We start from the raw sequence: 124,664 nt of genomic DNA, 5'->3' as shown, positions 1-124,664 counted from the left end.
TTCAGCCCAGTCTGAGGTCCTGAGCACTCTGGAGAACGTTTTCGTCCAGGATATCCCTGTACTTGGCCTCATTCATCTTTCCTTCGATTGCGACCAGTCGTCCTGTCCCTGCAGCTGAAAAACACCCCCACAGCATGGTGCTGCCACCACCATGCTTCACTGTTGGGACTGTATTGGACAGGTGATGAGCAGTGCCTGGTTTTCTCCACACATATCGCTTAGAATTAAGGCCAAAAAGTTCTATCTTGGTCTCATCAGACCAGAGAATCTTATTTCTCACCATCTTGGGGTACTTCGGGTGTTTTTTAGCAAACTCCATGCAGGCTTTCATGTGTCTTGCACTGAGGAGAGGCTTCCATCTGGCCACTCTGCCATAAAGCCCCGACTGGTGGAGGGCTGCAGTGATGGTTGACTTTCTAGAACTTTCTCCCATCTCCCGACTGCATCTCTGGAGCTCAGCCACAGTGATCTTCTTCTTTACCTCTCTCACCAAGGCTCTTCTCCCCCGATTGCTCAGTTTGGCCCAACGACCAGCTCTAGGAAGAGTTCTGGTTGTCCAAAACATCTTCCATTTAAGGATTATGGAGGCCACTGTGCTCTTAGGAACCTTAAGTGCAGCAGAAGTTTTTTTTTTGTAACCTTGGCCAGATCTGTGCCTTGCCACAATTCTGTCTCTGAGCTCTTCAGGCAGTTCCTTTGACCTCATGATTCTCATTTGCTCTGACATGCACTGTGAGCTGTAAGGTCTTATATAGACAGGTGTGTGGCCTTCCTAATCAAGTCCAATCAGTATAATCAAACACAGCTGGACTCCAATGAAGGTGTAGAACCATCTCAAGGATGATCAGAAGAAATGGACAGTACCCGAGTTAAATAAATGAGGGTCACAGCAAAAGGTCTGAATACTTATGGCCGTGTGATATTTCAGTTTTTCTTTTTTAATAAATCTGCAAAAATTTAAACAATTTCGTGTTTCTCCATCAATATGGGGTGCTGTGTGTACATTAATGAGGGAAAAAAATGAACTTAAATGATTTTAGCAAATGGCTGTAATATAACAAAGAGTGAAAAATTTAAGGGGGTCTGAATACTTTCCGTACCCACTGTATGAACAATTTAGAGTCACAAAAGATCCTGACGTGTTTGTCCATGGATGGTGAGAGAGAGAGTTAAAAAAATGATCCATCAGTTAGCCAATATTGAGTGGAGCAGAGAAACACTCAGTGTGTTATTTTTCTTGTTGGTTTTTATAAAAAGGTGTTTTGAAATAGATATTTTTGAAGTTCCATTTAACATGAGTCACTGGGCATGTTAGAGCAGATTTAAATTGGCAGCTATGTCGATCAACAACACTCCTCACACCTTGGTACAAACCTATCCGTTATAATAAGCCTGAGTGTATTATGCAAACATGAATTACTGAGAGAAGCGAAAAGACTGGTGAGAAAAGGTTTTTTTAAATGCAGGACCCTGCAGTCTCCAAAACAAAATGAAAGTTTAGGAGCCAGTTTGAAGTTTTTAGTATGTAAACAAAACTAAAAATCAGTGGAAGTATAAACAGAACCAGAAATGTTACTGACTGGTGACCTGGTCAGGGTGAATAAATGAATGAAAGTGGGTTACAGGAAGTCATCCACATGGACACACACACACATTTCACAAATTTCTCTGCCGGCATACTCAGTGACATTGACCTCCGGTGTGACCTCAGATGACCCAGAATTCCACTCTGTATCCTGTCTGATGTCCTCTTTGATCCATTGTCCCCACAAAATCAGTCAAATCCCATTCTAGATGTGCAAAGGTGTGGAAAAAAACACTCTTTGATAATTTTCCTCTCCATGTCTCCTGCCTCTTTTCATGTTTTGCTCCTGACAGTGTACTTTCCTTTTCATCTGCCATCGTCCGGTGGAGACAGAGTCGGGCTAAACTCCCAGCACAGGCCAGTATCAAATGTATTACTAATGCAAGTAACATGGACGTCAAGTTTCTGGCGATGTTTGATCCTAATTGCAGGCTGAATTTTCCCAGAAGTGGAAAATTAGTGGCTCTCCTCATACTGCCAGATACTCTCCATCCCTCTTTTTTATTTAAAATCCTACTCTCCATCCTGTTTATTATTACCAATTGTGGTTTGCACAGTCATGCAGGACTTTGAGGGTCTGCAGCTTTTCATAAACGGCAGTGCTCTGGCTTCACTACTCTGTGCTGATGCTCTGAGAAAGCGTCCATGTTCAGTCCTTGTACTGAGATTTCTTCACATGTTTTCGGTTCAGATTTAAGACACAGCCTTTAAATCTTTGCAGAAAAACACTTTCACATTGTCTCTGGTACTAACTTCTGCTGAGATGACTCATTCACAGTGAGTGAATTGTTCACAAACTGAACGTCACTCATCTCCAGGGCACAAAGGAGGAGGGTGATCTCACTGTATAGTTTAAGTCTCTTGCCCTTTGCTGTGCTCCTGCACCCTGGGGACTTTGACTCGCTCAAACTCAAACAACCTGGTTTTACTCCTAAAACAATGTGAGGCCACAGGACCGAGGAGAAATGGAACTGGAAAAACTTTTTTTACATTAATGATTTTTGTCTGTGTTTCTGTGTTTCGGTCCAAGGAAAATATGCAGCCAAGATGCTCTGAGCTATCTGATGCTGCATCCAAAACAAATGCACAACTGAGATACAAGGAAAAGATCTCAGTGATTACAGGGAAATGACTTTGTGTGTGTGTGTGTGTGTGTGTGTGTGTGTGTGTGTGTGTGTGTGTGTGTATTTTGTCCATAAAGTCGCTCTAAAGCTAGCCATACAAGTCAGGCTCCCAGGCTGTATGCCACCATGTGTATGTTGGCCTGTGTGTGTGTGTGTCTGTTTGTCATGGTGGAGAAAGAGAGGGAGAGAGAGAGAGAGAGAGAGAGAGAGAGAGAGAGAGAGAGAGAGAGAGCTTATCTTGTTAAAAAGAAAACCAAAAGCTTAACACATTATTTAAAACTTCTGCAAAATCTTAACTTCTTTTAAAAAACTTTAAAAACTTAACCCTGTGAGCCCGTACGTATCATATATGATACCCACATTTCTGGGACTCATTGCATCACCATCAAGCATAAACTTTGCATTTAACCCTTTTACACTGTAAGAAAAAATACCCCTTATCTACTCAATAAAAATGAGGCAACAATTTACAATCAATATTATTAATTTGATTTCACAATGTTTGGTATTGAGTAAATTTTAATTAAATTAAACCTTAATAGTCATCCATTTAATATGAGTAGAATCAAAGAGAAAACACAACTGAATTAATTAAAACCTAAACAACAATGTTGAGCCGAATGTGTAAATAGTACAAATAAAAATGTATTAAATTCTGCTTAATATAATTGAGTAATAATCATCTGCATTAATCTGTGAATTGATTTGAATTTGATCAATGAAATGCATTAAAATTAAATAATATTTCTTTCTTAGGAATAACTAGTTTATGGCCCAAAGAGTACAGAACTCAAATACTTAAATCAAATTTTTTATTAACAATTCAACTGTCAACTTTTGTTGACAGAGAGCACTGCAACCTTTCAAGTCAAAAACATATACAGATGAAGACACAAATTTGAATTAACTGGATCAATAATTATCTTAAATAAACATCCTCCAGAAGTGCTTGTACCAAAACAAAAACAAAAAGGTATAATGTGTACGGAGTAAAACATTTTTTTTTGAACTTGTACTTTTGAACTACCCACAAAACAACACTAACATTTGTGGGACGCAGTCCATATCAGTGCTAACTTAAAAACATAGCACATTCAAATGGGCAGTTCTCATTGTAAAAAGCTGAGCACTGTGTAGCACAAATGTTTCTACTCTAACTACAGTCTGATTTAAAGCCAGAAGCATGCTCTTGAAACAAAGTGGTGTGAATTAAAGAAAATCTGAATTAATAGGATCAATATTGATCTTAAAATAAAAATCTTCCAGAAGTGCAGGCACCAAAACAAAAGCAGAAAAATGTAATGTGTACAGAGTAAAACACATATGTACTCTGAACTACCCACATATAAACACTACCAACATTAGTGGGACACAGTCCATATCAGCGCTAACTTAAAAACATAGCACTTTCATGTGCAACTCTCATTGTAAAAAGCTGAGCACTGTCTAGTACAAAAGTTTCTACTGTTTACTACAGTCTAATTTAAAGCCAGAAGTTTGCACTTGAGGGAATGGACTTTGTTCGATAGCTTTGAATCATCCAGTTGTAAGAAAAGTTTTTGGAATACCTCAAAGGTATACTTCAGCTCTTTGGGATAATCAAGATTGAGTGCGTAGGTCAAGCCGAGGAGGACAGAGCAAGACTTGGCAATGTCACTAAGTCCTGTGATGACTTCCACCCCCTCTATGACAATTGCAATGTTCTTTGGGCTGTTGCTCATAGAAGTTCCGGGCTTTGTGGTCACAGTAATTGCCATTATGATCTGTTCAAGTTCCTCCAAGTTCTCAGTGTCCTGCAACATGAAATTTCAAGTGTCTTAGTATAAAACTCAAAAATATATTGCAAAACTGCTAAAAAATACTATAAAAACAAAGGTCACAGATCTGTGTCAATCTACTTGACAACAGCATCTACTTGAGGAATTAAAGAATTATGATCCTTGGATTAAGTGAATGCAAATTGGGTTCACCTACGTTGAATTCTTTGATGAGATGCCCTCCTTGTTCTCCAAGGTATTCTATGAGACACCGAAGGACGACCTCTCTGGTCCTCTCAACCGAAGAGTGCACTAAGTCCTGGGGAGGAATGCAACAACCGAATTCAATCACCAAAAGACAATATTAAAAATCCCTGGATGTTTCTGTCATTTAGAAATGTAAACACATACCACTTATGGTAAAAAAAACAGCTAGCACCGACAGCTAAGGTTAACGAGGCTACTGCTTTGACCATAAGACTAATGACGACGGGGGGAAATGAGTGGCTAAATCCTCTGCTCTGTGTCGCTCGGGGTGTGCACTGAACTCCCCAATAAAATACACACGTTAAAAGCCTTCAGAACGTGAAACATGACGATACTTTAACAAATAAAACAACGGTAGGAGCCGGTATTTGATTCGGCAACAATTTTGTGGGTAAATGTGGACATATTTCAGTAAAATATAACATACATGACAAGTTCAAACGCCATTCATCGCCAGTCATCTGTATGTAAAATTGGCGTTTTTTTCCAATGGAGTTCGGTGGCCGGCTGATCAAACTCCATCTATCTTACCTAACACCGCTAATCAGATATAAAACTATTGTTACTAAATGCAGAAACGTCTTTAGTGTACCGTTTAGCCGTAAAATGAAGTTTGTGCTTCCACTTTCTGCCTCCTCTCCTCCTGCTAAGTGCTAGCTAACATTAACATACTTATGCATGAAAAGAAATACCTACGTAATACGTAACAAACTTAATAGACTGCCTTCGCATGTGTTTAGGTTAGTCATCATTTGCAACTTGCAACGAAACAACAGGGAGAAGTTACATTACCTGCCAGTGGCCCAACGATAAAAGAAGTTGTCTTACCTTAGTTAATCCGTTAAATTGTGAGACGAGCCCTTCAAATCTCTTGTGGCTAAATGATTGGCTGCTGCATTAAAAAAGAAGCGCCGGTGCTTTTCAATTAAAATTTGCCCGATTACATTAATTTGAATTCATTCAATATTCTCTCTATTTGGAATTAAATAAACATAATGCCTACGTTTTATTTAAACAGAATTGGTATATTTTATTCCAACAATTTTTATTTAAAATGTAATTAAATATTTACATCAAAATCAAGAAGATAATTATATTGAATATATTTCATATAATAAATTAATTCAAATCTACTTGACCACAGATTCAGTTTTTTCAGTGTAGATGAACTCTTATGCTCGTATACTGACTCCTGGTAGACACTCCTCACTTTTCTAAATGTTTTGACATGTGTGATACAAACAAAAAATATACTTAGAATTTTTTTTTTTTAATTTTTTTTTTTTTACATTTTGTCAAAGGGACAAATAAAGAGTTCATATTTGAAAAATTAGAATTTTCTGACCATTCTTTCATAGTTCAGGTCTCACAGGGTTAAAACACACACACACACACAAAGTAATTTCCCTCTAATCAGTGAGATCTTTTCCTTGTATCTCAGTTGTGCATTTGTTTTGGATGTTTGGATCTTGTTTTTTAATTGTATTTAAACTAAATGTCACATGGCATTAAAACTCTCTTTGTCCAATGACCGCTTGATAAAATAAAATGCTGGACATCCTGTGTGAAAATAAACAGCATGTCTGACCAGACATAGCGTGTCATTGGTTTTGTTGGTACCTCCACCAAGAAAGAGGATAAGGTTTTCATTTATCTGTTTGTTTGTTTCTTCTCAGATTTCGGTGAAGTTGAGCCATGGACTGTGGAACGACTGATTAGGTTTTGGTGGAGGTGCTTTACAACTAAATGGACTGAGTGGTCATGGAAACCATTTAGTCCATTTACACTATAACGAACCATCTGCTCATCACTCCTGAAATCTAAAATCTAAATTCTATTTTCTTCACCATATTGCACCTAACAAAAACATTATTCATTTCATTGCTCATTCCATATTTGCTATTCTTCTATGCACCATTTAACATAAATACATGCCACAATTATTTAATGCATTGTGGAATTGCAACCATATGTGCAACCAAGCACGTAGGCTGGCTTCGACTTGTGTGTGATACAGGAGTGTAACATTTCCCACCAATGTTACACCTGCTGCTGCACAGATCACTGCTACACCTGGAGGACAGCGGGAGTGCTGTGAGGGTCATGTTCTTTGACTTCTCCAGTGCTTTTAACACAATCCAGCCGTCACTGCTCAGTGTGAAGATGGAGAACATGGGAGTGGACCAACGCCTGGCTGCATGGACAAAAGACTATCTCACAGACAGACCACAGTATGTGAGGCTGCATCACTGTGTGTCTGATGTGGTGCTGTGCAGTACAGGAGCCCCTCAGGGTACCGTGCTCTCCCCCTTCCTCTTCACACTGTACACCTCGGACTTCACCTACAACACCACCCACTGCCACATCCAGAAGTTCTCGGATGACACAGCTGTCGTTGGCTGTGTTTCTGAGGGAAATGACCTGGAATACAGGAAGGTCATCAAGGACTTTGCCTGCTGGAGTGAGCTCAACCAGCTGCAGCTCAACACGAGCAAGACAAAGGAGATGATCATCAACTTCCAGAGGAAAGGACATCACCTCACTTCGGTGAACATCCAGGGATTGGACATCGAGCTGGTGGACAGCTACAAATTCCTGGGTGTTCACCTAAACAATAAACTGGACTGGACTGACCACACCCATGCCCTCTACAAGAAGGGACATAGTCGACTCCACCTGCTGAGGAGGTTGAGGTCCTTCGGAGTGTGCAGGCCTCTGCTCAGGACTTTTTATGACTCTGTGATGGCCTCAGCCATTTTTTATGCTGTTGTCTGCTGGAGAGGGGGCAGTACAGACAGGGACAGGGGAAAGCTCAACAGACTGATACGGAGAGCAAGCTCTGTCCTGGACTGTCCTCTGGACTCTGTGGAGGAAGTAGGGGAGAGAAGGATGTTGGCTAAGCTGACATCCATCATGGACAACACCTCCCACCCCCTACATGACACTGTGGGGTCCCTCAGCAGCTCCTTCAGCTCCAGACTCCTACACCCGCGGTGTAAGAAGGAGAGGTACCGCAGGTCCTTCATCCCAACAGTTGTGAGGTTGTACAATGACAACACATAATGAAACCATGTTACATATTCCTACTGCTCTGCACTGCCATAATTCTGTTTTTATGTTTACATACATCACCAGTCACTTTCTCTACAAAGACTCAAGCACCTTTTGTATATAGTATATAATATTTATAACCTGAGTACTTTTGCCTTTGTTTTTCTCCATTGTGTTTTTGGATTGTATATTGTTATTTTTATATTTTCTTTTACTGCCGTTTTCTACCTTTTTCTATATGCTGCTGTAACAATTGAATTTCCCCGTTGTGGGATGAATAAAGTCTATCTATCTATCTATCAAAACAAATTAGTAGGATATAAACCCAGGTTTTGGAGATAGGGATGATCACAGATCCTGCATAATTTCACTGACACAGCAGTTGGTACTGCAGAGCCATGATGAATTCGAATGAGTCACTTCAGCTGTTGCTCAGTTAATCCTTGCACAAACCATAATTGATCCAGGATTTAGGTAATAATCAGGTAAATATTTTTTTTCCTCCGTCTCTTTAAAAATTTGACTTTGCCAAATGACCTCATAGATCAGTCCTCTACAGATTTACCAAATATTTACTTCCATCTCTGACTGGAAAAGAGGGGAAAAAGAGAGAAAATCTCAAACAGTTCCCTTCATACACACGTTGAAGGACAACATGGACATAATGGGCACATAAATCTCCTGAGAGCACCGACAGATATTAGCACAATAAATTCCTGCTGACAGACAGGAGGGCAGTGTGCGTGCTTGCTGTTTTACTGTGCACACAGCGTATTTTATTTCAAACCCTAACTCAGCACTTTGACATGAGGTAAAGCCGGTAACCTTCAGATTCTTATCAGTTATCTATATAATTATTGGAGTATAACTTTAAGCCAGATACAGTAGGTCACCTTGGACAGGAGTGCCAAAGGTTCACAGACCTGTGGGGCAGCAGGGCTGGTCAGAAACTCACTGAGAGCAACAGTGTTTTCACTGACGTGAAATTTTACGCATACATTCATGGTCCCAAGAGGGTGAGTCCTTAAAGCTTTGATAACACCATGAGCACCACCATGAGGTTGATATTTCTGGTTGCGAGTAAAATGGCTCGACAACCGCTGCATGGATTGCCATGAAATTTGGTACACATATTTACATACTACACAAATAAGCAGCTCTTTACCCAGCTCAAATCTGTTTGCATCCATCATTTGAAGCAGGTGTGCTGGTGATTTTGCGCCTTGTTCATGTGACACTAACCACTTAATAAAATCTTTTCAGACTTCCAAATCAGCAATTTGCTTTCTGGGCTCGTTAAAGGTTGAAATTACTGACACTGCTCAGATAAATCAACTTACAAACAATGAAGTTGAGTCAGTAATAACAGTGTGGTTCGCTTTTGGCTCATTGCTGTATCAAGTCTGTATTTCACATTCCAATGCAAGCATGGGCAACAGCACACTGAATTCATGCTGCGAGGAGGATGTGAACTAAACACAATCTTCAGCATCGAGCTGCTGCTTTTGCTTTGTGGAGAAATTAAACACAGGCATAAAGATATGTGCATTAGCCTTAAAAACGTAGGCCCACTGTCCTCTGGTCCCCTCCTTGGTTTAGTTGTGCTGTTCCAGGTGGAGCCAAGTTTCACCCTTGGCCATGTTTCACTTCATTTTTTCCACTCTTCCACATCTAAACACTGCCTGCATCTTTCAGTACACTCTACCTTGTGATTCATGCCATTTCTCTTCCATTATTTTGAATCAGTCCCTTGTTCCTGGTTTGACCACATAATTTTTACTTTGTCTACTGTCTCCTGAATGAGGTCGACCACCAGACTCCCGCTCTCTCTCTCTCTCTGCCCTCTGGTCTCTTCCAGCGCAAAGCTTGAGCAGCCAAACCACAAGCCTCAATTACCCAGCATTCCTTGGAGAGGACGAGAGAGGCCTCATGTAGCAGACTATGAAATTAACATTCATGACAAACCTCTTAAGCCACAAAACTATTTCATGAGATCAACAGTTACAGAATTCAACAACTGAGCAAAGTATCACTATTATTGTACTAATATTACAGCTTAAATGATATGTTTCTGTTTCCTGACAAAGGATGAGACTGAGAGTAAAAAACAAAAACAAAAAACAAACCTGCCATGACATTGACAAAGCTGCCCTACAGACCAGACCAGTTCAGACCAGAATCCAGTGTGACATTTATTTCACAATTTAAAATATTTTCATGCCAAAGAAATATATAATTTATATATTTAATAACAATAACAACTACAAAAAAGACAGTGAATTCAGTTTAAGCTAGCTGGACATTGCCACTACTAGCCTTGAATGATGCCAAATTTACTCTTTTTTTTTTTTTTCATTCAGTTTCCTGTAACTGAAATATATTAAATCTGGTGAATTATCATCTTGGTCATTTAGTGTGTCATGCCACCTAAATAACACAAACCCCTTCAAGGAATAAAAACAGCTAAAGTAGCTCTGCTAACAAGATAACAAGCCTAGCTCAGCAGAGTAGCAGTAGCATTATCTCAACATTTGCAGTCTGGTGTGGTTTATCTCCTATTAAATTACACATTTAAATGCATTATTTATTATATTCATTTAAATGTAATAAGAGGTATGAATCACTGAGAGAACACATTTCATGTGTTGATACTGCGATTTCCCCTTGTATTTCTAACGGAAAGATATTATGGTAAAAAAAAATGTATATATGATTTTTTTCAGCATGCATAGTTAAATATGTGTATGACATAAATAAAAGCTTACCACAAAATGTATTTTTCTTTTCTTTTACAAATGGAGTCAGACAGTTCCATAATGCATAGACAAGGATTTTAATGTATGCTTCACTTACAAATCTGTCACTGGCTTTCACACTGCGCGGTGTTCACTTTTCAACAACCCATGATGCATTGCATCTGTTCATACAGTAGGTACTGTAGCCCAAAACAGCATTTATCAAAAGGCAACATATTTATGGTACAAATACTCATTTGTACAACAAATCTTACCAGACACTGGTCAGTCTCTACAAGTAGATAATGAGCAATAATAAAAGGAGAAGCCTTTGCACAAATACTCTCTTTCCTTTGGGCTGACGCACTGCAAAATCCATGAATGAAATGTATGTGTTGTAAAAATGATCGCTTTTAATGGAAAACTTGTGGCAATTTATCAAAACTCCCTGTAGTTAAGCACATTTGAGGGCAGAGCAAGGTCAGTATGATTTCTTCTCCTCAACTGTAATTCTAAAGACACCCCTGCTATTTTCCTACCAAGGTTGAGTGGTGAGGTAATGGGATATGGTTATGTATTTCATAATCACTTGTTTCATTGCATTGGAATGTAAAAATCGTTAGTTTTCCGTATCCAGGTTTTTTGCCTCTTCAAAGAACAAAGCAAGAACAAACATTCAGATTTTTTTTTTATTAGCTTTGTTTGTTCACTATAACAAACTATTCTCTTTCAATATTTCTGCCTTTTGCCTTGAAATATTCTTTTCTTTTAAGGTTTGTTGTCTTTTGAAACAGAGTGCATGGAACCTACACGAGAATCTGGAGTATGTAAAAACTTAGTATATTAACACAGTAAAATTCATCATCATCAGAAGGCAAAGTACAGGAGCTAAATGAGAATTGCAGGAGACACGGCCAATGATTTGCAGAGCTGTTTTCATTATCAGAAGATTAATTATTACCAGTCTGCCAGCATGAATAAGACTGTGGCTGACGACTGCCTCCGTGCGTCGGCTTTCCTGTGTTTGTGTCTGTGCTTTGTGTCTCAGAGTCACAGTTATTCATGACGTACAAAACAATTCACACTGAAAGATTTCCTGAAAAAATAATCACTTTTATAAACTACGCTTTACAGTTTGGAGTCACCAGTTACATTACTGTCCAAATACACTACAACGCCTACCCAATAGAGATGCAGAATAAAGCTCAAAAATACTTTTCGAAGCAGCACATTGAACTTGCTTTGACATGTTGAAATGTTATTACAACTTTTGTTGCTCTTTCATCCGAATGATGTTTTGAAAAGAATTTTGACCTTGTTAAAAGAGAAAAACATCTGACAATAATGTCTCCTTTCACCGGCATTCACCTCATTATCACAAGTAGTGTACACACTATTCATTGTTAATCATGGGATTCACAAATTTCAAGCCACATCATGCAAACATACGTAATCACATCAGTACCAAACGTCTATACTGGTGTATCAGAGAGAGAGAATGAATAGTTTAAAAAGGAATGGAGATCCTTTCAAGGTAACGATGGAGAGATCAGAGGGTGGATGAAGCTCATGGAACATGCCAGCGTCTGTGGTCCTGTGAGCCTCCCAGGACAGTCATAGCAACAGGCTCCAGAATAAAGTACATGGGGACTCAAACAAATGTGTGTACAGCTCCTTTACATCTGTTACTAGAAATTTACAGCATAGGATTCTTCATAAAACCCAATAAAAGAACCATCACTGCCGTATGTTTGTCTACACACATCTTCAATTAGAATGAATAAAATACCGTAAGATGAATACAGAGTACATACTCTGTATACACCAGTGTAAAAAAACACTGGTGGGTGTACAGTAAAGATGAAGTGAGTCAAACTGGTGCATATTCACATTCTTTAATCCAGGTAATTTCTAAACAGGCTGCACGTGGAGGAAATGCGCCTGTAACAGAATGTAAAAAGAAAAGGACTGTAATGATGGTAAAGGTACAGTACATGGTGACAGATGCATATCAAATTTTGGTTGCCTTTTTTTTTTTTTGGCATTCACTCAACCTACCTAATCCTGCTAACTCAGCCTAGTTTTGAAGATAAGCACACTGATCAATGCTTTTTCAAGTTTTCTTTTGTTTTTTTTTTGCACAAGATGTAATTAGATACATGAACACCTTCTTTAATACGTTCTTTAATGTGTAATGAGGGAGAAGGCAAAATACTAGAGGATGTTTCTAAAAAAAAATTTATTTGATGCTTTTTTTTTTTTTTTTAATAAATAAATGATGCCTCCCAGGTTTTTATTATTGATACTTTACCCATTCCATAAAGTAACTGTCTGTAACTGGTTAATTTCAATTAAAACAGATTTTGAGAAAAACAAAATGTGCTGACCATGATGGCAACTGGTACTGTATGCGTGCAGGGCTTTCTTCTGAGATTACAGTACTTAACTTTGAGACAAAAAGCATAAAACTAACAGGGTTTTAGAGCTGAAAATATGATACATACAAAATACGACGTTACAGAAAGAGTATGTGCTGCAAGAACTCCGCAGAAAAAGACAAATCATTTCAGAAGTTACCTGAAAATAAACCCATCATATTATATATCCTAAAGGCACCTTAGACAAAGATATATCCCTGTGCTCGAGAGGTTGAAGAGGTTTAGAAAAAAGAGAGGGGGAGCCTTTTACTTTCAAAAAGCCTAACCACTGCATGGAAACACTATATCGCCACAAGAAAGGCTACATGGTAGACAGATGGAGTTTTCATTGCATAAACTATTATGTCACTGATTGTCTAAAAGCACAACAGAATGCAAATTTGTAAAATTACAAGATTTAACTCAAATTTCATTTCAAATACTGCAACATATCAAAATGCTGTGTGCCCTTCTGCCTTTGCACACAATGTTCTATCGTGTCATTTGCATGGTACTGCGACGCTGCATTTATATTTTAAAGATAACAAAACATGCATGGGGAAAAGTTCTCTCCTGATCATGCAGATATTGTTTCTGGATTTACACTCCAAAGTCTAACAGGAAGAGGTTAAAAAGACAACACAAAAATATATAAAACAATAAACAGTAACACAAACAAAGAGACAGGTTGAATCATGAATAAAAACAGTGTCCAACAAGCTCTGTCCTGCTGCGGCAAAAAAAAAAAAACACCTGACAAGCTGGTGGAGGAGGTTATCTTCCCCTCCTTTGTATCGTCTCACCCCTTTTCAACTCATCCCAGACTACCAGCCCAGTCTGTAAAAGTGATCCGCTCTGGTGCTTCATCATCATTATCATCATCATCATCATCATCAAGTCTCCCTCCTCCTCCATTTCATCCCATTTTATGTCTGCCTTCTCAGGCTGGACAGGCTTGCTCCCCCTGCAGGCGAGAGGTTGGAATGACGCTGTATTCCTAACCATATAATGGGGGAGATGGTTCCTCTGGTTCCACCGAGGGGGTTAAAATTGGAAAGTCACTGGGATCGATTAGACAGGTGAGTGGCGCAGGTGCGGGGATCACACCCTGCTGGTCGGGTGGCAGCGGTAGTTGCAGTTGGACAGGGGGTCTGCCCCGCCCTCGACGTTCTGGGAGCACCCTCCCTCACAACAAGCCTCTGAGAGAGAGAAAGAGGCAAGACCTGCAGTCATCAGTAATGCTGTTTGTCATTATACACATGACCGCTGCTATATTTACACTCCTCATAACTGTGTGCATAAGATAAACAAATGACTCAGACGGAAGAAACTAAAAACCACAGCTGGCACCTGCACCTTCCTCTGGCATCAGCAGATGAGTTCGGCACGGGCTGGGCAGGGTGGGGCTGGGTCCCTCATGACTGGTGCCCAGCTGGAGGCGCCTCATGTGACGAACCACTGCTGTGGCGTTGAATGCTTGCTGCAGAGGAAAGGCCACAGACAACAACTAAACATCAGTTACAACAGTATCTCATGTGTCTCACACTAACCGTGGCAGATTTGTGGCCATTTAAATTCTTGAATGGTTTTAATAATTCAAACAAGTTTCATTCTTGAAAGTTAAAAGTTTAAAAAGATGGATTTTGATCTCTATAAAAACAGAAACAAAGTAAAGCAAAGAAGAAATTCCTCAAGTTCAAACCAAGACCAAATTTTAACTGAGGCTAAAAGTCTGACTCACCTTCCACTTGCTTTTAGCAAAATTCTTTTTGATCTGAGCACTGACAGACTCATGGATGTTCTTATCCAGGGCAGTGTCCCCAGCAATCCTGACAGAGAGAGGAAACAGGAGACATATGAGTGTGTGTGCAATAGACAGAAGTCATGATTGTACAAGTACAGTAACATCACTTTAAAGGAAGAGAATTTCATTAGCACCAAGGGTTACATTATTTTGTCAAACTAAATTTGTTTGTTGGAGTCTCATGATTTTAATCAGAAAATGTGTTGTGATTAATGTGAGTTTGTGATTGCGCTATGATAGAGGAGTATAGGTCCAGTACCAGGGGTGCTGCAGAGCCTGCTCACAGGTGTAACGTGTTTTGGGGTCTTTCTCCATCAGGTGGACTATGAAGTCTTTAGCTATAATGAAGAAGAAAGATGAAAAAACTCATGATCAATAAAGCCACCAGCTGCACAGAATTGGCGTAGTCAATTTATTTATGAAAGCTAATGGTACCAATTCAGATTCAGACTGGGCACAGTCTATTAATATGATAATATTTCACATTCTAAGTGCTGAAAAACAAGATAAAACACATCTTGAGGTAATTCCCATAAGTCAGAAAATTGGCATCAACTGTTTAATTTGCCCTAAAAGTTGGAGAGATCCTCTCCCAGAGCAGAGAAACAAGGACCCAAGTCAAGAGCCAGGACTGGGAAAAAAATCAGCGTGGGATCATTGCCATGGCTTGTGGGCTCAACACCCGCAAGGTGATGATCAGTAGGGAATGGACAAAATATTTATTGGCTCGGAAAACTTGGAACAAGACTCTCTCAAACAAGAAAGAAAAAAAAAAAAACAAGTTCATCGCCCTGTTCCCTGTTGCCAGCCTGACCTTTTCTACAATATGCTGCTCAACAAAGGACCTTTAGGAGAAGGCATAATTACTGATGAGCTTAGTAAACACTCGGAGAGCTACACGTCTAAGGAGATATATACACATTTGTCGCATCTGCATGAAAAGCCTGTTTCATGCCGACGGGAGAGGACTGAAGAAAAATGGATTGATACCTGAATCAGAGATATCATCCCAGTAAGGAGAATCAAACTCGTATTCTGCCTTCAGGATCTGTTCAAACAGTTTGGCATCATTCTCATCATAGAAGGGAGGGTAACCACACAACCTGAGACACACAGGAGAGGACGGGTGTCAGACATGCAGGAGACTTCCTCCCAGGTAATTTGCAACACTGATACTAATGTTAAGTATCCAGAGGCAAAACACAGAGACAATAATGACAGCATCATGACGGATTTGGAACAAAATAAAGATTATATAGCTATTAAAATATTGCAGAATTTCTACATCCTATGTTGGGCTGGGTTTGCGTCTTAAAAGTGTCCACTCACAGAATATAGGCTATGACACCAATAGACCAGCAGTCCACTGCTTTACTGTAGGGTTTCTGAGCCAACACTTCAGGGGCTGAAAGAAAAAAGACGAGGTCATTCAGTTAAGATGTGTGATAAAATGATCACCAACAGGCACCTTTTCCATATTCTGCTTAGTATCACTATACCTTATCTATTTCAATCTGCAAACTATCAGCCTACCAACAACTGTCAGCTACAGTGGGCTACTCAAACCAAAACCAGTATCAGTGTTTTCACCAGGGCAAAATTAGCCTAACATGAATTGATGTTGTCAAATCTGTTGAATGTCTATATGAGATACTGAATCTCTTGATAGTTATACTGTACGTGACTGCTTGTTATTGTCCCTCATAGGTTTTTCATAACTGTAATGAAGTAATGAAGCTGTGGCACGAAAAGAAATAATACATTCTGAGTCGTGCTGTATAGTGCTACATTGGAACTGTGCTAATACTGCATGGTTCAGTGTTCCCTGCCATAAAACAGATTAATTACAAACTGATTTTTAAAAAATATAAGACAGTATCTTGATTTCTTTACCAACATATCCAGGAGTTCCACAAGCCGTCGACATCACACTGCCAGAGCCCTCAATTTTAGACAGACCAAAGTCACTGATCATGATTTTGGAGTCTTCGTCCATGCTGTAATACAGCAGATTCTCTGGCTACAATGAGGACGGACAAAACCGGGGATGTAAATACAGCAGCATCTTACAAAAACATTCAAAGTCCTTTCCTAAACACACAAATGTACAAACTCCTGCACTGCCAGCACAAACACAAACATGTACATAGTGATTACTAATCTTGCTAAAAGGATTATATGCTTGTACAGACAGGATTACAAAGACCACACTAAAGTTAATGCTTGTTTACTATCAGCAGAACCATAGTATAATGGCAAATCACACATGTTTTCAGTTTGGGGGGAAAACAGAGTTTGTGAGTCCTGACATCATTTTGTTTACTCATGTATGGTCAGCACACTGACACAGTGTACAAATCATACCTATATCTCTGACTCTCGACTGACCTTGAGATCACGGTGCACGATGCCCATGTCGTGGAGGTATTTGACAGCGTCCAGAATCTGCTGAATGAGCTTACTGGCATCTTTCTCTGTGTAGAAGCCCTTCTCTATGATGCGATCGAAGAGTTCCCCACCGGACACCCTGCGTGGACAGGACCCAATGAAGATTTGTTGGTTTGTTAAGGGACATGAGAGAGGAGTAGTGAGAGACATGAGAAGGAGTGGGGGGAAGATATCAACTTAAAAATATTTTTGAACAACAGGACAAACTGAGTGTTATAAACAAATGAATAAAGATGGAAAAGTGGTGGTGTGAATGAAGCCACAGGAAACCACACACAGTGTGATCATGTCCGCTTGATATTGGACGCAGACGCCACTAGATGGAGACTTCACTCTGCGTACAGAACATCTTGCTAACTGGGTGTCTTTCATTGAGCCTCCAACATCAATCACACGCTTACACACACACACACACACACACAGACTTGATATTTTTAAAATACCATGAATGAGGGAAAGAATTCAGAGAAAAGGTAAGGGCAGGCAAACCGTTCCAGGCACAATGAAGAAATAAAGGAGAGAACAGAAAAGAACAAAACTCGGAGCATTGCTGAACATTCGGGTGTTTTTAAAAAGTGACACCATTTGTGTCTGTAATAGCTCAGTCGCACAAAAATATCCCTGTGTTCCTTTGCCCATACACCCTCACTGAATTCCCTCATGAAAAAACACCACTCCCCCGTTCGGTTTTACATCTCGTTGAAACATCTCTTTAATGTCTTTAGGTCACGTTAAGATAAAATTGAAAGAGCTGATCCATTATTGTTTGGGAGCTCTGGGTGTTATTGTTCAACAATTGTTTAACAATTGTTGTTGTGAAACCTTGAATCAGAGGGAGCCCAAAATGTATTACAAGGTCAATACAAAAACTACTATGAGAGAACACAATTACATTGCAATGGTTTGGAGTAACTTTTGAAAACAACTTGAAAAACATAAGTACCCAAGAAAAGAATTTCCCACCAGTCCTTCCCTTTATAAATGCACCCCTGCCCCCTTCTCTCTGCCTCTGTCTTTAGTTTCTCTGGTTTGCCAGTGACTGTGATTAATGCATGAATGATTGATATTTTCAGAAGCCTCTCACTTAATAGCGCTGGTGATCCTGATCTGTCCTTCGTCTGGTTCTCTCTCTCTCTCTCTGACATTTCAGGAGTTGAGGTGGGTGGGAGGCTGACAGGCTGCAGGTGTGAGGGCGAACACCCCACTGGTGCTCGTGAGTAGGCATAGTACAGTGTTTTCTTGTGAGCGTGTGTTCACGCACAGGCAAGTGTGCTGCAGAGCACAATTAATGGCATGTGACATGCAGTGCGTGGGAGATAGCACAAGTAGGGAGTTTGAAACGCACATCACACAAAGACGAATCACACAAACCCACACATATGCGAATACTCACAGTTGCATGACAAGGTAGAGGTGTGATTTACTCTCAAATATCTCTTCCAGAGAAACAATGTTGGCATGTTTAATCCTGTGAGGAGGGAGAGAAGAGAAAGAAAATGAGAAATGAAGTTGTCAAGCTTATTCTTCTACTAAAAAAACCCCACAACCCTACTAGTCATTTTCATTCAGCCACTAGTATTTGCAAAGTCTGCAGGTGGCATAAATAATAATTCTCCTGGGTGTCAGCCCAGTGGATTTGGTTGTGACAGTCACTGTGTGTACCCACCATGCAGCTTCATCCAACAGTCCCATGTACTGTTTACTGGCTGTAGGGGAGGTCACCCTGTGTGGTGGTATGCAGTTCCCTAATTGGCTGAACTCTGTGTTCTACTGCCCCCTGAGACCCGTGGGTGCACTGACAGGGGTGAGAGGATGACTCACCAGATCAAGGTGGGTATTGTACTTCTCTGCTTGACCAGTGTGTACTCTTACAATACCTTGTACTCTTACAATACCCTGTGTGTCAAACACCTGTGAGACACAGGTGGATGTAGACTCCGAAATCATTATCAGTAACTTCGGTCTGTATGTGTGTGCGTCAACATCTCTTTCCCACCTTGTGACATCTTTGATATTCTCAGTTTAAAAGGTACCCCGTGGACTTTTCTTGTAAACAAACAAACATTCAGCGTCGCCCATCAAAACATAGTGTGTGTCCTTGAGGTTGAGATAAATGTGTTAAATGCATTTCCTTTCCCATAAAATATTTTCAAAGCTAATTTTTTAAATATGTTGAATTGTACACTGTTTACATCCATGTTTGATGGCGCATGGTTAAGTTTTCACCGCCGCCAACTGAGGATTAGTGGAACAGCATCAAACCAGCCTCATCCATGTCCTCATCATGCACTCACTGTGTGTAACCACCTCATTTAATTTACCTCAGTACTCAGACTATGCGCGTGAAGGTTACTGAGTTGACTTGGAGGCAGGAACACAAAGACAACACAAAGCCACGTGTCTGAGCTGTACAGGAGGTAACCGTGTATGTGTCAGCCTCAGCTCATGTTGGATTACAGCGATGACTCTTATCCAGATTGTAACAACGCACTGACACCTTCATTCATCTGCTTAGCTCAGTGAGGAAGGAGACATGGACCCAGTGAAGGATGGACGATGGATTAAATCTGCCGAGTTGAGAACACACGCGTTCACGTGTGTGTGCTCAAGCGTGCACTTCCTCACACAAATATAGATACATGTAGTCAAGTTGCTGAATTTCAATTGGATTTCTGTGCAGGTGTGTTTGTGTGGGCGATGAACATAGAAATGGTGGACACTGGTCATGGTGACTGTCAGAGTGTTGAAATGTCTGTTGAGGGCTGGTGAGTCATTTGCTGACCTCTGTCAGCGCCTGTGGGTCTCACAAGGCACCAGAACATAGAGGTCAGCAAATTAGAGAACAGTGTTGTCTACCCGGTAACAACTGCATCTGACATGTGGGTGAAACTGGCAGATCTACTGATTCTTAAATCCATATTCTGTTGAGTTTCTCAAATAATGACGCATTTGGGTGAGAGTTTCATCATAAGTGCTATGTTTCTTTTTTTTTTTTAGCACATTTGTATTTTATTTGTTTTTCTTACAGCTGAGACACAAATGTTTTTTTGTTTAGTTTTTTTAGTTTTTCAGTAATAAGACTACTTAGGTGCATGTTCACGTACAGAACGATACATGACATAGGTTAACATTTTCAGGATATTGAGTAATGCCCTGTGTGCCACAGCTTCCTTCCTAAGAGGCAGGTGCCTCATCTCAGGCATGACGTTTTAACAGAGGAGTCAGTAAAAGTGGATATTTGGTGTTTTTGGGCCGGAAACGTTATGAGCAATGGACTTGTGGTGAAAAACACAGAGTTATTTTGAGTCCAACATTGTTTACATCAAATCCATTTGACACTTCTAGCACAAAAATATGTTTCAGGTATGTAATACAGCCATGTTAATAAGACTTTTCAGGTTTTCAACAGAGCCTCCGCACCAACTCTTCTGGTTGGCACAGCTACAAATGACTTAGCAGAATGTGATTAGTCACTGGATTTGCACACGTCTGTGTTTGAGTAAATGTTTGGTCTAGATAAAATGGGAAAAGGATGAGCAGCCAGCTAACCAATGTGATATCACGCGGCTATATTGGAGGTTTATCAAACCAAACCATTAGGCTGGGCAGCCATTTTACAAACAGCAATTAGAACAATGAGGAGGTGACTGAGTGTATGTAATGAGAATCATCTGGCTTTGCATCTGCCCCAACACAAACTGAGCCATTAGACACTAAATTGATAATAAATTAACTTTTTGTATAGAATTAAAATCAAAACACTGTTACAAGAGTTTTATACAGGTTGGAAATATTAAATAAACACAAATTAATTTACAGTGAGAGGAATAACAAGAGTCAAGATGACAAGTTTGGCTCTGGCCTGACAGGAAGCAAAAGCGGAGATAGAGCGGCCTCAGACTGCTTCTGAGAGAATAACATTTATGTGTGCCAGCTGTCTGTGGCCAGAAACAAAAGACCAAGTTTACATCACTGTAAATCTTCAGTACTGTACTGCTGTTTCTAGATTAAAAAAAAAAAAGAAAAGAAAAGAAAAGAAGACAGTGACACTAAGTTTCATGTTGTGGGAATAGTACATTGTTGGAACAAAATTGGGGTTTCATTTTCAACATTTAGACAGGGACATGATGAATTTTGTGTTAAAAATACCTCAACACTTCTCTCATTGTTAGCTGGGCCTGGTTGCTGTATTCACACAACTGACTGCAACTACACCTTTAACTGGTCAGAAAAACCCAAAGGAAGGAAATATAATTTTAATCCGATAACTTCATCACCTTGCAAACCAAAGAACATCAGCGAACATCCGATATTGCTCTATTTTTACTTAAATTAGACCAATTCAAAGCACCACACAGACCCTGTCCTCTGCTCTGTGTACTGAGGGGGACCTGAGGATGACGTGTTAAAATGAGTAATGAAGCCTTCGGATGAGTCTAGACAAACTTCAGGGAGGGCAAGCGGACCATGATTTTCAGGCCAAGTATTCCTCAGTTTACTCCATTTGTCAACACTGTAACCAAACTGCTAACCACTGTCATTCCACCACCCTCACCTCAGGAGGGATCATAGTTTTATGCTGGCTCTTAGAGTTGTGTGTCTCCTGTAACCCAGGCAACAAGAGCTCTAAAAATAACTTGGGACCCAATGTAGATCAGCCATTTTCACCATGGCCTGTAATTCCCCACATCTAAAGAGAAGTATGTTTGAAGCACTCTGCAATTACCAGGAGTGTTACCGTCACTTGCCTTTGTCTTAATATAATAAAGCCCTATATCCTTTGCACAGGTAGAACGAAAACTTGTGCATGAGCTGGGTGGGGAGCAATCATGCAGTAGTTTTTGTAGGTGTGGACATTTAATGTGATATGGCTCCATATCATCAAGAAGTGAAACCACTACTTTTTTGGGACAAATTAAAGGGCCAGTTCACCCCAAAACACTTTGTCACCCTAATACAATGGATGTGTTTACAGTGACAAAACAGCACTAAAAATACACAAAAGCAGCGTCTCTTTCCAGAAGCTGATGGTCAGGTTAATCCACAGAACATGTTATTTCTTCAGTAGCAAGTAGTGATACTGAAGTACGAAGTAACGCACTGTGAGAAACAATGAGGTCTGTGGTTTTTCCAGACTAACCAGGACCTTGTTTCCTGAAACATAAGCTGTGTTTGAATTTTCAAAATGCCATTTGAGCACCATGTATGAAAAAATCCAATTCACCTTGTTTGTACTTGGACAAATAAAACCAACACTATCCAGACGGACAAGACACCAATAGTGGTAAAAGCAAATTACGTTTTTTTTTTGTTTGGTCCTGGACTTTTAAATCTAACTATTTTTAACTGTTGGAATATAAGGATCCAAACAGGCATGTCCATGTTTGAGTGACAAGTAAGATAAAGTTTAATATGATGCATATCACATGCATGACAGGTCATGTTACAACAGTCATATACGATATATATGATATCTAGTAATGTGATACAACAACCATGTTTCAGTAATGGAGATGCAGTGATGAAAAATTTACCGTCTTGAACCTTGTAGATAGTATTTCAGATAAAGGCTAACGCTGAACATCGCTAAAGGTCTGTGGTTTCGACACAGACTGGTTCAGAAGTGCAATTTTATTTTATATGTTACCATCATGTTATATTACATAATAAAGAAATACAGGGTCTTTTATTGCTTATTTCTCAAATCAGAGAAGTCCACTTACTTGTGCAGGACTGCTATCTCATTCTCAATGCTGTTTTCCTTGCCCTCTAATGCCTTCTTGGGGATACACTTGATAGCCACCAACTTCTGGGTCCTCTTCTCCTCAGCCAGGACCACCTCAGAAAAGGCTCCCCTGAAACACAGATAACACAGATCAGTCTGTAAAACACAATCACTGGCTGTGTGGGCAGAGCTTTTCAGGTGCATCTGTGACATTGCAGAGAAAAAAGCAAACTCCTGCTTTGATGTTAAATTGGCCAAACTTTTCTAATAACTTGGCTACTTACATCTAAGTGCTGGAAGAATTTCTAGCCTACTGATGCCAGATCGTGTTTATTTTTAACTGGAGCCTCCTCCTCCTGAAGTCTCTGGGTTGCTGCTGAGTCAAGTTTTGGACAGGCTACAACTCGGTGGGATGATTTGGAAGCACCGATATCAAATGCTGAGGTTTATCTCAGTGACAAATTTTGGTACTAGACCAAAACTTTCAGATTTAAAATCTCAACCATGTCCTTCAGTCAACTGGATGGCCACTCAACATGCTTTACTGGAGCAAAAGTTAATGACAGTACTGCAAACGTTTCAACTTAATTGATACGTTTGATAAATCTGTTCAATTTACACTAAACTGCCTAAATATGTGCGTCGTGAATGTGTTTATGTTTGTGTCTGGACACCACACAGTGTGGTTCAGTAATTTATATGAAGGTGTGTGCATGACTGTGGATCAGTGCAACACAGTGTAGGTTCAGGCATTAAGTATAACACCTATTACCATGACAGAGCAGCTAACTCCATGAATTATTCCTTTATAGAATATTCATATTTCTTCAGCTATGATACACACAGCATTTTAACACATATCTAACCTCTAGTACTGTATGTTGTCATACAAGCATAGATGACAGTGTACACCAGTTTTATGCTCAGGTTAGGTTGTGACATGCTGAAGTATGCAGAGCTATTAGATCTGCTCCAATGGCTTCTACAATAAACAACTACATTTCCTTCTGTTTTTCTCTCTGTCTCTCCCTACCAACTAAAATCAATAATAATAAAAAAAACCAGACAAACAACTCAAAGCAGTAAAAGAATTTTAGCATTTTCCCATGACCCATTTAACAGCAGAGACAGACATTTCTTACGAGCTCTGGCGTTTTGGCTGCAGTCCAGCGATTTTTGACTCAGATCCAAAGTTGTACACTAACAATATGGGATTCCTGACTCACAATTATATGTTTTAACCCAATGTCACACTAGCAAGATTCATAGGACAACAGCACTGAGACACCATATGGAAAGTAAAGGAACCTTCTAACACTGCTTTAGTCAAGAGTGAGCGAACCCTAAAGGTAATTCTGCTGTTGAAGGTAACGCAGCATAAGAGCCTTCATTAATCCTAATGTTTCAGTGTGAACAACTCTCCTTATGTAATGGTAAATAAGATCTACAATGGGGGTTTTTACATTTATTTCATGTATAAAAGTCCCTGGAGGATTTGGCAAAACACACTTGACTGCTTAAAATCGCCATGAGATTTGATTTGTATGAGTATTATTCTACTGCATGTTTGGCAACATTTTACTGTTACAATAACAAACAAAAGAAAGAGCTGCTACACACTGGGATCTGCTTGCTTTATTTTATTACATACACTTTTGGTCAAAGGCCCTTGAGGCATTCAGGGCATACAGAGAATGAAGGAGCACTCATGTGTATATATGGGCATTTCTGTAATTAGCCCCAATGTAAAACATCTGTGGTTATTGTGTAATCATGAGTCTCATGCTATCACTAGCTTGATCTCTAGAACTTGCAACAGTTTTAGTTGCATCAGTCTTTATTTCGATTTAACTGCTCAGAAAAACAGCAGGAATGTCACACACTGACATAAAACACACACAAAAACATCTTTTACTTAATTTGAAGGGAACAATAGTTGTGGAGTGTGGTTAATTTTTATGGGGAAGTTTGCCTATCAGATCTTACTCATACTTCCTCTTATGTTTTGCTTCTGAGTGGTTGTTCACTCTATACCAGCTCATGGAGAACTGCATGAGAATGCATGTTTGTTTTGGAACAGGCCATTATCTAATCAGTAGACCAACTGGGCTGCAAATAGATGTTGGCAGTACCATCAAGTTCAGACATGTCTCTGTCTCCCTGAACATGTGTTACTGAAGTTGCAAGAAAGTTTAAAGGTGCAATATGAACCTTAATCAAAAAGGTTACACCAGTAATAATGTGTCGACTGTCAGTATGTGCCATACAGTATCTCTGCAACCACAGACGGCTACATGTGTGAGCAGAGAGGAACCACAACCATCCAGTCCAACTCGGTTCACAGATAATATCACTTGCTAACACGGAAGGACTACCAGAGTCAGTGGTGAGTGATGGCTAGTTAGAAATGTCCCTTAAATATTTAAAACTGTCTTTTATTTAATTATCTATCTTTTATTTAAGAATAACACCGCTAATGAACTTCTTGACAATAAAAGTGTCCCTTTGTTCACCAGTGGAAAGGTTTTTATTTGACGCTGCATCAGCAGGAAACATTCAGTTTGCATTAGCAGTAACTTAACACGGCCATAAATACAACTGAAAGTGATCAGTAAACAGTAAAACATGGCTGATGTCTCAAAGTACAAACAGGATCACAGCAGTGAAACTAGAGATTCAAGTCAAAGTTACAAAAGCAGTGAAGGTTGAACACAGAGAGACATTTAGAAACTCAGCTTTCGTCTCCAGCACACTTGAGCATGAATTTAGCTGCTGAAGACACAGGTAAGGCTGTGGTCAGCCCTGCTACCGCATGTGTGGAAACACATGTCATCACGGCTTGGCTCAGCACAGCTTGGCGAAAGAAGACCAACCTGGTCTAATGGAAAAGCCCAAACAGTGGACTACAACTCAATGTGGAAACTGCTAATTTGGAACAATTCAAAATGTCTTTGTTTTATTTTGTTATCTGTGACTATGAATACTTGAATATTATTCAAGTTTTTGGTCCACAGCATGTTTGACAGCTCATATGCAAATTATATTTATTCTTCTACTGTTAAACAGTTCTGAACTGGAAAACGCTCTTTTCACCCTCTGGGTGTGTAAATAAGAAAATAAGTGTGTATTTTCTGTCACGATAGAGCACCTGAAAGTACAACATGAAGACAAACATGTTGGTTCATTTACAAGCTTAGGTTTTAGTTGTAGTTTGTTTCTTTAGGAGCTGCTCATGTCCACAAATTATAATCAGCCAACAGTCCACAACCGGTTTGACAGACTCTATACTCAAGTTTGTGGTTTCCTCAGTTTGCCTGAGCACTTGTTTCAAACCAAATGAAAAAAAGATGTTTAAAGAAATTGCTGATGTCTTTAACTATTAAAAAAACTGTCACTTATAGCTACAGTAGTGACAAACTCTACTGACTTTTTAACAACCAATGCCACTTAATTGCTTACTTTATGTGCCTCTTTGAATCATTGTCTGTGAACTGAAACATTCGTAAAAAATTTCAGAAAACCTACCTACGTCTGTAATTCAGCAAACGTCTTACTCATTCCTGATCGCTGACAATCCTGTAATTCCATTTCTGACAAAGAAGGTATTATCTGACCTGGTTGACTGTTTTGCAACACACTTGCATTTAAGTTTACTTAAGTAAGAAAGTTGCTACTCAAGAATCAAAGTATGATTTGGTGATTTCAAGCAAAAATTTCTTAAAATGAAGATATTTTCACTTGATTTGTGAATGGTACTGTACCATTTTGTATTCTATCTTTAAAAGCAGGCTTTTATTTCCAAATAGCACCACTACATTGTTCTTGCTAATGTCACATGAACCCAGCTGCATATCAAGAGATCCACGAGGACTCCCAACCCCAATATGGAGCAGCTCAAGCCAGGTGTCATAGGATAGCACGTACAGAGAATGGTGGGTACAGCAAAACCAACATTAAGTGAATTTAGATCTCACATCCAACTTACAGTATTCAAAAAGTATATTTAATCTCTGCTTCCTTAACACACTTATTCCAGAGTGACCTACATACGATTTCTCTGGTGTTATCAACCTCAAAGCTAACAGAACACTGAACCCATTTCCTGATCAAAGTAACAATTATCCTGGGAGTGAGCACTTGTGGTCAAACTTCAACAAGAAAGTAAAACTGCCACAGAAAGGCCATTAGCTTTGGCAGGAATCCAGCTGTGTGGAGGAGGTTGTCAGTGCTGCAAATTCCTCTGTAGCATCTGGAGGATTTAGTTGACATTCTCCATGCACCCACTGACAGGCCAAGGGGCTCTGGGGAAGTGTCAAACAGTGGTTCACACAAACACTGAGAAAATCTGAGAACACTAATATGTCTTTAACTATGCATAATCCGCTTATCTGGTCGTTATTTGGCTTGCAAACCGCTACCAGTGTCTCATCTTTGTCAAGCGACATAACGACATTCTGTTGCACGGAGTGTAAAATAATTAAGCTGGTTAAACCTCCTGCATATCATCGCTTGCACTTGCAAATTAAGTGAAACAACAAGCCTAGTTCAGCAGACAGAGCCAAACAGGGTCCTTTTTCTCCTGATCCCAGTCACCAAATTGCACTGGACATTGTTTCCATGTAGTTCCAGAAGATACTTCCTTCTTCCTAAATGTCTGTGAACTGTAGAGAAATATATATTCATTGTGCTGGGCAATGTTCTCTAACACCAAACCTTTAAGAGTTAGACTGTATAACTTTTGCCAATGACAATTCTGGCTAACTACTAATACTAATGATAATAATAATAATATTGGCAATGGTCTACTTAGTTCTACTTTCAATGACATTTGCTTATTTTGCTTTTGTATATTCAAAGTGATAAATTCTGTGATTAGAAAGATTTTCACAAGCACCGATGGAGAGGAGGGACATGAGGAGAATAATCCTCAGTTTTTATGTTTGATATAAATCCTGAGATGTTACGATAAAAGTCATTGTTGAAAAGTTTACATGGGTAAAGTTTACAGTCCTGATGAAGGACATGTTTTCACTCTTAAGCCCTGTTCTCTGTTTACTATTGGCAGCACAGGCTCATTCATCCAAGTGCCTCTCTAGAGACTGTGCTGTAGAAAAGCACTGTACTTCTGAAGTAAGTAGCAGATGGAACATTTGAAGTCTGCTGTATGTACCCAGTAGATGTTACACTAACCTAGAGTTTATGCAAATGCCTCGACTTGATATGTCTGCAAAACTGTGGAAAAATAAACATAAAAATACAGTGCAGGCTCAAATAATATTGTGGAAGAGTATAATTGTGATGAATATTTGATGGGAGTAGTGTGGTCAGTTTGCTGAAAGCTTTATCCTACCAAAGCCTTCAGCTGGATTATAAGGTAAACAACAGTGTTTACTGAGCTGCTCCTGTTCCAAACAGGACATTCTTATCACCACCATGGGACCTGTGTCCAGGAAGAGGATACACACAAACACATACAGTATCACTGAACAGTTATTAACCACTAAACCTCCCCATAAAGACGCACGTACTGCAACTATCCAAACAGTAGGGTGTGTTCTCAGAAGTTCACTGTGCAAATACTTTACACAAGAGTTTAAATACAGACATACAGCAACAAAATTTAAATGTTTGGCGTCTTACACTGGGCAAATATTTACTTGCAATTGAAACAGCATATATTTCAGTGATCCTCACTGTGCTGCTGTGTACAAAATCTGTATTCAAACACTTTACACCAGTTTCTGTCTCTGTGTAAGCTGCTTGTTGAAAATACAGACTTGGCGTTGCTTGGTTTCTGTCGCTACGAGCAACCTTTTCATGTGTGTATCCCACGATGCTTCACTTGGTGCACGAAAGGAATTTAAACCCAAGGAATTAGGATCTCACATGCCATCAAGCATACTTTTGCGTTGTGCGTGTTCACGGCCGCACAACAGACAAACTGGCACATGACATAAATGCAAACATGTACTAACAACTAACAGACCTTTATAAAAACCAGCCCAAATCTACTGATTTCCAATGACAACAACAAAGACCATAAATTGTTAACTATTAATGTCACATTTTAACATGTTCGTCACAAGACAAACACAATCTGCACAGACTTTTGCATAATCAACCATGACCCACTCTCTAATCGCAATTAATGGCATTTTCTTGTCACAGCCTCATAAAGACATAGTAGCTTTGTTCTTGGAATGAACAGGAGCTGAGTCTCAGTCCCTCTCTTTTTGTGAAAGGTTTTTATCTGTTGTTACCATCTGCTGTGTAACACAGGTGACATGCACAGTACATATGCTGTGTTAAACTCAAAAGCAAGTACACATTTTAGAAAATAAACAAGGAAGCACTCCTCATATGGTGTGGTGTTTTGAGAACACAAACTTTCCTCGACCATGTATTTTTTTTGTTCCTATAAATCCCACGTTTTCTCGAACTCCAACCAATTGGACCATCTGTCCTGCTGAGAAATTGGTCAAGAAGGTATGTAAACAGATGACAAAATGGTAACTGTGGAAAGGTCAGACAGACATAGGGAAGGACCATCTGGTAAATCAGAGCTGAGAGATCCCCAACTGTGATACTGGCCCTGAAACATAAAAAGACCATCTTTGCTCTGTGGGCCCTCGGAGCTTGAAGATCTGCACGACCAGACCACAGGTTGGTTTCTTTATCTGAAACCTCACTCACTGTATAACAGCTTAGTATGGGCAAGTGCTTTATGAGCTGGATTTATATAGTCCTGTTGTTTTGGGGCCATGGTGTGGTGTGTTTTTGGGTACAGCAAATAGAAAGCAAGAAATTCAATTGAAATCATTTAGAAAAATATAACATTCAACAGTGGAATGTGTGTGACTATTCTTTTGTAAAAAAAAATGAAGCCACAAAGACATTTGTGTTTGGCAAGAATGAATGAAGAAAGATAATTGTTCAGCATTGCTTTAATATATCTATAAAACGTGATAAATGTGCTGATCAGGAAATACCATGCTGGTGCTGAATCACTCTGAGTATGTTTGAAGCCTGTGTTCTCCTCTAAATATATCTACATATCTGCAGTAGTAAACATTCCTATGATATTGATTATTGCTTTGGTTGCATCCTGAACTGAAAATGGCTCTGGATGAATCCATGTATCATTACACCCCAAATATCACAACTGTAATAAAAATGGACTTATTTAGTTTAATTTAAATTATAACAAATATAATCTACTGGTATCACAGTGTTTTACCAGTCTCATCTTAATAATCCCTTAATATGAGCATTGCCGTGGTGCTGAGATGTTTGACTCACTGCTGAAAAATATCACCTCTAATATGCTTTCATACTATTATCTGTTTAGTGGGAGCACGGTGATGGCAGAGTGACGCTGGACTCCTCCTCCCCAACCTACTTCACAAACATCCCTGTAAATCTGAATGTGGTAATGACTAGCAATTTACTTTTTGACATCTGGTGTGTACAACAGATACCGTGAGCCATCAACTAAGCATATTTCCATATTTTATATGGTGGTTATTATACCATTCGTTAATATGTAAAATGCAAACAGCTGTAAATCTACGTATGCATATACATTACACTTCATTAATGTGTGACGTAAATTGCCGTTGCTTCCCTGTAAACGTGATTAACGACCTAATTTCCAGCAGCTGTTTTGCCATTAAAGAATATCAAACGTCTAAGCAAGCCAAACTGAAAACATTTTACTCAGGCATTGGTGGAAACATTGGACTCAAATTAGTCAGATGGCCCAAGATACGATGAATGGAAGAATAATCTTGTTCTGTGGTGGATCTGCAGGAAACTGTCTGCTAAAGCATTAGCCATCTAATGGCCTAAGATCAGTTAATGAAACTTCAAGTACTTTATTCTCCATGGCAGAGAAGAATAGATCCAACTTTCCTCTGTTTCAAGGATACTTATGGAAAGGAATTCTTTTGAAACACACATTTGAAAAAGACAAAATCCCAAACCACATCGTATAGTGGAGTGCAATTAAGCTGCAAAGTAAAGAACATGCATCCCTGAGGATTTCTGGGCCTGGAGATAAAAAGTGCAGGGAAAGTCATTTCAAGCCAGTTTGCTGATATGTGGACAGCTTGTCCTGTGGGGAATATGGACAATAAGGGATTATAACAATGGAGAAAGACTGTGGGAAGATGTACATGATAAGCCTGCAAGTGTACTTAGAACTGTTGGGCGGGTATATTGCTGTGAGCAGATGGAGATGCATAAGTGGGCCAGACAGTGGGCATATATGTGTGTGCGAGTGTGCGTGTGTGTGTACACTGCAGGCTATGCCATGCTGAGCTGTGCTGTGCTGTGCTGAGACGAATTAGGTCAGGGCAGGGCTGAAGGGCTGAGGGTGCCATAAGCAGGGATGGATTTTCAGGATTGGGTCGGACTTGGAAATGGTCGGACTGGGAAACGGCTCCCAGTTATCATTTTTCAAAAGAATGGTTAAACTCTGCTGATCGTTGCCAGAGTGTCAGAGCGAATGCGTATTTAGTCTCAGAATGAATCAGTGTCAGCTTTTTTGATTGTTATTTCTGGAATGTGTCTTATTTTGCTTGATAGGTTAGATTAAAGGTGACCAGCAGGGTCTCTGGACACTTTCTGAGCACAGATAATGTCTTCACATTGAATCAAAAAGAGGAGGGAGAAGACATGAGAAGACAGAGGAAGAGAGTGAGACAGAGTAGCGTGCCACAAGCCCTACTCGTAACTCCTGTACGGTCTTATCAGTGGCTGAGACAGAATTACAAGGACAGACACTGTAACATGTTGTCCTGTGCTTTGAGGTCCAGTACAGGAGCATGGCACTGCATGTGCCTCCTCCCCTTTAATGAAGGGCAGTCTTAGCTTTTTTCTCATCCTACAGCTTAGACACAATAAAACCTTGTGACAAAAGAAAAGCTAGCAAAAGCAAAGCAACGAAAAAGCAATTTTCTAGAATTCTAGAAAGGCCATTGCCGTGGTGATCATGTGGGACACCCATGAAGAGAAAGAGACATGATTAAGGGAAGATGAAGACAACTGAGATTGTAACAAGACATATCACAGAAATACAATGGGATAAATATGATAACGTATTAAATGAGGGAGAGAGGGAGAGTTAGGACATAGAAAAAGAGAAGCACGGAGCGAGAGACAGATGAAAAATAGATGAAGTGGGACAGCTCTGATGCTGGGAGACTCATCTGCTTCATAAAGGTGGCTGTTTCCTTTTGTCTGAACTACTTTGTTAATCATCATTTTGAATACATTTGATTCTGACTCAGCATACAAGCACTGAATAATGAAGAAGCAACAAAAATAGTATCCCTCCCAAAAAAAGTCAGTCTGTGCTGAATTTCCTTCAAACCACATCGGTAGGCTCCTCACTGTGTCTACACCTCAACCAAATTTTAGAATTGCTTGCTGACATTAAAGCATGGTGACAGAGGGATGGGTGGTCACAGGCTCACTATCTGGAAATCAGGAAGACAGGCAGCAAAGTAAAGTCAGAGGCACTATCTAAGGTAGTGTGGGTCATCTCACTGGTATCAGGCAGTAAAAACACCACTATTGCTTAAAATTAACTTAAAAGTATTGCACAATATATTATGCATTTTGTTTTTGGATGATTGCTTGTTAATAAGGAATGCAAAAGTACAGATTTTTTTTTATAGGCCACTATAAGCCGTTTTAGTTTAACTAAATTCTGAATGGATGAGGCTCATGTACAACATTTGGCACATTCCTAAAAACTTGTCGCACTTGAGTTTGTGGTGTGACACCCAAAAAAAAAAACTACAGCTAAAAATGGAAACGTTTGGAAATGTCCAGGCAGACAAAAAGTTACATGCTCTACTTTTGACATGCAGCATAATTTGTGCTCATCTCCTCCAGTGACTCCAGACACTCTGAAGTGGCACAATAGACTGGTTTTAATGAAGTAAAATGTAAAATGGTCAGACAGACCCCAGCTGGATTAAATACATTATGGTTCTCCTTTAAGCTAAGATATCTGCACACTCTACTGTCTTGCATGTCAGTTTATTAACTATAACATCTATCACTTGGTTGTTTTTATGTATTTCATCTATTCCCAGCACATAAGTTCCATGGACAAACAGTACAGCATTAAAGATGGAGCTGTGTCTCACACCTTCAATAAACTTTCACATGGTGTCTATATATAACTCTCCACGGCATAATTTAGATTAAGCGCATTTGACACTAAGGCAGGTTTGTGGCCTCACACAACCTATAGTCTTTCACAATGCATCTGCAAGTGCAAGTGCACACACCTCCACATGCACACGCTGACACACACGCTGACACACACATACACCTCAGTGAGTGTGGAGTTATTGAACCTTCCACTCAAAAGCAGAGAGCTCTCAGACAGAGTGGCAAATCAGTGTTAAAACCCGTGTAATGTAGCCGAGAGGCATGAATGTGAGGGAACAAGTGGAGCAAAAGGTTCCTCTTCTGACTACCAGATTGTGCCCCAGCCCAGACGACATAAAACAACAAAAATCTGTGTGGATTCTGGGTGCAACATCTGAACCATCAGCAGCTCTGACACATCTAAAGTATCAACAAGAAAAAATACAGCTTGAGTATAATGAAATTTCTAATGAAAATATCAAGCCCTAAAACCACCAACAGTTCATTTTATTCACTGAATATAAATAAACAGGCAATGAGGAAGATGAGCTCATTCTAGTGTCGTGATCCACAAAAAAAATGCCTGAGAAAGCTTTGAATGAAAGATCTTCAATCTGTCAGATCAAAAATAACATCGAGACGGCTCCTTGCTCTACAGAAAGAAAAGATGTGTGATGAATGGGTGCCATGTGTTCATTCAGAGAGGTGGAGAGAGAGATGGGAACATTGCAGGCAAAGGTTATCAAAGAAAAAAACTCAGATTCAAACAACAACTTTGAGCCATTAATTACAAAGGGACTGTACATGCTCATGAACATACCAAAATAAGTGGTGGTGTTATGAGCCCTTTCACTGTCTCTGTACACACACACACACACACACACACACACACACACACACACACACACACACACACACACACACACACACACACACACACACACACACACACTATTCTTACCAAATCAATTGCGGCCAATAGCTGATCATACGACCAGAGAGAGGCCATGGGCTACTGGGTCACCATTCGACATGAGTGACAGAGACAGGCAGGGACCAATCCATCAGCCCTAATGATTTTAAATGATTATGCTCCCCTACGCTTTCCCTTGTTGCTCCATCCCCTATCTGTCTTGCAATGCATTCTGGGCTGAAAATGCAGAGAATTTCCCCTTACTGCTTGCGGCATGAGAACATGTGCAGCCATTTAAATGTCAGAAAAGCCAGCATGGCCCATTTGTGCAGTTTGTCATCAGTAGAGAAATCTCAAAGGCGGCAGCTGAGTGTGGGAACGGTGGGAAAAAAAAAGAAGAAAAAATGTTTCCAGGCATTTAAAGTAAAAATATCGACCTCTAAATGACAGAAATGAGGGAATAAACTGAGATGTAAATGTAAACTAACAGGAATAGCTAGTTTGCAAATAAATTTGAGTCAGAGGGAAACATATTCAAACTAAACTTCCACATATACTGAATGCAGATTTATTGATATATGCTTTATTGAATTCGATTAGGAATACTATTTATAATGATTAAATCTGTCAAAGACCTGTGAGCCAGTAGTTGTTTGCAGTGGAAATAACTGTAGAATCTGTGCAATGGCAATAGGACAGAATGGACGCTAAAAATAGCTTGTGTTGTCCTATAACAGAGTAACAGCATTTACGCAGAAAATATCAATATCAATTTTCCAAATACATGACCTGTGAAGCTATAACCAGCCAGGTTTGAATGATGACATACTGAACAACATACATTGGAGAGAGCAGTGTAAGTCAATATTTGAAATAAAGCCAAGGGAAGCACAGGGGAAGCCATGGGAATCCAAACTTCACAAGCAAAATGATCTTGCTTACACTCCTAAGCTTGTATTGAGAGTGTATGTGTGTATACACATGACATGGCATCAAAAGGGGTTTCTTTAGGTCCCTACTTTAAATGTGGTGAGCAAAGTTTTGGTGTTGCAGCTGACACAGACATAAATGTTTATAAAGCTACCAACATTTTCACTTTAAAAGCAGATTGTTGTTTTACTGTACACCATGTCTTACTGACAATTACCCTGAGGGGGATCAATGCTTCAGTCTTACACTAATGAAAGCTATAATTTCAGCTGATAATCAAAGGGCAGCAGGGAACGCTGGGATCCCACAGTGAACACAGTGAGAAGCCAGGAAACAGTTAGAGAGCAGGTGACAGGGATGAGGAGCCAAAATGTAGCTGGATTTCTGACAGGAGTGATGTGGTGTTGGGCTGGTTTGGACAGAAACACATAACAAACACAAGGATTAAGACAGGAGGGGTTAATGAGGAGGGGGGGGCAGATGGATTAACATAAGTAACAGAAATGAGACAAGAATGAAGGCGAGAGAGGATTTGAGTTGATTGCAGTGAAAGTGCTGTTGCCTGTTTGTGCATTATTAATCCCCATCTGTTTTAATTACAAAAACGTGTGGCTGCAGCTGGGGACGTTCACAACCCATACATGACATGCCACTGGTGTGCAACTTCACTGCTCACTGATATTTGTCTTACTAAAGACAAACATTTTTCAAGAAATAATCAAATGTATGGACTATTTGTTTGTGATGAGTGAACACTCATCGATCTACCACAAAGAATACTGTTTGAAGTACACATAAAACCCTTTTTTAAGTCTTCTGTTCATTACTCTGTATTTAACAACTGAACCTTCTGTGTTATTTCAGGACAGGTTGATTAATGGGCTTTATAATGAAAATTTGATTCAGTGACAAGGCGATTTGTAGCACCTGCAGTACTTCATGGTCAAAATATGAGTGAGGGAGGTTCCATAAACATGAGAACATTTATGGAGAAATGTATGTGTGAGTCTTTTTTTTTTTTTTACAGTGTTTTCCTATAAAAGAGAGAGCAAGTTTATCTCTCACACAATGCACACATATGGACCCAGTGTTGGATTATTAATAGCAAATCAAAAACTTTGTTTCCATAGTGACTGTTTGAGTCCATTATGGAAAGTGTCTCCTGTTGTTACCAAGACAACAATCCAGCAACGGCAAACGAATGTGGCACACAGCTGAGTGATGCGGTGAGCTGGTGATCTCTCCATAAACAAGCTCAGCTCCAAACTGGGGAGCAGGTGGAGAACTGGAGGGACGACAGTGACAGGGCTGAAAGGATGGGAGAACATATTTTAATGTACCCACCTATCAGATGTGCTCATCCACTCATTCAGCTTTAGTTTGATGGGATACACCTGCATTTACCTGTACATAATACGTACTTGGCCTCTGCAGATTTTGCCTTTATTACAAAGTTTACGGTAAAGATACAGACAGGAAAGATGGTGAGTAGCCATCAAATTCTTATGAGTGACTTTTGTATCAATGTTTTTAACTGTGTGTTTAAGCTCCTTCAGTCTTTTTCATGAGGATGTGGTTAGAGGAGCTATGTCAGTTTTTCTACCCTCTGTGTATCAGTAACTCCAGAGGCTAGGAGGGGTTTCATAAACTCACCAAACAAGCTTAGGTTTCATCTTAAACTCAGTCAGTGCTCACGCAACTTAATCCTAGACTAACACGGATGTGGATGTATGCAAAAGGTGCTTCAAGTAAGACACCTTAGATAAACATCCTGTCTTATGACACTCTCCATACATGACTAGGAATCATAAAAGAAAGAATAGCAGGATTGAAAGTGATATTTAACTTTTGTGCACTCTAAGAGCAATTTGTTCTTTTGGAACAACCTAAGATCCAATTTGCTTCTGCCAATTTGGGAAAACTGGGCAAACGCTTCACTGTGGGATGGATAACAGGACCATTTAGACAGGAGGACCAAGTCAACCCCACGAGGAAGTCAGGAGGACTGAAACGCTCCTGTCTTGGTGATGGAATATGCTCTATTGTTCTGAGTGCCAAATTACATTTGGATTTAGTCAAGTGCACTGTATAGCTACCAGAATGGTGTTCCTGCTCACTTGCATAAATACAGCATAGACTGCCATATAAGCTGAGATTGGAAGATACAGGGAATGAGTTAAGGTTCTACAGATGACAAGCAGTAGGCATGCCATCCATGCGCTCCAAAAACCAAGCATGACCATTTTGAGACAAATGGATAACACACACACACACACACACACACACACACACACACACACACACACATACAATGTCCTCAAAACTTAAGAGGTTTAAGAGAGATTCCAAAGCACGGAGAAAAGCAAGAAGAGCAAATAAGGAGACACAGCGCAAAGACACAGCCTTCAAAACTCAGGGCAAAATATCCCATCAGCATTTTGCAGTAATGCTCTTCTCAGAAAGAAATGCTGATATGGGATTTAACCTGCCAATGTCCTGCAATGAGGCAAACACTGTCTTACATGGTCACTGCAATCCATTTTTCATTTTAGGACCAATTCAACGCTAAAACCCTTTGATGTGTGGTGCTACTGTAGAACAGAGGTGGGTCTAAACAAGTGACTTGAGCAGCCCTACTCACAGCATACACCCAACACTGGAAATAACTAATGATGCCCCTTAATTTATTACTATACTGAGCTCCTTAAGACTACCACAGCAAAAAGTTATGTCCTCAAAATAAAAAAAAAATGCCTCACAGTGAAATAACAGACATTTCCTCTTACTGTTTCCCCACTCAGCAGCTACGTAGACATAAACACACACTGAAAGACAGAGAAGCTACAATCCAAGACTGGAATTTATGCCAAAAGAAGTCATAAAAATCTCACTGAAGGTGTTTTGGAAATAAGGAAAATAAATTTCTTAAACACTAGGCCATACTTGCAAGTTAGCAACAGCATCACTCAGGTTTAGTGTCGTCAAACCAGTTTCACAGTCAGAGAGTTCTTTGAACAGTTATCAGTTCATTAAGTACACCTGTAGAATCTAATATAATCCAATACAGGAGTCCAACAATATCTCTTATCTTTGTCGAGTGTATCATGTTCAGTTTTTCGTTGTCACTGTGTCAGAGGTGTTGACTCAACTCCATGGTAATTTATGGGGTTGTATATTTAGTGGTGCTGCTTCACCGTGAACTGAATTTCCTTAAGAGGCGTTTCTAATGTTCTGTCTACATGCAGGGAGCAGAATATAAGCCTCTCAGTCTAATGCATTGTGGCTGGTTTGTTGACACTGTGTCACTGAGGCAAATCAGCACAGTTCTGATGAAACTGTGTCAACAAAAGCGAACATTAAAAACATTGCAAAGATATATTTTAGTGCTATTCTATTACTGAAAATTTACTGCAGGGTTATTGTATTAAATTGCATAATACTGCATACACTGACCGCTCCCAAATAATTCTGTTTACTTGATGGGAAAATATCCTTTTGATTACCCAGAGAAATGGTGTTTGGAGATCAGTAATGATGCTCAGGTCACATCCTGCAGAAAACCTCCCATACTCAAAATAATTTCACTGGGCAAATGTAGAATCTGAAGAAAATGGTTTACTAGATGTGTATAAATGTGTTTAAATGTTGTTCTTTAAGGTGTTTTTAAAGAAGGAAGTGAAAATATTTCAACTAAAGCATTAAAATAGCTGTTTGTGTTAACACTGCAATAAGACCTAGACTGAGAAAAAAAACATGAAAACATCCAGTATAAATATACTTCCAAAAATGCCACATTTACAAAATATACCAGAACCTTATCAGGAGGCCAGATGCACAGTAATTAATTCATGGCAAAATCAATCCTCACCACAGATATCCAGTCATTTAGCAGCAATAATTATTCACAGAAATACTTGCATAATCATTCACTTCAATACAAAAACACTGGGAGCAGAAACAAAACAAATGCAGATTTTCTGTCTTTTGTCCATCTGAGAGAACATCTGACTAATATTCATTAAATGCACCACTAAATATGTAAAAACACACACCCCTTTATTCAAATTGTGACAATGTTTGCCAGAGTGTGAAAAAGCCATCATGCAAAGCTGAAACACAAGGAGGTTTTGCTGCAGGCACTGACACACTTACGTTCCCAAGATCTCTTTGAAGTCATACTTCTCCTTCACATCTGTGGTCTTCTTTTTCCAGGCGTGGCAATCGTCACCCAGTGGCATCTTCTTGTTGTTACGGTCAGAAACAATACTAGTGAGGAAAAAGGAGATAAGGAGGAAATGCTTATTAATACCAACGTTTTAACAGCCTCCATCTGCCCACCTTCAGCAAATAAAATCCTGCAATTATAGTCCTCCCTTTTCTTAAAGTTAATGGTTCATAGAATATTTTTTTTTAATGGATTACTGACATCCATGGATTATAGAGTTTGTGCTGACACGTTAATAGTAAGCGATACATGATGCCAGTTGGGAAATAATGAAGCCCCAAAAACATCCAACATATCCTATATTGTAAGGGAAGGCAGGTTTATTTGTGTAGCATCTTTCAAACAGAGGCAACTGAAAGTACTTTATATTAAGCATGTGTTATAACTGCTAGTTAGTGGCAGGCCATGTGTTAGATTGGTGTGTAGCGATTATTATGTTGTTGTGTTGTAAATAATTTCATTTTTGGAGTTGATGGCTGGGGTTTGCATTAGCCCGGTGAGTAAATATGGGATGGGGTAAGTATTTATCGGCACTTCCTGCAACTAAAGGTTATGTAGAAGAACCTCAGTAAATGTTATGTCCAATCACATTTCAAGACGAGAAAAAAACACTTCAGACTACTGACAAACTGTGTCACAACAACAACTACATGTCTCTCGTGTGACTAAAGAATGCAGTAAACTCTGCTTCCTCTCTAATACTGTTTTCAAACACAAAACATATTGTATGACACAGGATACTGAACATGGGCTGCATTTCATCCATTACACCAGAGCACTTGTCACAGTTTAGTACTATGCCACTGTTGCATCAGAAACTTCAGAGTTTCAGCATCATTCATAGAGGTTGCTGCAATGTTGTCGTGACTTTGGAGCCCGTGCAGAGGATCTGGTCTAAATGCAACGGATTTCATTTTTTTTGTCCTGCAGCTATGTTCAAATATCTTTATCATCAACAGGAATGGAATTTATGGCAGAGAGGACTAAAAGGCACGGCCAATATCTATCTACTAGGTTAATAAGTAAACAACAGTTTCACTCTGTAGAAGTATATGAGTTCAAGTGTACAGTGTGCACTGTCAGAGCTGCGTAGAGCTCTGGTTGTAAACATGGCTGTGAGTCCAGATCATATAACTTAGGATGACAAATACCTAAGAACAACAGACAAAGGTTTTTCCCTGATGCTCACTTTGGTGTAACAATGGTACTGACGACTCAAACTTTACAATGAGCTTCTATTTGAAGAATAGAAGCACACTGTTCAACAGAAACAAAATGACGCATATGAAATGTCAATGTAACGCGTTTGTCACTCTACTGATCTTGTATAATGCTCAAGTTTAAGTGAGGTGCTACAAATTAGCTGCACAATAAAACATGCCAGAGTATAAAGTATATACACTGCAACCTTTAGGAGTTAGACAATGACACAAACAACGTTAATTCTTTGGTAGCTTCCTCTTTTCACTTTTATATTCTCAGGAGAAGTTAACATTTGTCCAAAATGTTTGTCCTCGCCATACTCTGAAGAGTGGGAGTGAACACAGAGGACCCTGCTGTCACAGCTATCATCATCTAAACCCAGAAAGTGCCCATAACTCAAGACCTCGAAGACTAAAATAGCCCTGTTCATATCAGCATGCCTCACTCCTCCTCTGTTCCTGCTGCCTGCCTGGCAACTTCACAGTCTGTATATATGAGATGATGTAACATATTGTTCTGGACTGCACAAGTGCTGTTTTGTTAAAGACAATATAATAGCACTGTTAATCATCTCCCAGTTAGTTCACAGGCAGCTCATTTAAATGCTGAACTGTGTGTTATGAGTGGCATTAAAGTGATAGATAGGTGTTAATACCGCAGCAATACACATATGCACACACTAGAATAGATTCATAGATTGTTCTTCACATGAGCCTTGTCTTTTATACACACACATACGCACACACACGTGGTGGCCCCATTGCTGCCTTCACTAATGTCAGAAGTCGGCTTCATATGTGTTGTCATGGAAACCCAAAGGAGCTGCTATGGTATCTGAGAGTCTAAATTGCTTTAGTGTCTAATGGCAGGTGGCAGCTAAGGGGGAGATCATTCTGGTCACTTCGATGGCTGGAAGCAGTATGTTTATGTATAGTTTAAAAAAAAAACTGAACATAAGGATTAGAAGACTGAATAATGTTTCTGCATGACAGTAGAGGAGGTACCGTCTGATTTTAAATACCATATAAACCCAAAGACAGTGTATGTTTGTGAGCACTTAGACCTTGTTCTATTCATGATTGGAGGTCCAACGTTGTGTGCAACTGATATCAACTTACTGAACAATGTAACCAAAAGTAGTGGGAACAAAGCTTGCAGTTAACATTTAAATGCATATCTAAGTCATTCTCCAGTACATCATTTCCTCTGCTGCATTTTGAATACCATCTGAATTAGACGTGAAAAAACTGTATTCAAAGTAATGTGCTTAGGGGAAGCAGTAAGAGGAAGTCCTGTCAAATGTGCTCAGAAGCTTTGCCAGTAAATCTGCTGCCCTGCGGCCTCTGCTCCTGGAGTCTGATAACTGCTGTAGGGGACAAACAAACAATACATAGTACACTGTAACTCTATTCCCCAGTACATCTTCAACTTGACACCAGTCTCTTTCTGTGGAAATTGAGGATCCATTACCAGACCATGATTTTTTTCCTTCAACAATAATCAGTGTCTGAATGCAGCACAGTGTCTGTGTAAAGAATGGGGGTTGCGATTGTTGTTGGAATTCCTACTGTCTTGTTGTGAGGTGAGGTTAGCCAGCTGATCACCTGGCCGATACAAAAATACTTCATCATAATTATGCAAACCATTATTGATCAAGTTTTTACTAAGCACAAATGCAAATCATATGTTGGTTTGAGTATTTTTAATCTGAGGATTTGTTTGCTTTTCTCTATTTCACATTGATTAAACACAAAAATACTTTTTGACCACTGGTCAGAAGAAGCCATTTCCGTAATTACTTTAGGCTCTGGTAAACTGTGATGGACCTATGTTCATATTTTTGGCGTTTTATAAGGCAAAGGGTGTATCATCATGGATAAACCAAAAATAAAGATAACAGTTGCGACTTTAAGCTTATCTCCAGTATCTGACAAGCATTATTTCTGCTGGAAGTCACAGTTGTGGTGTTTAAAGAGTAGTAACCTTTAGGCTAAAAAAAACTGCAACAGAACAACATCATTTTGAGGAAACTGAAACTGGCAAAAACACCTCTTATATACTGGTTGTTTGTAGCATCTCACCTTGCTCATATGGAGATTCATGTTAATTCATGCACTGAGAATGGGTGACGCTGAACATCAAAGTCATTTAAACATCAAGGGTCATTTAAAATCTATGAATGCATCAGCTCTTGCTTGTCACTGGTTTAGTTCATTTTAGAAATCCACAGGTAGCCACTGGACAGCCAGGAAATACCAACATGCACCTAAATGTCCCTCATGACATTCTGATTTCAATTCAATGGCACAAACACCTGAATACAGTTTTTATTAGTCTTCATATCACATTTGAAACAACACATTTCAAGCTACTGGAGCTTTAAGGACATGGTCAGTGTTGAGCAAGGACGTCTGTTTTTCAAACAGGGAAATGCTATAAACAGCAGTATAAAGATCAAGTTTAAGACACGCAAGGGCAGATAAGGGCAAGTTTTAAAAATGTGGGACAGCAGAAGAGAAACACATGCAGGTATCATGAGCATGTAGAAGGCCAAAAACAGCTCCTCCATGTCCACTGATGACATGAATTTTGGCCAGTCGGTGAAGATAAGCTGCTCAAAGAAGCAACGGGATTGAAAAGGCTTGAGATCGGGGGGATGCACAATACCATAACCACAGTTCCTCAGTACTATTTGACATGCAGCATTCACCCTTCTTTAACGTATACACAGAGAGAGTTGCCGTACTCACTGGTTTCCCATTCCTGTGATGCAGTGGACAGAAGAAACACACACACATACACACGACCACAGTTAAATGTGCGACAAAATGACACATAGCTGTGGTTTGAGTGTGAAAGTTAGTGCAATGGTGTTAAAATCTTTGGCAACACTTGCATACACACAATGAGAACCAAACACACAGACAGACAAAAACTTCTGCAGCTGATGTAAAAGAAAGGACGTCTAAATATTTAATTAAGACGTGACTAAACTCAGCTCTTGAACACATCTCTGGACAAATCCTCTTGTTTTCTCTAAACTGCGCAGCTTGTGTCTATATTAAAATGCTGATGACAAACTAACGCTCTTACAAGTTGTTTCTCTTTTGTCTTTAAACACTGACAAATGTTGATTTTGGCTTGCTCTTACCTACATTTGTTTCTGTTCACCTTAACGGCTCTATTGTTTCTTCGGAAACCTGGGATTTCTCAGAAATTCTTGGACAAGTATAGATATGCATGTCAACCAGGCAGAAATGTAAAACAAAATTCCATTCACATCTTTAGCACAACAAATAAAAATGATTCATTGGGTCAAATAGTTTGAACTGACAAAGATCCCAGAACTCCGCAGTGGTGGGTGAGTGCTTTTTTTTCCGTGAGCCAAGTGCAATGTGTTTTAAAAGCATGAACACACAGAGCAGTGCAGGGGCAGTTTGTGACTCACCGTGTGTTTTTTTTTTTTTTTTTTTTACTTGGCATGTCTATCAACATGAACTATTACAGCAATCAGAAAACCATCCCACTAATCTCGACGATGGTTCCCCTTCCAGATGCCAACTGCTTGCCATGGTGACACCTATCCAAAAACTGCGTAGCCCCCTGTCAGTCAACCCCATGCACCCACTGAATGACTGGTAAATACAGACTGATTTACAAACAGCAATCTGATTGGTCAGCTGCTGTCAATGACGCACAACAACAATCTCCTCTCAAAGTCAGCTTATTAATTGATAAACAGAGACTTCTCAAAGAAAGAGAGAGCGAGAGAGAGAGAGAGAGCTGAAAGGGAAATTGAAAGAACAACAAAAATAGGGAAGGGGAAATAAGACCTAGGGGAAGGGGTGAAAACTAACTTGCGTTTAAGCAAAGCAGTGGAAAAATTCGACATCATGTCATGTTATCATGTTCCATTTCTGATTTATAGATCAAAAATTACACCACCGGGGCTCTCAAGACATAATTTAGACTTGTCTGTAGCTAGGTCGGTCCATACTGCATAAACGTGTCTTCATGTACAGAAAATCACAGGGCAGCCTGGTTATACTGGAAGACCAGTAAGCCATGACTTCAGTCGCTAACATCAGTATCTGATCTTCGGAACTGCAGCTTCAGTTACACACAGATCCTTTTTGTGTGAATGAAAGTGCATTTGAATAACCCGAGTGACGGCTGCAGCTAACTTCAGCAGCCTCTCCTATAGCAACGCTTAAACGAGTTATAGTTTTAAAGTAATTTAAAAAAAAAAGCGCCTCTAGCTAACGTCAACCGAAGGGTCCTCACGTAAATGGGGTAAAGAGTAAATGTAAAGCGCCCGTTAACGACAGCTAACGTTTCTCACTGACTTAATGCTGCTTGGTAAACGAGCTGTCACAAACACAAAACCCTGGCACGAAACCACGGTCCAAAATCTATCTGGCCTCTGTGGAAGAGTAAAAAAAAATAAAGTTTGTGTCAAGACAGTTGTAGCCACAGTCACTCCCACCTGAAATGTAGCAGTCAGTGAGGTCCAGCCAGCCCTGTCCACTGTCCACAGTTCGTCCGTCCGTCCCTCTCTCCGGCTCGAAGCGCTCTCACACTGAATCTGTACTTGGCAACCTCTCCAGCAGCGCTCCCCCTGACGTCACCTCAGGGCAGGACGGCCAGCGGACCAATCGGCGCCCGAGCTGTGGCTCACAGGTAAACGGTTCTGCTACGCCATTGGCCACCTCCCTCCACCCGTGACTAACCCCGTGCTGGACTTCTGATGAAAGCCGTGGAGGTGAACCGGTGTCGGTGTGCGGCTCTGACAGTGGGCACGGACCCCACGCTGAAAACTAAAGCGCTCATGTTGTTACTACTGAGCTTTTAATCATGGTGATAGAGTTGATGACACGTAATCATTGTCAGCTGTGTTCACAGCATGTGGTAATGACTTTATATTTTTTAGTTGTAGTAATAGTGTGACGGTCTTGCTTTTGTATTGTCTCCCCAACTCTGGACCACATTTTCACAAATCAAGTGATAATAAGCTACACAAAGAGAGAAGCTTGTAGGACAAGTTTTGTCATTATTATCTACCAATACTAATATCAGCCTGCAACAGCAGTAGACTGCTTGTGGGACTGGTGGTTGAGTAGCGAATTTCACTGATCTTACAAACTTTCTTTGACCCCAAGAGAGTTTCCTTTTTTTTTTTTTTTTTCTTTTTTAACTTCCTACTTCCCACAACACAGTAGCAGATACTCTTTTGGGTCAAAATTTTAGGCCCCATTCATTTCGTTATAGTATTTTTTTATACTGTTTCATGCTACATTTTAATGTCTGTGCTTTTTATTTTTATTGTACATATTGCACACATTTTGATAAGTGTGTTATGTGTATATTGTTTTAGACAGAATAAAACCAAACCCAGAAGCAAAGTCCACAATCCTTGAAATACATAACAACCCTTTCCATGTCCTTTCATCTTGTCAGGTGCGCACCACTCAATAATCGGTTACTTAAATTTGTGTCGTGTCAGCTTGTGGTGGTCTATTGCCCCATCTAGTGGGTTACATGACCCAAAAACTGATTTCAGGCCAGTGTGCGCAAACGATCGCAATTTCACTTAAGCCTTGTAAAGTCATACGTGGCAAACCAGGTAGCTAACCGCATTTTATAAGATTAGGACGTTAAAATATTTTTTGTTAAACATGCAGTTTAGTTAGATGAAACCCGATGTTTGTATGTTTGATGTTTGACCACTTTCCTCATGTTTACGTGCTTTTACTTAACGTATTTCGCATAGTAGACATTAGTGACATGTCATAGCAGAAAGAGAACAGGTATACATAACCTAACGAAGAGCCCATTACAGTGCAGCAGTTGTCTGGCAACATGAAAATTATTAGTTGCACATGTGTAACTTCTACAACCAGGCATCTCACTTACTGACATAATACCATTTGTCAGTTTCGGCAAAGTGTGTTTAGTTTTTTTGTAAATTCTATCCCTGCGAATAAAGAATTTCCCAAGTAAAAGCAGAGCATTTCCAAAGAATCCGGTTCTGCTTTTCAGAAAGTGACACACCTATAAATGACCTTTCTTGAGAATTTTGTAAGAGTGAATGGCCTACTTTAGGTGCCAAGCAGTCATTCAAGTCTAACCAGAGGTCTAATTATTAATTACAGATGAAAAGTAATCGTCTCTTTAATGATTTATCTTATCAAAATGAACCCGCTCCGGTGTCTGGATGCGGACGCCCGGTGGCGCTGTGCTGTAGACGCAGCTGTGTTTCAGTCCAGCTGGACCCTCTCATCATCGTTGGCTGTGAGTCGCCGGTTGCCTAGTGACGAAAAACTATCGAGTGCTACTGATTTCCTGCGTTTTCAAAATCTCGTCGCTGGCACTCAGCTAGCGCCAAGTTTTCCCAGACACATTTCATATGTTTATCTCATCTTCGCAGCTTGAAGCATGGGACGAAATAACGCAGTCAGTGTCCCTGGGAGTGCCGTGTAACGTTTTCGGGGTTTCAGGTCGCGTTTTGAAGACAATTGAAGAATGATGAATAACTATATTTTCATCAGGGTCGTTGGGAAAGGGAGCTATGGTGAGGTGAACCTGGTGAAACACAGGTCTGACCGAAAACAGGTGGGAGACGAGAAGCATGCATGGAGTTCAATACAAACCACAGCAGCTGAAATACTCAACGTTTCTCGTTTGGGATAAATGTTTTTCTTGTCGCTTCACATTTTATAACGACCAGGCTTGACGCTAAAAAGCTAGCTTAAAATTAGCTAAAGTCGGCTAAACCCCCAACAGATTTACTTACGCGCTTTTGCATTATGTTTGCGCTTCATGAGGCGCAGTTGATAATGTTAACACATAACGTATCAAAGCCACGGATTGTTAAGATAACGTATGTTCTTAATTTTAGAACAGTAACACTTTAACAGTTAACAAAAGTTGTTTCTTTTCTGCATTGTTGCTCAACATATTTAATATATTAAACGTGCTGCATAATTAATTACTGACCATCACGTTGACTGTAATCAGTCTCTTGGAGATGGAGTTTAGTACCCTAAACAACAACAACCTCAACAAAATAACTGAATAGCGCCTATATCTGCGTTTCATGGCTTAAGAGATGTACTCATTCATGTGTGGCTCACTAACATTGACAAGATTTATAAATCCTTGCTCTGAATCAGTCATTGTTTGGAAATATTTGTCCATCTTATGGTGACTTTACTATATTTTTTCTTCCATGCACTGTTTTCTGAATTCAGAATGGTAAAGCTTGTTTGGTGTCCTTCATTTCCATCTCAGTGAGTGAGCGTGTATTTTGCCTCTGTTTCAGTATGTTATCAAGAAGCTGAACTTAACCACCTCCTCTAAGCGGGAGCGACGTGCTGCAGAGCAGGAGGCGCAGCTCCTGTCCCAGCTGAGACATCCTAACATTGTGACATACAGGGAGTCTTGGGAAGGAGATGACTGCCAGCTGTACATTGTGATGGGTTTCTGTGAAGGTGGTGACCTCTATCACAGACTTAAACAGCAAAAGGGGGAACTCTTACCTGAGAGGCAGGTGGTGGAGTGGTTTGTCCAGATAGCCATGGCACTCCAGGTATGGTGTACTGTAACACTGAAAGTGGGGTCCATTTTTTCATCACAACAGTACAGCATGTTTAAAGTCACCTTGCTTTTCAGTACCTGCATGAGAGGAACATTCTTCACCGAGACCTTAAAACACAGAACATCTTCCTGACAAAAACCAACATCATCAAAGTTGGGGACCTTGGCATTGCACGAGTGTTGGAGAACCAGAATGATATGGCCAGCACACTCATAGGAACCCCTTACTACATGAGTCCTGAACTCTTCTCCAATAAACCCTATAACCACAAGGTATTTGGGTTATCTGCTTTTAATGTGTGTAGTTTATTTCTGGATGTGAGCTGCTTCACACTGGATGTAATTTTTTTTCTGCAGTCAGATGTTTGGGCCCTGGGCTGCTGTGTGTATGAAATGTCCACACTTAAACATGCCTTCAATGCCAAGGACATGAACTCACTTGTTTATCGAATAGTAGAAGGAAAGGTGAGTTTAATCTCTTTAAATATGTGTATTTCATTAGATATACAATTCACTTAGGTTTGAACTGTAATTAGTGGCACTATACATAGTGAAACCAATATACTATTCATATACTCATATACTATTTAATATACTATTCAGTATACTATTCATTTTCAACAAATTATGTGTCCTTTTCTGTTAAAGCACTCTTGTACTCATCTATTTAGTTTAGTTAGCCTTCTTAATCTGAAGATTGTTGATCATTTTGTGAGCATGTCAGAAGACTTCTGTGACATTTCTTAAGCTCCAAGCACAGACTGTGGTTGAACTTGTGTGGAATAATCTTGTCCAGGATTTTAATATTTTATTCTTGTCCTGTTAAGACAGAATGTTGGTTTTCTGAATCTGCAATATCTGGAAATGTTACAGAAAAGCAGATCGACTATAATTCATAACATAACATTCTTCCTCTGGTTTTCTTGTCAGCTGCCACAGATGCCCAGCAGATACGATCCCCAGCTTGGAGATTTGATCAAGAGCATGCTGTGTAAGAGACCTGAGGACAGGCCTGATGTCAAACTTATCCTCCGGCAACCCTACATCAAAAGACAAATTGCCATGTTCCTTGATGCCACCAAAGAGTATGTGTCTTTGTGTTTTTGTTCTATCATTCCAAAACAGATTTGAGCTGTTCTTAGATGCTTGAGATTGTTTTGTTTCTTTCCACACCAGAAAAACTGCCAAGTCAAGAAAGAAAGCGGCGAGTGGCAGTGGCGATTGTAGAGCGAACAGTGCATTGTCTGTAGTGTCACCTCAGCCAAAACCCAAGAGGCTGCCTCCAAGTCCTCAGGCTGAACCTATTGCCAGGGTGAAACAGGTGAGTGGCTGACCAATCACAAAGCTGATTTTTACACAGAAAACTCTGAAGTCTTTAGTTTAATATCATTACTATTATTATTTATTAACGTGCTTTATTTATGTTATTTCTCAGTTATTAATATTTTTAAAGTTTTTTTTTCAAATATTTTTAAATAGTTGTTAAAGTATTGTTTCTGTGGTAGCAGACTTATCCCTTATAGGTTTAGTTGGAACAAACAGCATTCTATAAATGAGTCTATACAAGAGTCTTTCATTTTGTCGCCAAATCCAATCAGAAAGTGTACATTTATCCTGGTCATCAAAGTAGTAACATGTCAAAAACAATCTGTGGATTCTTATTATTTCTGTACAGCTGAAGCTGTTTGCTAAAGCCTCTTCCATTCTCATATCAGGCAGGAAATCATTAGTGTTTATTATGGTTTGTGTTTTTCCCCTTCATCCTCAGAAAGAAGAGAAATCACAGCAGCATAAAGTTTGGAACGGCGTCACAGACATCACTCCAGTCCAAACACCTCCACCACCCAAACCTTCTTCACCTGATGCCCTCAAAGGCAGCCTTGCATCCCTGGCAACCATCAGCAACATCAACGTTGATATCGAACCGCAGGAGGATGAGGGCCTGTTGAAGAGACAGGTGCAGAGGCCCCAGTCAGTTGTGTCTCATCACCAGGCAGGTAATGAACATGTGACTCAGAGTGTGCACAAAGACAGCAAGGGAAGAGGGAAACCGGATCCTTCTCCCCCTACTTCCCCCCTTAAGCTCCCTCTGAAGTCTGCATCAGGTGTTGCCAGTAGGGGAGGGGACGAGAGAAGGGCACCCAATGGATTGTTAGACATTCAGCCACAGGCCACGCCAAACACTGGGGATACATTTTCTGTCTTTGGGGAGAAGCAGATGTCAGATGTGGATGGTAAGGATGACACCATGGAGTTACTTCAAGAGGCTGACATGCAGAACCCAAAGCTAGAAGCGAAGAAAGGGGCTGTTTTTTCTATCGCTGAAAGGAGATCTGCACTCAAATCTAACATAGAAAATGTGTTTCTGGATGCGAATATGGACAATAAAAATGGCACCGTTACTCTTCTCAAGGGAGTGCCACTACAGCACCTACATAACTCAGACATCCAAGTAAGTGTTGATAACAACTAAGCGATACATTTGCTTTTTCTTATTAAGTGTTCTTGTCTGTTTTTATGTGTGTTAATTTGTGTCTTTGCAGGAAAGCTTAGAATCTACTGAGAAGCTGTTAGAGCCGTTCCCTCCAACACTGGTAGGAATTAAAATTCTTGCACTCATTCTGTGAACTCCTGCCAGAATAAGGTCAATAAGCTGACAGTGTAACACAGCTAACACCCAGTGGAACAAAATGCAGCATTTTTGGGGACTTTGTGATGAGATTTTAGCCACAGTGGGGAAATGAGTGTAACTGTGTTTGTTCAGGAACCTGATCAGGAGCAAACTCCCTGCCCAGTCAGTAAGCCGGGTTTGACCGCTCCATGCCAAACTCCCCTGCAGTTTTCATCGGAACCTTCTATATCACAGCAACACAGAACGAGAGACACAAGATGGACAGGGGGTGATCAGGACAAGGTAAAGATAGAAGCGTTAATACTGAGTTGTTGAAATTCAGGAATTACAACCATTTTAGCCACTGAATTAAATAATTAGCTTAAGTATTATGACAATGTAACAACAGAAAAATAAGATAAGTATTTTTAATTTTACATGAAAATCCCAGTTTTATGTTCTTTAAGATTTATACAGGTTCATTCAGTTAATCTTGTATCTTTTCTGTTCTTTTAGTCCAAGGTGGCTGCTCCTAGACCTTTACCTCCACCTCCTGTTGAGAGCAGAGCTGTGGAGGGGAGGAAGAGGAACAGGAGGAATACAGAGAGCAAGAGGGCTGATGTGGCTGCAACCTCCACTTCAGCTAGTTCCTGTAAGGAGGGATTCTTATCAGTGCCACAGGTGAGAGTGCTGCTCCACTGACATACTGTGTACAGCCACATTACTGCTCAACCATATACATTTCTGAATGACAACAGCTTTGGTCTTGGCAAAATAGCAAGCCTGTATCTATATAGCCTCTTTATGTCCTATACACATAGCAGAATTGACAATAAAGTTGAGATTTTATTTGCTTTCCAATCAGCTGTAGATTTTATCACATTACATTACTGACACTACATTATAAGACCTCCTAAAATTTTCCTCCCAGAGTTTTGTTATTTTATGTTGAAAGTTAAATAAAACCCCAGTATTTTTGGGACAAATGGTTTTGGTAGAGTGGTGTATTCTTGCTGATGTGAGCAGATGAAATCACATAACCTCTGTGTCCATTTTATTTTCAGGATCGTCCCCTGTCTGCCAGAGAGAGAAGAAGACTGCGACAGTCTCAAGAGAGTAGCAGTCAAACAGGTACTTAATGTCTTCTCCTAACTGAAAGGAGAACTTTCTAATAAGGCCTTTAACAAAAAAATCTGTAAGACTTAAGTTATAGGCAGTTTGAATAAAGGAGAAAAAACACATTAATTCAAGAAGATGTACTTGTTTATATACGCTCACAGACACTGACAACTCACACTGAGAAACAGACACATGTATGTACACATCTTAAAGGAAATAGTCTATTCATTATTTTCCCTTTATAAAAATGGATAAGGAATAGTTATTTGATATTTTTTCCCTTAAGCACTTTCCTCAGGTGTTGATGCTGTAAGAAGGAGATCTTATGATGTCACTTCCACCAAGGCTGAGCACTGCAATGCCCCATTTACCAGATCTGTTTCCGACTCTGTCACTGGGACCAGCAGTAAGGTACTGACGCCCCACCGCTGTGACATTTGATTGTACTTCAGATAAGGCTGAGTGCGCCTTGTGGGGCCAATCTGTTAATGTTACAGTGAATTTAAATGAGAGGTCTGTGTCAAAACTTCCATCACAACTGTGAGTTATGCTTCATTACAGCAGGAGAAGTTGCCGGAGCGAAGGTCAGATGACGATGAGTGCAACTCATCCACGAGTTCCACAGAGCGTTCAGAGGGAGACTGCAGGGAGAGGTGAGAAAATAACATCAAATGCAGCACACCTCAACTCAAATAAATTCACTTTACTGTGTAATCCATGATCCATAATCCATGATGGGTCACCTGCAGGAAGACTGAATCCAGTGACATGCAGGATTTAGTCCACATGATGACCCAAACTTTGAGAATGGATATTGGAGACGGTGTGAGCGAGGTGGACAAAAGCAGATTTGGCTCTACTGCGCTGCCAGAGTTTAAACTGAACAGGAAGTACAGGGACACCCTGGTGCTTCATGGGAAGGCTCGAGTGGATGCAGAAAACTTGTCTCTTGGTGAAATACCAAAAGGTTAGATACTTTGATCAAACTCTGTTGTCATTAGTCAGTCAGCCACTCTGGAGCTTCCTTGTGTTTACAAAGTCTGTGTCTCCAAAAGGCTCCACATCTGGTCCAGCCAAGATAAGGAGAGCCGTAGAACACCTGAGAACAGATGTGGTGAAGGGTCTGGGGGTCAAGCTGCTGGACAAAGTGCTGGAAATCATGGAAGAGGAGGATGACACCAAACGAGAAGTATGGTTTTAAAGAAGTAAAACACGTCATACCACCTTCACCTGCCCTTTGTTTCCTAATAATGTCACTTGGTGTCCTTGTTTTTTACTGCAGCTGTACCTTCGTGATGAGATGGGGGATGAGAAGTACCAAGCTTATGCTGTGATGGTGAGGCAGCTGAAATTCTTTGAGGATATTGCCTTCAAGGTTTAGTGTATACAAGGGAGCATACACTTTTGCATTTGCATTTTCTTTTCACTACTTATGAGAGGTGGCTCACAAGAGGAAATCATTTTGATAGTGTCGATACTTCGAAACTTCTACTAAAGTGAAAATCGGTCTATGTTTTTCATGAAGATGAATTTGTCTCCTGTCAAGACCACCTTGTGTGGCATTGCCACCTTCTTCCTCCCACTTGGAAGCAACCTGCATCTCATTTGACGCAGGTTTTGTCATGGGATTACCACAACACAGCCGACTTTATGGAATGACATGTTAAATATGTAAATTTTGTTCACCTCATTCCAGTACAAACACAGAATTTGAAATGAATCCTGGATTTTTCAGGATAACTATGCAAAGATTTAGGTTGTGGTATAGCATTGTGTCTTTCTACTCGCTGGACTGGGTACTCATTTGTTTATTTATAATGCAAGCCAGAATTTCAATAATTGTTTCACCTGTTGCATCTTTGAAGATATAAGATCTCACTTGTGCAGCTCTTTTGTATATTCTTATACACAAAATTATGTAATGTAGATGCATTGTAGATATTAACATTTTAATTATTTCTAATAAATCCTAAATGTTTTTTTGTTTCCATCCATTTTTCATAATCTTGAGAACAAAAATAAAACAAGCATTCGGTGACAGCAAAAAAAAAAAAAAGCACTATATAACAGATGCATCTTTGTGCACATAACACAGTAAGGCACAGTATTCAGTAAGTCCTGCAGAGAAAAAAATCTAAATACAAATGGAAACATCCCATTTATAAAACATAGACAGTATCAGATGTTTATTATTTGGACACATGAGTATTTCATTATCGACTGATAAACACTGTAATAAGGTTTTCCTCCTAAATGCTTCAAATGTGATCCATGAGAAGAACTTCAAAATAATTTTCAATATAAAAAATGATCAACAACTGGGCAGGGATAGTTCTGAGTTATTTGTGCTTCTTCTTCTTGATGCTTTCCTGAGGCTTTTGGTTGGACTCCCCACTGGTCTCTGGTATAACTGGTTGCCAGGACAGAGGATTCTTTCTGTACATAGGCCATGGGGGCAGGGTCAACTAAAGTCAAGGATAGAAACAGAAAAAAAATGATATGGTGTTAACAAAAGAGGACGTGACAGAGTGAGATGATTATTTTGGGCGCACAACACATCTGGATATTATTCCTTCCCCAGACCACACAAAGCAAAAATAGAATAGAAATAGAATAAAGTTTTATTTGCCATTTACACAGATACATTTAAGTACATGTACAATGGAACTATTGTGCATCCCCCCTGAGTCAAGCTTACTAAAAGTTTAAAGGATAAAATAAGAATAAAAAAATAAAAACAAAAAATAGAATAACCAGGTAATAAATAAATAACACAAAAGAAAAGCAACATACTAAATACTTAGAAGTTTCCACTTTGAAACTTCCACAAAACTTACCACACAAGACACAGCAAAGCCAGCCAAGACTATGTACACTGTCCACCCAAACTGTTCAATGATCAGACCATACACGAATCCAATCACCTGGAAAGAACGTGCAAAGGATATTAGTGAACCCGCCAACAGCTCAAAACGCAATGCCATTCTAGTGGGATGTTTAGAATCGCTAGTTTGCATGGCCCATGGTTATTTACCGCTGAGATGAGTATTATTCCTTGGAAAATCTGTTCAGCCAGCTTCTGGCCTTTATAATCCTGTAACACAATAAGAAAACAAGCACATCTGAGTACAACACCTCACACAAAGTGAATGCAGTTTAAGGTCTGCATGCGTAATGAGTTTATCTGTTCACAATGAAGAGTTGTCCATACCTCGCTTTTACTTGACGGCTTTATTTAAATTGTTATACTAAGCTTATCGGTAGATGAAAAACACCAGAGTAATAAGAGGACGAACTTACAGATAATATATTAGTTAAAATCAAGATAACATAACGTTTACTGAACCACTTCCAGCGTTTCACGGACATTCACATAAATATCAGCCAATAACTAACAGCTACTGACATAGTGCGTTTTTGGAAAGTGATTTTGCTGAATTAGAAAACTTTGATGGCTGGTTTCGGATGATAAAATAGAACGTTATCTAGCAGCTGTTACCACTGTAACCGAAGCATCCACCAGCTAACACCAGGAAGGTTAGCGTTAGCTTGGTGGAATAGCATGAAAGAAACGCGGCTAGCGACAACAGCAACTCCACATCAAATCACCAACAAACCTTACCATGTGCGTGGGGATGGACTTGAATATAGACAGCATTTTTCCACCTGAAAAAGACTAATCTGGCAGGGTTTGGCGTTTGGCTCTGATGGGTGAAACAGAGCTTCCGGTCTCAAAAAGATACGTCGTGCTGTGAAAGACCCATCCGGGTACTCCCAACTGTTATAACTTGTCTTAGCTGCGCAGGTTCGCAGATCTATAAATGACAGGGATCGGGTTAAGTGCGGGGATTTGTTGAGAAATTGGGTTTGTTATTAGTGGAGTCCAAGGTGTTTGGTATTTGCCTGAATTTCTTGCTCGTCAATATGTCTAGCTACGTTTCCCCACTATATTTTAAGCATACACACATGCCATATAATTCCAGTCATTAAACCATAAGTAAATAATAAAATGTAACAAACAATTTTTTCATAGGCTGGAAACAGCAAGCTAATTTAATTTTATAAGCAGGCAAATGCATGGGCAACTATGACTTCGTGCAACCGAGGTAGAGGATAAACTTGTTGATGTTGAGTTGGCAGTTTGGCTTTATCGTAAATTACTTTTGCTGTTTTATCCAGTTTCTTTTTAGAGCTGACTTCACTCGCGCAGTATACATTGAAAGGTTAAGCGTATAAACACACAGTTAAAAGCCACCACTTTGCAAACGGTCTCGTTGTGTGTTTATACGGTCGCCACGCAGCGGTGCAGCGGCAATTAGGGTTCACCTCAGTCCTCATAAGCCAGCAAGCTAATACATCTTGGTCTGCACTCAGATCCACTTTCACCTGTTTTTACATTTTTATTTTCATCAGACGTGCTGGAGAGACTGATGTGGCTGGTGTCATGACACTGAGGAAAGGTGAGTCATTTTGGATAATGCGAATACTTATTTGCATCTCTAAAACGTGTCTATAATTAAGTTTAGATAGGACAATATGAATGGAAAAAACATTAAATAGAATCTGGTAGACTAAATTAAGTCAAACTGGCAACCGTTTACATTTAATATTACTTTCCAGCAAACAGATTCTTAGTTATTATCTTTCTGTCACTGCTGCCCCACTGTCATTCTTAATATCAGCTATTCATTGTGTCTTTCAGTAAACGTGGTCATCCTTGTGCTGCTGGCTGTAGCCTTCCTCATCATAGTTCAACGAAATCTTCTGAACCTCAGTGACTTTTTACACAAGGAAAACCCAGGTATGTCCATCTTTGTACTGGCAGTAGTATGCTGTGTAATGAGAGGTACACTTTTTCCTTTAGAATATCCCATGTATTGTTATTGTGTGTAAGTTCAGTGCATTAAAATGAAACCATGGAAGCCATTAGTCAAATCCCAAATGTATCTTTACCCAGATGCCGGGGTGATTCTTCCCTTTGAGTCTGAGCTGTCTCCAGACCTCAGATTTGAGTCTGCAAGGAAGGGGGAGGAGATCCCTGTCCTCATCACTGCTGCTGAGGAAAGACTCGGTGCTGTGGTCGCTGCAATGAACAGTGTCTACCAGAACAGTAAAGCCAATGTTGTCTTCACCATTGTGACCTTGAATGACACAGTGGACCACCTAAAGTAAGACACTGAAGCATTTCTGTCTTGCCAAATGCACATCTTTATATTTCCATGGCCACATTAATGGAAGTCAATTTTGATTTAAGTAACCTTTGTCTGACAAATCCAATTTTTTTTCCCATCAGAGTGTGGCTGAGTAAGACAAAGCTAAAAGAGATCAAATACAGGATAGTTATTTTCAAGCCTGAGCTCCTGAATGGGAAGATATCTAAAGATCCTCAGACACTGGAGGCTGCAAAACCGGTGAGACAACTGAATGATCTATCACTATCCCAGAATAAATATTCATTCTATTGTTTATGTTCATTTCTTGCAAACCATGTTCTAATGGTCTGTATTTCCAGTTGACTTTTGCCAGGTTTTATCTGCCTGCATACATACCAGAGGCAGAGAAAGCCATCTATTTGGATGATGATATCATTGTACAAGGTGAGACGATTACCTTTGATGTACAAATGCACCACTTCACTCATTAACTCTCCAAATTATGCATGTCATAACAGTAAAAGAAAGATTTTCTGGAAAGGAATTCATGAATGGATTTTGCTTGTTCTCTGTGTGCCCTGGGATCTCAGGGGACATTCAAGAGCTTTATGAAACCAACCTCAAACCGGGGCACGCAGCTGCCTTCTCAGATGACTGTGATTCTGCTTCTGCTAAGGGCATCGTTCGAGGGGCTGGAAATCAGGTGGGCATCTCTTGCATAAGCTGTTATACAGTTATTTAGAAGGGGGAATATTTCTCATAGAATACGCTGACACTTGATCACATAATAAATCTTTTTCAATAGAATAATTACATAGGTTTCCTGGACTTCAAGAAGGGGGCTGTTAAGAAGCTAGGGATGAGGACCAACACATGCTCCTTCAATCCCGGGGTCATCATCGCCAATCTGACCGAGTGGAAGAACCAGAACATCACCCAGCGGCTGGAATACTGGATGGCGCTTAACATACAGTAAGTTACTGCCAATGGTACAATAGAGGGTGGATATGAGGCAGACTTCTGCCCTAAATTTAGACAGCTGGGAGGAAATAATTAGAATTAGTTGCGTCTTTCTGCAATCAAACACAGATTTATTCCAGCTGACTCTGTCTCTTAGCATTCAGCTAAATCTGTTCATTTCCCCAGGGAGGATCTTTACAGTAAAACACTGGCAGAGAGTATCACTACTCCTCCTCTCCTCATTGTTTTCTACAAACGTCACTCCAGCATTGACCCCATGTGGCACGTTAGGCACCTTGGTAAGTTCTGCTTAATTACTGATTTAAAAAAATTTTTTTTTTTTTTGAGCAAACCATTGGCTGCAGATCCAATTCATTTTTCACAACAATTATGGTTTCTTTGGGAGGTTTGTGTGATAGCTTCATATATACATAACCACAATACTGGCAGTATGAACAGACACCCAAGACTTGTGCTGCACAAGTAGTTTGAGAAACCTTTAAAGAGTTTTTAAAGGAATAGTACTCAGGGCAGTACCTATGTTTTTAATGGGCAGAAATGAGATATCAGTGCTCACAACAAAAAAGCAAATAAGTATGATTCCCAAAATGCTGAACTATTCCTTTAACTGTTTTTTTAAATGCCATTTTGCTGTTATACAAGTATCTAGTCTATTTAATTGCACCAGAAATCATAACTGATTTTGGAAGTTTTCAAGTTACAGAAATCTTTAATGGCAACACCAGTAGACAATTCCTGATTAATTCAGTGTTCTGATACCAAATACAATGTCCATAAATATATTTTTTCATATGATGGCTAAACGTTGTTTTCCAGGCAATACAGGTGCTGGAAACCGCTACTCCCCACAGTTTGTAAAAGCTGCCAAACTCCTCCACTGGAATGGACATTATAAGCCTTGGGGGAGAACATCCTCTTTTTCTGATGTGTGGGACAAGTGGTTCATTCCAGACCCCACCGGAAAATTTCACCCTGTGCGAAGACACACGGGGGCCAACTAGACTGAAAAGATGGGTTTTAGAAATCTTTCAACCAGCCAAGCCAGCCCCGTCCCAGCTGGGGACCATGCCTCGTGATATCTCAGGAACTAAGTAAGGCCTTTTCATTAACCAGCCCTGAACCATCCTCTAAACACGTAAACCTGTGTACTCTCATTTTCCCTCGAACCTAGTGCATCATATTGTTACCCTTGAGATTGCTTTGACTCGCATTTCTCAAAATATTCTGATAAACTGTTGAAACCGGACTGTTTTGCTAAAGAGGCACAGACTGCATTTTCATCCTTATCAGAGCAGTGTTTCGTCCTGAACAGCATTAGAGAAAGATGTGGCATCTGAACGGTGTGACCTTAATTGAAATGTATGCACCAGTCCCAGTCAGCAGTAATGAGTTACTTGTGACAACATGCCAGGATCACGATGTACAACTTAAGCCATCGTTGCAAGTCATTGTGACTTAAATAGGTTTGTTTCCATGCAGCTAAATGATGACTTAAGCACTTAATTTGAATTCTAAATGGTTTTATACAGTTACCTCAGATATAATAGTGTAGCACAGTTTGCATAACAATTTATAACTGCTTCAAAAAGGTTCCCTTCAGTTTTCAAATCAGTCTGAATTTTAAGATTAGCCATTAGATGCATCATGTTGTTACCTCAATTCAGTACTTCCTGTGGAAAAGTAATGAATTTTATTATTTTTAATATTGCACCTAAGATTATTCATCAGACCCTAGTTTTAACATATTTTAACAGTGGTCTGTTCTCAGCTCAGCATTTCCATCACAAAAGTGCTATTTAAGTTTTCTCTCCCTTCTAATCTCCCATTACTCTGAATGACACCGACAAATATAAAGTGCTCGACTCGAGTTAATCACAGTCAGGTTAATGGTGCCCCAGCTATCAATAACTATGCCATAATTGAACACTAATTCAGTATTGTACTGCCTCCCATGCTGTTAGTGTGGTTGTTTATGACTTTATGTGCAGACCACTAAGCAAACTCCACCTCAGCAGAAACTGAAGAACATAAATGTTTGCACAACATTCTCATGCTTTATCCCTTCACTGCCAGGATTTTTATACTCGTCGAAATGCATTCACCTTGCTGGTTGTAAATACTTTTGTATAAAACGTGAAATAAAACTTACATTTTTATCATTTGCATCACTTGTTTTTTATTTTAATTTTACAGTTATCTGTATTAAACCTGGTGTTTCTCAAGATTTTCCATTGTCAAGTTTGCGTAAATTTATGTTTTGAAAAAATAAAGTAAGAGGACATGTAGGATTTGTAGAGGATTTATTACATTTATAGTAAATGACCTATATACATTATTCTGCATTGACACAAAATATTACAAATGACCTGTGGACATTTAAAGGGAGAAGAAGTAAGTGATTAAACTCATAACCACCTAAGAATTAGATACGGAGTTCATTTCCTGGACAGGGATCAGCCCTAGACAAACAAAATTCAGTCTTATAAACTGAAAAATGTGGTCTAGGATAAAAGTGAGTCCTTATCTGGAAAACTGTCTTCCAGGATTAAGCAGTGAGGGAAGGCCACACATAAATGACAAACTTAAGTCTAGTCAGAAACCAGTCAACAAGCAGGACAGGCAGAGATGGCCAAAGGCATCCTGACAGTGATTCCACACATAAGCATCGTCATGTGCTGTATTGTTGACAAGTGCAGGTCTGTATCCTAATCAGACCACGTGGGCACAGGCTCTAGTTCAGAGGCAGTGTACAGGCGAAGCTCATTTAAAATCTGTATTGAAGTCATAGGCGTCATCTGTTGTAGCTGCAGAGAGGTTGATGTCAATGGGAACTGACTTGAACTGCACCTTGGGTTTTTCTGCGAAGCCAAGGAAAGATGTAAAAATATGACTTACTGGATGTAGATTTTATTGACAAAGTACTTTAAGAATTAAAGAAAAAAAAAACAATTTACTTTTGAGTGATGCCTCCTGTGGTTTCTCAGGTTCTTCTGTTTCTTCTGTTTCATTTTCCTTCTCAGCAGTTTGCTCAGGCTGTAAGAAGAGCAGATGTTTCAACTATTTAAATTCCAAAAAATCCTCAAGATACAGAGAGTGATTACAAAAAGTAAGAAAAAAGTCCAGCCAGCAGGATCAGAGTTGGATTAGAAGTCTTCATAAACAAATCAAGACTTGCATTTTTGTCCTCATTTCCATGCTTGGCCTGGCTTCCACTTTTATTTGAAGCAGATTTATTGTTGGAAAATTCTACAAAAAAAAATTACATCCATAGTTACCTCATTGTTCTGCACTGCTTCTCTCTCTGTGGCTGCCTCACTAGGACTTTCTTCAGTGATGTCGCTGACGCTCAGCAGGCCTGCAGTCGGGCCTTTGGAGATGAAGCTTATACTGCTGGCCTGGTTTGGAAATTTAACACCTACAAAAGCAAAGGTTGTTGTTCTGTCTGACAGTACACTGACAAGCCTAGAGTTTAAAAGCCCCAAGAGGACACATCCCTGTTTACACCACATGTGAAATAGATGCAGTTGACTGACCATCAGTGCTGCTGCACTCACTCTAACACAGGTAAAAACTAAGAAACAAAGAACCAGGGAACAATGCAGTGGGTATGAATGCCATGTTGTCTAGAAAACTGATAAAGATGATTTCCTGATTTTTCTTAAAACCTATTAGTCAATTTAATGACTTACAGTGAGAAGATGAAATATGCAGGATAAAGAAAAAAAAAAAAAATCATCTATCATTGCTGACTCAAGACCTCTGAGAGCCACAAAAAAAAAGCTAACTAAAACTAAAGATTGGTTTAAATGATTCAAATAATGTGCCAGTACCTTTCAGAGTTTCCTCATTCCCCATTTTCAGTTTGGTTAGATCCCAGCCATTCTGCATCTCAGAGACGACGGCATCAGAAAGGTATGAGGGGAGGCTGCCGTTCTCTGGTGGCTTACAGTGGTAGCTCAGCTTGGCTCTGAGGAGACATCAAATCAAAGACATTCAGTGCTGTGAATCAAGTGAGGCACGTAGCACTCGATACTCTTCTCTATCATATTTACAGTGTAAGTGTTTGGATCAGAGTTGGATTAGAAGTCTTCACAGTGAAATCCAGAATTGCGCTTTGTCCTCATTTCCACACTGACGCACTGCAGCTGTCCGCCCTTCCTAACTGTTTAGGTGAAAACAAACTCACCCTGTCCAGTCCGACAGGAAAGCTGTGGCTGCCTGCTCCGTGTTAGCAACTCCACCCTTCTGCAGATAACCACGCTTTTTGGCGAACAAGGTTAAAAACTCCAAAGAGTTTCTGAAGTCTGGGACATTGTACTGAAGCATGGTCTGAAACAGAGAGAACATATTACTTTAAATGGCTTCATCCACTTAATTTCCGAGAGAATACCTTAAATCCATCTAACCAGTTCACACGTTAAAGCGACACATCTCTCTTGTGATCTTCCCACCTGGGTCTTGTCACACTGCTTGAGCAGAGTCCTGACAGCTTCCAGCACACTCTCCTGGCCCTCCTCCACCTGCAGGCTCCTCAATGCCATAGAAGCTGGTGGGTTGGACGGCGAAGCCACAACCCCTGGGCTGTCTATTAGTTTCACATTCTTTAAGATGTGCACCTCCTGCATGGATCTGTGGGGTTGGTGAGAGTTAACATTTGACCATGGGCATAAGCTGTGTAAAGGAGGGACTGAGAAATCTAATGCAAACCAACTTTTTTTTTAACTGTAACACAATCAATAAATCACACGAAGCCTCCAGGATGTAACAGGGAACTCTTCTGAATATGCAATGTGATTGGAAATTTCTATAGATGTGATCAGTGAAGCCTTTTTTTTTTTTTAAATCCTGATTTTTCACTCACTTTGTGATGCCTCTCTTGACTCCAGCATTGCAGGCCATTATCCCCTTTATACTGTTGATGAGACTGCTCTTCCCTACATTAGGAAAGCCTGAGGGTAAAAGAGGATGGTGTCAAAGCTGAAGATTGTTGGACTGAACAAACTCAAAGAAACCAGAAACAATAGAGTACATCTATGCTGCAGGGCTGCATTAGACAGTAAAGGATCTGAAGTCCCTCAAATAAATATAATAATAATATTTCATCTAAATCCACTGCTGACAGAAGACAACATAAAAGGAAGTGTAGTTTTAATATAGTTTTAGGCTGAGGAAAACTGTGCTTACCAACTACGCCCACTCTGAGTGAAGATTCATTCTCTGTTTTAGATGCATAACTTGTGAGGAGCTCAGTGAGGCAGCTGCTTCCAAAACAGGCAGCTCCTCTGGATCTGTCCAGGACTTCATTGGAGGCCACAATCCTGCTCTTCTTGGCTTGCTGATCAAGACAGAACCAGACAAGTAAAATTACTTGTCACCATCCACAAATTGGGTAATTTTGATTCGTATTTCAGCTGAAGCTGAGTCTGAAGCTCTCTCCCACTAAGTAACGCAGCATATTGATTTTCGAAAAAAAAAAACCCAACCTTTTTTTAAAGTTTTAGTTCTGTTCACAAACACACAGACACACCAGCTCTGCTTATGACAGAGTCAGTCATTTTAGTGGTTTGTTTGTTATTCTTGGAGGTTATAACCAGTTATAGCAGCACAACACAAGCTGCTCAACCTTCTCAGTCCTCCATGTTTCACTCACATACAGACGCAGAATTAAACATCAGTTATTTCTGAATAATCAAGCAAATCCATCTTATCTGTAATATGTAAAGGGTTTTACAAAGAGGCTGGTTAGACTGACAGTTTATAAAATGTCACATGTGGATGAAACTGAGCAATGGATGGAGGGTGAAACTCCATTTTCCAGCTTAAGGTGATCATTTAGATACTGTTCCTTTAAACCTTCAGTCATTTATAGTCAACCTCTCTCTCATTTGCTTTGAAATTAATTCAAACAGTGAACATGCATTAGTCAAAACAGGGTTTTTTAGTTCAAAAGCCTGTGGCTGAAACAAAGGTTGGTGAACACATCCAGAGGCTTATCAGCAACAGAGGGTCACCAACCAACAATTCAGCTACAGCAAAACATCATTTCCTTTAAGTAATATATGCTCTAAGTCTAAACATTGGTTTTTGATCACAGATTTGTAAAAATGCACCTCCTACCACTGTTTTGTCCCGAATCTGTGTTGATGCTTTAAACGCCACCACTGGAAACTCCTGTTGTAAACACTGTATCCACCTCTCCACATTTTCCTTTGGCACCAGGTCTACAACACAGAAAATACAACACAACCTACATGATTTCAAAGTACAATCAATCTACTTTTGATTAAAATTCACAACGCTCTGTGCACTCAACTATAAGTTGACCTAGCGTCGTATCATGTCCATTTACCTATTTTGTTTAAAACCAAGAGCAGTTTCTTGTTGCTGCCCCTCTGCAGCACCGTCTCCTCCAGCTGTGGACACCTGCACCCCATAGGATCACGAGCATCAAGGACTTCTATTACTACATCAGAGGCATCAATTACCTGAATAGAGAGATATCCGATTGAGCATTAACAGAAGAGTTTTTAGTGAGCATTAAAAATATTTCTTACTACTGAAAAAAAAACTGACTAGGACTGGGTTGCCCTACCTTATTTAATTCACCACAAAGGAACTGTTTTGAATTTTTGTCTGGGGCAGTGGGTTTCTGTGAATGACTTCCATTCTCATCCTGGGTAAATGACACAAAACAATTAAAGTTGGTCAACGTTAAAATTATTTAAACCTGATTTAACAAATAACTGCAGCGTTTTCCTTTTACCTGCCGAGCCTTCTTGGCCTTGGGTTCGGCTTCTTTACTTGCAGCCTCCTTCTCCTTTTTCCTCTTCTGGGCTCGCTCCTCTTTTTTGGCTTGTCTCCTCCTCTCTTTTTCTTCTTCAATCTATGAGATAAGAATTTGTTTACAATTTTATTCCCAGGGGCCTCTTGAGGGGTTACAGAGTCCAGATTAGCTCCATGCATCCTTCTGGGTGGCAACAATACACTCATACAGGATCATGATTGAGATAAACTGGCTGACAGGGGCTCATGTCCACCAACCTTTAGCCTCCTCTCCTCTGCCTCCCTGAGGACCTCCTCTTTGAAGGGAGCACTGCTGGGCACTCCGGGATCCTTCTTCACTCGTTTGCTCACTCCTTTCTTCTTTGCCTCTTTTCTCAGCTTTCGATTATGCTCCCGGACCTAAATACAAAACACGAGCATGTAACTCAATTTCTTGTGAACATTAAAATGAGTCAAACAGAGTTACAAAGTTAGAGTAGAAGTCTCGTCTCGTTCACCCAGGCCTCATCGTCCGTTAAGATGTAAACATTTATCTCCGAGTCATGAAGGAAAGTTAACGTTAAAACAAAGTTACACACTTACCTTCTTCTGTATTTTGTACCGTTTGGCACACGAGACCCGCTTACTTGCTTTCTTTAACTCTGGAGACAAAAAAATACAGTACACAGTTTAACGTTGGTTGAACTGCTAGCTAAAGACGAACATAATACAGACAACAGAAAAGCGGCTGTTAGCAGTTAGCTTATGAGCTAGGTGGATTAGTCGAACAATAAAACCTCAAAGAGTTGATTTTAAATAAACGCATATACTGTTATAACATGATTATCTGTGTTTACTTACTCGGTCGTTTCATGGTGCTGCTGCGGATCTGCCAATGTGACTAAAACGCTTTCCCACGTGGAGGAACGCACAAGCGTGAGAATCTGCCACTTCCGCTTCTACCGGCGCGGAGCTGATGTCGCGCCACCTGCTGGGCTGGAGTGGTTATGTTCACTCAGAGAGAGTTTAATGCAACCATGGATGTGATGATGCTGTCATTTTTATATCTTTATGAAAATATTCATCACAAATGATTTTTTTCCCCGATTAACTTAATTAATTTTGGAGAATTCATTGTACTACTTTGTACATTTGTACTCTGGTTTCACAAACTTAACTTATTGTTACCGCTGACTGTTACTTATACTTAGCTTTATTTAGCTTTTTTACTGCAGATTTATGTAGGGCAAATCTCCTTATTTTTTGTACTTGTTACCATTGTACTATTGTGTTTATTACCTGTACACGGCTGCTATAACAGTTGAATTTCCCAGTTTGGGATCAATAAAGTATTTTTATCTTATCTTATCTTATCTTATCAAATCAAGTGAAATGACGCAGTCCTCCAGGTTTCCCACTAAAGAGTTAACTGGCGGTGAAAAAGAAAGTAAACTGAACTTGAAAAATCTAGAGCATTTGCAACATTATTTTTGCACTTTCATATATATTTTTATTATTTTATTATTTTTATAATTTCAATTTCACTGCTTACTACATTTAAGCATCTGCTACTCTACTTAGATATCGATATCATGATGTTCACATACTGATGTTTGTATTTTAATGATATTAACTGTCAGGTACATTTTATATTTCCTGTTCAACACCTTTATTTTGTTATTTTTATATTCTGATGACTGAGACACCAGTGAAGACAGTGACAGCCAAAATGTCTCTTGAACTCTTGTATACTGGTGTGTTGGAGTCCATGAGTCCATGATACAATATACAGTACAATCCACACACTGTGTAAGTGTAGGCAACATATGTGTGGAGGTAGCTAGATGCCATACTTGGGTGTCTATATCTGGGACTTCAACACATTTCACATAGAGATGCAGAATTCTTTGTTTGGGCTTCATGCAGTGATGTCAAAACTGGTACACACTGATTGCTTGGACTGTGTTGCCCCCTTGTGCTTGCTTTCTGCTTTAAAAGTGAGAATCAGCTGTTTAAACTTATAACTATAATGGACATATCTAAACTGCATTTTATTTCCTCTATAAAGATGCCAACCTGTGTCCCATTTACTTTTCGTGCCTTGGTATCTTTCTTCCTGGCTGATGAATTCTGAATTCTTTGACCAACAACGTAGGGAATAATATAGCCAAGGTTCAGAAGTCTGCTTCTTGATGCTGAAATTGGCACTGATGATGACAATAAATGTATTGATAACGCACTGATAAGTTTTATATTTATATACATTTTTCGGGAGACAGTCAGGAAACAGTTTTGTTTTTTTTTATGTGCTGAGCATCTATGATTTGTGACCATGAAAACTACAATTTTAAGTTATATTACAAACATAACCTACACATGTCTCATAATTAGGACATACATTACTACAAATCGTGTTGCCACTTTATGTTGCAATATTTTGCAGTTCTCTCAAAGCTGCACCTTTCAATATTAGTGTATAACGTGTCACTGTGAGAGCAGCAGGTGTTGGACTGTGATCCGTCAGCTTCTTTGACCTGAGTGGTGTTTCCCCGCACCGTAACCTGAACTAACCCAAACCACCCTCCTCTTCCACGCCGAGATTTTATTCAAACGCAAAAGGATTTAGTCAAGACTGAAACAGCTGAACGGGTATCACAGTCTGCGGGGTGACGGAAAATCTTCGGGGGTTTGGGGAGGCGGAGGGGTCGAAGATGTGGAAGGAGAGGGCGAAGAAGAAGAAGAGACAACTCCGGGTCACGTGATTGGCTCGAGCATCTTTTTTTGGCCCATTTTGGAAGATTGCAAGAGCTCCGTACAGCCCAAGAAAATGACCAAACTGCAGTTTTTAAACGTCTTTTTGACTGAGCGTCTCATGCTTGCTGCGCAGGAGATTTACAAGTCTGTCGAGGACACGATTTTGGAGTACCAGGAGGAGATAGCGATAAGGGAGCGGGAGAACGACCATCTGAGACGCAGACTGCGAGACGCTGGAATTGAAATATGGCCAGGTTAGCTGCCCTGAAAGCTAACGGTGCAGTCAGTTTTTGACCAGCCAACCGAATCAGTGTGGTGGCATTAGGTGGTGAAATGGAAGTGACTGCTTACAGGACAAATATAACAACGCAATAAATGGCTTCAAAATAGTGTTGTCCCACTTCCAAGCAAGTTAACTTTAGCCGTTAGCGAGCTAGTTGACGTTAGCTCCTGTTGTTGTGGAGCGGCTAGCCCGTTAGCAACCTTTGTTCGTTAGCCAACCAGCTACGTTAGCCGACTAGCTTACACCAGGGTTAGCATTCAGTTACATCTGACTTCTTGTGTGCATGTTGACACAGTCATTGTACTAAATCATGATTTGTTCGACAGTGACAAACAGTGGTGTACGCTGTCAAAACCGATAATACGCATTATGCAGGCACGGTGTCATAGTGTTTCTTGTTTACTCCCAATTTTAAAACCTCAATCTCCATGTAGCCCTACATCTGAAACCGCTGCCAGAGTATTACCAAAGGTGCCATAAGTTATTGTGTTTACAAATACTTCATGTATTCTTCATGTCAGTTCATTTGTAGAGATTTTCTCCACTGACACTTTCTTAGCAGTGATAGAAAAAACCTTAGTTGCTGTGAGTTAGTGTAGTAGAACACTTAAAGGTCCAAGGCGGGTTAATATTTCATATAGGCACAACATTAGTCTTACTGACTATTAAATACTTAGTTACAAGTTTCCTGGACTGTTTCATATTAGAGTTGTGCCACCATTTATGATATTAAGACATCCTTGACTAACATCAGGACAACATAACAATTAGTACACTTTTATGAAATAAAGTGTTAACTCTGGTGGGAAAATGGCATGTGCTTTTATGCACAGCAGGTGACATATATATACAGTGCCTAAGAAATTTATTAGACAACTACCCAATGTGAAGATTTACAAAAAAAGCACATTATTATTTCTTGATTAAGATGTCAGATTATAGTGATTTATTTGAATTCCTGAACATAAGAACTTTAGTGGTTGAATGTCATGTTTGATTTATTTTTCTGGTTATTATGTGTGGAAAAAGGGCTATTTACTTCTTTCTATTTGTTATTTGCTAAATCAATAACAATAACATTTTTAGTTTTAAACAAGTTTTTGAAAGATTTCTAAAATATTTGTTTTCTCATTTTTATGACAGGTGGTCTAATTTAAGCACTATACACACACACACACACACACACACACACACACACACACACACACACACACTTTCTTGGGGGAAACACTGGTACTGCATATTGACCAACTCATTAGAAATTAGGCATGTTGTGTATCACCACACTTGCAATGTTTATATCAAAAATATTTTCTGATAGTTTTACTTAACAAGGTAGTGAGTCCAGCTCTTTGCTCCTTTCAGTGGACAAAGTGAAATGAAATTTGGTGAACTGCAAGTACAATATGGCATATTTAGTTCAGCCGCATTTGGATTGTGTTACAGACACTCTGGTGTTTGCCACACTGGACTTAACATTTTCAGCTGAACCTCTTCCTGCTGTTGTGTTCTTAGATCGCCCTTCCATGGCGCTGTTGGATGAGGAGGATGGTGAGCATCCACGGCGAGAGTGGAGTCCCAGCATGGGACATGAAGAGCGTATTCCTATTCAGATTAAGGATAAAAGAGATCTCCGGGCCAACCAAGGAGATGATCAGCTTCGGGGCCATGGCTCTTGCAGCACACCAGAGAACATGTTCACTCCTCCACGGGTTGGTAATGAATATCCCCAGGACGGCCCCCACACATCCAACCTCCCTCAGAGTCAGGGTGTGGAGAACAGAGAGAGGGATCCTGGCTCTCGAGGCTCCTCGAGGCACGTGAAGGCGGAGAGTGGAGGAGGCCACAGAGGCTCTACTTCTTCCAACAGCGGCGCCCAGCCTCTCGCACCAGTCAATCCAAACTGCTCAAATGAGAACAACATTGACATTATTGGGGTGGAGAATGGAGGACAGATGGTTGGTGCTAAGGGAGCTGGAACTGGAGCTAACAGAGCACAGGCGTCACACATGCGCAACCAAGGAGCCAACGCCGTGGACTGCCCCCATCAAAAATCCCCCCTGCAAGGCCACATGTCGTCTTTCTGCTGCAAGGTTTGTGGTGAGGCATTTAGTCACATTGGCCACTTGCATGTGCATGTACAAGTGCACACACGGGAAAAACCTTACCGCTGTGGTGTTTGCGGGAAATGCTGCAGCTCCTCTGGCAGACTCCAGGAGCACCAGCGGAGCCACACGGGTGAAAAACCATTCCGCTGCCAGATTTGTGGAAAGGGCTTCACACAGATGGCTCACCTGAAGGTACACATGAGGATCCATACGGGGGAGAAGCCATACAGCTGCCCCGTGTGTGGCAAGTGCTTCAGCCGCTCTGACAAAATCAAAAGGCATCTCCAGACCCATAGCCGCGAGGGAACATATTTCTCAGGGCAATGATGCAAATGTGTTGTTAAACAACCCAGTTTGTGAATCACATTGATGTGGGAAACTTTTCTACAAAAAGCTAAAATCGCTGCCACCAAGATGAGGCTTTTTTTTTTTCTTCCTACTTTCCAAGAACTAGGGATTCTGCAACTCTTAGAGAAAGTTTTTTATCTAATCTAATACTTCTCCACACCATAGTCCCTCAATAGAATTTGTATTAGCCAGTTTAGTATGTCATTTACTTAATTTTGTACTTGTCACTGAGTATTAAATCTCTGACACAATTTGAGTTATTAGCTAGCCTTTCTGAATAATCTAGCCTTTCCTTATTCATATAATTAGCATGATGAAGTCTTCCACACATGCCTTGAAACTGAGATGCATTAAGAAATGCAACAATGTTCAGCACAGTCATGGCTCATTATCAACCAGTCCAGTCATATCCATAAATTTACACTTGAGTTTAAAATCTTAAGCATCAGTGTATGCATGAAGTCACGTCCATTTTGTTTGGCCTGATAAGTAAAGCCTGTGTGTTATCTGGATTAGTCTAACACTGCCAGTAGTTGTTTTTTTTATGTAGCAATTTAAGAAAATTACACAAAATTTAGCCAAACAATAAGCTGGTGCAAAGCCCCCACAGACTGTGGACTTGACTGGTTTTACAAGGAGGAGTCTTATCTGGCACTTGTCTTTGTTTTTTTTTTAGTATTATTTTAGCCTCTTTTTCTTCTCAGTGCTGTCACATTGTTGCAGAGCTGAATACTGCCATCTCACATTGTCAGTGCTTCATGATGTCCATTGAAACATGGACAGAGCTATTGTGAGACTGCTCCACTATTTTGTGAAATAATGTGATGTTCTGTAAAATACCACTAGTCTCAATCTACCATCCGTTTAGGAATATTGTGGTGTCTTTTTTTTTTTTTTTTAAATGACATGCACTATTGCATCTATCCAACACAATGCAGAAATTCACTCTATAATAGGGCCATACAGTATTAGCTGAACGTACCTGTGGTACCAGGGGTCTCCAGTCTGCAAAGATTTATGTTCACCTGTGTTTCCACCACAGTCATTTTTCAAATGTGAGGTTTTTTTTTTTTTTTTTGGAGTGGCCTCAGCTGTGGTTGATTTTCAGAAGTGGTGGTTGGTTTATCATGGAATCAGGTACTTCCTCTGCCCATCCTGGACTGACCCTACCCCCCTGAACAGTAGACCCTACAGTTACCTTTCTCCTCTCAGGACTAATGCTGCATTCACAACATGAGGGCAAACCAGAAATACTAACATCTGACTTAACACAGCTATCCTACAAGTCAGAAACTCAGGGTTTGTGAGTTTTTTCATTGAATTTGTCCCTGCTTCTATCATTAAAAAAAAAAGATTAATTATATAATATGAAACCTTCAGACTGTGTCAGAGCTCAGTTGTTGCTTCGGACCAAGTCCTGCCCAAGCTCATGTCCCTGTACATGTTATGAATGCAGCATGAGACAACTACAGCACGTCCTCACAGCTGACCAGCAACCCTTCACTCACAGTCTTCTCTGGGACACCAATGTTCCCCCCTCCTGCACACACACTCTATTGTACAGTGTTGTATCATTGCGTATTAAATGTTATTTTTTAATAAAGTAGTCATTGAGTATCCATTGTTATTGTCTTGTATTATGTGTGAACAAAGCTATGATACTAAACTGATGAGGAGTCCAAGTTACCTTTTCTACTGGTATAGATGATTCCTCAGCATTCAAATGTCCAGTGTAATCCAGCATCAGAGCGCTGGAAATGAATGTTGCCAATTAATTAATACATGTATTATTAATGGCATATGTGTTTGAGAAGTCAAACTATCCTACGAAAGGTTAATTAAGCAAAAAGTTTGGTTAATTTACAGCATTTCAACACATTTCCTTCTTTTTAAGAAGATACGCAAAGATCTGTTTTTCAGAATTTTAAACAGTCACCATTTTCTAAGTAAAATATGTATTATCAAGAGAATTTTAAATATTTTCTGCCTGATAACTATTTTAGGAAAGTGGGTGTAAAAAATAAAATGAATGATAGTATTGTACATCTGTGCACAAAAAGGCCTGTTGCACCTCATTTACTGTAATGTAGTTTCAACTATAAACGGCTGCTATTTAATATTCAATATGCTTGGTTTAATATTCAAACCACAATGAAATCCTGAGGCAAATCATGTGCCCACAGCTGGTAAGTATTTTGATGCACTAAGTGTAAAAAAAAAAAGAAAAAAAGATTACCTCATGGTAAAGGATCCACTCTGTGTTTTGTTGTGTAGTAACACATATAGAACACCGGGTGGGGTACTTTCCACAAAGATGTAAAAATTGTGTGAGTTGGGATAATTTTTCTGTAAAATATTTCTACACATGCTGATAAATTTAATTTAAAATTGCCATCCACCAGAGAGAATTTTCGTTCTTTCTTTCTTTTTAAAATCTGTGTAACTGGCAAAATGTAATGACTTCTATACCTCAAATGAAAAGCAGACAATTTGTCAATGACACAACTACAAAAAAAATTCAGGAATGGAAACGAAGTCCAATGAAATGAAGCTGGTAGACTGAGGGAGATGTAGCTGATACACGATATTTTGTTTGCTCCCATCAAATAAACAGAAGTTATTGAAGTAACTGTCCCTTTTGTGTAGGTCAATAGAGCTGCTAAAAGGCAATCCAGTGAAACATGCTACCTATACTGTTACTTGCATGATTACATTACCCAATCACAGGCAATCAAATCAGAGCCCTGTTCAGGCTTCAGAGCCAGATGATGGCCTGTGCATCTGAGAATTTCTTTCATTCAGTCTGAATAAATACTTTTATTTGCTAACACAGAAATATCACTTCTCATATCAGTTTTACCTTATAGTCAGTAACAATGGTGCATGTTTTAAAAAGGCTGTTGTGATTTAACTCTAAATCATTTGAGACAGAAGCTGGTTTGCGCGTGGAGATGAGCAACTGTGAATCCACTGATCCATCCATAAAAATGTCTTAACATTTTAAATTGTCTTTTTACAAATGTTACAGAAAACAAACTGTAGTTGTGTTTAGCCTGTCACATAGTTTTTGCCTCAATTGTGCAGGTTTTGAGATAAATATTACACATCTGAGATTTCTGCCTCCAACACAAAAAAGGAGGTGAATGGAAGTTTGTTTGTGGTTTTGTATTAAAAAGTAGATTTTAAAAAATTAACAGCAACTTCTCTTTCCAGAATTAGCCTCACTACGAACGGTTTTCATCTGGACTGGTTCTTTGGTACAAAGTAGTTTCACTGGTAACTGATCACAGTCACTTTTCTGCAGTCTCATAATGTGTGTGATTTTATTTTTTAGGGTAAATGACTGTTCCAAAATTTCTCTGTAGCTTTGACCCAGCTTCAAAGAGGAATCAAATCGTCTTTGAAGATATCTTGGAAGAAAATCAAGCATTAAATGGAGAGCAGGCCAACCAACAATGATGACAGAAATAAAATTCATTTAATTTCCATGCAGCTACTGAGCTGATTTTTAGCTGATTTTTTTTCATATTGATACATCTTTGTGATTCCTAAAAAGGTGCACACAGCCGGTGTAGACCGACAGTTTTATCCAAAAGAATTCTAGAGACACACGGTAGTTTCCTAACTTCCCATGAAGGGGACACTTTGATCAATCCCCGTGTTCTTAATATCTAAAAATAGCAGCAGGCATCAACATTTTATGAGCAAAAGAGGGTTTCAGTGTCTCATAGCTGTTGGTTGATCAAGTGAGCTGGGAGATAAAAATGTCCTCCAGGGATCTCATTCAAACGTTGATGGATGAAATCATTCAATGAATAAGTCAGCTCATGAGCCGTGACGCAGACATAAATATTACGTTTCGTAAATGATGGTTAGTGGTCAGTCGTTGCACAGGCCAGAAGAAGCAAGGATCAGAGGTGAATAACATCTTCAACAAATAAACCCAAGGTGCAGGAGAGAAAAGAAGAAAAGAAAGTAGCTTGTCTTTTCTACAGGATGATTCTGATTTCAGTCTTAGATCTGCTTGCCTTCCACTGAGAGGCCTGAGGCTTGCACAATAAACAGCACATCCTGTACCAGTTGTGTAGTGTGTTTTGTGTGTGCACTTGTTTTACTGGCACATGGGTGTGCTGATCTGTCCATGTTTTTGCCTCAGTTTTTTTTTTTCACTTCAACTTTGTGTATGAGTTGTCTGGACGTGTGTTGACTTTTCTTTCACTCCAGGGGAGCGGCAGTCATCTCTTCAGCATCTCCATTGGGGACCCTGTATACTATTTTCCCATGGCTCTGCACTGCACGCAGCCACTCCAGACCCTTCCAGGAGACCAGGGTTTCTATTGGCTCAGACTGTGCTTTTATTTACTCACTCGAGAACACTGTGTAAAATGTCACAGTTTACAACAAAAACAGCTTTGTGGCCACACTCTTTCACAGAACCGGACTAAGTAAGTTACTCTATTTCTTGCACGCCCCCCCCCAAAACATGTGGTATCTTTTAAACTTCAATTAGCCTTAAAGGAACAGTTTGAAGTTACTCTCATCTGACTCTCTGACAAAGAATGAATAAGAAATATATTTCATCAGATGCCAGACAATTCCTTTAAAGTTAGAAAAACTACAGACAAAACGAAACAAAAAAAAAGATGACATGCCAGAAAGGAGAACAACTCAGAGGAACCACCTCTGCCTCTGTATTACAACAAGTCAAACCACAATACTGGTGCCACTGTATCTACAATCTATCACAAGAGACTATGGCACAATAGATCAATAGATCACAGCATTGACTATTTGCCCTAACCCTAATCATGAGTGAAATTCAGATCACTCAGTCATTCAGTTAAATGGTCCTTTCTCATGTCCTGTTGCATGATGGCTCATCTAGAGACATAAAATTGAAATATTTCTTCTGGCATATATTTACTCAGATGGATCCAGCAGAGCAGTTTGTCTTGGTGGAAAAAATGGCAGCCTCACAAAATATGTTGCTGGTTACTTGCACATAATTTAAGGAAGAGACACCAATGATGACAGTTATGTTGCCAAGTGGAACGATCACAGAAAGAGCTAACTAAGAAATGTCAGATGCTTATGAACTAGCAGTTGGCTGTTTCAGAGTTCTTACAGCTTGACTGGTGCTATCAGTATCTCCGGACAGTTACTGAACAGGTGATTGCCTCAGTGTTGCCTCAACATTTTAGATCCTAGAAATTCATCATTGCATAATTGTTGCAGCAAACCTGAAAAGAATCTCACAACTTGTAATGGCATGATACAACGGTCATGTTCAGGCTCCTATTTTGATATTTATTTATTTGTCCGTTGTGTGGCATCTAGTCCTGAAATGAAACTGGGTCTCAAAATTACACCACCAACATCTTACATTGAGAAAAATCTGATAGCAAATCACAGTTTTACAGATTCAGGTACAAATAAATAACCTGACATCTGGAGTGATGATGTGTTATTTCCTTGTGAAAATAAAAGTCAATCCAGTACAACCAGTGGAAAACATATACTTCTAGAGATGTTTTAATTTTCTAGCTATCTCTGGTTGTATCCCAAACATGTACACGTACAAGGCAGCTGAAAAAATAATGATTTGCTATTAGTTTCTCACACCTCACATATTATACAGCTTCTGTCTGACCGCTCTTTGACACATTGATCTATACTTCACAGAGGGGAGACGGCTGGATTACGCCTGTATTTGTATTATCCCTGTTTTATCTCAAGATACAACACTGCCTCTGGAGGACTGTGGAAATGAAAGCACATATTGTATGTTGACAGAAGCTTGTGATTTGAGTGCCAGCCAGAAAGATGCACCTGCATGAGCAATGCTTCCTGTACAACTGCTAATGTATAGTCAGCAAGTCAGTAATGTGTAGTCAGTGTACTCAGTAGCTCATGTGGCGCCCTGAAGTTCATTGGTCAAAAGTGGAAGCCTGTTGCTGCACTGAGGTTTTTACACACTGTGGCCGATACTTTATCTTAATGACATATGCAATAACATCAACATTTAAAAAATATGTGTTGGGTATATGGGTTTTGTTTTAAAGATTGTATAGCAACTGCTGTGAGCTTTCTGACTTGTGTCTGTAGTTTTTTTCATTGTGTAATAAATCTTTATATCCATCTCTCATTTGACAGTACAAGAAAACTGGTTAATGTCTTTATTCTGTTTGAATGAGGTTTAGGTGTTGACAGCCCTTGTTGTTGTGTTCTATCATTTTATTATTATTAGAGCTATTTTGTAGTTCACAGGACATTGTATGCGCACAGCAGTTTCAAAAATGCCCACTCAAATGTTAAAGTATTGTATCCCCCCCCCTTTCTTTTGTTCAAATGTGTACATGAGGCAGGTATATCCTTCACAATAACATAAAATATCAGTTCAGATTAAAGTAACAAAAACAGACTGTTCACATCTCAGATGCATTATTTGGAAAAGTGTCTCACTCAAACTGCAGCTGGAAAACACACACATGACCAGTGTAACAGAGATTTGTCTGCAAGTGTATAAAGGCAGTTTTTGAGATTAAAAATTTAGACTAATTATTTAGTAGTCTTTTGCTCCTTTTGATGTTAGTCTCTATAAAGAGTTGTGGCTTTACACTAATATGATTTGTCATGTGGACTAATTACAATATATAATCTCTTGGAAAATCCATAATAAGCATTACAGGAAATTAATTTGTCCATAATAGGATTACAGACCTCACTCACAAATACCATCAACAGCACAGCACTTTACTTTCACTTTCTTCCTCTTACTACCAGGTTTAGGGAAGAAATGGGGGAGAATGCTTGAATGTAAAATGCAACTATAAATGGAAATGTTCAAAGGCTCCCAGAGGTAAAACAAATATAATGAAACATCGACGCCACCTTCACCCCCTGCCGTGTGAGGGATCATACATTGTTCATCTGCATAGTCAAATATCTGGTTTTTCAGTCAGGTGCTGGACAGATCAGATACACTGATGCATTGCAAATACTAAAAGGCAAATACCAATAAAAAATTCTTCTGTGTACAGCTAACAAAGCCATGGCCGATTTCAAATTTTGAGTCCTTTCATGCTCCTGTGCTCTTCCTATTCTTTTTCTGCTTAACCTCATCTCTACCCCTTTCCTTACATAATACTGGTAATATAATTTTTATTTATCCCCTCTCTACCTCTCCTCACTTCTCCTATTCCGTTTTCCACCCTCCTCTCCACCCATTCATCACTTCCTCCTCCGCTCTCACTCTCTACTGCAGTCTTGCTGTCTCTTGGCCTTGTCATCATATTTCACAGCGGTCTTTTAATGTTGACATCGACCTAGGTGCCCATGTACTTTTGGAGTCCATAAGTTTCCAGGATTACATGCAAAGTCATATTTCTGATCGCTCTATCCAGGCAAACAGGGAAATCTATGTGTTTTTCCACCCACTGGCAGTGATCGCCTATAAGTGGCAAAATAAATCACCCAGCTTCAGTGTTTTATGATGCTGTGAGGGATGATAAATCAACAGGGAATGACAAAAATAAGCATTAGATAACATGTGTTGTAGGAGGTGGTAGCAGGCCCTCCTTATAACCACCTTTGAGTTTGATAAAACATATCAACAAGCCTGCTGGTTGTATTACAAAAAGCAAATAAATAAATAACAAACAGTGGTTAGTTAGTTAACTACATTATTTATTGAGGTCAGGGTTACGAAGAAACACTGTTTAGCCCAGTTACAAAGCCAGAGTTACAAAGCCATAGTGGGAGCCAAAATGCCAAAGTGAAGCATACTGTTACTGAAAACATAAACAATAAAACAGAAATTGATTGTGATTGTCAAAGTTTGTTTTTCAAAGCATCCAAAACTTCCAGTTATTTTAGAAGGAATGACATTTTAATTATATTTCAAATAATTAAAAAAAACTAAATAGTTTATAAACTGCTGAGAATGCAAACTTTTTACCTTGGACATGTGGCTTTACCCTCAGTCTTTTAGCACTGTATTATTGCCATCTAGGGCAATAATAATTGCTGAAAATTGCTGTTGCCTGGAGCTGGCAACAGCAATTTTCAGCCAATTCAGAGGTCTTTTGAGTTAGCATTAACTTACGCTAGCTTGCTACACCTGATAAAATCTGGTGGGAACAGCTGTCATTTCAGACAGACCTTACAAAATTTACAGTCATCGGGCATAAGTCTGCTTTTTTGTTGTTCTGTGTGAAATACCATAAACATTTAAGATCCATTCCTTCAAAAATTACTGTCAATTTCATGTGGTACCACTGTTGTCATTGTAAACTGCTGTGTCATGCTAGAATCAGCATGGAAGGCTTGAAAGCCATAGCAACAGTAGCTAAGGGGACCTTAAATGTCATCATTTTATTGGTCCATGCTGGGAACTATTATCAGAACCTCTTTGCATCCTGTTGTTGTCTACCTTGTGTTGGTAATGTATTCATACCCATGTTTTTTCATTTTTTACAAGATCTTTTTATGGCCTTTCTGCTTCACTGAACAGGTCAGTTTTAAGTGGAGAGCAACATGAGGTGAGGGAGGGATGGGATGCATCAACATGAGTCACTCACAGAAGCCAGTCATTGGTTTGCAGTAATACTTCCCTCTTTAAATGTTTGCTCGTCTGGGTTTGGTCTGGTCTAGGGGTACCAGGACAATCCATTTAATCCAAGGCGTTTGGTATCATTTGTCCAACACATTACTTTTCCCAACCATATTGAATCTGGCTTCAGCCACATTATGTCATGACTAGCCCCTAAGGGGGCTGTTCTCTGAACTCTTTTGGTTATGTTTTGAACTCTCTTTTGGACTCTCGGACTCTTGTTAAGTTTTGTTCACTGTTCCTGTTCTATTTTGAAATCATGGCCCTTGTGTATCTTGTCTTGTTCTACTTCCTGTCTTTGTCTTGTTTCCCTCCTTTTGTGATTGTCTGCCCCACCCTAATTGGTTTCACCTGTTGCCCATTGCCTTGTGTATTTAAGTCTCGTTATTTCCCCGTGTCCTTGTTGGTTTGTCTGTGTCCATGCCTGAGTGTGTTTTCATGCCTGAGTGTGTACCCGAGTCTGTGTCTTCCCCATGTTCCTTCCCATACCTGTGCCCTGTGTTTTCTTTCCCCCACCTCATGGACCTACCTTGATTTTCTTTGTTTAAAGTAAGGACTTTGTATTTTTGTTTAGTTTGTTCTTAAGTGTTTTTTTTTTTTCTCCTTCGTGGATGATTTTTGGTTGTTTGAGTCTTGTTCCCTGGCCCTGGACACTTCCAGTGATTTTTGGTTTATTAAAAGACTTTGTTACTCCTAGCCTGTCTCGGGGGTTATTGCTTTTGGGTCCTGGCCTGATTCCTAGTCTCAGCCAAACACATTATTTGATTTAAGATGGTTATAGTCATGACATGTTCAAGTGATGCAACAAAAAATACATGGTTTATGTGAAACTTCTCAAAATAATTAAGATAACTTAAACAAAAATTAATTTTTTCCCATGGCAAAGTTTGTCTGAGGTTAATGTTGGTAGATAGTTCACTGGAATTACAGTAATTCTGTCTACTTTTAGACTGTCTACTACTTTGTGTTTACAGAGAATGAGGGACAAAAAGAGGGACAGAAAAGAGGGTAAGAAAAAGAGAGAGAAAACAAATGAGAGGGTGAGGGAGTCTTGGTTCACTGGGCACTGAGTTTAGTGGGCCTCATTAGAGATGAAGCTTCATAATAGACGATACTCACTAACAACGCTGGTGCTGTGACCCTAGCAGGGCGACAAGGTTCAGAGAGGACGGACTTGAATGAATACATTAGGATTAGGGGAGCCCCTCTCGGGTCTCTGGGGTTCCTCTGTTGTTTCTATAAATGATTGATCCTGTTTGAAAGAATTACCCTGAAAATCAATAAGAGTAATACATGAACTCATTAAATGAACTGGCCTAGCTCCAGGAAAGGATAAAAGACTTTAGACACGTAAGTGATAGAAGCGATTTACTGCAGTCTCTCCAACATCCTGCCAAAAGCTGGGTTCTTGAAAACCATTGAGAGCTGAATGAAGATTAGAAGACAATACATATGGCTTTAATGGTTCGAAGCCATTTCATTTTGCCACCATTCAAGGGAACTGAAGTGAAATTGAGGAAACTAGCTTTCTTGAGATTTTGCATAGGATATAGAGGCTCACTCGTCTTTTGAAATGTGCAGTCATAAAGTTCAGGTAACAGTTAATTCTCCAATATAAGGTACAGTCTTTTTAAAAAAAAAAAAAAAAAAAAAATTTCTAAGAGACTGCGGCTTTTCCACCAGTGAGACTTCATTTAGTCAAGCTTGCAGGAAGGGTTCATGCTAAGTCATGCATCTTTGGAGCATGAAATGCACTTAAATGCTATTTGGAAAAAACTCAAAACAACTGATAAGAACCATAAACTCTACTCGAGTGTTTCATTTCAGTGTTTCAAAGCTCATTTCTCATCCGCTCACTATCAAAACAACCATCTCTCTTTCACCATCATCTCAAGTATGCTGCATCATTTTCAGGCGCACGTGCCTTATACCTTATTACACTTTACTGTATAAGAGCTCTGGTGAGATCTGTTGTGAGATGATAAACTCACCCACAACAAGGGTATAGTGACCTTGGTTGAGGATAGAGTCCTCAGACAACCTGAGTAGAGGTAATCCAGTGTGGTTATGCTTTATGCATTCAGTTTTCCTGCTGTTGCTATCTCAGGGAGAGCTTCCACGTTCCAGCTGCCACACGGCTGAAATTAAATATACAAACCCTATAGCAACCCTCATATGACAATATTTGGTTATCTATTTTGCGTAAAGATGGGTATGAGATTGGAACTTCAGTATCTGATTTGTTATATTTTATAGTGAATGCATTTTTAATTGTTAAGCTGGTACAAGGCATCTTTTCTGGTTGTTTAAGAGTAATGCTTTTGTTCCCTACAAGCTTCATTGAATTAAACATTACAGATGCATATTTTACCACTCCCATTACTGTTTAACATTTGTTCCTTTATTTGATAAATTGGACCTATGAAACAAACCGATTAACCTCTCAGAGCAGTATTTTCCAAAGAACCGAGGGAACCCAACAAACCCAGGGTGTGACAAAAAAAGTAAAAGCTGTCAAAGCATAGCATATTTATAAAGACTACACAGTGAAAACGTGACAAGCTGACAAAGTAAAAACAGTTTTGTTAACAGTGTAAGTTTGGCCACATCAATACAAATATCCCTCAGTTTATCCTCAGAGGTAATTCTCTATTTAGTCCGGTCAGTCACCGAGATGGGTCGATCAAAATGCCAGAGTGAAACACAGGAGTGAGCTGAAGACACACGGAGGCTCTGCTCTTTATGTCAGTGAGCATCTCCTCAGAGAGCAGTAGTCAGTCACAGCCGTGTGTTTCTGCCTGAATGGCCAGGGTCTTCTTTGAGGCAGTGAGGTATCAAACAAATGTCAGAGCACTGACCACAGCATGTACAGTGGTAACACAGTGGAAGGTGGAGCCCACAGCTGTCCAAACCAACAAGATTTAAGCTCCCAATTTGCTCTGTGTGATCTCTCATGTCTCTACCAAAGTGTATAATGGTGAAAATGTACAGCTCTAGAGGGACACAATTTGACAAGCGAAGCCTACCTTCCTTTTTTTCTTTCACAATTCACAAGCTCTTAGTGTCAAAATATTTGATAGAAACCTTTTTTTGTGAAGGTATATACATAAACAAGGATGTGATTTATGTTTTATTTCTTTCTCCAATCAACCTTTTCAGATCTAAAGGTCACCTGGGTGGATGTTACATGTATTTTGCCCTCTTCATGTACTGATTGCAAGCGTTTCCTGAGCTGCACAATCAAAGAAAATGGTGTCTGAAATCCTACAAAAGTCTTGTAGCGCAGCTACTAAAGTCAGTGATTGCATTTCCCAAAAATGTAACTATTCCTTTATTGTTCATTCTGACAGCTTTCACAAGTTAAATGAGGCTGAGTGACCCAACATCACTGTCAAGCCACAAAAAGACACTGTAGCAGCAAAATGTCAACATGCCAAAAACCCACTTAGCTTAGATGAGCTCTTAACCGGTCCAGAGTTCCTTTCGTGGAGGGTCGTTCACAGAAGGCCTTTTAAACCCCCACCAACATACGTAAGTGATGGCACGCTGTCAGCAAAGCTCGAGTTAGTGGCATACACGTGTTTTTAACTCAACAGCATACACATTTTTTGCGTGATTCTAAGCTTTCATCTAAAGGTGTGAGGCTACATCAAGGTTATTAAAACCCTTGAACACGTAACCACCCTTCTGATGCCAGGTCTGCACATAAGCTTCTCTGCAGAAAATAAGAAATGTCTGACTCTGTGGATGTTTTGACTCAAAACATGGGATATATGACATCCACATACACCGTGTGGAGGTCACTCTAACAGTCCGTTCAGGAGACTCTGTCCAGTTCCTGCACTGCTGTGTGCTGCATTACAATGAGCTTCAGCTCTCAATCTGAGTCGATACTAGAGCCAGAGGAAAAAAACACAAAGAAATATAAGAGAGGAGAGGTAAGATAAAGGGATGGAGGTGAGAGACAAAAAGCTAAATTAGAAGTAAGTGAAAACTCTGAGAGAGCTGAGCAGAGGTGACGAAAGAAACTCTGGTAGGAAACAGTTGTTTGTTTACCCTCTTTCTGACTTTTACTCATATAGTAATCAAAATCTTAATGATTTCATGAGGTTATTTTGGGTTATACAGTCCTTTATCAAGAATATGCAGATCAGCCACTGAAAATGAAAGTAAAGAGATCATAACATAGAGATAGGGGAAGAAGTATATTTTCTGATCGCACTAGTGAAATCTGTTAATACAAATTAACTGATGAAGAAATCATCTCTTATGATGAATACACCTTCCTCCTTTCTGACCTACAAAAATGTTTTTGATTAATAGCCTTAATTAAATCTTGTTTCACTTCACCAGTTGCCTCACTCTCTAAGACTGTCTGCACATACAGTATGTTCAACCAGCTCTGACAGGGTCTCGAATGTGGGTGGATGCTGCTGGACACTGACGTACAGATTGGACAGTAACTGTTTTAGTGGCCTGCCATAACAAAGCCTCTAAAATCTCTGCAGGAACAGCAGGGACATGTGTGGGCCGAGTCTGCCAGACGACTGCAATTTACAATTAATCTCACATGAGAGTGCCATAACATGGTGACTCAAGACTGCCGTTGTCACTTGGATGAGCAGTTTCCTTACTGAAACTGACCTTCAGAAAAATTGCTTCTTTTGCAAGCTCGCTGTTTCCTCAGCATGAGCTGAATCAGTTCTTCTACGGAATAGTTCCACATTTAGGGAAATGTCTGTTTAAGCTGTACAAAAGTCATTATCTTGGCCAGAAGCAGTGACATTCTGGAGTCAACATGAAATCATGATGTTTGGGCAAGAAATAGTCACAGACATTTTTGTGTGGATTAAACAAACATGATAGCGTATAACATGTTCATAGTGAGCCAAAGTAAAACTGGAACTTCTAGGTCTTTGTCCAGAAGCCATGGACATTCATTCAAAATCACATTTTTACATTTGTAACAGTACAAATAACTTATGTAAGGACATATCCATAATCAACATATGCTGTTAGTTTATACTACAGAAGTCTAGATAAGGAAGGAAATTCAAAAAATATTATATTTTATTATAATATTGTTATTTATTCTATATTTCTTTCTTTTAGTTTTGGAAGAACGATTGAAGAATCCCATTCCTGAGTTCTTTAAAATCATAAAGGTTTTGGTTTATAATAGCAGAACCCTGCCACCTAGAAATTACATTCCTATACAGCTAAACTGGAAGACCAAATACATTTAGTGGAAAATGTAAGCTGGATTACATTTTCTATTAACGCAACGAGGACATGTTTGTTTCATATTTGGCGAGTTGCAAACACGCTGATACTGAACACACCAGTAAAGTGTAAAACAAAGTGTAATATAAAATATCTGATCTTGCAGTACAATATAGCAACATAGATATATAACATTTTTATGGTTATGTTTAGGCACTCACAGCACTTAGTTGTTAAGGAAAGATCATGGTCTGGTTTATTACAGAAAAAGTTTACAGTGACTAATCTTCACCTATTTTTTATCAAATGCTAACCACAGACGGGACTGTGGATGAGTGTGTGTCTGGCGTCTGGTGTGACAGTTGTGTGCTTTGTACGCCCACCATCCACCACAACCATGTTCATTCATCCATCCATTCATTCAATAAAAAAACAGCCTCTCAATGTAATCCAGCCAGCAACTGCTTTCCCTACAAAACGTGTGCTAGATTATTCCCCAGGAACATTCATTTTTCAAGAAGACCAATGAAAGAAATGTTGAATGAGAGATGCGAGCTTGCGCATGACCTCAGGACCTTGACCTTCTATCAGTGACTTTTAGAGATGCAAGTAGGTCTTCGTGCTCTTGGGAAGGGCCAGGCTATCTGTTTCCACCATGTTTCCAGTTTTGATGCAAAGCTAGGCTATATGCTCCAGCTTCTTACTGTATTTAAAATGCCTTCATGAGAGTGGTATTGATCTTCTCACCAAGAAAGTAAATTAGCTTATTTTTTAAAACTTTCCTTTTAAAGTCAGAAAATACAGAGCCACACACAAAAACTGTCATTTCAGGTCCCCTTTGAAGAAGAAACGTGATGAAGAATACTCAACTGGTTTCACTTTGAACTTACAAGTCATTTCCAAAGCCTCTGCAGGCATCCAAATCTCTAATCCTATTTTTTCCACGGTGCTTCACTTTCCCTGCGTGCCCACTTTAAAGTCAGAGAGTTCATGTTTATGACAACTTGACTTTTGACAACTTACTGTATTATGATACGTTGAACTCTGGGTTTCACACAGACGATAAACATTTGTGGTGGTGAATGTGTGTTTTCTTTTCAAACAGTCTGAAACTGTCTGAAAGACAGAGGGAGGGGAAATGACTCAAAGCACCAACCACTAAAAAGGTTTGGATTACATGAAGTGCAGCTTTTATAGTGATCAGAGTGAATGTCACATTGCATACTAAAACATTTAATAAATTGAGGATGAGCTTATTAATCTATTCCATCTTGCAATATCTTTTAAAAGGAAATATAATGTCAAAGGATTTTTTTTCGGGGAGTGTCTGATTAATTTGTATTCTGGCAGCCCTCAGTAGACGCTGTGCACAGAATGACCTTGTGAGGTGAGATTGAGTAGAGATATTGTGATGCACAGTGAGATTTTGTTTGTGCCACATCTTGATTTGCATACAGTTCTCAATGAAATGGCTTATTGGACTGAGCAACAGAGAAATAAAAGATTTGTCTCTGAAGCTTTTAAGCTTCCATTATATTGATTTGGTTTAAAATAATGCTTTTAGTTCTTGCCTATGACTAGTTTAACATGTCTTTACAACTGATGTTGTGTCAGCAGAGCTTTTAAAAAACAAGCTGGTACAGTAGCTTGTTTTAGCGTCTCTCTCTTAGACCCTCTCTGGTCATGAATTACAGAGGAAACATCCTTGACTCTTTCTTCAATCAGTCCATTTCTCTGAGAATCTTAAACTTGACAACAACATTAAACATTAAACTCTTCAGTCATCGTGATAGTTTCAGTAATCATGTCTGTTTTCTCATTTTAGGCACCAGCGATCCACCATGAAATAGCAAGCAGACAGGACAATGTTACAGTCATTTGCTCAGTTTAATAGACATCGCTGCGACTTCATCAAGAAAAACAAGCTTGACTTGGAGCTTTTTTTCATTGGGCGAGAGATGTGACACGAAGGAGAACAATTGCAACAAGATTTCATGCTAAGCCAGGAGGCAATATGCTGGGGCAGCAGCAGGGCCATAAAAGTGCACCACTGGGAGGGAACAATTTTGTGATTTGGTCCTAGGGAGAAGAAAATTGCTATTTTTGGACATAAGTGAATCAAACAGCAACATGAGATCACATCATGGCATCACAAAAAATACATGATATATAGACTAGCTGTCCAAGAAATCATTGAGTTCATGGTTCAAGTGGCTAAATTACATGTTTGTTTTGTTTTTCCAGGGATAAACAGTCTGGCTTGGTGTTTTAAAAGCCTCATCTTTATTACATTGGTTGTGTGTTGAAACTACAACGCAGTTACAATATTGACAATACTGATTTGCCTAATTGAGTCTAAATGATCTGATACTTGTGAGAAGCAATAATTTTCTATAATTTTAATTTGAAGGTCCACATCTCACACGATCTTACTCAGAGATGTCTTGGACTTGGACTTCACGGCCTTGTAGCTGACAGTTCTGAGATTAAGACTTTGGGAAGCACAGTGAAGAAATGAGACAAAATCAATCAGAATATAAATCTATTTACATCGCACCACTAATGCCCAGCATCCTTTATTGTGAGCAAACTCTTTCCCCTGGGGACTAATCAGAATGATAAATGAACAGTGCCAAGGTAAACCGCAGCCCCATAGCTCACTGTGTGTGTGTGTGTGTGTGTGTGTGTGTGTGTGTGTGTGTGTGTGTGTGTGTGTGTGTGTGTGTGTGTGTGTGTGTGTGTGTGTGTGTGTGTGAGCGAGAGAGGACAGAGTGGTACAGGAACTGCCCAAAAATCTATTTAAGGAATGCAAAAGAATAAACTTTCCTTAGCAGAGAGGGAACATTTCTTGTTTTACGGCAATGTGTTCTCACACCAGCTGTGGAAAAAAAAGAGAAATGAGTAGTGGCTATTTTAAAATGATTGCTGAGGTCAAAGTGTTGCTCTGGCTTCATTAACTGATCAGTGAGAGCTTGGCTGCTGCAGAGCAGCTCAGTTTTACGAGAGCACGTACACTAACAGGGATCCTAAGACATGATTCCCTACTTTTTCCTGATGCTTTGATAATGAATTTATTGTCTTTCATTATGAGCATGACCATGGAGTCACTCAGTTATGATATTATGATGTCCAGATTGTGCAGTAATAAAAGGAGATTCTATGGAGTCTATTAATAACACTGATACATATTCAAATATCACAAAAATACAACTCAAGCACTGTAGCGTAAATAGGAAAAAATGTGCCCCATGTTTTCTCCCTTCTTTGGTTGTTAAAAGGTCAAGATGCTATTCAAAATTAATTTCACTAACTATCCAGTCAGCTGACAACAAAGACTGTTTGCTCCCAGGCCAAATGGATAAATTTAACACAAAACTATTATTATTTTATGTGTAATGTGTTGACATAATGACTAGATACAATGACACAACAAAGCTGAAAATTAAGACTGTCCAGACAACTTCAAATTTATAAAACTGGATGATGTCTCCTTGTTATAACTGAATAAACAGAAAAATTAAGTTTATGTAAAAAAAAAAAAAAGGTTGGGAGCCAAAGCTAAATGGCAGAAATAAGCAGACTAGAATTAACATTTTACTCCATACGCTATACCACTGACCAGAAGCACATGCCGAAGCCTTTCAATTTTCCAGGACACAGCACAGGAGCAGACCTCATATTTGCTGCAACTACAAACAGGCTGGCAGGTGTCAGAGAACCTTTACAAAGCCCAGCAGGGCCGGCTGATTGGCCAGGGCCACTTTCCCTTCTCAATGAGCCAAACACAGATGATGCAATGGGCATCATCAAAACCAGCATTGTTATTGCACTTTTATAGTTTTTTTTTTTCTCTATGATCTTAATTGGTGTGGAGAGAGATGCTGGGCATGTCGCCGGTTCATCACACTTATTCACACCCACAATAATAGCTATGGGCATTTACGAGCCTCCAGATGTATTGCACTTTTTGGGGGAAAACAATAAACTTTGCAGTATAGTATGTGTTGCCTGAATCACCAGAATCGTAAAACAAAGTAAAAGAATCATAGTTAAATTATTATACATCATAATACACATATTAATATGTGAATTAAAGGTAGTTTAACCACACTAAATCACATGAACTCCACTAAATTTGAGAAATGGTAGTTATTGATGGTAAGTAAAACTTGTCATTTTTTATTTACAGATCTTTCAGGTCTTAACTCAATTTTGATCTAATATGATGGCCTGTATGCTTTTGTTGGGCAGTATTATTTTTATCACACCATCAGTCAGAATCGATGCATTAAATGCACAGAATAGCATGAGAAACAACAGCTTTGTAAAGCACAAAATGCAATTCAAAACTGTTATGTGGCACAGAACCTGGCATCACATATTTAAAGATTTGCCGTTTGATCAGTACGTCACAATGAATCATGCTACATCTGCTCAGAGTTACTTTGCATGCAGCCTGTAAGATCTCTGGCTTAGCAGCAATCTGTCTCATCACATTGATGATGACAATATGATACCCCTACTGCTGTGAGACAGCTCACCATAAAAATATGTGCTATAGAGGTAGGCATTCCTGCTGCAAATAATCCCACTGGGTCCTGCTGAGACTATCACAGTCTGATTATTATGTACCCCAGTCCCTCCATCAGAGGTTTATCACTTGCACAGGTTTGTTGTTTACATGCCTCTGTGGGACTGAGATGGTGAAGACTGATGGACGGGTCACCAGAGATGCACTGAACGCAGGGAGACTAACAACAAAGAGAGGGCACACACCCAAGGTCCTCTCATTCTCAACAGGAGAAGAGCTTACTGGTGAGGGCTCAGCTGGCAATCTGTATTTGACGACTGTTTGATTCTGTCAGAGCGTGAAAGAGGTTGACTTAAAAAAAAGAAAAAAAAAACCCCAAAAAACTATATTTAAAAAAAAGAAAATTAGACTCTATCACCACTAAGACATGGAACCATACTGTGAACAAATGTGCACCATTTGGAAATAACAGACACAAAAATGTAGCAGTGTAAAACTTTGAAAATGAGAGCCAGTATGTGTTACATACACATACTAATAAATCTCCTTTATCATGTAAGGAGACATAAAACAAGTAATAGAAACACATTTAAGACAGCGGGAATAACACAAATATGTATTAAATAACTTAAATAACAGAAAAGATAGATACAATCAGTAGTATTTAAACAAAGTATTTTAAGATCAGCTAGATGTGTTTATATTTCTTATCTTGTCAGGAGGTATTCACTAGACACATGAAAACCGATTTAAAGGGATTTAAAGATCACCTTTTCACAGACCATTAATCTAAAACATTAGCTTTTCTTGGCCCAGAGAGACATTCACTGGTGAATGTCATTAAAAAGTCAGGCTGGAGACCAACTCAACCTTGACTCAGAGTTTGGCATTTGCATATCTACTGAAATTTCACTCTTGTTACGATGGATACGTTCATGTTTTCATGATTAACTTACACTGACAAATGACTAGCTGTGAAGCCCAATGCTTTGCTTCCCAGGTCTTGGCATCTGGCCAGCTGCTCCTTCCTAAATCATCAACTACCTCCCTGGTAATGAATGTACATTACCTCTGCTTCCAGCAAGGCCAGTCTGTCTCCTCAAAACACACAAAGCCAAACAAACAGTAGTATATATATAGAGGAGACAGGGTTGACAAAAGAGGCCTGAGGTGCATGAAGATGTGATACAAACACACACTCAATTCACTCTTCTTATGTAAAAAAAGGAAGTTTAAAGATGGTGTTTGTTCATTACTGTGCTCTTCTGAAGGGAAATGCTGTAAACACAGCATTATTCACAAATGCATAATTAGCATGTTGTTTTCCACATACTGAGACATAAAACAACCAGAATCCTGAGTGTGTATAATAAAAAAAAAAAAATCTGACCAATATCAAGATTCCCTGACCATATCTTGTTAAGTCGTAAAACAGCAGATTGATGTTCAGTGCCAGTTTTACTGTAACAGACAAATAGGAATACATGCCACCATCCATTCTCTAAACTATTCATTGTGTTCAGGGTCATGGGGGCTGGAGCTGGAGTCTATCCTAACAGGCACGGGGGAGAAAGGCACGATACACCCTGGACAGGTTGCCAATCAATCACAGGACAAACACACACATAAGCAGACAAACAGATTCACACCTTCAGGAAATGTGAAGCTTCTACGACTTTGGAGAGTAGAAGGAGACTGAAGCACTAAGACCCATTAAGACCCCAGTTAGGTGGTGGATGATGAATGAAACATTGTATGGTACAGAACAGTCATTGGGTCAAAATCAAAATTTGCCCAGTAGCATGGCAACATGCTAAACTAAACCGGTTGTCAAGATAAACAACTGGCTGAACACAGCTCAAAGCACTGCTGGGCCTTCAGTATGTCCTCACAGAGCTGCTAGCATGGCTGTAGACTCTTACAGTTCATCAGCAAAAAAAAAAAAAGGTATCCAACAGAAATTTGATAATTAAATGTTTGCTTTGGAAAAAGATGTATTTGATTTGCTCTTTAATTCCTTCTGCTTGTGAGGCCTTCAGGACTCATCATGCATGGGGCCTATAATCCTTTACAATCATCATGATCTAATCCACATTATACTTGTTTCTCCATAATACATTTTAGTGTACCTAATGTAATACATTTGAAAGCAAGCTCTTTAACTAATGTTTAACTGCTGAGATACAAATACAATAAAAGATGGAGTATATTACTATTTGATAGTAAAATAATTCATTGACATCTCTATTATGTTTTGTCATACTTCCAGCTGTGTAATCATTGCAAAATAGGAGGATTGCAAAATTGAATTGCAAAAAGAAAGGAGAAATTACTAGAATAAAAACTACAACTAAGGCAGAGAGGCAGTGCACAAAACACATCTCCTATCTGGGAAATCATTGCTGATGTTCCCACAGGCTGAGTAGTGCTTCACATGGCCATTAAAATCAGTGGAATGCCCCTTTAAAATGGATTAAAAACATGCTACATATAAAAGTGTGAGGTATCAACATTCAAGCATGTTTCATATGTTTTGGTATTTCAGTCATCTGAGCATTCCTATCCCTTCAGCAGCAGGCATTCCTCTCAGGATTATCAAGCTTCTCCTGCCTCCTCAAACATTCATGCATCACTGGTTCTTCTGCTCTGTTTCTAATACTTCAGCATGCACCTGCCTCACCAATGTTTTATGTGCCATGACTGTAATAGATATAAAGTCTTTCTGTTAACAAATAAACAATCAGTTTAAGTTTTACAGACCTTGTCACTCTCCAGTCTTTATTTATAGCAAGAGGACAAAACAAGCATCTGCTGTCAGTGATCCCTTCACTCACCATCTGCCCTGCGCCAGTTCACTCTTCCCATCACTGACGTTTTCCAGTCTTCACTCTAATCCATCTTGATGCAACTACCTGCTCTCTTACTCTTCCACTTTAATATTGCATGGTGTTTGCTGTGGGCACCTGTGCTGTTGCAACAGCCAAGGTCACACAGTGGTACCTCACAAATTCTTCCACAGTTTCTGACTTGGTGACATGCAACAGAGACAATAGACACTGCATCTTGCTGTGAGTGATTTTTATTTAATGTGTCAGCTTCTCACAGAGAGGCAAAATTAGGAGACATCTCAGTTTTTCATTTTGTATCTCTCAACTTAAGTCACTCTGCCACAGTTCTTTACACGAAGAATAAGCGTTTAGCATTTCTATTCATGTCCTTGGTCAATTTCCTCTGATATTATCAGACTCTCTGGGTTGACTTATCTTTTGCTTACATACATTTGCTCTGGGTTGATCAGCTGCTGCATGAAAATGGACACTGAATTTCCTAAGAAGAGGTTAGTAAATATCACAAATGTCTCAAATGTGCTGATCCAGTCACAGAACGTAACATCCTCTGTTCTGACACCGAGAACATACTGTATTTGTTTGTATCTTACTGGTATGAGTTGAAGATGTTGCTCTATAGCAGTCAGACTTGGTATTTTCTCACACTAGTCAGCCAATGCAAACCCACTTTCAGAAGAATTCCAGACAACAAGGGGAAGTAAACACAAATCTGTACAGTATGTCAACACAACCCTAAGAGACCGAAATGTGTCCTTGTGGAATACCCACAGCTTCAGACACGGCAAAAGTGAAATATACGATTTCATAATGTTTAGTTCAAAGTCATCTAGTTCCCTGGAGAATTAACTAATGGTACATTTTTTAATACAGAGATGGGTGAGTTAGGCTATGTTAATGTCAAAAGCTAAAATGACGGTTTCTGTTTTTATGGACTTTTTTCTCATGGACTTTTTGAAGGACTCCATGATACATAAACAACTTAAGGAAAGATCATGGTCTTGGTTAATCATCACATCACATCACATCACATCACATCACATCACATCACATCACATCACATCACATCACATCACAAAATGTATAAACCCCTTTGATATTTCACCAAAACTACAATCTTTCTCTATACTTAGTAGCCTAAACCGTACCTCAGGTGGGATGTGGGACACCCCCATCCTGCCCCAATGACTACTGTCCTGTCTCAGAGACCTCCAGCATCATGAAGTGCTTTGAGAGATTAATCATGCACCACATAAAATCTATCCTTCCACCCACCCTGGATCCCTTCCAGTTTGCATATCGTGCCAGCCGGTCTACTGATGACGCAGTCTCCTCTGCACTCCGCTCAGCTCTCACCCTCCTGGATATGAACAGCTCTTATGTGAGAATGCTGCTCACAGATTTCAGTCCAGCACTCAACACCATCATCCGCCAGCAGCTGATAAGGAAACTTGACATGCACTCAACACTTCACCCTACAGGTGAATACTGGACTTTCTCACTGAGAGCCCACAGTTAGCAGGGTTTGGCAATAAAACACATCAAGTAGCACCACACTAGGGGGACTCCAAAGGATGCTGAATCATGGCTGTGCACCAACTTACAGGTTAAGCCACTTCATCAAATTTGCTGACGACACAACTGTGGTACTACAGAAATGGGGTGAACCAACTGGTCTTGTGGTGCAAAGATAACAATCTTTCCTTAAATGTAGGAAAACAAAGTAGATTATTATAGACTTCTAGGGAGCTCACACCCAACAACCCCCACTGACCATTGATGGTATTGCTGTGGACCAGGTGAGCAACACCAAATTCCTGGTTGTGTACATCACTGCAAACCTCTCCTGGTCTGCATCACTGGCCAAAAAAGCCCATCAGTGTCTCAGCTTCCTCCGGAAGCTAAAGGGTGAGTGCGACTGGGTAGAAGATTACTGCTGCCTCACTCCCCTCACTCTTGGACATTTACAACACCCACCTAGCTCGCAAAGTAAACCAGCAGTGCGAGTGAGCCCACCCATACCTCACATATATCGTCTTCAGTCTCCTGCCATTTGGGAGATGATACTCAAACCTCTGTGCCTGCTCCACCAGACTGGGTAACAGCTTTATACAACAGGCTGTCAGGATGCTGAACTTTCTCCCCTCAGCCTCCAAAAAGTCTGAACCGTGACTCATCCATTATAGCCCCTACATGTCCAACAGCACCAGCCGCAGAATATTACTTTAAAACTGCTGCTAATTACTCATCCTGTGGATGACGTATTTTTCCACTGACTTTATTATCATTACAGTTTTGTTGTCAATATTGTCCCCTGTGATCCCCAGCTTAAGTTGAACTCTTTGTTTTTTGTAGTATTTTCTACGCTTGCATGATTTCTAGTTTTTAGTAGAGGTTGGGTTGAGAAGAAGTAACACACTTAACCTCAACCATTCAATTGCCTAATATCTACAGAACTTTCAAAACTGTACCCACAAACAACAAAAGTCTTACCAAGAACTGAATTCAGTTCCCTCCAAAAAAGACCTCACAAGTGTTTCAAAGTCTTACATTTCATCTACAGAGTTCTTGCTATTTTTTCTTGCTTGCTATAGACAGTAAAATAAGTTTTAACTTTTGGCTGTAGGGAGACAGAAGCTAGGAAACTTACTGACTCAAAATTTTCATGATTTTAGAAACAAATTAATTATTTATTTTTCTAATTGGTTAAGCCATCCATCACTTTTCTGCTGCTTAATGGGGTCCAGGCAATGATAGATTGTGAGATAATGGGCCCCTGCGCATGGACAAGTCCAGGCCTCCAACACTGGACCTCCAGACTAAAGGAGACGACTACTAATGACCACATCATACGTCGTGGTTGAGCCTGTGCCCAGTAAGCCTGTTCAGCAATACATATATGTTTCCAAGTCACGTTCATTGATTAATTATATTATGAGAAATTATGTATACTATATTCAGCTGGGACATACTGACAAAAATGTGACATGAATGTCAATAAATGTGAGTCCTTAATAAATGATAGCTCTCTCTTTGTCATTTGTTTACTGTCATTCGTCCACCAGGCATTCTCTGCTGTATTAAAGAGGTCTTAATTTAATTTGGTGAACGCAGCAGAAACCCTGAGTCCAGCCCTCTGTGAACACTCTCAGGTCATCAGCTGTAAGAAACTCACATTTATTATCCTATCCCATCAGTTCAAAGTAAAAGAATAACATTGCTCCATTTAACAAACTGAATATTAACAGCTGGAGGCCAATAACTAAACACATCCTCTCTCCCACACACACAAGGCACACCACATAAACGTCCATTGGAAATATGACTTGATGAGGTTTGTACAGGTAGATGTAAACATACACACAAATACTATATACATATGACATTCAAAAGATAGAGGGCATTTAACAACTAAACAGACAGTGTTGTACATTGCAGTTCTGTGGACTGTGGTGACTCAAATCTATAAACAAGAGCTGGGGAGGGGCTCAGGAGATTCAGGATTCATTGGAAGCAAACTAATTACCTTTGTGCATAATCTCAAGATGGGACATGACAATCTGTTTGACAGATACACGATGACTAAGGTGATGAGATGATTCAGTGTTTTGTGGGAGGAGAGACAGTGAACGAGAATGAAAACACAAAGTAGTTGTTTGGTGCAGTAGTTTACAGCTTTAAAAACATGCAACTGGCTTCCTCAAAATACCACGGAGGTGGTTGGTTTTGTGGACAGCGTTATCTTATCTCACACCCATGTGTGTCTAAGGAGGTTTGCAGCATTTCTAAATAAACAGCAGTGACCCAACACTCTATATTCTCAAACCTGTTGAAGTCAATGAGAATATCTTGATTTTTCCAAAAAAGCAGCAGATGAACATTAAAACTCTTTAGGTAATTTTTCACACATCTATCAGAGTCAGCCAGGATCCCTTTGCTTATCCTGTAAAATTAATTTTTGGTTGCCATGATGATTCAGCATTGCATAAAATTTATTACTCTCATTTTTGTTCCTTTATTGCCTTGTTGTGTTTTGGTGACACTTGATGTCATGTAAAAAAAAATCTTCAGCTGTGCAGCTGTAAAAAAAAATCATCATCCACAGCCTGTCACACTGTTGGTTGTATCTCCTCTAGTTTCCATGGCCAAATTAATCTGGGGCACAGGGGGCCCCTACAGACCCTCTCACTTCCCAGTACCTTGTAGTCCGCACACCACACTACACATGCCAGCTTCATGATATGCTCAGAAATCCAGAACCAACCAGCACTCCTTCACTGCAAAGATGCTAATGGGCCTCAGACTGGCAGAGAGAAGCAGTGTACCCCCATTGAGAGCTGTTCCAGATTAAGGTGTAGAAGGAGCACCCCATGTAAAAAGTGAGAGACTGAGTCTACAGTCTGACTCTGGTGCATGAATGAATCTGGTGAGTTCCTAAGCTGTCTCTTCATCATATGGGCTGCCTTCAGTATGTACGGGAAGTACAGAGTGTACAGGGAGTACAGTGAGTGTGAACGAGAGCTGGTGTCAGCTGCAGCTGAGTCCAGAAGGTGTAGTTGTAGAGGTTTGTAGTACTGAATGGTCTCAACAGCTACGGTAAGCCACAAGGGGAAAATGTGTCAGTGAATCATTACCTGCACTGCTTAAAGCTAAACAGTGTCATGGAGCGCTCAAGTGAGTTTGTAACACTATTTAAGATGGTATATTCTTTATGGACATGGCTGGCAGTTAGCTTGGTAGCATTTAGAAACCAAATAGACGAGAGAATGTGAAAGCTTTTGTGAGTGTTGGACTTTTGAGAACAAGGATATGGCTATTTCCTGGACGCAGTTACTAATTAGTTTCTTCATGTTGGGGTCAGTAATAGTATTTGTTTCTCAACAAAAGAACAAACAGTGATTGAAATCTGTCTACAGAGTTGGTGTGATGGTTTCCTATCTGGTCACTAATAGGACTCCTTTTTAACTTCACACAACAGTTTCTGTGCAGTAATACTTCAGGGGGGCAAGGTCCCTCACAAATATGCAATTACCAAAATTTGTGAATTCTTTATGTGAGTCCTAGATCTTAAAATTATAGGCTCATAATAGGATGAGACTGGATGAACCACAAATTTCTGAACTGCACATGTTGCACGTTTCACTTTTAGCTCATTTTGTTTTGCATCCTGTAGGTCAGCACACACACCGTGCTCGTGATATGAGGCTCATCCCAGCAGTAAAGTGTCTGAACAATTCCCTCCATTTAGTACTGGAGAGGGTAGATGAGGAGCTGCACGTTCTCTCCCTAAATTATCATGCTTCAACAGCCACTGCACAGATTCAACACAATGGACCTCACTGCAAGCTGGGAAACAATCAGGGATGTTCATTTCTTGGAAGGACAGAGAAAAGTTTGATTTCAGACACAAAGTTTTGTTCTGAAAAATACATTTAAAGGCCAAATCAAGTCAAGTTAGTTCAGTTTTCCTTACTTATAGCCATATCAGTAATACATGGATAAATTTAAATATTAACACACATACAAGTCCATGATGCACGATGGTGTCATGACTAGACCCTAAGGGGGCTGTTTTCGGAACCCTTTTGTTATGTTTTGAACTCTCTTTTGTGGACTTTCGGACTGTTATTTAGTTTTGTTCATAGTTCCTGTTGTAATTTGAAATCATGGTCCTTGTGTATCTTGTCTTGTTCTACTTCCTGTCTTTGTCTTGTTTCCCGCCTTTGTGATTGTCTGCCCCACCCTAATTGGTTTCACCTGTTGCCCGTTGCCTTGTGTATTTAAGTCTCGTCACTTCCCTGTGTTCTTGTTAGATTGTTTTTGCCTCATGTCTTTTGCCTTGTCTCTTGTTTCCCATCTTGCCTCTTGTTGTCGTATCCCCAGTCAGGTTGTGTATTTATTTGTTACTTTGTTTCTTGTTAGGTTTTAGCTCCTTGTTCTATCCTGTTGCCTCACTAGAGTGATTTTGTGTTCACGTTTTGTATTTTTGTTTTTGTGACTTTTTCCTTATTTTGCTACTTTGTCAGAATAAAAATGATAATTTTTGATTTCGTCTGTGGGGTCGTGCATTTGGATCCAAGTCCTTGCTCAAGTAGTGACAGATCGTATCTAAAGAGAACAAATCAGCATCATTATTAACAGCACTAATAATGGCTGCCAAACGCTGGTATTTTGTTCTGATTTAGTTTTTCGAGCATTAAAAACTGTTCATTCATTCATTCATTCATTCATTCATTTATTTATTTATTTTAAATGCCATGTACTGCCGAATTAAACATTTTTTTATTTTGACTGGGTATGGACAAGACCAGTCTGTGAAACAACTGCAACATTGCAACTGCATTGCATGTGAACTGACTGTTAGTGAGTAACAATGCGGTATTACAGATAAAAATACATGCCATTTGATTAGGCTATAACACAGCAACATAATAATCTTGCCTCACCAGTTTCAATGTTTATGGACCTACTGTGCCTCCAAACTCACATTAAGCTCATATTAGCTTTCAGTCCAATGAAATTTCCATGCAACCAGCACTGGAAAAGGATGTTATGTCAGTCATGGAGAGATCATGTCACTGCCACTCATCACTTGGTAGTACAATACTGTGCAACACAGGGTGACTGCACACAATATAATAACTTCTCCATTTCCAAATACACTGCATCACTGTTTCTTTTGAACTATTATTCTGTCGGCAACGGTTTCTCTGTCATGTGTGATATCGTTTGACAGCCTCATCCAGCCTGTGAGCACATTCTGCCTACCTACACCTGTTGGCTCAGTGGTGTGGACACAGACTGTGTCTGACAGCCTGCAGATAAAATGGGCCATTGTGAAAAATAGTTCCCCTGTTGATGTGTCTTAATTAAAACAGTTCCAGATACTGTTTGACACTTCTGGGATTACTGTAGCTCCCTGTTTCTGTTGCTAAGTGTGAACCACTGTGCTACACAGTTACACAGCACAGCCACAAGGGAGTAAACATCCGTAAGTGAAGAAGATAAGATCATCACAAGAGGTTCCCTCCTGTTTGTTACCAATGCAGTACTGCCATGCATTTGTACATACAAATACTTTCTATTTCTCCTGTGGCTCTGCAGCTAAAAAAAAACCAGTGTGTCATTTAGTCAGGAATTGTTTATCAGAAACTCAGCTGTAAGTGTGGGAGTTTTCATGATATTCCTGCCATGACTAATTGCAAAAGGCCGGCTGACTCGGTGTATCATATCACGTATCAAGTTTACTTTTTTTGCACACTCACACATGCACTGTGTCACACTGGACAGAGAAGGATGGTGGCAGAAACGTAGGATATAGTAAGACAAAAGCCCAAACATGGAAATACTTTGAGTGAGCATCGTCATTCGGAGAAGTTGTGAGCCAATATGTTTGACATTTGCAGTATAAAACCACTGTACATGTGGAGTCACAGTGATGGAGACCACTGATACAGACCACCCAAAAACTGCTGGAGAGAGACAGTCCCCTCATTTACATGGAAACACTAAAACTGAACCTTGAGCAAAGATTCGGTTTCATTTTTAAATGTGGCACAACAAGCCTAACTTTTAAAATGATTCTGGTTACAGTGGCCAAAAATATATACAAACAGTTCATCAATAAACAGAGAGGAGAACAGAGTAATTACCCTTCATCATCCCACCACTTTCTGAAATACATTTGTTTGTTTTGGAGCCAAACACAACATCATGGTTGAAGTGCATGAATTAACCTCTGAACTCATCGTTCAGTGATAATAATATGCATGAGAGTTATAATTATAATTAATGTATAATCATCACGCATTAGCCAGTAAAAGGCAGCAACTCAGTGAGATATCCAGTTGTAGGTTGCTGGTTAGAAAATCTCCAATTTGTTCAAAACTTGGCACGCAGAGGGACCCCTACAGAGAGACAGACAACTAATGAGCTCATGTGAGACTTTGTACCACAGATTCAGCCAAGTTCTTGATGTTTTGATTGTAAAAAGTGTGAATATACCTTTAACAAAATTGCACATTCTTACATCATGAAGCCAAAACATTACAAGCACCCCCTCTTCATTTCTTTTGGATTCTTTCCAGCTTAGGGCTCGTCAGCAAGAGGCTGCTAAAACCAGGACATAAATATCTAAGTAAATTTGGTTCAGAGTGGCCATAAGTTCATTGTCCCTGGTTTAAACAACCGTGATGGCTTCATCCAGAGTGGTGGAAATGTTCTTGAGGAAAGTTACAGCAGAGTTACAGGCGAATGAAGGACTGAGGGCACAGTCAGACATAAATCATTCCCAGGGGAAAGACCTTCATCGTAGCCAAGGAGAGAGGAAGAGGCCTCGACGCTGATCGTTTTCTGTCTGTTAACAGGTTGTCAGAGTGTTGAGCAGCATTTTTGTAAGATTGGAGGAGATTGCAAGTTTGTCCAAAGTCTGCCTATTTAAAAGCTGCAGTCCCACAACCAATCACATACAATACATATGAGGGCACTATGTAGTGTGTCTGTGTGTACAGTAAGTTCACGTTTCCAGTGTGTATGCAAACACATGCTTTTGTTCAGCTTGTTTTAGAGTCTCATTTGCATCTCTATAGGTTTTTATGTGTATGTGTGTCTTCATGCTGTTTTCCACTGATACCAAGCCATTGTTGTCCAGTATTGTTCAACTGTCTCCCTCCAGCGCAAAGCAGGTGACTGTTTGTCTTCATCCAGCTGTCCTCTCCTGAGTGTCAAAGCCTCACAAGCTTGTAGTTAACACCCACTCCTCATTTCAGCCATACTGAGGAAAAAAATCGAAGGGTATAAAGACTTGGTGGCTTTATCCCCCTTCTCGTGGTCTAAATAAGTATTTTTATCACGTAAAAATTAATCTAAAGAATGAAAGACCTGGATATTTTTCATGTGAGAAGATGCACCTATCATTTGAATAAATGTTTGATATTCTCCTCCTCATGACTCAGAGTGTCTGCTCCTATAGAGGGCGAGCTTTTCGTCACACATGACTTTGCAGAAAGAAGATAAGGAGGTTTGATTAAAAATCTGAACTTGGTTGTCACACACTGTATCTTCACTGTCATTAGTTCACAAGGAACAGTTCAACTGGAGTGAATTACACGTGGCAGAGGGATAAAACCGGATGGAGTATCTGATGGCGCAATTATCAAAATGACTCGGACACTATTTGGGACTCTTGCGTTGGGAAAACTTATGTTTATTTTTTTTTTCTGACGCTAGACACATGTTTGACTTTGAGGCAATTGCCTTAGAGAAGCTGTTTGTGACTCATTCAGTATCCCTGGTCTGTCCTGCCAGCAGGGCTCCAGGGACCACTTCATTCTGGAGAACAAGTTCTGCGTGGCGCCGCGCAGCTGGATATCCTGGAACCAATCCTAAAAATAATTCTGAGGAACCGACACTACCTCTACCTCCGTGGGACATAAAACATGCGAAGCCTCAGTCAGGGGGTCTCAGTCTGCACCCACAAAGTCAAACAGGGAACTCCCTCGACGTGTTTCGGCTGTTTCTCCGCTGAGCGCACACTCATCCAGCATTCGTGATCATGACTTCGGGTCTGTCTTACTCTAAAGCCGTCTACATCGGGATGGAGGTGGTGATCGCCGTGTCCTCGGTCATCGGGAACGTGATGGTGGTCTGGGCTGTGCGTATTAACCGGTCTCTGAGAGACACCACGTTTTGTTTCATCGTCTCTCTGGCCTTGGCTGACATTGCGGTCGGGGCTCTTGTTATCCCCCTCGCCATAACCATCAGCATCGGACTCAAGACGCACTTCTACAGTTGCCTGCTGGTCGCCTGCACAGTGCTCGTCCTCACTCAAAGTTCAATCCTGGCGTTGCTGGCCATCGCCATCGACCGCTATCTGAGAGTCAAAATACCCATGAGGTAGGCTTAAAGGTGAATTCCTCTAGTTTTCAATATCTTGTCTCATTTACAGAAAGCCTTTGTGTCTGGACCGCTGCTCGGACCAAGGGCGCTCACCGAGACGGGTCCTTTCAGTGTCATACAGGCTTTTCATTTCACGTCCATCCAGAAAGGACTGTAATATGTTGGGTAAAGGGCTGTGTGATCGTTTTAATTAGTATACAGTAACATTAATGTTGGGCTGAATTAATTAGCTTTCACATTATTATTCAAATTGCAGTGTGTCAGAGTCACATAAAGTCTTAACTGATTTTACGATAAATACAACAGGAAATCTTTTCACTGATTAGTTAAATCATACATTATTTATTTAAATGACTTAAGTACGTTTCCAACACATAATTTCTTACACAAGTCATTCCAATATTACGATTAAAAGGAGCAGAAGGAAGACAAAGAATCTCAATATAATTAACTGCATGTCCTCTTTCGAAAATAAATAAATAAATAACTAACTAACACTATATAACATAACACTATATAACATAACATAACATAACCATACATGATCTGACTCTGCCAGTACTTAAAACTTACAAATGATCATATTGTTATTATTCATCTTCTAAAATAAACTGGGTATAGAGGCTGTTTTTAGATGAATTTTGGAAGCCTTAATATGCGTTTCAGCTGCAAACATACTTGTACCAGGCATGCAGTAGATAGATAGATAGATAGATATACATATAGATAGATAGGTCATCTTGGTGTACAAAAAGACAGTTTATTGTATTTTCAGATGTAGGATTTACAAGGTACAAAAGAAGGCTCAAAACCCATTTGGCACTTTTATAACTGTTGAATTTCACATGTGTGGGGGTGCAGGCTGTTAACAGACATGAACATGTGCAAGAAGCATGTGGAAGTCATACTTGTACTTGATCTTTAGCCCTGCTGTTCTGCATCGGTTAGGGCAATATCATGGTGGAAATTGGCATTTCTTTTGCGTGGTGGTAGATCTGACAAGTACAAAAGGAGATTTTGAAACTGTGAATGTCATTATCACTTTTGCACTACCGTTTTGGCCTCGCCTCACTGTAATTTAGCTTGAAACTCAAGTTTCCACTTCATGTTGGCTCATTTGACAATAAGCCTGGAAGAGTCTGGCAGAGAATGCATGATTGGTCAATAGGCTCATGGTGGCTGGTTGATGGATTGCATAATTTCTTAAACTGGCAACCAACACACACACATAAAAACATGTACACACACTTAACTGAGAGAACAGTTATACAGGGCACAATGACACTACACAGGAAACATTTGAAATATACTGTGTGACATGAATACAAATCCTAAAATATTTCTCTTCAGTAATGGCATCAGAGATCCCCAACTTCAAAGTTCAAACACCAGTGTTTTTTTTACTGTCTTGTGGTATAGTGATAATGTGAGTCACAAATTGAGTTCCCCTCTCTAAACCACCCCTGGGAGTCTGGAAGGACACAGTTTAACAACACTTGATTGGTTTTTACTGTCGTGTCGGCACTGTCATGACAAGGGTGGTCTGTATTGCTGGTGAGCTTAGCTGGAGAATATGATTTGCAGGTGGGAGACGAGGGTCAGAATCCCACAGGAAAGTAAAGCTAGATGGACGACAGTCAAATCCAGAGAGAAATTTTTATCAGACGGACAAAAATCTGTGTTCAGACAGACAGCCGAGCTTAACAGGCAGCTGTACAGAGAGTTATGAGAACACAGGTTTAGATAAAGACTGACGTCACATTTGGGAAGACCTACTCTGGACAGGGCCTCTTTAAATATCCTTTCATTCATTCATCCTGTGTTGTGTCTGCCCCACTCTGGCTGAACTGAGTGTGTGTTTACTGTAAATGGCAGAGTGTGTGAGGCAAGAGCAACTGAGAGAAAGCAAGGGAGGGAAAAAGAAGAAATATGAAATTTTGGCTCTAGCACATATTTCAGCAGTGTGTGTTTCTGTGTTAGCCAGCGAGTGGGCGTGATGATAAGACAGAAAAAATGTGCCTCACACATGTAAGAGAATGAGAGTGCAAGAGGAAGAAAGAACTGCTTTTGTCAGTTTTGTGTCAAGTTTTTACTCCTTAGAAAAAAGGTTTAATTTAAAAATGAACAATCTACCATAAGCCCTTCGACACTGACTAATTCATGGACCTCTCTTATAGCAAACTGATGTGTGGGAGAGACAGGACTGGTGATGTCCCACGCAGAAATGTCCGAGCTTGTTTATGCTTAACGCTGCACAACTCATAGGAAAAGAAGACTTAGCAGATAGTATGTTATCTGCCACAAAGAGATCAAAAAGACATGGGGAATTACAAGACAAGACAACTCTGTATGATATAATTCAGTCCAATGCATCAACCCTACAAACTGCAATCTTAAAGCAAGATTGTGTAACTTTTGAAAAAAGATCTTCCTTTAACAAATAAAAAAAATTTAATCTATAAGCAATAATTCCCTCAATTTAACACCCTTAGGAGTTTTATTGATAAGTCTGAAATGACGTGTCGCTTATGGTGGCTAATTAGCTAATCTTAGCAAACATTAGCAAAGGTATTGCACTAAGCCCTTTTCTTGCACTTAATCCATGTTTCATTATTTACCACTGTCCCATAATTGTAACATGTGGCAACGGTGGACACTGTTAAGCAAAAGTTACACAGTCTTGCTTTAAAACTTGAAATAACACTCCAATATGCAGTTGAAACAAAGGGATTTTGTAACCTCCTGATAACGATCTGGCTGTTGTGTTAGACTGCCTATAAAACAGGATACAACAAAACAAAATTTTCCTATCATTTTATCAAACTTCAGACTCAAAGTGTAATAATTTTTAAAGATTTTATAAAAACATAATATGGACCTGCTTAATTGATAGTAAAGAAGAAATCTGAAATCTGATGATTTTTTTTCTCAATGCTTTATCTTCTCCCTTGTTGGCATAGCTACAAGCGAGTTGTGACCCCTCGGCGAGCTGGTACAGCCGTGTTGTTGTGTTGGCTGGTATCCATCATAGTGGGCCTCATGCCTATGCTCGGCTGGAATAACCTGCAGCGTCTCCACAACACCTCCCTGATCACAGACGACCTCTTGGTGATCTGCGAATTTGAGACAGTCATCAGCATGGACTACATGGTCTACTTCAACTTCTTTGGCTGGGTGCTGCCTCCACTGCTACTCATGCTGGCGATCTACGTTGAGATTTTCTACATGATCCACAAGCAGCTCAACAAGAAGGTGAGAGTTTTCAATCTAAAGACAATTTGCTATGAAAACAGACTTAATGTGAAATGTTTAGACTTAGGCTAAATTTATACGCTAACGATCTTGTCCTTTATCTTTCTGTAGGTGACAGCGAGCCACACAGACCCGAGACGTTACTTCGGCAAGGAGCTCAAGCTAGCCAAGTCACTCGCCCTTGTTCTTTTTCTCTTCGCAGTCAGCTGGCTCCCTCTTCACATCCTCAACTGCATCACCCTCTTCTGCCCCGCCTGTGACAAGCCAGCATTCCTCATTTACATCGCCATCATCCTTAGCCACGGCAACTCAGCTGTCAACCCCATTGTTTATGCTTTCCGCATCAAGAAATTCCGCACAACGTTCCGGAAAATCTGGAAACAGTATGTGCTTTGTCAAGACCCAGTCGGTCGGCTGCCTCAAAGAGGGAGCCAGAGAGTACAGAGTCATGAGAGGAGGCTGAGGCAGACCGAGGATGATGACGATGATGTGTGACCTTTGTCAACTACTGGTATTGCTGTGTAACTGTAAAGTTTCTCTCCGAAAATGGAAAGAAAGGGGCTTTATTTTCACACTTGAGGGATTACTGGTCAAAATAGCCTTAATGGCGTTGAAGGATGTCAGAGGGATGAAAACAGACAAGGGAACTCCATCGTGGACAAAATGATTTCCTCCATCCAACATGCTCCAAGAGGACAGGGTGTCAAATCAGCATGGAGACACGATCAACAGCCTAAATCAGGCTTTGATTTAGATAAGACTGACTGTTTGTTTGTTTGTTTCTCCACTGGCTGATAAAATGATGATGATTTCGTACGGGAGAAGGGGCTTCTCATCAGTTTCAAGACCAACCTGTTGAACTTGAATCAGTAAGTGTATATCTGTAGCACATATGGTACAATAGTAGTGTATCCTTTACTCTGTTTTTTTGTTGTTGTTGTTGTTTTTTTTTTTTTTGTTTGTTTTTTTAAATCTGAACTAGTTAAACATCTTAAGTGCTACATTTACATTTGCTTATTTCTGTGGCCTTATGGACAGAAAAACAGGAACTGAGGACAAATGTGACATTGTGCCAAATAGGAATCTGGTAAACCAGCGCACGAACACATAGTTTGCGCAATCAGTTTGGTGCCTCAAGAGGGACCAGGATACAGGATGTATGCCGGCTGAATTGATGAAAAAAATATTAATAGATTCGCCTGGCATTAAAAACCAGGATCTTTGGTGTGATGAACCTCTGGTTTACCAGCTGTGCTAATGGCAAATTTACGTAGCAATTAATCAGACTTGTGGGCTTTACACGCCTGTGGCTTGTGGTGCATTAACACATTTGAAGACTTTTTTTTAAATCTCACACACCATCTGACCAATAGAATGACTACTACTAGCCAATAGTTGCACATGAAAATAACACCCATAGTTAAAGAAAATTAACTTGATGCTCATCATTAAACATTTGTGGGCAATGACAGTGGTAAAAACCATGAAGCTACCTATAGTAACCCTGTAACTCTGTAGTTCCATCAGTGTTGTTCAGTCAGAGACTGTGAACTTAAAGAATGTTGGAGCTCCTCACATTCAGCTCATTGAATTTGATCTCATTAATAATTATAACAATTAATCATTAATAATTATACTTATTTTAACTTTATAATGTACCTCTACTGCACATGTATCTGCAGACCCTTTCTATTACTCGCAGGTGTTTTTGCAGTCACTTTTCCTATGATTCTTTGCAATGAAGTTGGTTTACTAGTGTAGCATCATCTCCTCTGTCATTTTTGCTACAGGGCTAAACTGACTAGTGTTGCCCTTTAAAATGAGTGAGATTTGACATGAAAAATACATGTTGACATGGGACTGCTGACACTAATAATATGTACTGTATGTAACTAATGTATGTAGGCTATAAATGTTAATGGGAGATTGTAAACTGGGATTGTATAGGACTATAAAATTCACCTCACTGATCCAACACTTGCAGATCTCTGTAGTGTCATCTTACAGCTGTTGAATGAGCAGATTTGGAAATCCACCCTCAAAGCAAGTCAGAAGATTTTTTTTTTACTTGATTAAATAGTAAGCAAAAAAAATGTCACAGCATGTAGTGAGCCATGATTTCTATTCATAATGCTGTCTGTGTATTAGCAGGTAGAAGCATCAAAATCCTCTCTGTGCTTTATGACAGAAATAGCATCTCACTTTCCCTCCATGCTTCTCTGTATCATGGCCATCAGTGGTGGGAGGCCATTTTTTCTGCGCACACATTGATCTTCTGTCACTTGGCAGAGAGTGGGCTGATGTGTGAGTAAGTGAGGACATTTTGAGGGTATAGGAGTCCAGGGGTGAGATGGGAGAGGGTGGAAAGATAATTCTGTTTACAAGGAAACCAGAGGGTGAAAGCCCAGGTGAGGAACTCGTGAAGAGTATACATCTCTGCGGAGGTCATGGCCACTCCGATGTGCTCCCTTCAATAAAACTTGCTTGTTAATGTGACCTTGTTGATCTCGACTATGTGCAGAAATAGCATATTGCAACCGGCTATGATTGGCAAATCTCTGGGTTGCACCAGTGTTTGCATATGGGGATTGGGAATTGGTAAAAGCTATAGGGGAAGGTGTGGTAATGTGAGACACTTTTTACATTTCCTCCCCTCCAGGCAAGCTAAAATGATATGTCAATACAATTTGCACATTTATTATTAGTTTAGGATGTTTTCTAGCAACATAAATCATCAGAATGTGTTTAGGACAAAGGGTAGTGGAAATATGATTGTTTTTAAAAAAGTGGTCAAGTGTCTCACTTTGCCCCAGACCCGGTGTAAAATGGGACAGACGAGAAGAATCAAGGGTTTAATGTGAGACAGCTTGGGGTAATCTGATACACTTACTTTTTTCCCCTTAAAAACTACTATAACCACACATGTTGTAGCAGTAAGACTCCTGACAGCTAACTTGACAGCTACACATTCTAGAACTAATAACAGAATCATGATGATCGGTCAATAAGCACATTTGAAATCACTCTAAACAAAATCAGAATCAGAATCAACTTCAATGTTGAAAAACTTTAATGTTGAAAAATTGTCATTACAACAGCTCTGTTTGCTGCAATAGAAGGGCAGTGAACATTCAAATGACTGAACCAGTTAGATTAGAACAGTTTGGGTTCAGAACACATAACCTAGCTATTACTCAGTCTGGGGTAGAACACAGGACCCTTAGAGCCAGCTAGTACACAGTCTGGTGGTCAGAACACAGGACCCCTAAGAGCCAGCTAGAACAGCATTGGACTCAGAACACATGACCCACCTGGATTAGAACATCAGGCTCCTGTCATATCCACACCCTTCTAAGCTTACGCTATATTCCAGCCATAAAGGTTACAGGGAAAGCTAAGGAGTTGCTCTCTCCGTGTGGTTCCTCCACGCCTTTTAGGTTGGGGCAGCTTCTTCATCACATCCTTTATGGGAACATGTGCCACATCATTTTCCTTAATGGCAAATGTGGGTCTTTCCCACTCTTTTGTGTTTCCTGGGATTCTTCTGAGAAATTGTGCAATTATTTCGTCATCCTCAACTTTCTCAATCATGCCAATGTAATGGACGCTCCTGGTTTTTGTTGCAAAGTTTACTATGACCAAGTCACCCACGGATAAATCTGTGTTTCCTGGATCACTTCTCTCATCCTCAGAGCTCTCTTTGTCAGGACCATCATCAAGTGGGACAGGGGCATCACTCTCCTCAGAGCTGCTAACTATGATCTTCTTTTTGGATGCTTTCTTTTTCGGCTTTCCCTTTTCTTTGATAGTTTGCTGTTTACCTGCCAGTTTCTTTTGTCTTTCTTCATGGGCCTTTTCGATTGCCTGCTTCTCTGGAGTATCAGTCAGTATGGCTGTCTTCACACGCTTTCGTTTGGTTTGTTTTCTGGGAGGACATTTGGGAAGTGGTAAGATTTCAGGAGGAGACACATATCCAGGTTGGCTGGAGTCACATGGCAAATTGGAGTAAGCTGGGGAGGCACATCCATGTGTAGGAGATGAAGAAGATGGATTAGCATCAGCGAGTACAGTATCTTCAGCGGGTGGGATATCCGCAGGTAGATCATCTACAGAGTGTGGATCATCTACAGAGTGTGGATCGTCTGCAGTGGCAGGCTCAGGGTTTGGCCGGTCTGACACCATGGATGGTGCAAACGCTTCATCAGGGAAAATATCTCGGTTATATGGGAAAATCCCAGTGGACCTAAATCCCGAAATGATGTTCGTGGTGTCACTGCTGACATGAAGGCCTCATTCACAAGTCCTGCAATCTGGTAGATGGAGACTGTTTTGCCAGGGTTAGATCTCATCCAGCCATCCATAGCTCGGCTGTAGTGGGTCTTGAACGGGCCATATACAGTGCGGTCGAGAGGCTACATGCGATGAGATGTGTGCGGTGGGATGGTGAGTAGAACAATACCATTGTTCTTTGCTGTTTCCACAGCCTTAAGAGAGACATGAGCTTTCAGATTACCCAGGAGTAGCAGTATGGGACGGTCAGGGGTGCAGTTACTGTGCTTTATCAGGTGGTCAAGGAACTCTGCCCAGGTGTCTTCGTTCATCCATCCAGATTGAGTGGCGGTACCTTTGGCTCCTGGAGGTGCTCCGGTCATGAAGCAGTCCTTAAACCTAACTCTGGGGAAGACGAACATCGGGGGTGCGGCATTTCCAGCAGCATTCACTGCACACACCACAGTCACCAGTTCACCTCTCTCAGCCGATGTGACAGAACCAACCTGCTTTTTTCCTCTCTCTGTGACAACCTGAATCAAATAGAAAGTTTAGAATTAATGGCATGTGCAATCAGTAGGCTTCTGCAGGTCTAAAGGTACATGTATTTCTTTTCAGTCTCTTCATTTTTTCCAGTTCATAAGTTCAAAACATTACTTAGCATTAGTTTCAGCATTCTGTCAAAAGTTAGTCATTCTCACAACCCACTCAGTATCATTCTGGTGTTCTCTAGTGTATTGTGTATAGGTTACCCGCCCTGGCTTTTGGACTGTAAAGACGCCAGTTTCGTCAACGTTGTAAATCATGTGTGGAGGAAATTTATGCCTGTTAAAGGAGAGGCAAGAGAAGAACCATATCAGAATCAAAATCAAATTCTACAGGTAAATCCTCCATAAAACATTAGCAACTAAATAATTATTTCTGTCACCTGTCCATCACTACAGCCAGATTATCAAAGAACTCCCCCACTGTCATTCTGTTGAAAGCTGTAGCTCTTCCCAAGGATGTTGCCTCCGGAGTTCGGACAGAGAGATTGCAACGTGCTAGGAAGCCGGAAAACCAAGATTCACCTAAAAGAGTATATAATTACTCTAAGATTAAGCTTTGTGGCAATATCAGTTCGTTAACCTACACAATCATGTGATCTCTTGTATACCCTAGCCTACCTGCACACTGGTTCGTTGTCCAATTGTCAGGGACAGGGATATTATTTTTATTGGCATATTCAAATGCCAGTTGGCGGCACTTGAGTGGATTGAGACCATGAAACTGGTCAGCTAGTTGTTTCAAGTGTTTGGCAAGGTCCTCCTCCATCTCATCTGTGAATATTCTCTTTGCCTCAGCTACTGCACCCCAGGCTACTGATTTTACTTCCCCTTTCTCTTTTTTCTTAATGAATCTTTGGAGGCTTGACTTGTCTATATTCCTATCCTTGAAGTCCCTTAAGGACTTCTTTCCTGCCTTGACCTCAGCGGCTGCCTTCTCCATCTCCGCAAGGGATGCTTTGCCCCAGGTGGTCTTTCTGGTGTATTTTCTTGGCATTATGGCTTCTCTACAATGGCTATAACATAAAAAAATAAAACAAATGTAATGTAATATTACTTAAAATATGTTTCAGACTGAACTTAACTTCTACCTCATGATGGGGTAAAGTGAGACATGTATCACTTTACCCCAGAGCATTTGTCTCGCTTTACCTCACATCCACCTTTTTAGAAAAAACACCCTCTCTAGCATTTCAGGCTAATCTTCAACTAGCATCAATCACAGAGTTTCATATGATGGTAGTTCATGAACATGGATGATATAAGTTGTTCTACCTGAATCAATTTGTTTTGACACAATCCTTGATTAAGTTGACAGGAAGAAATTTAACTTTTACATGCAAAAAACATATTTTTATCAAAAAAGCATGCTTACCAAATCACCATGAGGTTCTTTTCTTCATAGCCAGGGGGAAATGGGAGGGGCTTGAAAACACCATGGTCACATGACCACAAATGTGTTCCATTGCCTAGATACAGGGGTTGTCTCACATTACCCGATGTCTCACATAACCTCACCTTCCCCTATTAGCCTATTAGCTGTGCTACGCCATTCACTTTGTTCAAAATCCTCTGTTAGAGTAAAAACTGACAGGTTTGCTGACAGTGATGAGGCAGGAGCAGACGGCACAAACATGTCTTTTTAATAAACTATGAAGATACTGTTCTGTTAGCGACTGAGCTAAGCCAACAAGCTAATGAATGTGCTCATTGAGTGTCACAAAGCTTGTTAGCTCAGAGAGCTTGATTTTCCTTTCTGAATAACTTTTCACTTAGTGAAATGGTGTTCAGTGGTTAAAAAAATGCCAGGGGAAGTAAACATAACGGTAGAAAGAAAAACAGAGAGAAGCTCTTAGAGTTATCATGACTGACTAGCACTAGCCCAGCCAGGCCGACTAGTGTGCTAGCGGGTTAGCTTGCCAGCTACAGCACTCCACCAATTACCCTTTCCCCAATCTATTTTATTTGGACAGTCGAATGTCATTTTGTGGTGTGAATGCTACTCAACACGGTGTCTTTTTTTTTTTTTTTTACTTTTCTAACAATGGGGGTGTCAAAGGCGGAATTTACATAGTGGCTTTAAGTTTTAAGCTGTTTACTTTTACTGAACATTTGTGATAAATTCAATGTGATTTGTGCAATACTCTAAGATGTACATTAACAATATTTTAAAAAATCTGTAGCTTAGACATTGTACATGTAGACATGTTAATCTGTTGTGCTGGAGGCCTCAAAGCTGAATGTGCAAATATGGTGAGATGTTTTGTCAATCTACAATTATGAAGGAATAAGTGAATAAATAGGTCAATAGATGGAGTCAAAACACAGAGCAGACTTTTTATTTCATTTATTATACTGATTCAGACCACAAAGAATGTGATGATCTCAAGTAGTTTTGTTATTCAACAGAAATTCTTAGAAAGGTGTTGTTGCTGGTTACTTACTCAGATTCCAGAGTATTTCTTTCATTGCCTCTCCCTTTTTGTGTCAGACATACACACCCATACAGACAAGTCAAGTCAAGCTTATTTAGATAACCTGGAAAGCACAGGTTCCAGTGTGCTGCAAAGTAAGGGCCATACTGTATGATACAAACACAGCTCAGTGTTTGTTATTAAATACTTTTACATTTGACTTTAAAATTCTGTCATTTAAAATTTGATTGACATCGAAGAAGTCTATGGTTGTTGATGTTTTTTTTTTTTTACTGTTGTACCTGACTTAAATGTGTACCTGACTTAAATAGCTTTTCAGTTCCACCAAGGGAAAAAAAATATGGAGTCAATTTTAAATTGAATAAACATTTGTTAATTTTCACTTCTCAGACACAGATAAAGCTAATGACATTGTTGCACTGAATTGCATTACTTGCTGGAATGAAGCCATTGTCACTCTTATTAGTGATTTTCCTGTCATGACATGTCAAAATATTATTATTATTATTATTATTATTATTATTATTATTATTATTATTATTATTATTCATTTGGGAATGATAATGCTGGCTGTGAACCTGGAAGGCTATAAGGATTCACGTCAGAAAGATTTATTCAGACAACAAAACATCATCTGAGAAGAAGATGGACAAGGAAAAAAGAAACACTAGTAACCTTCATTAATCAAAAATGATGTATCCAAAATATAAATGGCACCTGTCTATCTCTCAGGTTTGCTGTCTGTGTAGTGTTATTGTGTCTTTTGTGTCTAAAAACACAAACGGCAATTTGAACAAAGGTTAACAAGCCTTTTTACCTGGTGTAACAGAACCCAATGAGAAATGTGTATTTTTACTGCCTTAATTAATCAATGAGTTGGTATGTTTACACTACTGTGAACTGAAATGTCAGTTTATGATAAGTCTGGGAACTGCTGCATTTATGTAGTTTTATTATGTAGTTTTTCTCCTTAATGAGCTCTGTTTGTTCTTACTCTCAATGAAGCCCCTTAGTCATGGTACTTTTAAATGGAAACACAGACTTAAAGGCATGCTGGTTGGAAATATTCACCCTATAAATAGAGAGACAGAAAGATAATTTTTCTCCTCACCCTGTAAAGCTTGAGGGAGGATCCACCTCCCAGCTGGTTTCATGTCTGCTGGCTCCAGAAGTCCCCCATCATGTCTCACAGAGTTAGTATGGAGTGGGTGCAGACTGTCAAACAGCAGCACAGAGAGGTGTTACTGTGCAAACAGATCAACTTCGGGAGTGGTTGTGAATATGTGCTGGACCAAGGGTGCAACAGCTGTATATTACTTCAAATCAAATAGATGCATGGCAAGCTAATTCATGCAACTTCAGATTCATTGTTAGGTGAAGTAGGTGTTTGGTGTTTGTGAGTCAAGACTGTCAGCAAGAATTTCACATATTTTTGTGCACCCTTGACTTTCCTCCTTCCTCACAGAGGTGAAAAGCTACAGTCAGATGCCTCTACATCCCAGTGTGAACTGCAGCCAGAGGGCTGCAGGCTCTGTGATCATGATAACAGAGAAAAACAGAAAAGACCGGAAAAAAAGATGAAAAGATGAAATATAATATTTCTCAGAGGATGCATTCTGCAAAAGGAAGAGAAACTTGCCAACACAACATAAAATTAGGTCTGGGTTAATCTTTTTATCTTTTTAACAAACATCCTTCTGGTGGCATCTTTCACATTGGCACCTAATGAATGAAAATGTTCACTGCTGCACTCTGGTGGTTAGTACTTAGAAGTGAAACAACATAGTTCCATGTTAATAAACATGGAACAAGACATTGAAGATCATATACAACACATTTCAGATCTGTCTTTTACAAACAGATGTAGAAGAAAGTAACATCTAATCTCATTTATGATAAATGGACTTTTCTACCACTGTATTGTATGTTAGCTCATTTTTCTTGTGATGCAGTTTTCGAGAATACACATGTGATATATATACAACACCACTGGTTGTTGGGGTAAAAACATCATATCTACTTACAGTATTTTTTTCTTTACAGACACCAGAGTTTCCAGTGAATGTTGCTCCCTTGTGTCCCACAGAATCCATTAGATTTAAATGTTACAGGCGGCATTCATAGACAATGGTCTCCACAAAGTCTGTTTATCATTGTTAGGCTCTCTAACAATGATAAACAAAAGGCACATCACTGACCAACAAATGCTTATAGATGTTCAAGTAGATTTTAATAGTAAAATTCAAATGGCCTCTGTGGAGATACTGTTATACACTATTTACATGCAATTAGCAGTTTTTAAATGTTGTTAAAAGGTTTAGGTTTTTAAAATTCATAATGCATAATCCTCTGAATTGCAGTGGAGTAGAAGTTTTAAATAACATGAAATTCAAATACTCAGGTAAATTACAAGTACCTTATGAATTAAATATTAAATATTAAATAATTAAAGTTGGCTGAGTTGAGTTGGCTGAGAGTTGTAACAAGGCCAGTTCAAATGTACCGAACAGAGTTATCAGGGGTTATTGAGGCCTTCTTAGATGCTACATGGGAAGGAGTTAAATAAGATAATTATGTAGTATCCAATTATGAGTTGTAATTGACAAATCCTACCAATTTGGCAAACTGGGCTGGTTGAAATAATTTTATTATGGAAGTAGAGTACTTCTGCATGGTATACCCATGGTATACCTATTTGTTCTAAAGGGGAGCTCTTGTTCGTGTGACTTGAGAAGCAGATGATAGTTGTTTTGCAGATAGATAGAACAAGACAACTTCTTCTGTGTTCCTTCATCACTTAAGCTCTAGTTTAACAATTTTCAGCACCAACACTGAGCTACTTTTTATTACACTGGAAACTAGATTGCTAGCATATTTATAATACGTGTTCATGGGAAATGTATACTTGTTATCCCTGAGAGTTTGTTAGATATATGTCTGACCTTTTATTGACCTATGTCCTCACTTGATCCCTGAGATCCTCAGATGCCTCTGCTCTTATTGTTCCAAGGTCTAGAATTAGACAGAAAACTGATAAGGCCTTCCTGGTGAGGGTCCCCAGACTTTGTAAGGACCTACCTGAAAAGATCAGGTTTTTCAATTAAATCACTTTTATGAAATTGCTCTTCAGTGAATTATTTTCATTTTATTGTGATGGTGCTTTGAAAACGCCAAATAAAAAAGGTTTATAGTAGCAACATATATCAAGCAACAATAGTAATATTATTAATTATATGATTGTACAAATAATAATATAAAATGCATAAAATTATTTTTTTTTTAAAGTCAGTGTCATATAAAGAAAGTGATGATACATAACTTTCACATTTTTATTGTAATCATTATAAAAGCTAACAACTACAAATAAAAAAATAAGGGAAACATTGCATACATTGTGTAAAATATTGGAAAAGTAGAAGCTGAGTCATCCAATAGATTTAAAAAAAAAAAGAAAGAAAATCAGGGTTTGATAGTTTAAGACATATTAAAATACCCGTAATTCAAGTATTCTTCATTTCATTCTTCACTCTTGGATCGGAACATGGTGAGTGTCTTTGTAATTAATCAGTACAGAAAATACAATCAATTCAAAAAACAGAATAATATATGAATGAAGAAAATTAGAGCCTACATTACTTATTTTACCTTGAGATAAATGAGATTTTTTTTTTTTTTAAATACCAGCACAAACAGACCCGTGGAGTATCATATTTTCATATTAAGTGTTCTAAGACTATTTTTATGAGACTGGAAGTTATTTAAATCAATTGACTGTTTGCTTCATGGTAACCTACCTCTGATGACAATTAATCCCTGTTATTTATTAACCTATGCAGTGAATGAGGTGCAAGTCACCATGAAGTGAAACAATTTCTCTCAATAGTAGTTGCAATCCACTTTATCTTCTTAAACTTTCACATCTTTAAAATTTTACAATCATGTATTCAATAAACTGAACACATGATATCCTTGACCTGTGATGTGCACTTGCATCACAAGAACATGGGGTTATTGCAAGATAGTTTAACGGAAACTCCTGTGTTTATTTGTACGTGTGGTTGTGTGTGTGTAAAAACTCTTTGAGTCTTAGTGTATGATCAGATATCTGCCTGTGTGGTAACCCTGAACAGACAGATTACAGACCGATACAGTGGCTCCACGATGTCATCTGTTCAAATATTGTTGTTCAAGGAGGCGTACTTCATTACTGACATGCTGGTTTGGCAAGATTCAGTCTTGAATATCTGCCACTCGACTCTGGGGAGGGAAAAAAACAATCGCATTTACTGTATTCAAATAGTACACACACATTATATTCAAACAGACAAAAAAAAGCATTGGTAAATTTCAATTAAAAAGGTGTAAAAACTACACATCCGGTGCTCATTCAGACCAACAGAGGCCCTGGTTTGTGACGGCATACATGTTTAGATAGTGAAACTTGTTTCAGTTTGAAAAATAGAGTGAGTTAGGCTTATCAGATACTCCCAGCACCTAATGCGGCAGGTTAAGCAAGTTCAGAGCTGTTTTCATTTCATAAGGATTTTGTTATCATGAGGGAAGTGGCAGAATGACTGTAAGCATGAGGGACCCTGGTTATGATGCAGTACTTGCTTCCTATGTGCAATTTTCCTCTTCATTTTCAACTGGGAGTTAAGTAACAGTAAGAATTTCCCTATGGGGATTAATAAAGTTATTCTGATCTGATTCTGATTCAGCCATTCAATGTCTCATCAGCTGTGGTGGTTTAAAAACAAAACTTTAAATGGAAGCACTGTGACAAGGGATTATTTCTTCTTCTTTCTAAATGAGGGGGAGTGATGAAAAAAAAAAAGAAACTCATCTTACAGATGTATGACGAGTACAGATGTACTATAATGACTGAAACATATCAACAAACCCACAATCAAAAAACAAAACTGACACCAAATGCCTGATCTGAATCCTCCTCTCCATGTATATTGTTGAACTGTGACTGTGTGTGCACTATTTTGATTATTTTTATTTCTATGGTGCATTTTATATATCATTATAATGTTGTCATAGATTGATCTGTAAGAGCAAAATATGAATGGTTAACCTCTTTGGCTGACATTTAACTGATACAGTGTGTAATGTTTGCACAACAGGGCTTGTTGTATACTAATAGATGCCAGGTGCAAAGGGCTGGTACAGTCCTAAAAAAAAAAAAACAAACAACTTGACCCTTGCAACAATTAACCTCCTGTCAGCACAGACTTCTCCTGTTCCTTGTAAATTATGATGCATCCTAATTCTAAAAAATTCTAAAAAATCCTATAAAATGCAAGTTATTGTTATATAAGTTGTGCAATTTGCGCGCACACACACACACACACACTCACACTCACACTCACACTCACTCACTCACTCACAAAAAGGAAAAATCTACTCACCCATCCACCTTGCTGATTCACCCATGAGCCAACATTCCTTCTGAGGAAAAGCTCCATGGCATTTTTGACTTTAGATTTCAGCTCTGGGCATGATTTCTTGACATAGAGCCCAAAAGCCACTGAGGCCCTGATGAGCTGCATCTCTGGAGCGACTTCAGCCCTCTGAGAGACATGAGTCTTGCACATGGCCTCCACACCACTCCTAAATGCTGCCTCTGCGGCCTGAGGTGGGATGAGAAAAGAATTAAGATTTTACAGGGATTGAAATTCAGCATAAAGCCTGTGTAACATCACTGACATAGTAAGACATAAAAACGGGTCCTGACTACACTTCGAATTCTCCACTCACCCATTTTAATCAAATGTGTTTACAGAATCATTTCACGCAAATTACAAGAAAAAAATACCACCTATCTCGGGTGATTTGGCAATGCAAATAGTTTTGGTTTCATTTTGCCAAATTTTGACACATCCTTAACAGAAAGAACTTATGTTTGTGCTACTCGCTGTGTTACATTCAAACAAACTGGGAGCATGGTGGCTTTACATGAACTATGTCCTTGTTACTCTTGATATTCCACATACCTTATTTACCTAGTGACTGTTGACTTCGTGTGTGTGTGAGTGAGTGTGTGTGAGTGAGTGTGTGTGTGTGTGAGTGTGTGTGTGTGTCTGTACCTCCTGTGCTACAGCTTTCTTCAGGTCAGTCAGAGCAGCTTTAAAAGTGACGTCGTCATTCAGAGTATCAGCCACTTGTCTCAGTTTATCAGCTATGAGAACTGGATCAAAATCATCTGGAAAAACAAACAAACAAACACAATAAATAAAACGAACAGACAAAAAACAGCTGCAGTGTTATTATGTGTAGGACCTCGTTACTGACTGAAAAGGTATTCGGAAGTCGACAAGACCCCCCCTCACCCCGACTCAGTTACTCGGAATTAAGATTCAAATAAACGCACAATACTGATTAGTTCGTTTCGAACACTGACTGAACTGCGGAGAACGGGAGTTAAAAGCAAAAGTAATGGATATAAAATGTTAAAGAAACAAACACGACACCCAGTGACCTAAACACCTGGACCTGAGTCTATTTGAGAATATTTGATGATAATGATAATAATGATAATAATAATAATAATATATATATATATATAATCGTACTACCTTAGACCTTAAATTGAAAACGAAAGTACAGTTGACGTAACACACAGCTGACACACCGGCACAATGAAATTATATCAGTCATGGACAAAAAAATGAACAAACAAACCCGCGGCATCAGTCTCCACGTCCATACAAGCATCCAAATTTCGCGACTGAACATCGTGCTCGTCCTCGAACAGAAAATGAATGATTTCTTTCGTCTGCCTCTCGAATGTCTCTTCAGCGTTTGGAGCCATTATTCGTAACCAACACCCCCTGTCAAAAAAACACAGCCGCGGGGCAGAGAGAGTGCTTTATACTTGCAATGCGGAAGTTCTTCTTCTTCTTCTTTTTATTGATTGGCGGTTAGTAAACCAGCTTCCCGGTGTATTTACGCCGGTGGCGGACACACAGCCCACAGTGCTCGGGTGCTGCGTGTGCGCGGTGTTGGTGGACGGATGATTATTATTTTTCTTGACCATTATACACGAATAACCTCTGCAGCAACGCTGGCGGTGTGAATATCACAGACTGTAGAGAAAAGGTGGGTGGATACGCGCATACGTGTGTAAGCCGCAGAAGTTCAGCGAGGTGTGCTCCGGGCGTTACCGTCACCTACCGGACTGGAGTGCGGAACCAGTCGGTTCGCTCTTCTGTCACAGACTGTTGTCGCCGAATACAGGCAATTCAGTCACAGAAAGACCGCAAAGAGACTCAAAACGACCTCTGAGAGACTCAAAATGAGTAATAAGAGATGAGAGAGACGTGTTTCAATTTGAGGATATTGCTGTTATTTTGGAGGGCTGGGGTGCCTTTTACATCTGGATATCAAATTTTTAAAAAAGCATTAATCATTTTCTGAAAGCATGGCCAGATATGGAAATACACTCAACTGTATTTTTAGACTACTTCTGCACTTTACGTGTATTTACTTTACATCAGTTTGACCCAGTTTGACCACCGATTACTAGAGGGGTCAAAAATGCACGAGCACACAAGCTGTGTGTGCATATTATCTCCAAAAGGTGGCGACATTGACCTACTGATGATGCGATGAGCGCTGCCCCACCCAGCTGCACACACCACCTCACACACACTCAAAACATAAATTGAAGCTCATCACCAAAACAAAAAATTTTTTTTTCCCACAGCTGGACACTAGTGGCCATACTTTGTGAACTTGGTATGAGCACACATCAGGATGATTACACACACTGACAAACAGCACCATAACACCATATTATCAAAATGCATTCACACCAATATGTTTTTTTCCTACCATCAAACTGACTGGTACAGATGGGCTGTATTTTCACATGTCGAGCCACTCACAGCCACTCACCTGCAAACTGAACACCGTATATACACTGACCTACATTGCAGGGCAAAAGAGAATAAACTCATTTGGAGCTGATTCTATAAGATGATTCAAAGTATGTTCACTAAAGTGTCTCCTTAGTAAGAGACAGTAGGATTGAATAAATCATTTTTACATTTTTTATTATTTTTTAATAATATGATAATAATATAATATTTTTTTATTGCTTTCTAGGCACCTACAATATTATGGCTCTGTCATCCCTCTATGCTCCTATTAGTTCAGATATTTTCATTTTATTTAGTAATCCTCTCCTCTCTCTATCGCTCTTTCTCTCCACACAGGAGCCAATCACTGATCAGCATGTGCTTTATTAACCAGTATCAACCAACCACAACGTTTCCCACCACCTGCAGCAGAATAAGTTTAAATCAGTTTAAAGGCAAAATTATGTTACTGACCAACAATAGTGTTTAACAGCATAGCTACAGTTAAGCTTCACAGTCTAATCCATTTAGTTTATCAAAACTACACAATTCAAGACTTAAATCCAAGACCTTGTCTCTTTTGATTGAAAAAGAGCTGCTGACTTCTCATCCGATTTTGCTCTTCTTGATGAAAATCTGTCCTGTCTTTGCATTACAGTGGCAGCTGCCTTGCTTGTGATTGCTGAAAGAGTGTGTTTCATTCTCATGTCGTGCTCTGGGATGCCAGAAGATGAGCTGAAAATTTGGTTGCCCAGCCATGCAATTCCATCTCTTCTGGAAAGAACAAAGCTTTTATTAGAAATCATGCACCGGGATAATCAGCAGGGATGTCACAGTCACTTCTGCGCTGTCTGACGCACTGTGACGGCGACACACACAACACTGGCTTTCCATGAGCTGCAGATGAAGTAATCAACAAAATCAATTTACTTCTCCAGACCAGGTTTCCCAAATACTAACCCACGCTCCATCTGTTGATGCAGGAAGAGGTGCAATCCAAAAGAAAGGAGGTGGGGGGATGACTGGTTATCAGGTGATTAGGATGTAAGATTGAGTATCATGAACTATATTAAATATAAGGCGATCAAGCAAGATCTGTAGTTATTTGGTTTGGTTATTTGTGAAATTATGGCACCAGCATTTGGACTTCTTCCTCTTCACATGTGCAAGTAATAATAATAACAAATAAAAAAAACTCTGAGAGGAATAAATATGCTAGTCAGAGGAAAAACACTTCAGTTATGAAGTGTTGTGATGAAACCAACTCAGAACACCAGAAGTAAAATGTAGAGTCTGGGAACTCATTTACGAATGTGATAGAGTGGATGAGGAAGTTTTAAGTTGCTAACCGAATCAATCATTTTAAGAGGAAGTGGACAAAATGTCTGAAAACATATGGGTCGTAAATTTGTGTGATCAGGTGATTGGCAGTGGTGGGCAGCTCACTGAGGGTGACTGGTGGTCAGAAGGTGTATAATCAGGTCTGAAATGAGAGAAGGTTGAAACAAAGGAGGTGAAGGATGACTCAGGTAAAACTCTGACATTCAATAAATACACACACAAACAAATGCCTTGTCTTTAATCACTCCATGGAGTATAATGTTTAAATTGCCTTTAATGTTAAAATGGCTTTGTTAATGCTAATGACATGGGAATTTGACTGTCTGACCACCATAACATAAAATGAGGCTGGTGATGTATTGCAGTGGATGGTGGGAGCGCTGCTGCCACCAGCATTGGTTTGTTTCCTGGGTACGTGATTGTTGGACCAAAGGAAGTCATTTTTGTGGCTTTTGAATCAGTATAGAGAGGAAAGAGCGAAGCCAGAGAGGTTTTCAATTCTTTTCAGCTTAGCTGGGATCCCCTCCTCTGGCTCTGTGTAATGAAATACCTGATCAATAGCTGCAGGTGTTGTTGGTGTTCATTAGTTTTTCAGTGTTGATGTTTTTTTCCCACCTTCAAAGCTGGCACTATAGTCCCAGCATGTCACCCCGCATTATTCCACCTTATTTCTCCTTTGTATTTGTGATCTTTTTTGCTTTCACAAAGCACACGGCCCTGGTTTTAAAAAAATCCTCTTGATCCTCAAATGGTCCCTCTATATTTCTAATTTATTCCTTTTTAAAAATGTATAAGGTGTACATCATATGTGCCAACGACACTTCCTTTTTCTGGGCCACGAAGTTCACTTCGTCTGCTGTTACCTGAGTGATAAAATAAAGAGGTGAAGCCGCCTGTGCCCCTTCACTCAGACTTGCTGTGACATATATCAAACGCACCTTTTGCATTGAGGCCGGCTTTTCAAACTTACTCACTCTCACTCAGTCATGCCAAATGCTCCGACTTCGTTGTTGAAAACAAACTTCATCTTCTGAGTGTTTGACTCCATTTCAAAACCAAAGGTCGAAGTTTCCTGTTCTCCGCAAAGGATTTATCCTCCTCTGAGATTTACCTGGGATCAGTACGACTCATCAGCAAGGTAAGTGTTTGCTGTAACAAGCCGACCTTTTGGTTGCTCTGTTGTTTGTATTAGTGTCGGTGAGGTTTGTTTTCACGACAATAATAAGCTGAACGCTTCGGCCTGTTGCTTGTGATGTCTGGCTGCAAAGTCTTGCTTTGTTTGTTGTTTGCTGTTTTTACATTTTTTGCATTAGTGCAGTTGTGTATGGTATTGTATGACCTTATTTTGCTTTTGTTGTGTGTGTGTGTGTGTGTGTTTTTTTTTTTTGTTTTTTTTTTTTGCACATTAATTGATACCTCATTATGATACTTCCCCGCTGTTAATGAACCTAATGGTGAAATATAAATATTCATTTTTGCTTATTGTGCGTGTTGTGGGCTGAACTGATCTCCCCTTAGGTTGTTGTCTTTGTTTTGGAGAATCTTCTCCAACTACAAACGAGTTACAGGGATGTTAACTATTGTCTTGCACAGAGCTCACTTACATAATTAAATCCTTGTGATATTGGCTATATCAGAAATTCAACATGGCCTTTGTAAGATTTTGGATGTTTTCTACATGCACTTTAGGTGGTTTACTGGGTTTAGATTTATCCATCTCAGTCCATTAGTTGCTGTATTCCATGCAACTGTTGGAGTTGCTACATTGGGAATGGCAGCTACCATGTGTGGGTTCTGGCCCAGTTTTGTTTTTTTTGTTTTTTTGTTTGCAATTGCAAAATTTCTGGTGTTGAGCTCCGTATCTAATGTTGTTTATTAATCCCCAATCTCTGCTGTGTTTGGTAAGCTTTGTGTTTTCTTGTGTGGAATGATACAATTGCCAAATTATACTATTGGCACCATAGATGTCATGCTGCTACAAGGAGAAGGAAATATATTTTGTTTTCAACATTTTCTTCTTCTTATTTTTTGGTTGAAACTCAGAATGGTACCGCTTCCTAGGATGTTCATATCTTGAAATATTTCCTGCATAAAAATTGTTCCCTTCCTGTGTATAATTGAGCGTTATATACAGTATATCATTAACAAGGCATACCATTTTGTTTTGCATTCAAACTCTGGTGCAGCTCATGAATTATTGATCACAGGCTGGGCAATGACAGACAGCCAGGCTACCTCTACACAACACAACAACATACCCTTGATGGTAAAGATTGTGGCTCATCTTTTAATTGCGTATTTTGGTTTGTTGATTCTCTGGAGGAAACAGACATGGACTTTCAAGTTCATTAATTAATTCTCTAGGATTAAACTCTTACCTCTGTCCGCTACTTGTTTGCTGCTGCTCTTACTAATTATCCCCTTTTCATCACAGTTCTCTCTCCCTGTCCGGTTTATATACACAACAGTATAGATCTCCAAATAATTGGATGGAAAACTAGGAAATGGTGATTTGGCCTGTTGGGCAGTTGTTTCTGTATAGCTTATTCTTTGTACCTTTGTATCTGTGACATGGAGTTGTTCATGAGTAAGAACAAAACTTTTTTTTTGGCTTTTATGGTCCAGCTGAATATCTACAGACGCTGTGACCTCGCTGTGTCACCTCACATGTATTATGTTTATAATATCCAGTCCCACATGGAGCTAGTAGCTGCCTTTTTTTGTCTGGGTGTGAGTGCCCTTTTCAAATGGCAAATCAAAACAGTTTTTCTTATTTGTTGGCTTTATCTGTCATCTTGCAGAAACATCTCAAATGATACCAGTTTACACAAAACTTTTCACTTTACTGAATATTCAAAAGGTGGCTATAAATCTTTCTCATCGTAAGAGGAATACAACATAAAAGGAATACTGGTTAAAATTTAAGTCAAAATTGTTAGAAATAAACTCTCTTTTCCGAGCTGTATCTTCCACCGAGTAGACGAAGACACGTTTTGACAAAGGTCAGCAGTTAATCCAGAAACCAGCTGATTTGTAGCTCTGGAAGGTTGAACACATAAACTAACTTTTTTGCCTTGTTTTGGCGTTCCCTATCAAGCGTGACATATAAAAACTTTTGCAAATTTCAACTGCAGAACCAGCTCATGTTTGGGTCTACATGAGGTCCTCTCCATGTGAGTCATGCTGGACATTCCTTCAAAGGTTGCATATCCTTACCAGGTGCTTCAGATCACCTCAGCAGGCATCTCCTATTGTGAGGGGAGCAGCTGCATGAAACTCCTGAACTCCCCTCACTATATCACATAGAGAGAAGCCAGTTCCCAGGAGCCTGACCTCGAATGATTGTATCTGTAGTGTCTTTCAGTTGCTGTTCAGAAGCTGTCATAGTCAGGAGGACAGATGCATGGAGAGAGACATCCTGGGGTTGCAGTGAATATGGTTATTCACTTATCTTTTTATGCAACAGTGAATTCTATCTTCTGGTTCCCAATTATCCTCATGTGGTGTCCTCATCCAAAAGGACTTGCTTCTTTAGGGTGCTAAATTGTGCAAAGAACAATTTCCAAAAACAGTATTGCAACCTTGTGTTTGCATTAGACACTGTCCTGTAGCTGTAACGGAGTGTAGGAAACAGCAAGACAGTAAAGACTGTTAAAGAGAGACAATGAGGAATCATTACTTTGGTGTAGAGAACTTGGAGCAAAACAAAGAACAGCAAATAGGATAAAAACTAGGAATGAGTCTTAGAGTCTGTGATGAGTAGGCAGGATATTAATAAGAGGCTGG

The 124,664-nt window shown here is 39.6% G+C and overlaps 7 protein-coding genes and 2 non-coding genes across 10 annotated transcripts; 4 read left to right on the top strand and 5 right to left on the bottom strand.

The window, feature by feature from the left end:
- Positions 1-12,398: 12,398 nt before the first annotated feature.
- Positions 12,399-44,938, bottom strand: camk1b (calcium/calmodulin-dependent protein kinase Ib). Of its 2 annotated transcripts, none has more exons than XM_041033458.1 (12): positions 44,835-44,938; positions 39,073-39,186; positions 22,912-23,043; positions 18,582-18,656; positions 17,129-17,267; positions 16,634-16,760; positions 16,070-16,145; positions 15,731-15,843; positions 15,000-15,078; positions 14,678-14,765; positions 14,287-14,416; positions 12,399-14,135 (listed from the first exon to the last, which is right to left on the bottom strand). In XM_041033458.1, exons 2-12 carry the CDS (start codon positions 39,156-39,158, stop codon positions 14,038-14,040), a joined length of 1,143 nt encoding a protein of 380 aa, XP_040889392.1. In that variant the 5' UTR covers positions 39,159-39,186; positions 44,835-44,938; the 3' UTR covers positions 12,399-14,037. The 2 variants fall into 2 exon arrangements, with proteins under 2 accessions (XP_040889392.1, XP_040889393.1); XM_041033459.1 differs by having other exon boundaries at positions 14,293-14,416.
- A 1,783-nt stretch (positions 44,939-46,721) lies between these two features.
- nek4 (NIMA-related kinase 4) lies at positions 46,722-53,709 on the top strand. The gene is made up of 16 exons (XM_041033457.1): positions 46,722-46,960; positions 47,670-47,936; positions 48,020-48,217; positions 48,302-48,409; positions 48,875-49,029; positions 49,121-49,265; positions 49,713-50,396; positions 50,488-50,538; positions 50,709-50,858; positions 51,072-51,236; positions 51,620-51,686; positions 51,961-52,085; positions 52,236-52,327; positions 52,424-52,641; positions 52,730-52,863; positions 52,957-53,709. The coding sequence occupies exons 1-16, from the start codon at positions 46,871-46,873 to the stop codon at positions 53,053-53,055; spliced, it is 2,748 nt and encodes a 915-aa protein (XP_040889391.1). The 5' UTR covers positions 46,722-46,870; the 3' UTR covers positions 53,056-53,709.
- A 136-nt stretch (positions 53,710-53,845) lies between these two features.
- Positions 53,846-55,453, bottom strand: spcs1 (signal peptidase complex subunit 1). Its single transcript, XM_041033460.1, has 4 exons — positions 55,297-55,453; positions 54,709-54,768; positions 54,512-54,598; positions 53,846-54,139 (listed from the first exon to the last, which is right to left on the bottom strand). Exons 1-4 carry the CDS (start codon positions 55,330-55,332, stop codon positions 54,014-54,016), a joined length of 309 nt encoding a protein of 102 aa, XP_040889394.1. The 5' UTR covers positions 55,333-55,453; the 3' UTR covers positions 53,846-54,013.
- A 328-nt stretch (positions 55,454-55,781) lies between these two features.
- Positions 55,782-59,973, top strand: glt8d1 (glycosyltransferase 8 domain containing 1). Its single transcript, XM_041034607.1, has 9 exons — positions 55,782-56,134; positions 56,377-56,475; positions 56,632-56,842; positions 56,968-57,085; positions 57,187-57,271; positions 57,418-57,530; positions 57,633-57,799; positions 57,974-58,086; positions 58,625-59,973. Exons 1-9 carry the CDS (start codon positions 56,119-56,121, stop codon positions 58,807-58,809), a joined length of 1,107 nt encoding a protein of 368 aa, XP_040890541.1. The 5' UTR covers positions 55,782-56,118; the 3' UTR covers positions 58,810-59,973.
- A 118-nt stretch (positions 59,974-60,091) lies between these two features.
- gnl3 (guanine nucleotide binding protein-like 3 (nucleolar)) lies at positions 60,092-65,528 on the bottom strand. Its single transcript, XM_041034605.1, has 15 exons — positions 65,432-65,528; positions 65,174-65,232; positions 64,850-64,990; positions 64,572-64,691; positions 64,401-64,481; positions 64,158-64,293; positions 63,926-64,029; positions 62,993-63,143; positions 62,670-62,757; positions 62,260-62,437; positions 61,995-62,137; positions 61,639-61,775; positions 61,084-61,223; positions 60,763-60,841; positions 60,092-60,666 (listed from the first exon to the last, which is right to left on the bottom strand). The coding sequence occupies exons 1-15, from the start codon at positions 65,442-65,444 to the stop codon at positions 60,569-60,571; spliced, it is 1,668 nt and encodes a 555-aa protein (XP_040890539.1). The 5' UTR covers positions 65,445-65,528; the 3' UTR covers positions 60,092-60,568.
- LOC121179963 lies at positions 61,864-61,937 on the bottom strand. The gene has a single exon (XR_005893908.1). It is a non-coding gene; the product is annotated as a small nucleolar RNA SNORD19 (small nucleolar RNA).
- LOC121179965 lies at positions 63,309-63,446 on the bottom strand. Its single transcript, XR_005893910.1, has one exon. It is a non-coding gene; the product is annotated as a small nucleolar RNA SNORA47 (small nucleolar RNA).
- Positions 65,529-67,305: 1,777 nt separating the features above from the next.
- LOC121178641 (zinc finger protein 285-like) lies at positions 67,306-71,674 on the top strand. Its single transcript, XM_041032889.1, has 2 exons — positions 67,306-67,578; positions 69,123-71,674. Exons 1-2 carry the CDS (start codon positions 67,398-67,400, stop codon positions 70,040-70,042), a joined length of 1,101 nt encoding a protein of 366 aa, XP_040888823.1. The 5' UTR covers positions 67,306-67,397; the 3' UTR covers positions 70,043-71,674.
- Positions 71,675-100,510: 28,836 nt separating this feature from the next.
- LOC121179316 (adenosine receptor A1-like) lies at positions 100,511-105,304 on the top strand. Its single transcript, XM_041034096.1, has 3 exons — positions 100,511-101,168; positions 104,132-104,423; positions 104,535-105,304. Exons 1-3 carry the CDS (start codon positions 100,828-100,830, stop codon positions 104,916-104,918), a joined length of 1,017 nt encoding a protein of 338 aa, XP_040890030.1. The 5' UTR covers positions 100,511-100,827; the 3' UTR covers positions 104,919-105,304.
- The last annotated feature ends 19,360 nt before the right edge of the window (positions 105,305-124,664 follow it).

The sequence above is a fragment of the Toxotes jaculatrix genome, chromosome 3 (genome assembly GCF_017976425.1).
Source record: "Toxotes jaculatrix isolate fToxJac2 chromosome 3, fToxJac2.pri, whole genome shotgun sequence".
In the NCBI taxonomy this organism is placed as follows: domain Eukaryota; kingdom Metazoa; phylum Chordata; class Actinopteri; family Toxotidae; genus Toxotes; species Toxotes jaculatrix.
The sequence above is the reverse complement of the archived record's forward strand: the minus strand, read 5'-3'. Positions and strand labels throughout refer to the sequence as shown.

What these genes read in the sequence shown, in the direction of transcription:
- LOC121178641 (XM_041032889.1), top strand. Translation starts at nt 67,398, where the DNA reads ATGACCAAACTGCAGTTTTTAAACGTCTTTTTGACTGAGCGTCTCATG. An exon ending in TGGAATTGAAATATGGCCAG is followed by an intron (nt 67,579 to 69,122) that starts GTTAGCTGCCCT and finishes TTGTGTTCTTAG; the next exon opens with ATCGCCCTTCCATGGCGCTG.
- glt8d1 (XM_041034607.1), top strand. An exon ending in CACTGGAGGCTGCAAAACCG is followed by an intron (nt 57,086 to 57,186) that starts GTGAGACAACTG and finishes CTGTATTTCCAG; the next exon opens with TTGACTTTTGCCAGGTTTTA. An exon ending in TGATGATATCATTGTACAAG is followed by an intron (nt 57,272 to 57,417) that starts GTGAGACGATTA and finishes CTGGGATCTCAG; the next exon opens with GGGACATTCAAGAGCTTTAT.
- spcs1 (XM_041033460.1), bottom strand. Translation starts at nt 55,332, where the DNA reads ATGCTGTCTATATTCAAGTCCATCCCCACGCACATG. An exon ending in AGTCCATCCCCACGCACATG is followed by an intron (nt 54,769 to 55,296) that starts GTAAGGTTTGTT and finishes ATTGTGTTACAG; the next exon opens with GATTATAAAGGCCAGAAGCT. An exon ending in GAATAATACTCATCTCAGCG is followed by an intron (nt 54,599 to 54,708) that starts GTAAATAACCAT and finishes CGTTCTTTCCAG; the next exon opens with GTGATTGGATTCGTGTATGG.
- gnl3 (XM_041034605.1), bottom strand. An exon ending in AGGCCAAGAAGGCTCGGCAG is followed by an intron (nt 64,482 to 64,571) that starts GTAAAAGGAAAA and finishes TCATTTACCCAG; the next exon opens with GATGAGAATGGAAGTCATTC. An exon ending in CTTGGTTTTAAACAAAATAG is followed by an intron (nt 64,030 to 64,157) that starts GTAAATGGACAT and finishes TCTGTGTTGTAG; the next exon opens with ACCTGGTGCCAAAGGAAAAT.
- nek4 (XM_041033457.1), top strand. Translation starts at nt 46,871, where the DNA reads ATGATGAATAACTATATTTTCATCAGGGTCGTTGGGAAAGGGAGCTAT. An exon ending in ATCGAATAGTAGAAGGAAAG is followed by an intron (nt 48,410 to 48,874) that starts GTGAGTTTAATC and finishes TTTTCTTGTCAG; the next exon opens with CTGCCACAGATGCCCAGCAG. An exon ending in AGGATGACACCAAACGAGAA is followed by an intron (nt 52,864 to 52,956) that starts GTATGGTTTTAA and finishes TTTTTACTGCAG; the next exon opens with CTGTACCTTCGTGATGAGAT.
- LOC121179316 (XM_041034096.1), top strand. Translation starts at nt 100,828, where the DNA reads ATGACTTCGGGTCTGTCTTACTCTAAAGCCGTCTACATCGGGATGGAG. An exon ending in AGAGTCAAAATACCCATGAG is followed by an intron (nt 101,169 to 104,131) that starts GTAGGCTTAAAG and finishes TTGTTGGCATAG; the next exon opens with CTACAAGCGAGTTGTGACCC. An exon ending in ACAAGCAGCTCAACAAGAAG is followed by an intron (nt 104,424 to 104,534) that starts GTGAGAGTTTTC and finishes ATCTTTCTGTAG; the next exon opens with GTGACAGCGAGCCACACAGA.
- camk1b (XM_041033458.1), bottom strand. Translation starts at nt 39,158, where the DNA reads ATGCCACTGGGTGACGATTGCCACGCCTGGAAAAAGAAGACCACAGAT. An exon ending in TTCAAAGAGATCTTGGGAAC is followed by an intron (nt 23,044 to 39,072) that starts GTAAGTGTGTCA and finishes TCTGTGTTTCAG; the next exon opens with GGGAGCCTTTTCTGAGGTGG. An exon ending in CAGGCTCTGCAGCACCCCTG is followed by an intron (nt 14,766 to 14,999) that starts GTACTGGACCTA and finishes TCTCTCTGTCAG; the next exon opens with GATTGCTGGGGACACTGCCC.